The 121,896-nt window shown below is 41.8% G+C and overlaps 1 protein-coding gene and 1 long non-coding RNA gene across 8 annotated transcripts; both read right to left on the minus strand.

The window, feature by feature from the left end:
• Nucleotides 1–20,564: 20,564 nt before the first annotated feature.
• On the minus strand, nt 20,565–33,845 carry LOC148324416 (uncharacterized). The gene is made up of 3 exons (XR_015846396.1): nt 33,480–33,845; nt 30,278–30,353; nt 20,565–20,693 (listed from the first exon to the last, which is right to left on the minus strand). It is a non-coding gene; the product is annotated as an uncharacterized LOC148324416 (long non-coding RNA).
• Nucleotides 33,846–35,225: 1,380 nt separating this feature from the next.
• elavl4 (ELAV like neuron-specific RNA binding protein 4) lies at nt 35,226–120,331 on the minus strand. 7 transcript variants are annotated; one of them, XM_088312859.1, is made up of 10 exons: nt 119,777–120,331; nt 119,074–119,214; nt 84,650–84,736; nt 80,864–81,110; nt 68,284–68,387; nt 63,282–63,436; nt 51,732–51,965; nt 43,926–43,964; nt 40,158–40,496; nt 35,226–40,059 (listed from the first exon to the last, which is right to left on the minus strand). In XM_088312859.1, the coding sequence occupies exons 1-9, from the start codon at nt 119,822–119,824 to the stop codon at nt 40,169–40,171; spliced, it is 1,383 nt and encodes a 460-aa protein (XP_088168985.1). In that variant the 5' UTR covers nt 119,825–120,331; the 3' UTR covers nt 35,226–40,059; nt 40,158–40,168. The 7 variants fall into 7 exon arrangements, with proteins under 7 accessions (XP_088168985.1, XP_088168986.1, XP_088168988.1 ...); XM_088312860.1 differs by lacking the exon at nt 35,226–40,059 and having other exon boundaries at nt 40,120–40,496; nt 51,732–51,957; nt 63,283–63,436; XM_088312862.1 differs by lacking the exons at nt 35,226–40,059; nt 43,926–43,964 and having other exon boundaries at nt 40,120–40,496; nt 51,732–51,957; nt 63,283–63,436.
• Between the last annotated feature and the right edge of the window lie 1,565 nt (nt 120,332–121,896).

Genomic DNA, 121,896 nt, shown 5'->3' on the forward strand with positions numbered 1-121,896 from the left:
TATGCAAAAACTTTGGTTAAGCACGACATCATATTTTGCGCTTGTATTAAATCCTTGTTAAGATTCAGAGCATGTCTGAATAACCGAATCAGACCACTGAGCGCGGTGGCTAAAAAAATAAGCAGCGGTTTGCTACGGAGCACGTTAGCATGCCGGATAGCTCGGCTGGTGGGAGGTGACCGCGCACCTCGAAATGAAGCTCTCGGAGAAGCTTGATTTTTGTCGGAGAGAAAAGGAATAAAGAGCATTTCAAGAGAGTTGAAGGGGCAACACTGAATTAGGAATAATGTATATCGCGGGCTTTCCTAATGCTATGCCGTTTAATACGGGTTAAATCCCCCCAACTTCTCGTAAAAACTTCAACAATTTCGCAGTCCAGTAATCTTCCAATTTTAATAACCTTAAGCTTCCCTAGCTCCATAAATCTGACGTTCTAACGCCTTCCCTACCCAACCACTCCCTCCCCACTGCCTCCCACCTATTCCGAAGCCCTGCGTATTTTATCTCCATAATGGCACAAAGCGGCGCAAGCTGCCTCTGTGGGCGAGATAAGGGAAATTCCTGCCCGTATTTTAATAGCTTCGCTCAGCTATCTGTTCGTAGCAACTCCTCAGGAGCCGCCAGCCAGCGCGCTCGCTCGCTCACCTTGGACGCAGAACCCAGAGGAGATTCCTACAGAAAGGCGTGACTGCTGAAGGCGAGTTTGAGAGCGTTCGGACGCGTGCGTGACTCTCGATGGGCATTTTTTGTGGCTCGGCTCGTGCTGGAATGTCTGGCGGTGCGCGAGTGTGTAAATAAATTCATACCTACGGTGTGTATGAAGTTGGCTTGCCAGATGGGAGGATAACGGGCAGTCCATTTCCAACTGCTTAGCAATCCCTCAGGAAGCCATAAGGAGATCTGTTCAAGCTACGTAGCTCCAGAGAATAGTCTGGTATCGAAAAATGGGAAGACTCGATTCCTTGGCGATCAATACGTGGCGGGCTTCAGGACACTTTCATCAGATAAGGAAGTGTCAAAGCCGCCTGCAGGATGGGACAGGCAACAACTGAGGGCAAAAAAAAAAAAAAAGGCCTTTCAAGATGAGACAGAAGGATGTCGGTTCATGTAAAAAAAAAAAATAATAAATTCATACAAAATGGCTTCAGTTTTTTTTTTGTTTGGCAAAATCTACCATCTGTACGAGTCTAGAGAAATAATTTATGATACATGAAAGAGAGATGATGTTAAAGAGATGATAAAATGCGAAAAGGTGAAGACGGTTGCGATTGATTTGGTCGACGTCCATACTGCTTTTGAACTAAAGTCATGAAACGGAAGCCTAACTTGGTTGTGGGGCTCGATTTTCGTGATGATGAACGACTTGAAAATTGTGAGACGTGTTAAACACAACCAGTTGCTTGTCAACAAGACGTAACTTTCTAATTGACTACTGTTCCGTTTCACCTCATCGTGCATTTCGTGGTTTCGCCATGTTGACCACGTCAAGATTTGTGATCCGAAATACTGAACAGGTTTAACGTTTACGGTTTGATCATTTTCTGAGCAGATTGGGATTAAAAAAAAAAAAAAAAAAAAGTCACTATCAGCACACCGCAAGCCACATCATAATTGCTCAGGATTAAATTTTAAACATCTGAAAATCTCGACTTTTCTGACGGTGACGGTAGGCGAATAATCAAATTTGGCCTGATTATCAGAACGTGTATCCTGTTGAAGGCAGACAAAAGGTAAGAGCCTCCTGATTTTTTTCGATGCTATTTGAATTTATCTCTGAACTGGAAACAGCACGAAATGTTATCAGTTGTAAGATGCTTCTGTCCTTGAGGCAACAGCTAATTATGCAAGCAGTGCCTGGGGCTGCCTTCAGGTGTGTGTTGCCATGGAAGAGCATGTATTGGGAAAAAAAAAAAAAAAGCATTGGAGTTTTCTTGGAATACACTTGAGCGTGCACAAAAAGTCCAAGGTTGTGAAAATGGAAAGCGTAATGATCATCTCCCGATCACAGGCGAGAGTGCCGTTATAATGCGTGTAATGGAATAAAACCACCAAGCTCATTAACTATTTTTGACATCATGTTTGCACTTCGCTTCATTTCCTACCGCAAATGACTTTGAGTCTTGCGCAGGTCTTATCGAGATCAGAAATATGAAATACAAATATTGCAGTATCCCTTAGCACTATTCTCCTGCGATATTGTGGTTCACCTACTTACCAGTACATTGAAGATTTTTCTTTTTCTTTTTTTTTTGTGTGGAACTAATCTATTTTTCTATTGCTTTATTTATTCATTCATTCATTTATTTATTTATTTTTTTAATTAATTTATTTTTTACAGCCTGCACTCACTTGTGGGCAAGGGGAGCCAAGGTCACCGGAGCACTTTTAGGTATTTACAGCCTGTGAAACATACAAATACAAAATGATAACACTCACAAGGAGTTGCTGTAGGCCACGGCTCTCACCTAGATGCCCACTCTGTTTTTTTTCGGTACGGCCTAATGGCATTTAAATGGGGAAAAATTGATTTGACATGCAAGTAAATGCAGTTGCAAGCTAGGTCACAGAACAAAAACATGAAAAGTACCACTGAATGAGGAAATTATTTGGGGAAAAAAACAATAACAAATGAGGTTGTACACTCGCTTGGCTAGTAAGCGAGCAAGGTGGGATGGGTTCACGTTCAGTGACGGCAGGGGACCAGTTCCGGGATGAGTGTCGTTGATAATGACACAACAACAAAAACATGCTCATTTTCTTACCCTGCGGCACACCGTGTTGTTGAACGTTTTATGTCATTTATGTTTTTGTGATTTGTTTTTTTTCTTTTTTCTAGTGTATATCACTTGAAAAGTGACATTTTCAAATTCCATTTCCAGTTTGTCACCTTGGTTGTGGCAAGATCTGCAGTATCCAGATCCTAGCACAAACTGCAAATACGTGTGAGCCGAAAATAAAGTTATAGATTCCCAATACAGAGAGAGTCTTCCAGGAAGTGTCGCTGGTGCACTGACAGGAAATGGATCCCTGGATGTCTTCAATGTGCCCGTCCGTTTATTGTCTTTGATGGATCACCCAGGAATGAAACACATGATGGGTCAAGGACAGCAACATGAGCGTGTCCTTTTTTTGGAGGTCCTGTGGGCTGAAGCAGGGGGAACGCAAACACTATTTTGTCCCCGCAGAATCCGCCAGTAATGGCATTATTGCCTTCGGGGTCCATTTACAGTAAAACCAGCACCTGTCTTGAAGTCCAGGAAGGTGATTCAATTTAATCCCATGCACTTAGAAATTAATGGAATCATCAGAGACAAATTGTCTTTTATATTTTCGGCATTGCAGCTGATGCTGTTATCTGGAGTGCCGGAGTGAAGAAGGCCATGTTCAAGGAGACTTGAGACGTTGGACAATGGCTGACTTCAAGTCGGTTTACTTTAAAGCTTCAATATTATAAACAGCACTACATTATATTCACTGTCTTTGGATTCTTGTGACAGATTAAGTTGAAATGAAATTGATCAACGCAAGCCATAGCAAGTAACAACCCTGAGAGACAAACATTTAAGACTAATAATGGAAAAAATGTGGCATGTCTTTTTTTTTTTTTTTTTACTTTTTTGCACAGAACTTATACTGCCTTTATTGAAATATGGTGAAGACATTTCCAGTTTTGAAACAGCAAATTACAGAAGGACTTTAACTTGATGCTCAGAAAAAATTAACTGTTTTAAAGCGTTTAAAACAAGTTAGGGTTCATAGCCTGGGGTTTTAAATATATGTTGCCATTACATAATCAATCACTTTCAAATATAGTAGAACAATATATCGCCGGTGTCGAGCCGAAACCTTCTATGTCGCTATTTGGTAAGGGTAACATTTTTTCACACAGCTATAATACTGGTCAGTGTGATTTTTTAAAATAATTTATTTATTTTTTTACCAATTATTGACCAATCTAAAGTGTTGAAAACGTCTTGGTCTCTTTGACGATGCAACGTCAACAGTTGAACAAATCTGACCTTTTTGACGTCTCCTGAAAACGGATTATTTTGGGGGTACGAAGATTCCGCCCGACCTCGGCGACGTGTAACATTTTACACGTTGAAAGCAATTTGCACAAGACTTATGTATTTTCGAAAATCAAATTTAATTTGGCTTTTATTGACCGATGGACACTGGTGTTTGTCGGCAACTCAATTTTCTCTTCTCCAATCCATGATAGTCAATTCTCTTTACTTGTCTTGAGCTACCAAACATTTCACAGGCAAACAATTTATCATTTGCATTTGTTTGTAAATCCTATTAGGCTTCTGTGTGCGTGCCAGAAATGAGCTCAACGCACAAACGCACACATGTTCTAACGACTCTTAATCCACTGGAGCCAACAACCGCCAAAGTGTTTGGAAGCATCAGCATCTTCTGCGAAGAAAAACACACAATGCGACTTATCTTGACCATGATGCTGCTGTTTTTGTTTTTTGCTTTTGGGGGTGAAATATGAAAATAACCCTCCAAAAAGGGAAAAGCAGGCATGATTCCATCACAGCAGGAAGCGTGGGCTGCTGCATTTCTGATAGGCGCCTCGCCAAGGAGGCAGAATGACAGAGTGTGGCGCTCGCACACTGCGATGACACTCTCGCCCTGCTCGAGATGCGGCGGGATCAGTGACACAGTGGGACTCTTTGTGTCTGCGTACAAAACAACCACTTAGCAGCTGAGGTGACTGCAATTTTTTTTTCTCATGTATTTTCATAAACGGCCCCTTCCCGCCTGTCTCCATGTGCTTTCCTCGTCACTAATATTTTGGTCGCTGCCGCCGCACTTTGTTGTGTTTGCCCAGAGCTGATGGCAAATTGGAGGGAGATGCGGAGAAACACAGAAGCTGAAGCAACAAACACAGATTCCGTGTCTGTTGGGAAGCCAGTCGGCTTCATCTCTTGAAAGGGAATGGAACGCTTGTATGGGAGGATTGATCAAACTGAAAAGTGGAAGGGAAAAGAAAGAAAAGGGGAAAACGGAAGCTGGGGAAGGATTAAATGGTGACATTGTGACGCCATCAGTGCCGAAAATACACAACGTGTCACGCTTTGTCGCTGCTTGGGCAGCTCGCCGTGGAGAGGTTTTGTCCCTAAGTCGTTCGGCATTCGCGCAATAGTTGCGTGGTGCCTTCCGGGACCTCTGTCGAGATGCCGTTGAACGTCGGCTCGAGAGAACGATAAAAAGCGACAGAGCGTTTAAAATGCACAATTTCGGCGAGAACGATGAGATGGTCTTGTGGCAGCAGGCCCGAGCGTTGGCCACACTGGAGCGTTCCAATCTTCTTTGCCTTACAGGAAGGAAGGCAAATGGGATGTAATCAACTTCCTGTTCTGGATTGAATAAATAGGAGTGCACCCCTCATGTAAAAAAAAAAACAAAAAAAAAACAGCCCGGGATTTTACATCACATCTACCCAAAATTTTCCAATGTGAAAAATATTGATGTAAAAATCAGTGTGATCTGGGTGAAATTATCGCTCGTCGACCGAGGGAAAACGTGTGCTTCCTGCCTTCCATAGCAAAGTCAAATTGGTATTGCGAGAAATCCTACATTGAATCAAAAATCGAGAATTGAAAATTGAATTGTGTATCTCATTTAATCGATTTTGGGGCTCTGAATCGATAACCAGGACTAATGTCCAGTACTCCACTGCCAGAGTTGTCACCACCTCAGGAGCTTTTTCCCTACTGAAATCTCTGATGTTGCTTCCCTGGACAAGACCAAATAAAATAAAAATCCTCAAGCACCATCTGTTCACCAAAGCAAATGAGCATTGAGTAAGGTGAACACACACACACCCCCCCCTACACACACACACACACAGACGTAGGTATGCCCTCCTCCGCTCGTGCCTCCTCCTCAGACTTTGATAAGATGGACTTCTCAGACATTTTTTTTAAGTTCTGCTGGTAAAAACGACTCAACGACTTTGGGAGCAGAAGTTTTCCCGCAAATTGCCTCTAAAGCTTCAAGGCACAGTCACACATTGTGCTCTCAGTTTGCCTCTAATGTCAGTTGTGTGTGTGCGTGCGATGTTTGATGGTCCAATTACAGCAAATAGCCAAGATAGCTGTTTGTCCGGCGTGTTCCTTCACTAAATCCTACGATAAAATTCTGACAGACAATTGTGAAGAAATTGCGTCCATTTGCATTCGTTCTTTCTTAAGCCAACGACAGACAAGAGGTTGCAAAGATCGACGAATGCGACGCATAAATCTGCAACTGAGGGATCGAAGGTGCTTTCATGTGCTCTTCTTGAGTCTGACGGACGAATCAAGTGGGGACTTACAAGTAATGGCTTTGGAAAGTACACCGATTCTTTCATTTGTCATCTTCTGAACTCCAGAACCCTTCGTCAAACGAAACTCTGAGTGCCTTATGAAGGACTTAGTGGTTAATTACATCTTCAGACAAAGGTCATAGTCATCGACCAAGCGGACGGACAGCAAACACGAGCTTTAAGACCGTTAGCTACTTCGTTGATCCCAAACATTGGAGGGAGCGCATACAGGGTCAGAAACTGAAATCATATCCGCTTGTGCAAAATATCCTTTGAACTTTGCCAACATTCTTTAAAAAGCACTCACATCAGCCTGAAATGTTCCCAATTTAAACCAAGGTGTCAGAAAAATCTGTTCAAGTGATGACCGATTTGGAGTTTGGAATGGCGGGCAATTAACTTGTTGTGCACCTTCTCGAGGCGCATTTTATTTCTTAATTTTTTTGGATTGTTTTAAAGTAGGTCGGCACGGTGGATAACTGGTTAGCACGTCCGCATCGTAGTGTGGGTTTGATTCCGGCTTCCTCTGCGGAGTTAGCATATTCACCCCGAGCCTGCGTGGGTTTTCTCCGGGTACTTCCACATTCTAAAAACATGCATATTAGGACGATTGACCACTCTAAAATTGTGATCGGGAGCGCGAGACGTTGTGCGTTTGCCTTGCGATTGTTCTGGGGACCAATTCAGGGTGTACCCCGCCTGCGGCCCGAAGACGGCTGGGATAGGCTCCAGCGGACCAAAGTCCTGGAGTGAGCATACAGCCACGTGGAGGGCATACACCAATTCCGAACAGTGTTGTGCTCGTGAGTTGCCGCCGATCGTTTACAAAACCGAGTGAAGGCTGCGGCCACTCATCGAGAGGTATGAACAAGATGGACGGTGGGTAAAGAATACATGTAAAAGGTTCTTGAGCACATACGGTCCATTTAGCAGGTTCACTCCTGTTTTGATGTTTTTTAATCTGTCACAAAAATCAATGTGTTCACATCGGTGCCAGGTTGCTGAACAGAGCACTCCATCACGCACCCCCCCCTCGCCTCCTGTAACGAGACGTTGCTTTTTGCTGCTGCATGCAAGTCATCAAAAAGGCAGATAAATGCATTTGCAGATTGATAGGGAAGAATGCTTCAACAAGCAAGTTGATGTGAAGATGCTTTTTTTAGTTCGAAAGTTGTTTTCATGGCGGAAAATGTAATTAATGGCTAATTATGGTATTCGAGCAAGAAAAATGAAGTGGATGCACATCATTTGCGTTGGTGCTCCACATGCAAGGTGTGAACGATTTGAGGAAGATATCGTATTGCGATTTTTCTGACAGATTTGATTGTGATTTTCTTTACAATATTATCACATTAAAAACAATAAATGCTTTTATTGTAATAATGAAAGGACACTAAAGAGGTGTTGGGAAGGGGAGGGGGTTCGTTTTCAAGTTTTTAAAAACTACTTGTTGTCAAGTATCACTTTGTATTTATGTGTATGTGTATATGAAAATGCATTTTTAAAACTTCAAAATGTTTTCCATTTTATACTTATTCTTCATGTTCTTTTTTCACAAATGTCAGATTGTCAATAAAATCATTGTCCCTTAGCAAGGCTAAATTGATGAAAATTTATCATTTTGAGACCTATTATTGCATAGATCTCAAAACTCTGGGCTGCAAATATTGTTGATTATAAATATTTAATACACGTTTGACATTGTACCTCTTCGTCGGCCGTTTATATGTTCCGGTCTGAGAGTGTCTGCTAAATTGCTAATGTAGCCGTCGTCTTATTTTATGTCTCGATGCATATTGATTGAAATACAACATTTCCTTTTCATAGCATTTGGCTCTGCGCCCAAACGCGGTTCTAACCAGACTTCTATCAAAAGTCGACTGTGTACACCTAAGCACTATTTTGTGTCTTTCCCGACTCTGTATTTCATTTTAGTGATTAGCATGCTTAGCGACTCCTCGCCTGCCTTGTTTCAAACGCTACTTGTTAGTGGGGTCTTTTATTTGTCACCACGGAGGAGATGATCTGCATCACGCAGCTCGTTGCTGCAGGTGTGCACGGACTGGCATATAGTACGAATAAAGTCCGTTCTTCTGCGGCGCAACATAGCTTGGCGCCTAGCATTCAAGCAGCAGCGAAAGAAATTACTTGCGGGACAACGGGAGACAGCGCAACACTTATTTATTTATTTATTTTTTAAATCAGTACGCAGCTGGTTAGAGTGATCCGCTTCGTGAACAGCAGCTTTGACGATCTCAGAATCGCATTGTCCTAGATCGCAATTTCGGTCTCAAAACAATAAGTCCTTCAACGCTACTGTCCATTTAAGGACAATGGTACCAAAACTGATGTGAGTAAACCTGAGCAACAGCCGCCCTAATGTCATCTGGCTTTGAGTATTCTCTACGAGCTCACAGTTTTGCTGCGTAACGTCTCAAGCAAGTCACTCGTCTTCTCCAAAGTAAAATGAGAGTGGGAGGTCATTTTCATGAATCAGCTTGAAGGTTGGCATTAACGTTCATCATAAAATTCCAAGTTTAAAACCAATATCAATGACCGTCTTTAACCTCTGCTTTCGTGTTTAGTGGGTCGGAGCAGGAAAAAAGAGTAAACAGGAGGGAATAGACGGATCTAAAACTGTCAGTCCACAACATGTGCTTAACCAGAAATGTAAAAAAAAAATAAAATAAGTGTGTAATTACTCCAAAAGGCCATGATACTAAGTGAGCTCATTTGGCAGAACAAGTTGAGGAGATAATGTATTTTGTGTAATAATCTGTGGATTTAAAGCTAGAAAGAGAGGAGACCTGGGATGGAGCAGACGTGACATCACTTCCGTGGGATTATTAAGTCAGTGGGGCTGACAAATTGCCATCGAGGAAGACATTGCGAGGGCAGTGAAATGTGGCTTTTCTACTCTCGACTGCGCCGAAAAAAGAAGAAAACTATTTGTCAACTTGGAAAGTCTGAACATAGTAAAAGATTATTTCCCCCTCCCATGAAACGCTCCGGGAAAGAATATGGCTGATTAGCGTCGGCTCCACACACACAACAATTGTGATTTTGGATATGCAGTCAAGTTGAACGTTGAGTCGGCGTTCAAAGTTGCTTCGTCCCTCCATCGCACTGAGCGATTACCGCTGTCAGGCCTTCACAGGACACACACACACGCCTCAGTGGATCAGCCCATAAAACACCTGTCCCCCTCCAAAACGCCAGAGAGCTCTCAACCTGCCTTCACCGCCACACCTCAATGTGCGGTAATTCTGTGAAAAAAAAAAAAAAGAGCCTCTTTTAAAGATGTGAGCCCATAAAAGCTTGGCGCTGACTGAGCCATTAAACGACTCCTCTGGGTGCTGCGATGCATCTGCAGCCCGGAGCCAAGAAACACAGCCACGACAGTGCGGCTTGTTTTCCGAGCGAAGATCAACACAGTTCCACATGAAGAGCAGTCATTGTCTGTCTTTAATTTACAGGAAAAAATTAAATAAAAGGAAGCAACACAATGATGTGCCGGGGTCTCCGAGCCCTTTCCAAGGACGACCAGTAAATGTTTAATTCCGCAGCAGACAGTGACATTTATCTGTAGCTTTTCCAGTGGGAGATACTCATAAACAGCCGGCTCCCTCGACATCTTGGCCTAAGGGTGTTGATGGACGGCTAGGTGGATGGGTGCACACGCAAACGGTCACGGAGAAAGACACCGGGAATGATCAAGGCAAACAGAGAATTGGAGGAAAACAAGGGTTTCAATTTGGTGCAGATCATGCGTCCAGCGGCACTGTTTACAGCGATAAAAAGAGCAAGGGCACAGTAAACAAGATACCCGGCGTTACTCGGGAGAGATTCATGTGAGCAAATCAAAAGAAAACGCCGGGTTGTTTATCAAACAGACGCTGCAGGATTATTAAATTACATTTAAATGACATTACATACAACAATACTCGTGGTTTCCGACACAATACGAAATCCAGCCGTGTAGGCACGGACGTGAGCAATCTCGTATAATATATTTTGTTTATGGAAAAAAAAAATAATGAAAAAGGACATATTGATACGGCGACATGGATTTTCAATAACTCTACACATTTATAAGAATTAGTTCAGCATTTTAAAATGTTTAAGTTATCACTTATAAAGCATATTTCTGACATGAATAATCATTTGCACATGGTTAGTTTAATTGTTTTCATTTGTCATTTAGATAAATATCAACAGAACAAATGTCATGCTGAGATTCACATCACATTCAAGTCAATCCGCTATTAGGGGTGTAAGAAAAAAATTTTCGAAATGGAAAATTGTTTTTCACTTAAAAGATTCAAGTGCATCAAATCAAACTGAATTTTTAAATATATCAAGATACATATCGAATCGTCGTTTATCGGAGAGATATCTTCGAAGGAAATGGCACATTTACAGTACTGACAAGTTCATTTAAATGGACGTGAAGTGACAACAAAACACGTAATTGCATCATATCCTCTGAAACGGAGTCGTACCATATTGAATCGAAGCGGAATCGCAATCAAGAGTCGAACCGAATCGAATTGATCTTCAAACGTTTCCCACCACACCCATTGAAAACCGAATCCAATCATCTTTTGAGGAGAGATGCACACCGACATTTAGTCGCATTAATAATAATGTCGCTGGTTGCTACCGTCGTCTTACTTCCGATGGAGGTTCTTCTTCATCTTCTAAGTAGTAGAAGACCCATCAGGATCGTACTTTTGGCGATAATACAACGCTGGGATCTGGTTAAGACATTTAAGAGTAGAAAGTAATACTCGAACGTAGTTATTAAGCGGACATTTCGTCATCCTTGTGAGCCGCCGGAAGCGGAGGCGCACTCAGCTCACATTCATTTTTGAATGTGGCCTAAAATCAGCAGCTCGTGCTTTAATTGTTTACTTTCCGTGTACTGCTTGTGACACACTGGGCTCTGGTACTCCGTTTTGGGGGCACTCGGGATATCAAACAGCACATTTGTTAATACGTAACATACAACGGTCTGTGTGAAGTGTATTTCCAAAAGCAGCCATGATGAGGGAAAGGGGAATTTGGGGGCGACGAGTTCTAATTTTTTACAAAACAAATTTTCAATTAAAAAAAAAAAAAAAAAAAAGAAAAATTGAGGTCAGACTTGGAAGGAAGAAAATGAGCAAGAAAGGATGCAAAATGGTAAGTTAATACTGAAATATATTAAATTATGCTCATAAATGAAAACCTGAGACGGACCGGAAGTAGCGAGGGAACACACTAAGTGTAAAAAAATATGCTCTATAATTACAGAGGATGTTTTAATTAAGGACTAACAGAACTTCAGTGGTTCTGTTTGTGGGTCAACAGAACAACTCAAATGTCCATCTCCCTCAGGTGAAAAGATCTTTAATGCTTAATTCTTTCTTCTTGATCTTAACAAACAAGAAAGGGGACAAATAGGCTTTTTTTTTTTTTTTTTTTTCAAAAAACGGTCCCGTCCTAGATTAGAGGCATGGCATCATTGTCATCAAAGTCTCGGACAATATCAACGCACTCATGTTCACGTCTTGCCCTCCAATTGTTGTGCAGATGCAGACATTTACTCGCTAAAGCGATCCCCAAAAATTCTGACAGCAGAGACGATGATTTGAACCTCACTTTGCAAAGCAAGTCTGCGCCGGCGTCACATCGTCCGCCTCTTCCTTCCAAGCCTGGTGACTTAGAGCGAGGAGTGCCTTTACGCTCATTTAGACATTATTAACAGCGAGCGCGCTGACGCTAAAGCTCGACAGGAGAGCGTCTGACGAGAAGGCGCTCAAACGCATCATTGCGAGCAATATAGAACAGATTGCTCTTTTGTGACAAAAAAAAAAAAAACGACTCCAAATGATTTATTTGCATTTTAGCCCTTCGCTAAACCCCATTTTCCCCGCCGTCTTCTCGTCACATCCTTTGCTCATGACATATACTGTACATATTCTCCTCTCCATTCAAGTCACTTCCTCGTGGCCCTGGAGACTCAGCCAAGAGCACATAATGATCCTCTTGCACTTTTGATTTGCTTAAAAACGTCTTGGCGGCAAGTGAGGCTCGTGAGAGTGACTTCATCTGTGTGAGGTGTCAGGAGAAGACGTCTGTCCGCACGCAAAAAAAACCACTTTATCCGCCTTTTGCACACACGACTGGACCTGACCCGTCAGACATGCGGATAAACAAAGTGACGGAGCAAAGAGGCTCATATTAATCCACAGAATGACTAAACGAGGCTGGCAGTGAAGCCATTAAGTCGGTGACAGCTTTTCTTACGTGTCACAGTTTTTTCCACGCTGGGTCACATGCGAGCGAGCCTTTTATTGCTTGACACTTCGTGCTCCTGCAAACTTTTTGATGAGTGTTGAAGCTCTCAAATGAAAGCAGACAATTTTTTTTCCCCCATCAAATGGAAAATTTACATCAGGCCCAGAGCAAATTATGACCTGGGAGCCATTTACGACCTGCGATCCGTTTTGTGGCGTTTGAGGCCGGTTGTTGGCCGTCCATTAGTGCTGACGGTCTATTATATAATTTTTTTTCTAAATATGCCTAGTACATTACAAAATAATTACAAAAAAAATGTCTCAGCTTTCCTTAACCTTTGATTGGAAAGTTGCCCCTACCAACATGGCTGCCACATAGGCGCAGCAATGGCGACAGTGGCTGGAACAAGCATACTTTGAGGGGACTGGTCTTTATTTTCCATCCGTTGAATCCGGAGTCAGTTTGTCCGGCTGCGTTAATTCGAGGTTGCACTGCATTTTCAAAAATAGCCAACTGCAACTTTATGACAAGGTGTTTTATCCAAATAGATGAATCAGCACGGTGTTTAGCTGCCAAACAGATGTTGCTCCCCTCCCGTGAGCAGAGCAATGCCGACGTTCTCCTGCACGGGACATTTGGCACCGTGATGCCGCTCATTATTCATCCTGAGAGGCTTTCCAATAACAAGGGCACCGAGGGGCATTCATTGAGTCCACAGAGAGAAGCGACCAAAACATGCGTGGCCGCCGTGGGATGTGGAAGACGACAGGAAGTGTCGTTTATTTGCCTGCACAGCTAAAAAGTGAGATACTGAGCCAATGTCGGTGGAGTCAATCAAGTGTTGGAATGCTGACGGATTAGTTTGAGAAAGGCCTTTTGACTGCGGGAGTTGAGTTGAGTCTTTACAAATATAATAATGTCAAAATACAAAAAATAACATTTAAAACATTTTAAAAAATAAGAATTGCAGTGCAGCAACTTTAAAAAGTATTTGTCACAAATCTCGCCTTTTAAACTTATTCATTACCAGCCGAGTAAAAAAAATACTAATAAAATAAAATAAATAAATGAAATGGATCTTAGACGTCTATAGCCGTCAATGGCGGTAAATGTGTTAAGGTGGCAGTTGTGTCCCATGCAAGTGCCGAAAAAGGGCGTTGGTTACCATGACAACTAGTGGTGGAGCCAGGGCATGCCATCGATGGAAAGATCGTCGATTCAGTCTTGTTGTATTTAGCAACGATTTTTAGCAGCGATTATGCTTTCATAAAATAATGAGCAACAAACTTTTTTATAGTGTTACTGGAGACTCTCCCCGCGGGTCCGGCCAGCAAACAAATTCAATTTACTTAGTTATTGAATTTCACACTTGAAGAGTAGCCAGGCACCTCAGAGAACAAACTATTTGTATAGAAACAATCAAAGTCAGTTTTCCGTAAAACAGCATGTTCCCCTTGAGCTCATTGTGCTGGTGTACCTAATGAAGTGTCCATGAAGTCGAAGAAAAAAGACGTAAAAGAATGTTTATCGCCCAAAAAAAAAAGTCTACTCTCTATGTAGTTTATAGAAGGCGTTTACTCCAAAGTGGGAAAGACGACACTTTTCTTGCTCCATCAAAAAGTGCATCATGTTAATGGCAGGAAATGGAGCCATGAGGGGAACAAAAAGGGAAATGATCGGAGGAATAAAAGCGCAGCTTCCAAAATGCTTCACTTCTCCCAGGGGGACATCGTGTCCCTTGAGTGCTTGAACTGTATGAAAGAAAGTGCTGTAAGCAGGTAATAGCGAGCATCTAAGCAAAAAAACAAAAAGAAAACTCAAGCATGACCATATTTCTGAAAGCCTCAAACAGAATGAACACGATTCCATAAAACGGTTAAATTCAAGTGGATTATTAACACATTTGCTGAAAATGCAGCCGCTTACGTGATTGAACTTCACAGAGCAGTAAAAGTAGTTAAAGTAGTTTAAATACCCATTCACATTCCAGTCAAAATTCAGCGCAGAGGGAGCCAAGTGGTCAACAAGGCATGTATGTATATATATATATATATATATATATATATATAACACACATACACACACACCTTTTTAGGACCATTTTGCAGTATGAGCAGATGGTGAGCATTGAAGTGCTTGTTGACAGGTAGCCTATAGCTTGTTGTCTGAGTTGGCGGTATCACACATGAAGTTAGGCACGCATGCACACACACACACACACACACACACACCAGCAGCTTTGAGCCCTAATTGGTACCCAGAAGGTTTTGATGGAGGAAGAGAAAAAAGTGAGACGTATGAAAGAAGAGAGAAACATCAAAAAGGCAGAGCAGCTGGTCAACTCGCTACCTCCAAAACACTGAGGTGAAGCATACTAGGTCACTTTCTTCCAATGAAAACGAGAACACATGCGTTCAACTCATGCAGCCAGCAAATGCGATTGCAAGTGAAGGGCCAGCTTGCTTCTCGTGAGTTGTGATGCTCAATGTGATGTGAGGGCGCCGAAACTGGTGTTTTGCCTGCGGTTGAGATCGCAGATTTTCCACTGGGTACCAACACGCCTTTCCCAATAGAAATAGGTGAGATTGTGTCATGTGAAATCCACAAATGCAACTTGCTAATTATCCCAGAATAGTGAACGCGATCGCTGCTGTTGAGCTGCATAACATATCAAGAATACAAATATTGTACAAAAGTTGCACAGCGTGACTACTGAAGATAAGTAATATTATCAGGGCAACACTGAAAATAAAAATAAGTTATACTACTATGAGAATGAATTCTACACTCATCCTCACCACATTTCCTTTTTACAGTTTCTAACGCATCGTTTTAAATTGTACATATCACGGGTTTTGTGGTGATCATTGTTCAACACGGACAGTAACTGCAGACTCATGCAGCAATAAGCGCAAGTCAGGAGTGCACTTTCATTTTATTTGCGGGAATATGAGCAACTGACGGCCACTCCAAAAAGTTTTGTAATTGCCTCCAGATGCCACAAGAGGGCAGAAAAAGCTTTTTTTTTTTTTTTTTTCGATTAGACAAGGTTATGGTCTGACTAAATGAAGCTCCACCTTTAACTTCAGTACACCGTCTTGGCCACAAGATGGAAAAACTTATTTTCTAACGGTGCATCTCATCTTTATCTTATACTTCTTCGTTAAATCTGCCAAGTCCAAGCCGCAAATTTTCTCCATGATAACTTTTCCAAATCAGTGTAAAAGGCGGAAATGAATCTGCACACTTACAACTTCACTTAAATGCTGAAACAAAAAACACTTTTTATTTTCCTTTCCTTTCCTACGAACCTTGTTGACCACTTACGAGCTACGCTAATCGTTGATTTTAATATGCTCATTTTTGTCTCACTTTACTTGTGCATTTGAATACAAAAAGGTTTCACAGCGAGCCTCGGGCATTTGTGTTTCTTGTTCATGTATAGTTGTTTACACAATTGCGGGAATATATTACATCTTTTGTGTTTGCTGCCATCTGAAATGACCATAAAAATAAATACAAGGAAGCACAACAAAAGCAATAAAATGAATCAATAATTCATCTCGTTTGAGGGCGCTCTGAATTCGTAAAGATGATTATAGTCGTATCATATTCGCTTTGCATGGAAGATTCCCTCCACGGCTACAGCATGATAATGTGTTAGAAGGCGCGTGGTTTTCGTTGGAGACAAGAGGCTGCAGGTTTATTGACCTTCTGTCATGGCGAGTCAGCCCACAACCTCGGGCACGTTCCCTCCAACCGCCAGCTCGGCCGGAATGAGAGAGACCACCATCTTCATGACCTCATTAGGAGCAATAAGGGGGGAGTTTGTGTTTGTTTTGTGACCACATGGCCTTGGCAGAATAACAACCCCGCAGTCCCTGCAGCATGCACATACCGTACAGACATTGAAGAATTTGAGCTCATGTGATAGCTGCCGAGACAGCTGACCATAGAGGCCAGTGGGACACATAACGCCATTTTGGTGAGTCACCACGACTAGAGACCGAGATCGCTATCGCAGACAATGCGATTTGGAGATTGTCAAAGCTGCGTTTTTTTTTTTTAAAGTTTTATTTATTGATTTATTTTTTTAAGGGCTCTTGTGCCATATGCCCATTTAAAAAAAAATGTCGCAACATGACAGAATGAATTTCCTCAATTTCGCTATGTTAGCAAACACGCTCCACACTGCTGCTACTTTATTTATCTTTTCGATGCTGCCGCAAAGTCTGATTATTCTCCGTGGCAACAAAAGCTCCTGCAAAATGATTCACAAGATCCCATCTTCTTGGAATTTTTCACATTTGAGGATATTCCAGCCCTGAAGACATTTTTGATTATTTTTGATTGCAGCGGTAGCGCCACCTACTGGTTAAAGCAAATTCAAATGATTTTTGTTGATGTTTTTCACCGAGCAGGCTAACAAGATCTACCTCACATTTGCTCGGATAAATGTGGGCGTGGCTTCGAACAGTTTGCCAATAAAACAACGCTGATTTTGAGGTTCTAAATATGAACGGAAACTCGTGAAACTTTGCACACACATCAGGCCTGACAAAATCATCAATATTTTATTAGTTTCTCTTGCAGTTTTTTAAAAAATGGCTCACTATCGCCCTCTAGAAATCGAGAAGTAATTTTTTAAAGATAAAAGACAAGACAAATTTATTTAATTTGTGAACGTTGGAAAAACAACTTGGTCCTACCTACCAAAAGTCCCTTTTTCTTTTCCTTTTTTTTTTTATTGTAAACATGTCAACATGGATGCAGATCCGTTCATGTCCTGCCGCTAATGTAACATAGATGTAAAATGTCCCCGCGTCATTTGCGACCGTGAACCTGCTATGATAGCCAGGTCAGGAACATGTCATCAACATGGCAGCCGTCCCTAAGTGGAAGCGCCGTGTAAACGGATTAATTAGCAGGCAAATTGGCTTTATGAAGCTGTTGCGAGCTTGTATACAAAAGCTGGCGGGTGAGTCATCCGCGTTCATTTCACCCCCAATCGCTCATCGTTTCAAATTGAAGATTTGGTGTGGACGCTCAATGTACGGTGAGATTGTTTCGTTTTAAACCACTTCAAGATTCTTGCTGTGACTGAAGCGCAACAAAGGGTGCCATCAACAAGCAGCGCAGCGTTGCGGAGGGTTGAACATTTTTTAAGGAAGTTTTAAAAGGTGTAAAGTCATTTTTTGGGGCATTTTAAATTATTGATGGGAATTTACAGGAATAAACCTGCAAGTCAAAAAAACGTATTCAGCACTGATGGTGTTTTGTTCTATTTTTGACTACATAAGTTGAAACAAAAGCATAATAAATCATGACTTCTCTTAGAAAGGTTTAAATATTTCTTGGCTGGATGAAATGTAGGATTTCTTTCATCTTTATTCATTACTATGGAAAGTGTCCCACTTTCTATTTCCATACTTCTCCAAGTAAGAGAAGTATTATTTTTAATAAACTCAATTTGTAATCATTCCCATGGAAAGTGTTTATTCATATTTCAAATATTTGTAAGCTACAGGAAATGTTTTTAATTTGTGATTCCTTTTATTCCCTAATTTTTTTTTCAGTCTGTCCTAAATAATTTTTTTCAAATTGAGTTATACAGAGAAAGTATCACAAATATTTAATTCTTATTCATGCCATTGAAAGGGTCTATCAGCAAAATGTATTTAAAAAATATTCTTATTGATTCCCAAGCAAAGTGTCTAATTTTTAAATATTTGAAATGTGTCGTTTGCATTATAAGGGGGATTGTATTTTTTTGGGTGGAATTCTTTGAAAATGTCCTGAAATCCAATCCAATATTTATATATATAAAAAAAAAAATTATGTTTCTTTGTCTTTCAACGGGTAGTGTTTTGCAATCTGGGTTGCAATCTGCCGATCAACCATGAGCGAGATCGGCAGATATCAATTCAGATCACATTTTTAAATTAAACCGTAATTGTAATCATCGATTAACCTGTCAATTAATTGAAGTCACATTACGCAGTTACATAAATCATGCACATTTTAGCTTTTAGCTTCAACGGAAATTGACACCACGTTATTTTAAGGACACTTGAACTCTTGTGGCATGTCCCCCCCGTTTTAACTTTGAGCATCTGGCCCTCCCCAAAAATCTCCGCACGCCGCCGGTGCTTCGCGTGTCTTCTCAGTGAGCGAACGTTCGTCATTGTTGCGCATTCCGCATCCCCCTCTCATTGACAGTCTTTTCATGAACAACATTTTATAGAGCCACATGATCCCTCTCGTCGAATTTTGCAGCTCTGCGGTCGGTATGATTGCCTTTTGGCAGCCTGTTGTGCATGTTGACACGCGGGCTCGTGTTGTATGACGGTACCGAGGCACTGATGGCTTGCGCTTATTAGGAAAAGGGAAGTCATGATCGGAGATGAGGAGGAATTATGTCACGGCTTTCGCGCCACCAATTTCACATTTCGTCCTCACGCTGGCTGCCAGTCATTTATACAGTCATGTTCTTAAATACTCTGACACGGCGCAGTCACTTGGCAGTCGATGAGAAACTATGGAGTGCACAGGTGATGGTTTGCATCACGGGTGGCCAAAGCTTTCAAAGTGAAATTGGAGATTTGGTCTCTTCTCAGGACACAAACGGACAAAAAAAAAAAATACACGTCTTCAACTTCATCTTAGAAGTGTCATTTTTAGTGGATCACTGGCTTCATACCTTTTGATAGTTTTTCCGTTTTGTCTTATTTTGCAGGGTGTAGACTAGGATTGAGAAATGAAGAATAAACAACCATATGATATGATTGCTATTTTTGGCAAATGATATTGAGTGTATTGTATATGTATCATTCCTATTTTCATGCGAGAGAAGAAAATACCCAAAAAACTGTTTTTCTTCTCGCAACGCAAGTTTTGAACATGTTAAAAATATTTTTGCAGCGTCTGCCTGCGTTCGCCGCTCAGTGACCTACGAGTATAGCCGTTCATTGTTTGACCTATAAAGAAACGCAAAATGACAACACAATGTCATGCGTACTGTCGACAGAATTTAGCCACGCAAAAAACAAAACAAAACCTTTTTTGTCTTGGCAATCACAAATCTAACGTGAAATTTACGCCTACACACAAAAAACAGCCTTCAGCTGACAACCAGGTTGATGTTCTTTTTTTTTGAAGTTTTTTTTTTTTGTGTGTGTTTTTAGGTGATCATAACATTCCTTGTCCTAATTAAAGAGATGCTACAGTACAGTAAATATCATAAATATTGTAGAAAGCAGTTTACCAAAAAAAAAAAAGAAATATTTGGTACCTAGTTTACGCATGTCGGTAAATTCACAAATACGCAGGGCTTCTTTGTTAACGCTTTCAATCGACAAGATTAAGAGGAAAATGCCACCATCAAAGTTATGTTTCATGTTTTGTGTTTTTGATAATGTTTTCCCTCTGACAGTGAATATATATATATATATATATATATATATATTAACATGACAATAATTTGTGACTGAAAAAAAGGGATGAAGGCCTTGGCTGGTGGGAGTTATCTGACGGCAACTATTTGAATTATGACACTACCGCTGGCGGCGTATGAAAGCCTCCCAAACGACGCACTAGATGTGAAGTCACGTTTTTTCTTGCAGCGATGCATGAGCATTTCCTTAACACAACGTAAATCACAAAAAGATGGCCAACCATTCATCCATAAGCAAACGTGTGGACTGAACCAGCTCAATAATTCACACAAGCATGTAAGAAATGTATTATACATGTTACAAGATGTATAAATGAAATTATATTAGGAAAGGTTTAATAGAAATATTTATTTTCAGAATGTCACCAAAATTATTTGTCTTGCTTTACATCCACGAAGGATCAAATGTTTCTCCTGACCTATTAATCAATACCATAAAAGCTTGCTCAATGCTCTTTCAGTCAATTTCTAGTTTGCTAATGAAGGCACCTGAATTACATTGAATTGTTGCTGCTGTTTCTCAGGAGGACTAAATGAGGCTGAGGAATGTGACTCGCCTGACCACTGGGTGGGGTTGTTAGTCCAGCTATCATCCTCCAGGTGAAAGGCCAATCATAGATGATATTTGGGAAGTGATTCCTACCAAAAAAAAAAAGAAAACATTGTCATAAAAAGGTCAACTGTTATTTTTAAGGCAATCCTAGGCCTGTTTGCTGCAACGGTTTTGGTCTCAGCATGGCAATTTTCGCCATTCATCTCATAAAAAAAAAAACAAAACTCCCTAACACTAATGAATAGGAATGTTGTTGTTTTTTTTTTTTGCATTGATGGCAACAATAAAGACAGCCTCTCAGGAATCATCATTTAATGCTGTCAACTCTTACCATCTGCTGTTCAAAAACAAGGTGAGGACGTCCTCCCACCCCCCAAAAAAAGGGACTGATTAATATCACATTTATGAAGATTAGCTGTGATTAACGAACACCGACGCTAGATTAGTATGTCAAGGTTTCCCCATTTCATATTCAGATTTTGCGCCGTTCCAGCCTCAGTAGAAAAAAAACCCTAAAAAAAAAACAAAGCAACTAATCATAATAATGTCCCGGGCAGATTTTAATAGATGCATTAGGATTGATAGACCCCCGGGGGGAAACGGGTTACCAGTCTGACGATGAGATCAGATAGTCGTGCGGGTTGATTGAAGACAGCCACGTCATAATTCGGACGCAAGACAAATAGTCAAATGAAGGTTCATTGGAACAAAGATAAGACACTGGGCAAGAATATAGTATATGGTTGCCTGAGAACATTGGCACAATTTGAATTTTGCTGTTTGTCTATGATGCTAAAACCATGAGGCACAGAAATGAAGTACGGGAGATGAATACACAGAAAGGTACACGTGTGTTACTCGGACAACTACTGACTGCAGTTGTTTGTTTACATTCAAAGTTCAACCATGACTTCAATCATGTTCTAAACAACATCAGTCTTCACTTCAATAAAACTCTGGCGCTTCTTTTATATTTTATAAACAAAAACATTATGCAGTCAACCTCACCGAGCTCAAGTCATCGTTGGAATTATTATTTCATTCTTGAACACAGGATTACATTTTGTACTATATACTTGTGATAGAAATACATAGCTTACCTACTGTATATTCAGTGATATTTCTGTTAATTCATTTATTGATCTCTGCACAATCCACTTGTGGTTTTCAATGCTCACAGAAAAAAAGATGATTCGATGTGTGTAAGCGAGCATGTCCGCACACACAAAACGAATGTAATCAGGCCAGGAAAGTGTCCGCAATGGGCCAACGAAGACAGTGGCAGTCACGCAGCACAGCCAATTGTATGAAATATTGGGTGAGGAATAAATGCTGAAAATAAAGTTCGAATGGCGTGTGTGTGTGTGCGCGCTCGTGCATGTGCCAGCTGCTGTTTCATGGCAGATTAAAGCCTCCCGTGGTCAATTTGCTCTCCCTAATGTCAGGTCCCCTCCAACAACAGGAATGACTGGTAGCCTAGCAACCGTGGCCACAGCTAAGGGAAGCGCAACCATGCATACAAAATCCACACTGCTTAGGTGTGTTTATGTGCATTTTTATTCCAAATGTAAATCCACCGCCGTCACACTGAATTCATCGGCGTGTGCGTGTGCGCCAGAGAAAAAAAAAATAAAAGAGAGAGAGAGAGAAAGAGAGAGAGTTTAGTCTGTTTGGTGAGGGAAAAAAAAACGTCACATGCATCCTAATTCCCATTTTCCCTTAAGTTCCTCTTTTAACGACTCCATCTTGCATACTAAGAAACAAGGTATCCCTCTACAGCTTTTGTCTCCAGCATCACAATCTTTAGTTAACTTTTTATTTAATAAAGTGTTCACGCTGTCCTTTAGGTCACAATTTTTCATTTGTGCTGTATTACATGATATGTAATTTTATTTTAACTGAATTGACTGGATATTTATCACATCTGTCTAAGTCAATAGATACGCACACACACACATGCACACACACGCATGGAGCCTACGTCACACCCAGCAGTCACTGATTGACAAGCTGGAGGCTTGAGGAAATGTTTTACCCCACCTTGGTCCTATCTATTGCACTGAAGAGGAGCTACCGCGCATGTCCACCTTGAATGACTCCGTGCGCTGACAATTTTGTGGCCAGGACTTGAAATATGTTGCAAAATCAGCCAACAAAAAAGGATGAAACAAGCTTTGTACTCACAGTTAAAATGAAATATTCAGGTTCTATTTTATTTATTATTTTTAATTTAAGGTGATTCAGATGAGCGGTCGGGTGGTGCCTTAGCACCCTCTGTAAACCAGCATTTGCTGGCCAAAGTCAGTTATGATAGACTGCAGCGCTACAGAAGAGGGATGCAAGTATGGATGTATTTATTTATTATTTATCGTATTTTCTCGATTCCAATGCTATTTACTTATTCGTAGCTGTGTTTCATTATTATATCGGCTAGCGTGACCAAATGGTTAAGAATTGTTATCAAAGCGTGCGCCTGCCATTGTGCTTACACTTTGGTCAAGCAAAGCAAAAGGAAAAATAAAAATAAAAACACTGGAGCAGGAGAGCCATGAGCCAGCACGAGCAGCAGCAGATTACATTAGCAAGGCATGAGGCAGCCAGAAGGTCAGTGAATCACATCGTCGTTCAATACGAGTCAGATGACACAAGCTGAGGCGTCCGAGCTGACTGCTGACAGTGGACGCCGCTCGCTCGCACCCTAAACTCCCCCCGCCACCCCCCCCTCTCCCTCCCGCCGCCACGTTTTCACACCTCAGCATGCTGCGTGTCGATGCACATGCGAAGCTGCACGCGGTGGAAGAATGTTTTGCTGAGCTGCAGAGTAACTTCATGATAGCGCTCACGCTACATTGAGACATAATTGCAGCGGGGAAATTTGCATCAGGGGCAAATGACATGAAAAGCAAAAAGTGTGTATTGAATGAAAATAGTTACGCTTGTGCACACGCAGTGAGCGTAACATGGAAATTTGCGCGTAACCAACAAAAAAGCGCGACACATTGAAGCCCGAAGTTTGGTTCATGCTCGACACTTGCGTGAGGAGTTACACGGATCCACCTGGCGAAATTACAGCATTAAAACCGCGTCACTCCGCGTGGCGTTCACTAGGCCACATTTCCTGCACCGCACGCCTCACGAAGATTTGTCGTGAAAACATGGCAGAGGCGCAAAAGATGTGTGTTTTCTATCTCCTTCTATCCACTTATACTTTGTACTTACTTATTTCTACCAATTATTTGTTTGAATTTATTTTGTTAAATATACGTTCACTGTTGTCCATATAGTTTATTGATTATTAATAAAACAAAAGAGGCGCTTCTACTTACATTGCGATGAAGTGTTGTTCATATGCTGTAGACACTCTTGACTGCCCCCTTTAGTCGAAGAGAATATTGGCTAAGAGTATAATTGATGTGACAGTTGTCAACCAAATTCCACAGGTCTCATCTCCGCACAGAACATGCGTCAAGCGTAAACCAATCTTCAGTCTGGCCGGAAATTGTGGAGCATACTTTCAGAAATTATAGGACACTTGCAAATAAAAACGAATCATTACCAGCCGAGTAAAAAAAAAAATGGATCTTAGACGTTTTTAGTCGTCAATGGCAGTAAATGAGTTAAATATGTAACTCACCATTTTAATGATTAGAGCTGTCAGTGGTGGGAAGTGAAGGCCTTCCCTGCTGATCCAACACAACCAAACACATTTATGTCATATTTATCCAAATGTTGTATTTTTAGGTGAGAGTTTTTATCCAATCAGAATTCAGCTAGCTGGTGTTGCCAGGCAGATTTCATAGTGTGCTTTCCGACTCAACCGTGCGGGCATCTGTGCTGTGTGAGTGAATGGGCTCTTTGAGTTGAGAGACAGTTGTGTTCACGCGTCCTGTGTTCATCACTTGTCAATCAACAAATCCAACAAATCGGCGACTGTTAGAAAATCTCAAATATATTCTTGCTTTTTTTAAGCCACAACGGCCGAAAGAGGGAAAAGTGTGGATTTGATTGCAGATATACTTGCAAGTGCATTTTCAAGACAGACCTTTCAAGAGAAGCTAGCTCTCGTGAGCCGAAGTCGTCCAACACTCAATCGTGCGGAAGTGTGTCTGTATATTAATCGTCCAGCCGTGGTGTCATAAATGATGCTACGCTATTATGAGGGGGATATATTCAAGTCGGACTAAGTAGGACTTCATCGAAGGCCGACACGTGAAACGCACGGCCAACCACTGCTGGAGTACGGAAGAGGAAAAGTGCTGAAGTCAACGGGATAAAGTGGAGCTAAAAAAAAAGCGTTTTACACACATACACACACACACGGGAGAATATTTGTTCCACAGCAAAACCAGTCCTAATTTTTGCTAAAAGTGTCAATATTTTGAAAGTGCCATGATACGCTGCAGGTAAAAGTAAAGGTGGAAGTAAAAAGACACCCGATTACATAGCAAAAGCAAGTAAGACAACTCACTGTTGCCCATCAAGTTGAAATCATTCGCTTTCAAACTATTTGATTCCATTGGTGTAATTTTCCTGATATGTTGCCTGCCTAAGTGCTTGGTGCTCCAGCAAAAGGCACCACTGCAAATCAGGTTATTTAAAAAGCAACATTTCCCCTCAGTACAAAGCGCCTCATATTTTAGCATGAAAGGAAAAAGAGCCTTCACGAACTGAAGGTTTGGTGCACTTTCTAAAAAAAAATCAATTACCACTACACCTGCTAAAGTGCTCTGTCGCGAACGAAGCAAAAATTCTGAGTGTCTGTTATGTCTTTCACAGATCACATTGACTTAGATATGCTCTCTCTACTTTTAATGGGCAGCACTTACAGTAGATGAGTAGTTTGGCACTCTTAGCCCATTATACTGTTAGTGGACACACAGTGCAAATCAGGCGGGTCAAAGATTTTAGTGTGCTCCAACGTTGGAGTGCACCACTCGGTTGAATTCTAATTAACCTGCCGAGAAAGGAGTGGACAAGTTGGGCCTCTTCCGATGAAACATAAGAAGCACTAATGCTTACGTTTATCATTAGTAGGAATCATAGCACACGCAGAAATGTCTCATCAATATCGACGGAATGGTTGAAGCTCTGCTCCAACATCGTGTACGTGTCGTTGGCGATAATGTGACGAAAGTCGAGTCAATTACAGTTCATTGATGACGTCATTGATAGGGATGGGTTAAAAAAAAATAGATTTGAATAATTTTTACGTTAGGAGGACTACAAGTCCCAGAAGACTGTTCCGCCTTTTTTTTTTTTTAACGGCTGTGCAGTAATATCGAATCGTGTCAAACGCTCGTGTCTTTAATGAATTGCCAAAGACGAAAACTAAGGACATTCTCGCTATAATTATAGTTAGTTTTATTAACGTAAAATGTAGTTTCAGTTAGGTTTCGTTTTTCTAAGTGCATTTTTTTTTTTTAGGATATTAAAATTTTTTGGGGGGGGTTATTTCATTAGTTTCTGTTCACTAAAATAACCTCGATGCAGAGTAATAAAGTCGACTCATCAACTAATCAGTTCAAGCCCAACCGCCAGTCAAAAAAGTTGTCGGACAAAGTTCAAATTTATTTCCATCCTTCCCCGCCACACGTGAGCATATCCAAAAAGAAGAGAGATCCGAAATGCATAAATACATAGAAATGGTTGAGCTTCACATATCAAATTAAAATTGGATGCAATGCTCATGAGGGTGCAATGTTAGGTCGTTTTTATGTGTTCACCTTAAACTAAGAAATCCCCCTCCTATATATACACACACACACGCACACACGCACACAGCAAACAGGATAATAGAAGAGCACAAGTTGAGATCACGCTACAGCACATGGACGGCCTAACGCGCACTACCTATATCTGGTGCGTGAATAGTTGCCGTGACAGGCAGGGCGAGATCTATTTTTCAGGAGAGGATTGAACTATTTATGAGATGACAGGCTGCTCACACGAGACTGTTCACATCTGTGTGTGCGGAATCCTTCCCAGCAACTTCTTCTATATGATCTCATACGATGAGGTGAAAGGGCTGCATTATTTACTATGAGTGGCTTTCTCAAAGTGGGCGCGGTGTGATGACATCAGGAATCGGTGCAAAATTCAAAACCAAAAGTCGCACATGCGCAAATCCGTGTTTTTTTAAGATCATATAATTAAACTTACATGGGGGAAGTGTTGGGCCTGGGGTGGGCAAACTTTTTGATTGGCGGGCCACAATGGGTTTGAAAATTTGACAGAGGGGCCGAACCAGAAGTAGATGGATGGAGTGTTTTGGTAACCTCACCTCATCTGAGAAAAAAAAATACATTTAATTTGAAATGAAAGTGAACAAAAGCATTACAACAAAATATGTATTTGACACACCACAGTATTTAGAAAATAAAACATGTACAAGGTTTATTTATTTATTCTCTTTCAAGTTCGGCGGGCCGGATTAAAACGTTTAACGGGCCACATGTGGTCCCCCGTGCCATAGGTTGCCCACGCCTGCGTTAGGCTGTAGAATTGACAATGTAGAAGCTTAATTGTTCCTCTTAGGATTTTTTTTTTCTGTCTCTTGTCCCGACGGCGTCATTTCAGAGAGACGTCAAGGAAGCTGCAAACATACTCAACGAACACGCCGCCTCCGCAATGACTAACTTCAAGATAAAGCCTAACATATAATACATTGAGTCATAGATGCCAATGCAATCGCCTTAGTAAACTTTTACTAAGGCCTCATTGGTTGTTCTCTGCATCCCAAAATGTCAATGGGCTATTTTTTTTTTTTCATCAAATTTTTTGCCGCAGGAGGGCTGAACAATTGCAGTCCACATGCTACAAAAAACTGCTCTTAAGCGCTGCGACCGAACTTGTTCATCTGAGTGGCTGAGAACTTCCAAACAAGCTGCAACTTGGAACGGACACATTTTCGCCAACAGTCACGTCCAAGGGGCGGCCTTTGTGCGATAGTTAAATTTGCGAGTGTGAGTCAGTGCGTCTGCTGATAGCAGCATGTGGCAGACGTTGCGATTGAGTGTGTGCGTGTGTGCGTGCTTGGCGTGGCGGAGCATTGCTGGAAAATGGAGCGAGGACGCTAGAAGCTGTTGGAAAGAGATGATTGGCTTCAGAACACGGTGGCCCCGTGGTGACAGATGGTTGGGTGGCGGACTCGCCGAGCTGAAATCACCCACTCACACGAATACACAAACACACACGATATTTGGCTTTGCCGATGCGCGCGTGCACACAACAACATGTGCACACTCCGGAAGACGTGTAAATTGTCCACACAGGCGCGGACATACAGTTTTAGGAAAACGTCTTTGGCCAAGACAAGCTTTGTTGTTTTAATGACCTCTTTCACAGCCGCCGTCTGAACGTACCGGAAATAGTAAAACGCGCAGTTTGCAGGACGGAGCAAAAGCAACTCATTTCAATTTGCAACGCGGTCGTGCAAGGGACAAACATTGTATGATTGTTACATGGAATTGGTTGCTAATAACTTGACATAAATGGAGCAGAATAGTGTGAAGAGCTGTTGATTATGTCTCAACAAGTTTGCCGGCTCACTGAAGTGTATGAACTGTGAGTTCAAATGCTTGGATTATAAAAAATAAAAATTCAGAATTCAGAGAGTGATTCTCCCAATCCATTTATTTGCTATAGCATCTGGAGCATATGCCAGCTGAATTTTAGACGTGAGGTGGGGGTGCGGGTCGGGGCCGACAATTTTTATGAATAAGGCTGGAGTGTCGAGGCCGGATTGGCACCGAGATAGCAGCCGGAGCACGGGGGACTGACCGGCAAAAAAGGGTCAAGTGCCCAGCTCTGCTCACCATAGTAATATACATTGTAAATTGAATTCATAAAAAAAAACTATATACAAATTTTTTTTCCATGTTGAAAAAATATTACTTGTTTACTGCATGTAAAGAATGATTTTGTACTGTGAATGCACATAAAGGTACATAAAAAAATTGTTAAAACATTGCCTTTTAATATAGCAACAACTTTGCTAATTTAAACAGAACAGACCCACGAGAGAAAAATCAAGATTTATTTAGCGTATTTTCTGAACTATAGAGCGCCCCCACTGGTGAAAGAAAAATGCACAGAAATGCTGCACCGTTGTATTAGCCGCATGGTTCAAAATCAAGGAAAAAAGTCGCGGCATATAGTCCGGAAAAAACATTTTTTATATCCATGTATATAATAATATATACCGTACATAATAATATTTTTTTTACGATTATGATTATATTATGAGTGTAATAATCATAATTGAAATTCAATTAATTGCACAGCCCTACACTTCTGTATAATGTCTTTCAGTACAGACCTGTTTTTATTTCTTAAAACTTGCCACAACCCCAAAAAAAAAAAACTTTTCGGGGGGGCCGGTCTAACCGACTAATTCATCTCACTGGGGGAAACTTGACTTCATATACAAGTAAGTGCCTCAAGCACATTCAAACACAAACAAGCACAAATTGGAGAAATACCGCAACATGCAACCATTACAATCTAAGCAGTGGCTGTGTTTGGCCGCCCATCTCCCTGAGCAAACATCAGGGGAGCCGGAGGGGGCCCCGCTGCCTCCAGCAGCCAACAACAGCACCTCTCACCGTCACCGCCACCATTATCACCGGCATCAGCGTCCAAGCGACAAATAGCACCAGTGCGCTTGACATGGAGGCGCACGCCAAAAGCAAACATGCAAGGCGAGACGGCGAAAGGGAGAGAAAATGTCATCACAAGCCAGTTGGGGAGCAATACAAGCAGGGTTGATGCAGGCCCTGGATTACATCTCACTTTGGCTACTTAAGGTCCAAGCGGTGACTTTGCACTAACACAGACCCCTATAAAGAAGATTTATGCTCTACTTAAGTGCTTTGCCAAATGAGTTTTGCAGTAAATATACTTTATGCCTTTGTTGTGCTGACTGCATTATTTTTTTTTCTAAAGGCTTCCATCTTCTACTACAAAGAAGTCAGAGTTGTCTCCACTTTGGGATCAATGTATCAAAAATCAGACTTGGTTTTCGGTACCAGCTATGGGCCAGTTTCACATGAAGCAATATTTTGAAGGGCCGCCATACAAACAAATATATATTATATTTCATTTGTTTCTATGTCTATATATTTCAGAGTTTCCTACCGTGACAATTGCCGTGGTGAATTCCTTCCACTTTCCTAAATGATTCCAACAGAATGAAATTCCACTCACGAGGCCCTTTGTGCCAGTGCTGGTGAGCACAAATGGGCCTAATAAGCTGTGGAACCCATTCAGGAAGTTGTCATCGAAGTCCCCTGTGAAGTTTCCGCGTTCCAATGCAACATTTCCCGCATTCTCAAATCACACAATTCTTGCTTAAGGGCGGCAATCTGTTGTCTGTTGCTCATGCCGCGACACATTTCATGCCATCATTAGTGGGAATGAGCAATAACACTAGCCTGGATCAAATGAATGAAAAGTACAAATTGACTTGTTTTTAAACAACAAAGCCTATGGCTTGTTGAAACACAATGGAATATTTAGTCCTTTTATTTTAAGCTTTTAATACACATTGCGCCATTGCATTCAAATGTGAAGGACACGGTACTGAGTTCATATCCAACTCTGTAGTGACAGCGACTCACTCATATGATTTGTTTGGAACAATTTCTACTCCAGATATTCTTATACAACTCACCTAATTTGCATATCCGGGTTTGGGACCTGCAGTGGCTTGGTATTGGGATGCTGGCTGGGAATCGAAGCCACACCACCTGCATGCAAGGCAGTAACATGTATCAGTACACCACCAGTGGTCATTGTATAGAGAGACCATACGAAAAATAATTCGGGTTTTCTTTTAGATATATATTCTCTCTCTCGCTCTCTATAGATATATATATATATATATATATATATATATATATATATATATATATATATATATATATATACACATACATATATATATGTACACACTGCACATTTTGTGCATATTGTCATAACAATCAACTCGTATTAATATTATTCTGAATGTCATTCATGACTCCAAATATATAGGCTCTCTCGGCTCGCACACTCACCTGTGTGAGCAGTGCCAATAAACTCAAGTTGCCAAGAGTCGACTCACAACCGAAAGCCAATTGCTTGAAAACAGCAAGGGCGCCAACAATGAACCACGATATTGACTGTATGTGAAAATTGTTTTGAGTCCAGTTGTGCAACTTGGCAGTGAACACAGCGTGTGCTCTTGAGAAGCGAGGCACCATGTTCTTATTTGCATGTGCAAAAAGAAAAGTTGCAGCTGAGACAAACGCAGCTATTTTGTGCGTCATGCAACAGGAAAGATGCAAGCGAGCCGGAGCAGCAGATGGCGTGTAAATAATGTATATGCTCTCACGGGAGCACGCGAGTCTGTCTGGTTTTGGGTTTGATGCACCAGGCTGGACGCCCACACACTGTGACCCTGTAATTGTAAAGGACCAAAGCGTTGTTTTCACGTGCGCCAAGAACAAGATGATCCAAGGTCAACTACATGCTAAACTTATTCTTACCTGCTTCCAACTCGCTAAAGTGCTGCCGTTTTACATGCAGGCAATAAGTCATTCATTCTTTGCCATTATTGTATTTAAATGACAACACCTACAGAGGAATTTTTTTGTCTGTTCCCGAAGCAACGCCTACTGCAGAATGGAGCCAATCACTGCTGCAGCTCTACTGGTTGGGATTCATTCTCGCTCCACAAGAGTAACTCATCTGACCACTTTTTTTTGTCATTTCCAGACATTTGATTTCTCTTGTCAGCGCATGTTTTCACAAAACAAACAAATAAACAAAAAAAAGCATGCTATTCTCTCAATCAGGGGTGGGCAAACTTTTTGATTGTTGATTCACTATGGGTTCTAACATTTGACGGAGGGGCCGGACCAGGAGCAGAGACGAAGTGTTTTGTAAACCTAACCTCATCGGAGAAAAAAAATAAATACTATTATTTAATTAATTTTCATTATTTAATGTATTTAATATTTAATTTTAAATGAAAATTAACAAAAGGATTACAACAATATACACGTCTTTGACACACCACAGTATTTAGAAAATAAAACACGAACAAGGTTTATTCATTTAATTTTCCTCAAGTTTGGCGGGCCGGATTAAAATGTTGAACGGGCCACATGTGGCCCCCGGGCCGTAGTTTGCCGGCAGGTTTTTTTTTCAATCGCGAGCCCAGTCCGAACAGTGGTGCTTGATCCGTATGCATCTCGGGTCAAAGATGATCCGTTACACCATGAGTCACGAGTCCATCATAGATGGATCGAACGGACAAAAGCCTGTCACTCTTCAAAAGAAAATATTTTTTAGCCTCAAATAATAAATAAACCAGAAGTACTGCAAGTGGTTTTGTTTTCTTTCAATTGTGACCAACTGTGACTGGTCCAACCTGGCCCACGAACCAGTACTGGGTCGCAGCCCTGCGATTGGGCACCTGCTGATCTAAAAAAAGTAAAGATATAACAAGCAGCTTGTCATGAATAAAAGGATCTGTGCCATCATAGCTTGCGTGTGTGTTCCTGAACCGAAGCAAAAAAGGACCTCGTTGTCACGCACACCTTTTAATAAATAGCACCCATTGAAGTTATGAGTCTTTAGCTTCAGTCGAGCAGACAAAAGAGGTGAAAGGGGGCACGCCGTTAACGTCAGCGCGTACCAAGGGGAGCTGGAGGGCAACAATGGCTCCCCCGCTGCAGATTTGACGAGGGAAGATTTGCCAAAGACAAGTAGCTCCTTATGATATAATACGCTTCCGACTGTGCCGCCTCTCGCTTGTCATTTGGCTGAGCTGCCTTCTGCATCTCGGCGCGGCAGGATGCTGACATTCACACCACGGAGCGGGTGTGATGCGCTCTCACCAAAGCAGATGAAAAGTGGTTTATATAGAAGCTGAGAGGCAGTATCATATGGTTGCAGCAGGTGATGGAACAAAGCGAGCATCCCCCCGTCGGAGCAGGTTTTATTTTGGTCCTACTGATTTATATGCGGTGTGTTGTGAACTGCTAATTCCAGAACAAGCTGCCTGATATTTATTGGAGTCATTTTGTGGGTTGGTTCTTGACCACTAATCCAAGATGACCGTTGGTCTGAACGAATTCGGAAAATAATCAAACTATGATTATTTTTTTAACCCCTCAATATTGCGATTATATATAGAGCCCCTAAAGCAACATGGGGGGGGTGGGGGTTATATATTTCTCATCCTAACCGGAAACTTTCTCGTCCAAACGAGCCAACTTTCTTGTCTGAACGTGAAACTTTTTCATCCAAACCAGAAACTTTCTCATTTGGATGAAAAATACATTCATGTTTTCCCCCCCATGTCACTTTAGGGACTCCGTATGATTACAATTGAATGAATTAATTAAATCAATTAAATTATTTTTTTCTTTCTGTGTATTTTTTTAAACAAACAAAAGCAGTATATTTATTCTGTATTGCAATAAACACCATCAGATATACTTTACATAATTATTTTGGTCTTATCCGTCAAGCTGACACTAAAATTAAACAACTGAAACTTGAATTAAAATGATAGCAGGTTGTTCAATTCAAGTTGTCAATTAAGTCAACAATTTGACTTACAGTCATTTTAATTGTTCACTACAATTATTACGCAAACATTTTTTTTTGGGTGAATCTAGTTGATCATATCAATATTTGTGGTCGGTAAGAATTGTCCCTCTGGCCTTGAGTTTGACAAGTGTGCACTGGGGTCTTTGACGAGATCACAAATTGTCAAATTTACTCTAAAATTGTGGTCAAAGCAATTGTACCGCCTTTTTAGGAGGTAACAGCATAGTTAAAACGGAGTCTTGGAAGTGTTAAGCTTCGAAAGCCTTCTATACCTGAAGGAAGTGGCCTCGCGTTGACTCCGCTTTGGTGTCGACCTTGATGAGACAGTCAGGTCATTAGGTTTCTAACAAAGCGAGAGGGAAGACGAGAATGTCTGGACATCTCATTTTCCAACAGCCATCATTTCCTCTCCCAGCTCAGTAATATTCTCCCGTGTGATTTAGCTTTTATAGGTGTCATTACAGGACATTACTGTCTTGCCTGTTCTGATTTTTAAACCTCCCGGCATAATATTCCTCTCCCTCACATTCTGTCTGAAGCAGGACAATGAGAAAAAAAATAAAATAAAAACCTAATCGTGATTCAAAAATGGACGTAAAGCATCGAGGCAAAAATGCCGACGAGGCATCCGGTGTGTTGCCTTCACTGATCCTTATAGTGGCTCGGACAAACGCAAACATCCGCTTTCTATAGCGCTTATCCTCATTTAAGCCGCCCACTGACTGAACCATCGGCACTGTAGCAATCAAGTCGTTGCAATGTATTGCCACAGGAAACCTGTCCAGTCTGCTCAGCACAATTTGGATCAAGCCACATTAAGTCAGAGCAAAATGTGTTTTGCCGCTCTCTGCAGCTCAATCATGGAGATTAATTGAAAACAGTTCTTTTTGTACGTGTCGGTTAAGTAGGTGAAAACGAGTGATGCGCTTCACCAACATGAATACTTTTCCCCCCACTTGCATCCTTGACTGCAATACTGTAGAATTCTTTTTTTACACTAGTATAGAAATATATACCTTGTTTGATGTGATTTTATGATACTGAGAGATGCTCTCTCAGAAGCTACAAATAGTTGAATAGTGGATTATTACGTTACTTAGTTACAAGATCACAGCATAGCACAGTGATCCCCAGATACGGCGCAAGAATGTCCCCGGAGTGGTTCTGACTCGTATACGAGTGTCATTGAACCACACTGATTAAATCAGGCGTGCGCAAACTACGGCCCGGGGGCCACATGCGGCCCGTTAAACGTTTTAATCCAGCCAGCTAAACTTGAAAAAAAAAAAAATGAATAAACCTTGTTAATGTTTTATTTTCTAAATACTGTGTTTTTTCAAAGACATGTATATTGTTGTTATGCATTTTTTCACTTTCATTTAAAATTAAATGTTTTTTTTTCTCAGATGAAGTGAGGTTACCAAAACACTCCATCCATCGGCTCCTGGTCTGGCCTCTCTGTCAAATTTTAGAAGCCATTGTGGCCCGCCAATCAAAAAGTTTGCCCAACCCTGGTTCAGATGCGTATTTTCTTTTTAGCTTTTTACAGAAAAAGTCCAATATTTGGACTCGCGTGCAAAGATAACATTTGCGTGATGGTAATAGTCTTTAAGTAGTACCTTGACGTAAAAGTTTATTTTCTTGACCAAGCGCTCAGAAAGAAAATCTCTTTTGCTCAAATTAAATGAATTCAAATGCCATTATTCCTTTGCAGCTCCCTGAAAACGATCCACAATTTTGGTTCAGTGTTTTAACGCAACTCATAAAAGACAATAATACTACTGTCGTCTAAAAATATAGAATAATTCTAAATCAAACAAGTTAGACCCAATGGTGGCGACTTAGCAAAGGCCAACAGGCTGCGAGAGGGAGTTACTTGCCCATTCCGGTCACAAAGTCGAAACGTCCTATCAGGACCGTCAACATCTTGACTTTGCACGTGTACCAAATGTAGCATCTGGTGTGTGTGCGTGTGTGTGTGTGTGTGCGAATATCACATCACAACAAGACATCCAAGCTCTTGACACCTCATTTTATTGTCCCAACATTCAAAAGTACAAATAATTCAAACACAACAGTTTTATGAAAAAGAAAAAAACAAACATTTACAGCAAGATTTTTCTATTTTGTTTCCAGTTTCAGAAATGACCTAAACTAGCAAGGATAACATGAAGTCATTCATCGCAGTAATTAGATTAATAATAATAAGAAGAATACTAAGAATAATAGCAATAATAACCAGAATAATCATAATAATAATCATCATCATTGTTAATAATTGTTAAGTAATAACATAAGCAGGAGAGAAAAGAGAGAGAGAGAAAGAGAGAGAGCGAGCGGCAACCCATGGGGCTCTGCCAAGATTTTTTTTCATCTTTTTTGTCTTTAAGGATTTTGTTTTACAGATTTTTTTTCATCAGATAGTAAACAAACACATCTCAGGAGGGGAGAAAAAAAATGAAAACTGACAAGAAGAAGAAGAAGAAGAAGAAGAGCCAAGTTCCTCTGTTCACCTTCCCTCCTCCACTACTGGCTGCCTTGTTCGGACGGGCAGCCTGCCACTCACTGACTATAAGGCGCTACGGGGATGGTGGTGGGAGCCACTGGTGTGGGACATGGAGCGAGGGTGACCAAGCCCCATGACTGACACACACAAACACACACACACACACACACACTTGACAGCCACATGATTAAGAACATTAGCACAATAGAATGATATCCAATACAAGCGCCGTATCACTTTTCATCATAACAACGTGAATAAGATTGAATTTCAAAACTACGAGGCAGACATCCCAAACATGATTACACCCCCGCTATGCTGCCCACAGACCTATCAGTGTTAGAACAGAAAAGCAAAAAGTACGTAGATGTCAATAGCAGCGTACAGAGATCTGTTGCCAATATTTTGACTTTCATGTAAGCGCAACGTTTGCTCGGGGGGTTAGTGATGGAGCAGTGAATGGGTTATCCCTAACCTTCGATGCCACAGGATGGCGACGACAGGGTGATGGCCTGTCTCAATGAAGCTCCTCACCTCACCTCAACATAGTTCCTTGGCCCCAAGATGCCACAGGGTAGCACCAAAGTACTTCTTTTCTATCAGACATGGCGGTAGCCTGTCTATATGAAGCTCCTCCCCTAACTTCAACATAGTTCCTTGGCCCCAAGATGCCACAGGGTAGCACCAAAGTACTTCTTTTCTATCAGACATGGCGGTAGCCTGTCTATATGAAGCTCCTCCCCTAACTTCAACATAGTTCCTTGGCATCAAGATGCTACCGGGTGATGCCAAAGCACTAGTTTTGTATTTGACGGGGCAATGGCCTGACAAAATGAAGCCTATCCCTCATTCAACGAGGTGCCTTGGCACCAAGATGCCACAGGAGGGCGCCAAAGCACTATTTTTCTAATAGACATGACTGGAGTGAGCACAAAAATCTAAATTAGGTGAATTTGCTTGTCGTGATTCCCGAATATTCGGGGTAGCTGAGGTGACCCAAATATTGTAAATCAACAACAATAAGTGCGAAGACGTCTATTAAAAGAAATTTCTGCTATCTTTGCAAAACCGAAAGAAGGTGATCCAGCGCTTTTATTGGCTCTCATTCGCTTGGGCAAAGTCATAATGTTGTGGCTTTGGCGTAAACGAACACAGCCAAAGTGACACACGCAGACACACCAACAGGCACGCATACGGTGGAGGAAATTTACACATCAGAACAACATTCTACCGGGGTCGTTGCATAAATTGGAGCCCGTTACGGCGTCGAGGGGCATGAGGGTTTCTGCCAGCGTGTATGGTGATGACGTCACAAGACTGAGATGTGTGCGTGCCTTTTACACGCACCTCTGTCATGCTTTCCAACGAAACATTCCAATTGTGTATAGCGATACGTCCGGAACCCTCCATTTGACCTTTCAAAATATATAATATATATCATATTAGAGTATATAAAATATAGAATCGGTACAATCCCTTTTAATCTCCTTCACTTCACGACAGCAGTTTTACGGTATACAATTTGAAAAGTTGAAAAGAAGTCTTGAAAACCAATTGCGTAGACCCTGAAACGAGAGCGGGCGTGAAAACGTCGACGCGCCCGCCGGGCCTGGGCGAGCTGAACGTTGCAATAAATACGTAGACGGATGCTTTCAGACGTACAGTTTTGCATAAAGGTTTCATCACAAAGCGGTCGTAAGTGGAGGGAGGCTGTGGACGGAGTGGCTTAAGAGAACTACACAAACTTATCACAGGTTATATTGAACCAGAACGACTGTTTATAACATTCTATTAAGACTAAACTTCATTGGAAAAGATCTAAAGATTTCATTTTGAACAAGACAAGAAAAAAGCAATAGCAAATTGAACTATTAATAACTAGGTTATGCATAGCGAGTAACTGTTTCTAGTAATAAGGGAAGAGCGTTCCCCGGCCCTCCAGACACTTTTTTTTTTTTTCTCGAGTTTTCCTGACTTTTAGATTTTTTTTTTTTTATATGGTCATTTTGATATATTGGTACAAAGCACAAACGTACTAAAAGTTCTCTCAGTGCAGTGGACTACTGGAAGAGCTTCTCCACTAGTCGCTTTGTTCCCTTTTGCTCAGAAACGCCCCCCCTCCCTGTACCAGAATTACGCAAATAGACAATGAAACAAATAAATACATAAATACACAGATAAATTAAGTGGTTCATAAATACATAATAAATAGAAATAAATAGAAAAAAAATAAATAGTTGAAAAAAAAAAAAAAAGTAAATCCAAACACTTATATTCAAAGCTTTTTGTTCGGTTTCTTTTTGCCGCGATAGGAACGTAAATTTAATCCAAACCTTTTTTTTCTTTTTTTTTTTCTCCACAAGCAACATGACGACAATTGAACGGTTTCCTCACAAGTTTTTCTAAGTAACTGAACCACCACTTCATAATAAGTTGCCATATGAAAAAAGACAAGCTCCAACTCAAGAACAGTGACAACTCAGATAGTACAGTAGATATTGGAAAACAAATGTAGACTATGTATATATAGATATATATATATATATATAGATAGATCATCTATTTGTACAGAGCAAAGAAAAGACACCGTAGTCATAGATCGCCTTTTCAGGAAACAAATATCTAGACTAAAGGAACTAGCTAATCATCGAGAAGTTTGGACAAAAAGCTTCACGCTCGGCAAGAAACGCAAAGGCCAGCAAGCCCCAAAAAAAAAAAAAAAAAAAAAAGGAAAAACAATGCAAAATACATAAATAAAATTCGTTCAGTGATTTTTTTTCTTTTGTCATATATTATATATATATATGTATATATATATATATATATATATAGAGAGATTTTTTTAATTTTTTTTTTACACTACCCAAATGTGTTGATCTGGTTTTTCTGCAATAAAATAGTCTCACCAGACTATTTGGGCCAACGATAAACAAATAAGCTCAATTCAATGTCAACATCAACATAGTATTTGTCGAAACAACACATAGAACAACCAACTCGGATATTTAAGATATGTGAATAATGTCGTATAGCACCTACTGTTGATCGCTAAAAGGAAGTTTGCACACAAATGCAGCGCAAAGAGAAACAATATGATGGATCGGATGCGTTCTAAATGGATCGATGTGCATATATGCGGTCGTTACCGATACCCCGGATGGACTTTTGACCATAAAGAAGCAAGAAAGAAGAAGACAAAAGGGTCTCCTTGCTTTGGGCTCTGGACGATAAGGATGGTTACCCTCTCCCTTCCCCTTGTGGGTATTGAATAATTACGCACTAGTACATGTGTGAAAAATTACCAAAATCACCCGCCTTGGTTTCCTATTTCACAAAACCTTCCATCTAGAAAATGGCCGCCGCCAACGTGGCTTCCTCGGAAAACAACGAGCGCTGAGCCTAGAAAGTTCCACGGCGGAACGACAAGACAAGGTGGTGTTCGCCCCTCCCCCACCCTCCCCTCCCTGTTAGCCAGTCAAAATATTTTTCTCTTTTTTCAAATCCAGATTCTTGTAAAAATTTCTCAATAATTATTCTTTTAATTCGCATTTATAAAAATAGATTCTTCTATTTATTTTTTTTCTCTTTTTTTTTCTAAACGCATTTTTTTTAAGCAAAGAGATCTTTCTCTTTGGCAACAGTGTTATTTTTTTTTTTTCTTAAATGACTTCATATGTGATCAGGAAAGCTAACCCATCCCCCACCCCCGCACCCCATTTCCCTGTGAGGAAAGACATAATGTTTTGTTTGCCATACAAAACAAAAACAATGTTAGAAAGTCTTTTTTTTTCTTTTTTTTTTCCTTTTTCCTACTACATCGTCAGATGGGACGGTGAAATCCCATCTCGAATCATTAAGGGGGACCTTTTAAGACAACTACAAATGAATGAATGCTTCACCAATTAGTTAGAAAAGCGCCCCCTCCCTACAGTGACTGGGAGGTTGAGGATCCTAACGACAGTGGGTCCGGATATACAAAAAAAAAAAAAAAAAAAAAAGAAAGCTAATCCTGAATCGAGACCGTGGTCTAAAAAGGATATTCTCTTCTCTAAAATTGGGAGGGGGGGGGGCTGGGGGGGAGAGGATTTGCTACTGTTTACACAGAAGAGAAAACTCATTTTAGCAACCAGAACAAACAAAAAGAATATACAACAAAGAGAAGCCTGCATTATCTCAGGAACTTCCCAGAACGCGTGAACAATTTCTTCATTTTCATTTTTGTCATACTTAGGCAACATTGGCTTACAGGTCCAAAGTTATGATATAAGCCATTTCGAGTTCAATTGGGTTGGATGCTTCCAGTTTGCTGTGCTGGATGGTGGTCGTGGTGGTGGTGACTGGAGGGGCTGAAGGGAGGGGCGGAGGTGGTTAAAAGTGGGAGGTGGGGGGCATTTTGGAGCTGCTGCGGCGGCGGCGGCTGCGGCGGCGGGGCTTCTGCTTCTACCTTGCTGGAGTTCAGGACTTGTGGGTCTTGTTAGTCTTGAAGGAGACTTGCAGGACGCGGTCGCCCAACCTGTAACCGTTGAGACTGGCGATGGCCATGGCCGCCTCGTCGTAATTTGTCATGGTGACGAAGCCGAAACCTTTGCACTTGTTGGTGTTGAAGTCGCGGATCACCTTGACGTTGTTGACGGCGCCGAACGGCCCGAAGAGCTGCCACAGCACGCTCTCGTCCGAATCCGGGGACAGGTTGTAGACGAAGATGCACCAACCGGTGCCGGTGTGCCCGGGGATGTTCATGCCCACCAGGCTGGTCATGCTGTCGATGGTGATGGGCGAAAACCTGCGAAGAGAAAAGACGCACATTTGAACACTAGTGACAAGAAATGCGAATATCCGCTCATGTTGTGGACACGACACACACACAAAGGGGGAAGTTGCAACAGCTTCCAGATTTCCTCCAGGATGTTGCAGTGTGTCTGCGCAAATTTTTGATCCCGTCATCCACTAGAACATTTGTGAGAGAGCAGCAGTCATCTCATGATGGTAGGGAGTGCATACAGATTACAGATTCAGAACGGCATTCTTCCATCCCATTTGACGTATTTGTATTCACGGTGGGGTGACTGTTCTGGAGAAGAAGATCCCCCCCAGGGACATCCGCCGTCGCATCACGAGCATGCCCAGACAATTTGGGGAGTGCATACACGCGTGTGGAGAGCAGACACGGATTTTGCCGCTTTGATGTGCAGAATGTTTTTTGAATTGTGTTGCTTCGTGGTGTTTCGATTTATTGACCTTACATTACGTTGCGTTTATTGATTTGAAAAGTTCAAACGGAAAAAGCAGACATCTCCATTGTTTGGGAATTTAGTCGAATACGTTTTTATCTTTCTGGTTTCCAGGTTAAACAATGAAGAGGCAAGTTTGGATTTTTTTTTTTTTTAAAAAAGCCTTTATGTGAGGAAGTCAGTTTTTGGGGAATTGAGTCAAATTATAATTTCTTTTTCAATTTCTGGTTCCACGTTAAACCTTTATTTTTTTTTCAGGGTTTTCTTTTTTGGGACATTTGAAGTCAATGAAGAGGCTACCTCACAGTTAATCCAAAATCTCATTGACTGCACAACCTCCGAGCTCGCCCCGCCCCTTCGCACACTTGTAGCTCGGCACGCATGGATTTGCATTTTTTCCCCCAATATTTTTAAAAAAATATATACATTTTTAAATCTCCCATTTCCTCCCTATTTTACCGTGGAAAATGCACATTGAATTTGTTTATTAACGTTTTTGGAGAAACCATAAAAAAAAAAATAAAATAATTCACTGAGAATTGTTCTATTTTGCTGACATGGTGGTCAGTCTGCAAGTAGGCGTGGCTTCCTTTTTTTGCGCTTGACCTCGTCATTTTCAACCAGAATATTTGAAGCGTAGGTTACTTGTGCACGTGCACAGGCGTAACGCCGAAATCTTCTACTCGCTCGATTGAGACAAGCCTCCTGTCAGAAATGACTTCATATCCGCCCGAGGACATGCAGATGAAGGTTTTCTCTTGGTGCTCTTGCGCGGCTCCTTCAAGAGCTAAATTGCAGAAAGTTGTTGAATTAAAAGCATTGCGAGAAATTCATCAAAGATCACGCACCAGGCTACTAAATCTCTTTTGGTTCGCCTCGTAATCTTTCTCCTTTTTCTTGCGATGCGAGAAGATTTGAATCCTCAGTTGACTTCCCTTAATTGCCTTTCCGACTCAAAGGGAAGGGAAAAGGAGGGAACGAAAGCGGGCATTTTAAATAAATAATACAAAAACAAAGTAAATGAGATAAAGAGTTTCATTTCTTATGCCATGTTATGTCAAGAAACAACTACAGGCATTATTGGGCAGGGTTTAATTGAGATTTGCGCCTTGCTGCGGCTGGCGGGGAAGGGGCTGCTTTCTTGTGTTGGGGATGATGGGAGCGAGAGCGCAAAATGGAAAGTGGAAGCACTTTACAGCCCAATGGCATTACGGTACAAAGCGTATTCCTCCCACTCGTCTGCAGGGTGTTCTGTTCTGTACTATTGCGGGCCTGGTGGCAATGATCGATTGCGCTGCTTGCTGCTCAGGATCCGACTCCACACACACACACACACACACCCTCACTCCCCGCCCTTATTCTTATCTCGCTAGTGACTATATATGGCCCGCAATCACTACGACCTTCCTACATGACTTTGATGGTGGCCAATGCGACAATTGAATCATTGACGCCAAGGTCTCACTGCAATCATTTGCCTTCCGTGAGGGTGCAAGAAAAAGAGATTCTACTTGACAATACACAGCAAAACTGATTGCAGTAGCCAAGCGTTTTTTTTTTTTTTTTGTTAAAGATTTGCCACCAAACAAACACTTGCCTTTTTTTTTTTTTTTAATATTTAAAAAAAAATTAATTATTAATTAATTATCTCCATTTTGGGCTACTCCCTCCGGAACTTTCCTTCGCCTCTCTGAGTGTTTGAGCATCAAAGTGCATTCGGGCACACATACGAATCCGGGAATGAACGCTAACCGATATTACAGACGAGAACAAGGGTTGCCTAGCAACAGTGTCAGCTGACCACATTGTTTTGTCCTTAGAAAAGCCAACGACTTGCAGATGACATGTTCTGCAATCAGCGTGCGTGATTCAGACTCGGGGGCAGGCATAACAGTCCATCATTGATGATAATCTGATTGGGTGGGATTGATTGCTGATTAATCGTGTCATGAATCCATTTGGGCAAAATTGACAAGCCTACTCGTCTGGAACCAGCAAATTAAACTGTCGATTCAATGAGAACTAGTTTGCGCCGGTCTGAAGAAATACAACATGATGTCACTTTGGAGATGTTGCTATCAATACGCATCGTCGATTACGAGGATTATTTGGATTTGATTGCCCAAGAAGCTAAATTGTCTGCAAATGGTGTCCCAAGTGCCTGCAACATGCAAGATGCCGCTGTCAGCAGATCACAATAATGGCTGCTACACGCCTGCTTATGTAACACCTACTGTGTGCTAGCAACAAAGCAAAGAAAAAGGAGGCATGGAGGCAAAAAGGAGGAAATTTGAGCAGCGCAGAGCAAAAGCCGGAGCCATCAGCAGTGAAACATTTCCTGTTTCCAGCAAGGATCCAGATTCGTCCGGCCTCATCGCTTGTACTCGTTAAGAATGCAGTGACTGACATCCCCAGAAGATAATGAGTATGTTTGGCTTCAAATGAACGTACTGCATTGACAATAGAAATGAATGCATGTTTTAATTTTTACCGCAAGAGAATGTAAGCGTTGGTATTGTGCATTTTTTTCCCCAGGCTAGCATGAAGCGATAAGACCAGAGAACCTGAATCCCAAAGAAAAATAAACAACAACACCTAGAAATCAAGAAGTCAAGAACAAATCCATTCTGTACACAGAAACAACCCAAAAAACAATCCAAATAACACCAGCACTTGTCATAATCAAAACAAAGCAAATCCATCACCACTGAAAACAAAGACAAATTCTTTTGGGCTTTTTTTTTTTTTTAAGTGCTTGTTAGGCGTTTGAAAAAACAGTCAAGCTCACGAGTAAAAAAAACAAACAAACAAAAAAAAAAACCCAATCAAACTAAAAATAACAAAAAAAATGCAATTCACCTTGAACATTTGTGGAACGTAAATTGACAACAAAAACTACAAGAAAATAAATAGAATGAAAAGGATACTGGAAAAGAATTAAGTCAACATGGACATCTGGCATTGGGTGAAGTTTTAATTACCTCTTTACGCCATAGGCCATATTAAGCAAATTGTCCAGCCTGTAAAGAGAAGGAGGGTTCTGGGGTTAATGGTGGGCAGATGCTTGACTTACTCAGTGGAACTAATGTTGAGTCCCTGTCGGAGGTGGACGAGCCTTCTTCTCACTCAGCAACACACAAAACCGTCTCCAGTTAGCCCGGTACACAAGCAGCCCCACCAAAAAAAGAAGCTCACATTGGTTCATGGTGACTAAGGTCCCGTCACGGTAGCACAGCTAGCTAGCTAGCTAGCTAGCTACACGCGCGGTATGCGTTCGACACATTACCACCAAAGGTTTTGTATCGGCGAACACCAACAAGTCAACAAATGCGAATGGCGGCACAAGTTGAGCACGGCTTAGCATTGGGATAGCGGAAGCAGCTAGGCTTGGCTAGGCTAGGCTAGCCCGATAGCTCAAGCAGGGGGAGTTAGTTTATTATTGTGATCGAAAAAAAAAAGAAATTGTAGGAATTGTCTGATCCAGAGTTCTGTGAGTGGAATGACACTGGCAATTGAATGATGGCGAGGGAGAGATGATAATGACTTGAACCAATAAAAAAAAAGTGAATGTCAAATGTGTCATGAACATTAAGTCGCCGAGCTTTTTCTGAGAGCTACTTCTTCGGTGCTGTTGTCACACTTCTGAAATAACAAATGACCTTTAAATATTATTATTCATAATTAATAATATTCATCAACATTAAAGTGCTGATTAAATTACCGTATTTTCCGGACTATAAGCCGCTACTTTTATCCTAGATTTTGAACCATGCGGCTTTTTCTTTCACCAGTAGGGGCACTCTCTAGTTCAGAAAATATGCTAAATAAATCTAGATTTTTTTTTGGGTCTCTTCTGTTTTAATTAGCAAAGTTGTTGCCTTGTTAAAAGGCACTGTTTTAACAATCTGTTCATTTACCTTTGTGTGCATTCACAGTACAAGATCATTCTGTACATGCAGAAAACAACACATTTTTTTCAACTTAGAAAACTGCGGCTTATAGCCTGGTGTGCCTTATGGTGCCGAAAATACGGTTATGATTTTTCACGATTATCAACTGATTTAACATGCTAGGGGAACAAATACAAACTACTCTAGTTCTCAAAGTTTTGGACAGTTTACATTTTCAAATGATCACTTTCGACAGCATTCCGAGGAAATCACGATGTCTCATCACTTGGTGTGCTATTTTTAGAACAGGCCGTGAAATATTATAATATTTCAGCCTCTCCGCTCGTCATGGGGGAAAAGGACACCGGTGCGAAAAAAGAGCAAAAATCAAGCCATCACACTATTTTTGATATTGCCTATAGATGCCACAAGATGGCAGCAAAACACACTTTTCACTTTGACAAGACTATGTCCAAATTCACAGAAATCGTGTACAAATTCAAGCAGTCCACAGAGGCTACATGAGGATGAGCCTTTGAAGGCATCAAAGAGCCCAGCTTGCGAATGGTCTTTCTACAATTTGGAACGTCATGTCACAGGAAAATGCGGCCTTATGAGGACGCGGCCTGTGAATTTGGACACAAGTTCCTGCTTGCCGAAATGAAGCTCCCACGCCCACTTCGACAAGTTTCCTTGGCCTCAAGATGCCACAAGAAGGCGGCAAGCAATATTTTTCATTTGACATAGCACAAAAAAGCCAATCAGTGAATTTGCAGTGTACAATGAAGGATATGTTTTCCCTCTCAAAATCTGCCACTAGTTAAATTCCAAAACCTGAATATGCAAGCTTCACTGTATTTTCAGAGTGGTGGGCTGAAAGCTTTGCAGCGAGGTAGTTTGTGTGTCTATTTATGCGACCCTCAAGAGACCATCAGCGTGAGTGTGTGCGTGTGCGTGTGTGTGAGTGAAGGGGATTAAGAAAGCTGTGGGCTGTGTAAAATGGTGGCCCTCTTGGATGGATGCAGTCTGCTCGATGACTCAATGACCTTCATTCCTCACTTGCTCCCAGCCTCTCTCATGTCTTATTAACTCCTCGGGCCTAATGGACAGAGGCCGCGGCTTATTGAGCAACAGCTGGCGAGCGACGCCTCGTTCCTCTCCAAAACACTATAAACTTAACCTGGCGACTTTAGGGGAGTGGTGGCACATTTTAATTACCTCTTTCAAGGACGTTGTGTTGTCATTCCCATTTGGATTATGAAAAAAAAAAGCTTTCAAATTAAAAAAGAAAACTACTTAGAAAACTTTGGAGGGGGAAGAGCACAGTTGTGCTGAAGTTTTATAAACCTAGCGATGATTGGACTCGCGGACGTTAGCGAGGCTAACCGCGATTCTCATCCGCAACATGTATGAAGACTTTGCAACTTTGTTTGCTGGACATTTTGCAGCTGGATATTATTTGCCGACGGCAGCAGACGGGTGAGTCCAAAAGTTGTTCGTAAATTGACCGATTGGAAGATGAGATAGCAAAAACGCGATTAGCGATTCGCAGATGATTAAAGCGGACTCGTCAACTCATCTAAAAAATATTCTGTTAATCAATTTCCACACTTCATAATTCACATTGTTGACCAGTTACAACACACGAATGCACCCCCATGGCGGAAAAGCATATAGAAATGAAGTAGCAGTAATTAGCCAATGACATAATTCGGGAATGAGTGTCGGTAAACGAGGAAACTGGCGAGAACGCTCAGAGAAAGCTGCAGGGCCAAAAGCAAGAAGACATCTGCTGGCCGCTGGGCCACAACACAACAACCTGCTGCTAACGCACACACACACACACACACACACACACACACATATAAACGCACAACAGCCACGCGCACCCAGCATGCAAATGCTCAGCTTCTTTTTTTTTTTTTCTGCACTGCCTCTCAAACGCAAACAAACAATAGGGCCTTTGTTTCCTCTCTCAATGCGGTTTTAAAAGAAGGATAGGAGCCTTTTTGTATTTTTCTTTTTGAAACCAAAATCTGTTGAGCTATAATTGGTTCCGGCACTGGATATAATAAGGGTAATTTGCTAATTAGCGCCATTAGTTAAGGGCCAAAAATGGGAAACAAGCTGGGCTGTAGGGCTTGGTGTATTATGCCGGAGTCGATTATGTCTGCCGCTTGGAGTGGGACCATGCCGACACGATGGGCTGCACGTTGACTTGGCTTGGAGCGGAGTCATAGCATGATGGAGCCAGTGACAAACAAATATATGAGGCAGTAGGGATCGGTTGAAAAAAAAATCGATTTGAATGGATTTTCCTTTTCAAAGCCCGATATGGATTAATAAACTATATAACAATACTTGAAGTCTTTTTATCCATAAATTGACATGACGCCACACGTCATGCGAGATCTCCATACCGAAGTCAGATTTGTACGCCGTGAAATCCTTGTTGAATCGAAAATCAATCAAAGTCAATCGTGAATCAAAAATCGAATCAGTTTGTTAATTTTTGTATCAAATCAAGCCGATTTTGCTCATTTGAATCTACAAGGCAGTGGAACACCGAAAGTTGAACGTCTCTGAAGTTTTATGATTCAGAACAGGGCCCAAAAATATGCTAATTGTTGTCATTCATCTTCTTGAATGAATCGTGCAACTTCTCAGTGCATCTGGAACTGAAAGCTGCTTTTTCTTTGGACAAATTTTTTTTTTTGTGTGTGTGAATTTTCTTTTGTCCGGTCACCATTAGTGAAAGGGAAGGAGAAAGGTGTCATTTTAACGCAATGAATGAAAGTGGAATTTATTGTGACTTAGGAAAGCAGTCGTGGCTGTTAAGTCCAACATAGCTAATAAGTCAACAAAAAAAAAAAAAAAGAATGGAATGCACGCCTCAAAGTTTCACTTACAGTTCTGAATGTCAGCAGAACATGTTTGACTCTGGAAAATGTTATTAATTCCATTTGTAAAAAAAAAAAAATTCAAAATGTGGCAGCATAGCAGAATGTAATTTGCTTTTTTTTTTTTACTTGCGATGTGACAAAATGCTGATTTTAAATTCACTTGATAAATAAATTTGACAACTTTTGTGTATACATAACGGTCGCACATTTATTAAACTCAAAGCACTTTGTTATTTAAGAAATGTGAACGCGTCTTTCTTGCAATGTTGTTGTTGAAAAAGGAAAAAAAAAAAAAAAGTCGACTTTGAAGGCAGTTTGCAACTTCCAGAGTGTTGCGTGGTGAGGTGGGGAGCGCAGGGACACAGCGAAGAAGTGTCCCGTGGTTGTGATTTGTGATGAGAAGCGACAGCTCTCCTGCCGAGCCTGTAAATTGGCTTGGCGTATCACAGACACGCAGCCACGCTACATCGCTCAGGTGTCACACCAGGAAAGCGGCGCTGCAAGAATAATACCTTCCCGCCGACGACTTTGACGGAGAATAAACAGCACGAGCGGCTTAATGTTATTGAAAGGGAGAGGAATTTGTTTGAGTGTGTATTTTGTGACAATCTCAAAACATTCCAAGTCATATGGGATAATGGAATGCATCAACTTTTGTTTTGTGTACGTGCGCACGTGAAACAGAACCTCCAGGAATGAGCTTCCGCATACTTGCAGGTGTGTATTACATTGCATTGAAAATAAGCACAAACAGGAAAATGACCCGACTGTACGATGGGCGACGATGCATTTCAACTTTTCATTTGTACACTAAATAAGAAAATCCACAGAGCTCATCCATTTCTAACTTTGCCCAGAAAATTATGCTTTTGTCGCAGCTTGTTTAGTTGTTAGCAGGATTATGCAAAATTTATTAAAGTCATTTCAACTAAACTTTGTGGACCTGGTTTTAAGAACCTAAAGTATGCCTTTCCTTTTTTTTTTTAGCATTCTATTGAGTGTTATACTTGATGCATGTCATCACTTGAAAATTCTGTACCTCCACTGTACAATTTTTGTCATGAGAGTCATGGAAGTCTTAGAAACTTAGCTTGGAAAAATCTTTTTTCGTGCTGGGCATCGATTAAAATTTCCAAAATCGATTTGATCCGATCAACAAGGGACTGATTTGACTCAATTTTTGATTCACGATTGACTTTGATTGATTTTCGATTCAATCAAGGATTTCACGCAGTACCATTATGACTTTGTGATGGAAGGCCCTCTCAGAAGAACCAATGTTGCAATCAGTATAAACTGCTCGATGTCAAATATTCACATTTTCATTAAGAATCAAAGTCAACGCAGTTGCATTAATCATGTATGTTTTATTGAACATGACCTGATCAAAAAAATAAATACATCTGCCTTCATGCTTGTTGGCGCTGACTTCACAGCTTCCGCCATTTTATTTTGACACGGTACATTCGTGATGTGACATAATCTCGCGTGAAGTCATGTACATTTTTTTGGCGGAAAGAGACTTTATTAAAAGTATCAATATATGGTTTTATGAATCAATACTGGAATGTGAAAAGTAAAAAAAATCGATTCTAATCGATATATCGATTTTTTAAACCCAGTCCTAATCTACCTGAAATTCTACTTATTCATGTTTTTTTTTTTTTTTTTTTTGTAATGCCACAAGACGATGCCAAACACAAAGCAAGTATTTGGAGCTAAGTTTAACCTGTGTTGAAAGTAGAAGTTACGGAAAATGTTTTCTGCATGGCACTTTCGGTGCATTTTTTGTTCCAAATCGAATCTGGAATCTATTTATATAATCATGATCATATTCGAACAATAATTTGAAATCATATTTAAGTGTTTTGGGATCATATGTTGTGGTATACGAACAGTTATTAATATATGAAATTCTAAACGTTTTATGGGCGTTAATTCGTGCCGTTTTTTTCCCGCACTTGGGGCGCCTGCCCCCTCAAATAGTACAAGTTGACTCTATTTGTGCTTCAGCCCACACCTTCTCCATTCACTTTGTACCGGAGAAAAGTGACGAGCATGCGCTGAAGTCGAAAGACATTTTGTTTTTATGAGCAAAAGTCTCTTGCATTACGACGGTAATATTTTGGAGCAAATGACTGACAATAAAAGCATATTTTCACTCAACCAAGTCTGTTGCATGTGCTGCGTTTTTATGAAAAACTTTGCCGTAAAACAGTTTTTTTTTCCCTCCTCTAAAAATTGTTTTACTATTTTATTGCACGGCAACGATCTGTGCGGGTAAAGTGTTTTTACGGCCACGCTGAGCAAATTTTATTCATTTCTTTTTTCTTTTTTTTTTTTTAACCACTAACTGCATTCCTAAACAAATGCATTTTCGCCCAAGGATGCAGGAAAGTGCACGCAAAATGGCAGCGTGATGAAATCAAGGGAAACGCAAAACATGAATGACAGAAGCCCAGCGTTCTCGTCTGAAAAGTTCCCCTCTGATGTTGCGAGTGCTCGCAGGGCTCGATTTACTGACGGCAGCATCAGGTGCAAAGTTGACACCCGTTCTTCTTGTAAAGGCCGCACAGTTGCTTGGATACATGTTCACGAGTGAAATGCTCCATGATGGCTGAGTCAGAGGCGGCGTTACGGCTCGTGGTCAACGCTTTGAATCGGAATGACTTTTTTTGCCGGTTGCAACGCGAAGAAGGAAGCATGAAGCCTGAGTTTTAGCGGGTTTTCCTCCCAAAGCATTCAAGCTGCGGAACGAAGAAGATTTTCATTCGTAGGTCGCACATGCAATCGGGGGTCGAATGACTTCAGATTTGTTGCCGTCGACGCACGAGATGACGGCTACGTTGACTAATTGATGAATTGCAATTTTCATTGCTCATTTTTCGGTCAAACAAGCAACTTCAAAACACATGCTCAATTTCTCTCCCATGTTGTGCTGGCCCCGGCCCCGACTTGCTCATCCAATCATATTCAGCCACTGGTTCATCCAATAACATTTCGACACTTTCACAGTTAACAATTGACCAACTCGAACATCAATTCATATAAGTGCCAGGTCATTGTAGTACTATTAACTCATTCACGACCAGCCGAGTATAAAAAAAAAAAAAAAAATGGATCTTTGACGTCTTTAGCTGTCAATGGCAATAAATGAGTTAACAAAAAATAAAAAATAAAATTTCTGTGTCGATTCTGTATTCATGTTAGGGAGATTGTTGCTGGAGGTCTACGAGTTCCGACAGCGTGAGAGGCAGTGAAGTTGTGTGGGGGCGTGGTCAAACGGAAGCAGGAAGTGGTGTGTGTCTTTGATGAAGGGTTGAGCTCATTTGATATTTTATGTATCATAAAACTATTTGGTTGTTTTTTGCAGCTGACATTAACCGTTCATGTTCACAATAAAGAAGTGATCGATCGACTTTATTTAATCTCTTAAGCAGGCATGAAAATAAAGTGACGTAAAGCTGCGAACCGGTTTATCCAACTCCATAACTTGTGAACCGGTAACGGGGCCGTGGCGTGCTGTCATATTTTGTAGAGTGAGCTTCGTATGTGGTGTGATTTTTACTCATTTTGCTAGCTTGCGCGTTTAATGTTAGCTACATTAGCTTCAATTCTTAATGTAATTTTTTTTTTCAAGCAGTTTGCACTAATTGTTTTTTCTGAGAATGCCTTCCATACCAAAGTCAAATTGGTACTGCATGAAATCCTCGTTTGAATCGAAAATCGTGGATCAAAAATCGAATCAGGCCCTCGTATGTCGAATCGAATGGATTTTGGAAATTTGAATCCATACTCAGTACTAATAAAATGACATGAGTGATTAAGCTTTAAACCACAAAACGAAAAACAAAACACAGAATGGACCAATTTTACAAAGCAACTGCTTAGGACCAGCAAAATCAGATTACGGTGATTCAAAAAAATCCAACGTGTCACAGCTAAAATGTTCCCAATTACAAACAACACCAAGTGTCCGAGCTCAAGTACTCACCTGAACCTCTGAGCCTGGTGGTGGAGGGGCCCGGGGTACCGGCGGTTGGGGGACTGGTAGAGTTGCGACAGGAGGGCCTGGCTGGTCTTCTGGCTGGGATTGTTGGCGAACTTGACCGTGATGGGCTCAGCTGCGCCCGATGGCTTCTGTCCGTTGAGGCCTTTGATGGCCTCCTCAGCCTCTATCCTCTTATCAAAGCGGATGAAGCCCACACCTCGGGAGCCGCCTGTGGGGCCAGCACATCACAAACAAACAAAGGCCTCTTTTACTTCACAAGGTTTGCTTGCACGGATATCGTATACTTGAACGGAACACTGAGCGGTTAGAAATGAAAGCTATTTGTTTGGAATAATTCAGACATTCGATTGGATCTCGCGTATGGCGATGCTCACATAATGGGAAGAGAGTGCAAACAGAAAAGAAATAGGTGACATAATGCTTTCTACTGATTGTCTGAATGCGCATTTCTTCAACCTGAGGCGGCGTATTGAACAAAGAATACACACGTTGTAGCGGATTATCACTGCAACGAGCACATACAATACAAACAGAAAGAAAAAAAATGGCTTTGATGTTGACGGAAAGTGTGTTCCGGTCTCTAAAATGCTTACTTCTGTCACCACACACACACACACACACACTTCAAACATTGTTTGTTGTGACATTTGACTTCCTTCCTTGGCGATTTGTTATGTTCTATAAAATATTTAAAGACACTGTAACAGGGCGGTCTTTTGTTTGTACACAAAATGACTAATTCATTACGTACTAATTAGCTCTAACACACGACAACTGCGACAACAAATCAGACTTTACCAAGCTACTAATGCTCAGTTTTGATTGACACAATCACAAATATTCACTCATGAACTCGTGTCGCTGTCATTTTCCGTTGCTTTATAACTTCGACACTCGGCGAACCAAAATTTGAACACTTGCCTGATAGTCTCAATCGAAACTGAGCATTATAATCTCTGATCTCATTAGATTGTGTACCTAATGAGTTGTCCAAAGAGTCCATGTGGTATACATGTGTGTGTGTGTGTGTGTGTGTGTACATGTATTGCTATCTATTAATGGATGCTGCGCCTCCGTTTTAATGAGGCTGTCTCGATGGCCCAGAGGGTGCTGGCTCAGTGACAGCAACATGGTGCCAAGGAGACTATTTACATAATAGTGTGTGTGCACACAAGCATGTCTGTGTGACGGCGAGCGAATAAAAGCAAGGTTGGGAGATAGAAGGGGGGAAGGGGGGTTGCGTTTGAGCATCATTGTGTGCAGTCTCACATAAAAGGCCCACCTTATTGTTATTCCACATTTTTGTACATGCCAACCCTCTCCATTTATTTATTTATTTTTTGGGGTGGGTGGGGGGGGGTGGTATTGTAGTCTTTGCTTCCTCTCACACTGCTCGCTCTCTGGACTTCTCATCCACAGAAGCACCCCGAACACCTCGCTTGGCCTTTTCTCGCCTGCTTCTCTCCAGGACACTGACATGTTATTTACTTTCCAGGGAAGTAAAGAAAAAAAAAAAAGGCATTCTCCTAAAAGAATCAGCTTGATGCTCAAGTTCCTTTTAGGTCAAAGATTGTTTTGTTCAAATCTATCCAGCCATCCATTTTCTGTATCCCAGCTGACTTGCGATGAAAGGCCGAGGACACCCTGGACCGGTCGCCAGTGCATCACACGGCAGAGACAGAAAATCGTTTCCACGTTCCGTCACTGAATCCACATCGCCTACGCAAGTCGGGCAAGTAAACAGAGTGACTAACCCCCCAAAATATATTTTAAACACAGCTTAAGATGACGTGACCTACATTTTTACAAATAATTTAGTAGTCCATGTTGACTTTTTTCCATTTCAGAAACTTGCAGCCTTGCTTGGGATAAAGTATGACCCAATTAAGGGTAAACATTTCTTATTAGAGATGTGAAAACACATTTAAGTTTTAATATCGTTTTGGTACGTGTCCGCTCAATCGTCTCGGACAAAGGGAGGAATATTTACCTACATTTTCCTCCGCCACCATGTGATGGTATTGACCGCCATTTAGTGATTGGGCCCCTCCCCCCCCATCTCCAGTTCTGTGTTCCCTGATGATTTTTCTTCATTTACTCTTGTTCTAGCACACAAGCGCTACATTTTAATGAGCTCGTCGGAAGCAGAAAAAGGAAAATTCAATCGGGATCCAAAGAGTGCAAAGCAACATTTTCCCTTCATTGCCTCTGCCGGTGATGTTCTGTTCTTAAGTATGTTTGTCAACAGGAATTTCAACTCTGTAGAACTTTTTGCTTTAACTTGTGAGCGCACAGTTGAGATGGGAGCATTCTTTGCTGACTCAACTCACTTCACAACCATCAGCATTTTGGCAGATATAAATATCAATAATATTCCAAAAGAGAATTAAATGTCACTATAAAAAAAAACAAAACAAAAAAAAAAACAAAGGATATCTGAACACAAATGATGCAGCAGCACATGTAGACAGACCATATATGTGGAGAATGGCCAATATTACTTTCGTTTTTCTGATGACTGCAATTTTCCCTCTTTTTTTTCTCCATTTTTTTGCTGAAAAAATTATAAATAGAGTACCAATTTCCTTGGAACTTTGAAGAAGAGTGTGACTTTTTTAACTGAGCTGCACGCACATACAGTAGCTGAAGGCAAAAAGATCCAAGATTTTTCATTTACTAATATATCATTTGTGACATAAATCACTTTTCCAAATATTGCCATTCATGAAATCATCACATTTTGAGATTTCTATGTCAAGCAAATGAATGATTTTGGCTTGGGCGCAGCAGCAGCAGCAGCAGCAGCAGGAGCAGCAAGAGCAAGCCTGTGCTGGGAGTTCACGTCAAGGTTGTGTCATAAAACCTTCGTGCTGTACTACATTAAATGTCACTGGGGAGCAGGTCAAAGTGACTTTGTGGGAGAAACATGTAAGCTAATGGCACAGGAAGCTCCCAAAGATGTCCAAACCTGATCATGAACATTCTTCTTTGGCCTCCATCCCACCCAAAAAAATGTATGCAAAGATGTTCTCATTAGATTTTGTGCAAACATTAATTTAATCTTTTATAACACTCATTTTGCAGGAACAAGGTTCACTTTAAATGTAAATCGAGTGGCACCTTGAGATACGAGTTTTAACGTCCAAACAACACCTCCCATGAATGTTTGTTTTCGATTCCTAGAAAACATTTCATCTACTGGCCAGGAGATGGCGAGAACGACATTTTGATCACATATGTTCCAATACAAAAATAAACACATTTATTATAAATACTTTGTGTTTATGTAATATGTGTATAGCATTTGCTGAATTAGGCTTGAGCACGAGAGTACTTATCGCTAGTGATGGGTGAATGAAGCTTCAAATCTGCTTCATGAACCAGTTGTAGTATTTTGGGACTCCAGTAGATGGCACTCTCTGTTCAACATTGGGCTGAAAGCACAATGACTTGCCATTTTTTAAACCCTTTATTTGAACCAACAAGAGCTATCTAAAGGACTCAAAAATACAACAACTGGTTCATGAAGCAAATTTGAACCTTCATTTTCCCATCACGACATATCGCCACATCCTGGTCGTCGGTGACAACTACCGGGAATCAAAAACTAATTTTATTTTGATTTTCATCTCGTTTTATGTTCGATTTTCATTTTAGAATTAAAAATTGAAAATCAAACTGTTTTGACACTTTTCCTTACTCGTTCCAGACAACAAATGAGAAAATCAAGCTGTTTGGGCATCAAAACAAAACGCAAATAAAGAGTTGTTTTTCTATTTTCAGTTCCGGTTTTCAAACATAATATTTATTGACCACAAGATACACTGAATAGTAATAGCACCGCGACTAAATTCTCGCATTGCTATAAAAAAGAATAACCAGAAGTGTGCATGCGTTAAGGCACAACCGAAGTTAGCATTAGCGCATTTAAACAACATTAACAACAATATAAATTTGGTAGATCTCGCAATTCTTAAACATTTAAACACCAGCACAGAGATCCAATAGAGTACGACTAAAATGAGCAGCTCGTCTCTGGTGTCCACCCTAATGACCGTCCTTTCAACTAGCCCCAGAAGCCTCGGCTACTTATCACCCACCTGACAGCCATAGAGCCAACATTAGAGCACAATGTACTTACTTTAGCGACTGCAATCTGTCTCTTTCTCACTGCGCTCTCGCTTCTTCTCACCCTCCATTTTTTTTTTTTACGCTACCTCTCCTCCACGGTAATCAACAGAGGCTTATGTAACTCCCGCTACCTGTGCTTATCTCTCTCTAACACACACTGACAGGCGCATTGCCTGCCTCGCTAATAACACGCTAGCTCAATCTGGGGAGGGGGAAACAGAAGGAGGAAGGTTGGAGGACAGAAGCCAGCGTTTGAGGAGGAGATGGGCGAGGCGGGGGAGGACCGGGGAGGGAAATGGCAAAAGGAGACGAGGTGACGGAGAATGTTAGGAGGTGACATAAAAAGGAGGATGATAAAAGGACATTGTTACTATTCCTGCTCGACGCGACCCAAACAAATCTACTCTCTTGAAAAACCAGAATAACACCGGTCACAGCAAATTGGAATCACAGTCGGCTTTATGCATCCTGAAGATGCTGATTCCAAAAATGTATTCTGATTTTTTTCGAGCACATCAGGTTTTTGAGATAGATTAGCATTTTGGTTTGGTTTGAAAGTTTGACCTATAAAAAAATTTGCGCAACATGGATTTTATAAATTACAGCCATGAGATTAAAAAAAAAACAGTTACAAAACCTAACCCGAATTCCTGAATATTATATTTTTGTTATTACGAAAATCTGTGGTAGCCGAAAACAAAGGCGGATTTAGAATCCACACTAAAAACAAAAAAAATTCAATTAAAACATTTTGTAAAAGTGATCAGAGTAATTTCCCAAAACAGCGACCGTCCACATGCACACACACTCATGCATTCATGCAAGAGATGGATTGATCTTTTTCATTTGATTTTTTTAATGAATTTTCCAATATGCATAATTGATTTACCCAACAGAGAATTTTGTTTTTGTCGCAGTCCCTAAAAATGTTGCTACTTTGCTCAACTATGACAATCACATTTTTGCCTTAATGGCTTCAGAGATCATCAATGTATAGGCCAACGTTAAACACGAGGCTTTTGATAACATCAGACATAAGTGATCTGACTTTTAAGTATATACAGTCATTCGGCCAATATTTTGTGAAGATTTCTGCAACAAAAAAAAAAATTGTTTCAGTGCACATGCATGCACATCTGCACACCACTTATGAGTACCGCAGGTTAAAAATTACTATTAAATAAATATAACACTATTAAAAAATGATAAAATATCTTATGCAACATGTGAGCGGATAACCCGATTAGAGACGTCGCATGCGAGTGACACGCGCAGAATTTGTATAGATAATGCCTACGCAAAAGCGTTGATCCTGAAAAGGATTCCGCCGCATCGTTTGGCAGCAACACGACTAAATAAGCCTCGGGAGTGATATCCTCCTTCAGATAAACAAGTTAGAAGCCTGTTTTTTTGTTTTTTTTTGGAGTCAAGCTTGCCGCCACGAATATTGTTCACATCGAGCAAGCGCCGAGGACCAACTTCAAAATAAAAGCCCAACCGATAATAACATGGACATCATTTCTATGCCATGATTTTATTTCTAAATTGACCACGCAGGGCTCCACCGCAGTGCTCAGGGTAAATAATCGCTGCGGCGGCTGGCCCGGCTTCCAATTTTTTTTTCAAATGACATTTCTAAGTGAAATCAATGACGATATATGGCGCATGCAGTGTCATTATAAATGTGGTCTTTGCCTGCATACCTTTTGTCTTCATTTTTGGGTCTCTGTTCTCTTGAAACATGCATTCTGAAGGTTACAAACACGTAGCCAGGACAAATATTTGTGTTGAAAATGATTTTGAGGGAAGTCGGTTGAGATGATTTGAGTTAAGAGTGTTGCCATAGAAAACTCATATCTCAAGGCACCACTGCTTTCATGTTCCAAATTGTTCGAGTGCATTGCAGCTATCACATTAAAATGGTTGCATAACGCGCCAACTAAATCAAATGTTTGGACGAGCTGTTCCAAAGGAGTTATGGGATGGCAGATGCAAAAAGAAACGTTCTTCTTGCGGTTCTTTAATTAGAGAGAGAGAGGAGTTGGAGGGGGGGGGCAATGTCCTTGTTTAAAGTAACATTAGAGTGGCGAGCTACAGATGGCATTTGAAAAAGTAGCCAGTGAAGAGAAGCGCAGACTTTGAAGAGTGGAGGTGGCCCTGTGCTTTAGCCTCTGTCAGAGCGAAGCGTCAACCATCTGTCAGCGCGCACGTACACACGTGCGCGAGTTAATATCTGCATGTGGCCGTTATGTGTTGGCCACCACAGGAGTTGTGTGCTTTCTTAAGATAATAGAAAAAGGCAGACGCAGCAAGTCAAGGCTGAAGCCATTGCGCCAGGAGGCTTTTCAATTTCTCGTGTAATTGCTTTACGCAAGCATTAGCAAGAAACATTTGTTTCAATAAGTTGTTATTTAAATATATGCCAAAGATATACTTTAATGTGAATAACTGCAAAGTCCGAAGTGGAAAGGGGCTGAAAACATGTTTTGTACTCCTCGCATGTTATACTGCAGTTGCTTCGCTTGATTTCGGACGTTGCAAACCTTTTACCAGCAGCTGCGGCATTATCTAAATCTTAATTTATTGCTATTTTGATCAGGAACAATGCTCCCATCCATCCAAGTTAAGATGAATACCAGCTAATTATTCATTCGTTGCTGGGAACACATGCAATCACCATCATCTCGGGTTGTGTTGTGTTTGCGAGTGGTTACCATGGCGATGTGTCGCAGCAGCACCGAGCATCCCGCAGTGATCAGCACTTTAGTTTCACATCGACATTTGGGGGTGCAGACGATGGAGCTGATGCATTTGCAATTACTGATAAGTAAGCATTGACCTCTGTTCACATCAAGGCCAGTATTGATCCCAAGCTGTCACAAGGTGCCATCTTGGACGCCTTTGCCTTGAGGCTCAACGCAAAGGCAGGAGGAGGAAAATCTGTCTTGTACTACGACTACATGGATTAAGACAGACAAAGCAAAATACAGAGTTTGGAAAAGGTGACAATCCGTGAGGGTTTCTGCGGGAAAACTGGCAATTCTGTGGGTGTTTAAGCCCCAGATGTTTATGTATCATGCTAACACTTCTGTTGATAGAGAACAATCCAATCTGTCTTACTTGTGCTCAGTGAGCAGCCCATGAAATTGATTTTAGCGTTACTACTGTCTGTGCATGGCCAGAAATGCCCTATTTCATTTCAAGCCACGATAAAATGTGAGCCACGTTTTCTCCTATTTTCCGCTGGCGTCCCACAGGGGTCCATCCCGGAGCCACTTCGCTTCATTAAATGGATTCCACCACTGTGCAACATTTTCCATAAGGTCACCATCCATTTTCACTAAGTGGATGACAGCCAACTCGAACTCTCCACGAAACCCAGAGCAAGTCTTCCGCCTTCATTCCTTCCTTCCTTACGGACTAGGTGTTTGAACTTCAACTCTGGTTTTCCTTATATTTTCTCCAAGTCAACAGTGACAAGAAAATAAATCCTCAGTACTCTATCAACCACCTTTGCCAGTTGCCACATGTGCACCCGTGTAGCCAATTTATATTTTATTTAATAATTTGTGCATCACAACAGCTGGCAAAACGGGAATGAGAATGAACGGCAAGTCATAAGGACAATAAGGGACTCTTCTCTTTGTCTGTCCGTCCTTGTTCTTAAGCTGTATTTATATTTTAGTCAGTCACAAAAGAGTTTTAATTTGCAGAACACTTCACGCTTGATGTCTTTGTGCGTGTGTGTGTGTGTGTGTCGTGTCTGTGCGCGTGAGTTGCGATGAGGAAATGGAACTGCAGCATTACTCTTGGGGACCCTCTTAAATCCTCCATGTTTTTAATCACCGCCATCTCCTTCCGTCTAATTAATCATTAACATTTCTCCTGCTGATCCTTAACCTTCTGGGGACACCTTCAGGTACATCCCTGGTGTGTGGGTGTGCGCGTGTGTGTGTGTCTCTCTCAATGTTAGCCACAGCAGCATTAATGGCTACTGCACACACTTTATCCCTCGTCCTACACCAAGCAGCTTCAACCTACAATTCACTTGACAGACGACGTTGACCTAGTTTTGGACTTCTGACACATTTTTACCTTTTTTTTTTTTTTTGGTCGTAGACAGAAGAATGAACTAGTCGTACTTTACCCAAAATAATAATTGTAAAGCTTGCTTTGCATTATTTAATTGATCTGCAGAAATTAGCATTTTTAGGGTAAAAAAAATATAGCAGGACAAATAAGCAAGGCAAAAAATATAATTACCTCTGGTGGTGATGCAAATTTGCTAATAATTCAATAAGAATTTTGCGCCAGCTCATTCTTCCGTTCGTTCACAAGTATGCTGCTTCTGTGTTGCAATGCCTCAGGGTTATGCTGAACGTGTCCTGTGTTTCACTTTGGCTTGCTCGTGGATGTTAGCCAAACCTCACCTGACACAAAAAGGATTGCCACTGTACTAAAAGCAAAACAACAACAGTTAAGAGGCAAATTATTCATGACCTGGACACGTTTGGGAGTAAAGAAAATTTGGAGGTGTTGACTGGGTGGATTTTAGCGAGAATGGGGGGGAGGGACGTTTTTATTATGATAATAATATATTTGATGAATGCATTTGATGCACTTGCACACAGGCAGTCCGGATTATGTGGTGCACTTCTACACCAATACAAACTACAACAATTGAAAAAAAATTACATAGTTTAATTAATACAAGCCTGTCAGTTTTCATAAAAAAAAAATACAGTGGTGTCTTGAGATGCGCATTTAATGTGTTAAGTGACTTCACTTGGAACTAAAGACACTTGTATGCCATTAAGCAGTTCCAGCAACACCCGCCCCCCCCAAGAAAATCAAAACAACAATATATGTGTTTTTAAATATAGAAAATAGAACTCGAGAACATTGAACATTCTAAAAATCAATACTAATGATAATTACATAGAATGTAAATCAACAGTTCATTGCAGCTCCTTCTGGCCACCAGAGGCAATAGAGTCATGAGGAAACAAAGAAGAATTTCACCACTACCGTAAGTGACTCAGTACCAAGAGTAATATTATTTTCAGCAGAGGATAAAGAACAGATCTGTATAAGTGTTGTTATTTTGTTTGTTTACATGTGTTGCTGCAACATTTGTGTCCAACTATCACACAGATGCTTTTTGTTAGCCCGTCTATGGCATTTCTCACTATCTCTTATCATTAAGATAGCGGATTTAAAAGCAAAGTGATTTGGTTCTCATTGTTTATTTTATGATAAATTTGAAAGTAAACCTTAGCTGGGAGCGGAATTAAAGAGCTTGAAGTTTCGATTTTTCAGAATCGGCCAAAACACGTCTTGTGATGAAGTGAATTGAGTTTCTGTCGCCATTTTATCTCAAATTACTGCAGGCAATCAAAGCAAGAGAAAAAATTGGACAATGTCGCTCGCAAAACTCGTCAAGACAAGCCACCTGTATCTCAAGGCACCACTGTACATCTCATCTTGGCTCTTGGTATAAACTGTGCAGGTGTTAAGGTCTCTGGCAAGTTATCAATTGGTGTATTTTTCATGATGGTACATTTTGTGATTGGTTTTAAATTTTTTTTTTAATTCACTGAGTTTGAATTATTTTTAGAGAGGGTTTGCTATTTTTAAGTTTATTAGCAGCATTCATTTTTTTTAAGTACACGGTGCTTCTGTGGCGTGCCAGATAAAAAAAAAGGGGTAACCTTCTTTCTTTTGTACAGCCGAACATTGGCACCAGAATTTGAGCTTTATAAAAAAAAAAAAAAAATGCAGCTTCAATTAGTTGTTGCTTTTTAAAAACTACTCTTCCTTTTTCAATTTTAGTTTTAGTTTCATTCGCTATAATAACCTTGAATTGATATCTTTTTTAATTTTTTGGGTGCATGATTTTGGGTTTTCTCCACAGAAGTGACCGCTTGCAAGTCAAGAATGGCAACACAATGAATTATTGAGTCACAAGCGAATGCATCAAGAACGCTGCCCTGGCGTGACCAGCCTCGGGTTTGTTTTATTCATCGTACGTGGCCTGAGCTGAGCCGCTAAAAACGCTTGATAAACATGCGTGTGGGTGTGAACAGATGTGTTTTGTGTGGCCTCGCTACGTGTTGTGGCTTGTGCCGCTCTGCAGGGAATCCCAGGAGGCCTCTCTGGCTTTTTCTCTCTCTCGTGATACGACATGACCGTTTGTTAAGTAGGAGATACACTCGCCTTCCTTTCCAAGTGCGCTGATGGGTATAGAAACGGTCTTTTTGCAGCTGCCCTTTGCTCCTTCCATCCCTCCTCCCGTTTCCTCTCCTTCACACGTATGTCCATCTTTACCCGAAGTGCTTTTATTTTCCTCCTCGTCGGCAGCCCCTCCGCATCGCCTTTGTTTTCCCTCCCCCTCTCCTCTCACCCGCTCGCCTCCTCACCCCGCCGTCTACAGGCGGTCCGGCACTTCACTGCCAGAGCTGATTTATTCTGCTTCATCAGTACACATTGCACATAAGACTGGAGCAGGTTTGCAGCCTGTAGGCACACGCGTGCGTCCCTCACACGTAAATGCACACACACCAAATGTAGAGACGCACACGCGGCGTGAAACGGATCTGAGAGGCGCTGGAGGGCTCCGTCTGAGACACAACGGGCTGATGTGATTCAATGTTTAGGATGGAGTGTAATTGTGTAATTGAGCATGTATGTTACACAGCTTGAGCCTCTCGCGCCGTCGCACTTTCATCGGGATTCATTCTTGCAGGGAATGCTAATGTTTGATTTGAACAATGTTTTTTTATTTATTTATTTATTTATTTTTTAATTTTGTCATTCATATTGAATATCGACGCCTGCACAATAAGTTTCGCAGAGTACATTTTACTCCAAAAAGACGATATTGGATTTCAGAACACAGAATAAAATATTCAAATTCTCAGAGTAAAATTTAGTCTGAGAATTTTTCGTTGAATATTTTACTCTCAAAAATAATTGCTCTCGAATTGTATTTTGAGAGTAAAATGTATGAAATTGACCGCATACATGCTAAAATATCAATGACCTAGTCGCTCTGATGAATAAAAAAATGTGATCAATACAGTAAGGCAAATTTGAATGAATACATTGAAAAATTGTCAAGTATATGAAATCATTCCAACGAGAGCACTTTTCACATTTTCGGATGTTGTGGGCGAGTCCACTGAATGCGCGGAAAACGGCTTGACCATCACCTGTCAATCGAAATAACTACGATTCAGGGCTAGGTTCGTTGCTAACTAGCTAGCTTGCGGGCTAACATGCTTCTGAATGTCCGTCATATATCCGCCGACGGAAACTAATTGCCTATGCTTGGAAATTGCGTTGCATATTCTTCTTCTTATTATTATTCCTCGAAAATAAGGAGGTGCTGCCCCATGGATACCTGTGACCTGGTCGACGAGGATGCGGGAGGTGATGATGCGTCCGTACTGCGAGAAGAGCTGCTCCAGCTCTTTCTGGGTCATAGTCTTGGGCAGGCCGCTCACGTACAGGTTGGCGTCACGGATGGAAGCCGAGCTGGGTCGCGCGTACGAGACCTGCAAGGCAAGGAAAGAGCTCTCGGGTAAAACCGACCAATGAGAGCGCTCGCGGTTTTCGATGAGATGAAAGCGGAATAAGCACAAGCGCGAGGACGAGTGTGACGACGGATGCCGGGGGGAGAGAAATGAGACACACGTTACGTTTGGGATTATCGCAGCGAGGGATGGATCGGGTTCCTCGGAACAATGTTAAATCAGGTAGTTGGACTTCAGGTCTTTGAAAAGGAGAGCGGGAAAAGGATTAATGCTCTTAAGACTTGGACATGAAATGTAATTTACTCAAGCCATTGGAGGCATTATTCGGAGGGAAAATATGAAAGATCTTCGATGTCTTTCTCAATCTGCAATTTAACTGAGACTTAAGTAATAAAGCCATCGCTAAGATGGTCGAATCCTTTAAGCTTTTTACAAGAATTCCTTCGCCATGCAAATTCTGAAGACGGAAGACGCTTTCACAGTCAAGTTTTATGAAGCAATGTTACGGTGTCTGGAAAACAGTTTTGTTTCCTGCCCATCAAAAACGGCATCAGCATGGATTATATATTTGATCACTGAGATTTAATTTCTGAGTACCGCAACAATGGAGGGAAAAAAAGTCATTTTGGATGCTTGCTCACAGAGAAATGGAGAGTAAAAATTTATATTTTTTTTCAAAACACCTGCTTCCTTCAGTGATTAGCAGAAAATTAAGCGCACATTCCCAACAATTTTGAGCATCTTAATTCAGTATTTAATTTCATGAGGAATATCCATCCAATGATTCAGGAACAATATTTTGTTGCGATCAAAAGCAAGATTTAATTCATAATTTGTTGAGAAATGCCCCCAAATATGTCAGTTTTCTACTAACAAGCACTTAGTCAACAAACTCTTACTAAATTCTAGTTTAGCTGGCATAGTTTAGTGTCATGCATTCAATTCCATCAGCAGCGCTTGAACAAGGGGAGAATATTTGGAATGTTACTTGCTTTCAACAGATTCGGATCCGTCAGTCTAATATTTTGTGGAACGTAAAATACTTGATTCGTGGTTGCGAATCCACACATTCCTGCCAAGAAAATCACAACCTTTCAAATGAACAACACAAGCGCAAGCAATTATGTCTTGAATATTACAGACATTTTTACGGTTTCCATTTAAGCTTTTGGACATACCGTAGCTGGGCACTTGACCCTTTTTTTTGCCGGTTAGTCCCCTGCCCTCCGACCTTGACCCTACGGGCATATTAATAAAAATTGTTGGCCCCCTCCCGACGCCAAAAAAAGAACGTCTGTGCATGACACTGCCATCGGAGAGTTGCTAACCTTAGAGGTTAGTCGTTAGCTGGCTAATTTTAACTTTTCAAATTGGCTTATGATGGTCTTATTCATCTGCTTATTATTCATCTCATTCTTCTTCTTTCTTCTTCCCCATGAATGTGTCCAATGCAAGTAAGTACGTTTTCGATTACCCGCAGCGGTTGTGTCACATCTTCATTGTCACACATTGATCACGGCACATAGCCGTAAGCAAACGTCCGGACACACGGCGCTTTTAGTGGCAGCCATTTCCACTCTGATGTCACCTCAGACGTTTGCAAATGGCAGCCGGCGTTGCTTCCTGCCTGTAAACTTTGCAGCTGTCACACCAGGTCGCAAACATCTTCATGTAGACCTGACTTTGCTTCGGCAAAGTTTCAAGTAAATCCCATTACCGCGACCGGCGCCGTTGCCGCCGCAGCCGACTGGAGCGGCTTTGCCTCGCAGTGCTTTCATTAGCGCTGACAGGTGGGGGAGACATAAGCCATCAAGTCGGGTTTAAGTCAGGCAAATGTGGCGGATGTGTTGTCATCTCCTTGAGCAAGTCAACTCTTGACGAACAGCTGGCTTCCCGCGCATTCTTCACTTTTAGCGCGTCTCCTTTTGCACGTCTTCGTCACCGGCCTCGCCGTTTAGTTCTTTGTCTAAACGGCAAAAGTCTTCTCTATCTGGACCACTCCCCCCCCCCCCCTCTCTCCCCCCCCGTCTCTCTTCTCCCGCTCTCTTGCTGCCTCATTAAACTTCTCCTTCTTCCTCACATTTTGCGGCGCTTTCCCCCTCTTTCCCGTGCTCCCTCATTTTCTCTCCTTGTCAGCCAACTGCAGATGTCTAATCCATCAACACCTCCTCAAGCTGTGAGCGCTATTGTGTAAAACCGAGGGCGCATGTGTGTGAGCGTGCGTGTAGAAAAGTTGGAAAAACTCAAAGCGACGAGATTAACGGTGTGCACAGGCACAGGGCGTTTGAATGTGTCGGAGACGATGTGCACACGTGTCGCAGGAAGCCTCCGCCACCTTTGGCATGCTGCTTCCCCTCACACCTCAGTCGGGGAGCAGTCTCGCAGACTGACAACATCGGAGGTGTCAAGATAGAGGAAGCCACAAAAAAAAACAAACTCCAAGGCGCTACACATGGCCTGCGGACATGTGAAGCTTTGGTCTCAAGTGTCCTGACAAAAAGCAGGCGTGGCAACCTTCATTGTAGAAAGACCACACTGGCTTTGATTTGACCCCATGCAGTCGGTACATTGAAACCGGGAATTGCGATAATGTCGTGTTAAACGGCGACCAGCGCCAACTTCTTTGATTTTTACACAATGTCATGCTCACTAAACGATCTGAATCGTATACGTACTATGTCTTTATGACTGCATTCATGTTCACTTTTGATTCACACTGACAGAGTATTCATTGACATCGACACCGTTGTCATGACAGCTGTGTTCGTAATTTTCTTAACTCAATTACAGGTGGTTCCACACACTATGAACGACTCGGATTAATAATAATAATTTGCCCTTTATTAGTCCCACAATGGGGAAATTCGAGATTCGAACCCAGGCCTCCTGGGGAGACTGGGTCCTGAACGCGGCGCCTTAGACCACTCGGCCATCCTGGCATTATGGTGAGGTTTCCGTTCTCTACTATTGTACTCGACATTCAGTTACGTTTTTATAACTCCCTGGCAGTGTCAGTCAAAGCGGACCACGACTAGCTTTCGAATGGCAGAATATTGTGCAAGTGGTCACAACATTGTTGGAGAATTAATGCGAACCAAAGAAAACATACTTACCATTTGGTCTTTTCAATAGACAGGGTTAGGCAAAATGATATGAAACATTTGTAGAGCAATAAAAAAGGAAACAAAGAAAAAAGTGTTTTTTATTCTCGAAAAATACATACAATTGGTATTGCCGTTGTTTTTTGTTTCTTTTTCAGTCGCTTTCCATACGGTGTCATATAAATTAGCAGGAAATTAGAATACAAATTAAAAGACAAACAATAGATACCAGAAGAAGATCAGAACAGCGACAGTCTCATGTTGAGTCGAAAGCTAAAGAGTCAAAATGTGTCTTCAGACGGGTTTTAAAAGTGGACAGAGGGGACTTGTTGAACATTTAACTAATTTACTGCCATTGACGGCTAAAGACGTCCAAGATCCTTGTTTTTTTTTTTTTTTTTTTTAACTCAGCTGGTCATGAATGAGTTAATGGAAGCTTAGTGTGTGGGACAATAACGGATCCCATTTGACTGATTTAATTTTCAAAACATAATGAAACGCAATGGCATTATATGAACTTTTACCAAATAAACACACTTTTTTTTCCCTTTACTTTATTTGCCTTTTATTTAACCTACAAATGTATCAGATCATTTTAATTAACCCTGCATTAGGAAGAAAAGGAAAATCCAACAAGAGGTGGCCATTGTCGAATGAAACGACGAGTAGAAAGGGCAAAAGTCCTTTTTTGTCCACAAGAATGAAGACCAAATGATGGCTTTAAACAGGAAACGTTGCGATTTCATCACGCCGCAGCAAAAGAGCAGTTGTCATGGAACCTTTATGCAAATATATGCAAACAAAGACGGCTGTATGTCGTACATATGGATGACAAACGAACATGTCGTCACGGATCCCAACAAACAGACGTGCACACGCAGGATTACACGCACACACACGTACACGTCCACATCACGTCTAATTGTGTCTCTTTGGCAGAGGTTCAGCCAGCGGCGCTGAACCGGGGCCAGACGAAGCGCATCGGCAGGAGAGAGCGGCGAATCTCCGAGGCTTTTCACAACTGTGGGCTAATCCGATCCTATTACATTAGATTACATCAGATTAGATGTGATGAATTTGATTAGATTGGATCAGATTAGAACAGTTTGACAGCGATGTGGATGCAGGGATTACCCCAGAGCCACAGATTACCGGTCGTCTTGAAAGCAACCGGCTCGGCCGAGCGCAGAGCCGCGGAGGGAAAGGCATCGCAGGAAATTTGACGGCAGGAACAAAAACAAAAACAAACCGCATGGTGCGTTTGCAGTGTTGGCTTTGCGTGTTGACACCTGTCATCAAGCACGCGCGTTGCATTCAATCACAATTAGACAGAAGCTTGAAATATTTGGAAAATGGAATGGTGACAATTTGACGATCTCCCGGGAATGTCTCAGGAATTCCAACGTGAAATACTGACAAAATCATTTTTGACTTTGTTTTTGTCAATTATTTCAGAGGCTCATGCATGTTAAGAACATCTCCGTCTCGCATTCAGCAACCAACAACAACTCAAATTGGATTCAGTAAAAGCAATGCACAGTTTGAAACATTTGTGAATGTGAATGAAGTCAACATGGTGGGTTGTCTCTCACTTTGGGGCGGTTTTGCCTGTTTTAATGCCGCTTCTCCTCCCTGTCCCTGTTTACTGCTTCATCGAGTGCGCAATTGCATCGAAAGCAATATCGACACATGGTGTGCTTTCGATACTATACTGCGAGAGATTGCAACGTGAAATAGAGCGACGATGATATTTTGTTCTACTATTACCTTGATCGTTTTGGTCTGAAGTCGGAGTCCGTTTAACGTGTTGATGGCTTTCTCTGCGTCCTTTGGATCGATGTAGTTGACAAAGCCGTAGCCCAGACTCTGACCTGAGTGAAGAAGGAAAAACGAGATGTCAGTCCCCCAATGACATCATCGAGTACCAAATCTATCGGGATGACTTGCGGGAAATGCACGTCAGTACCAATAAAAAAATGACAACATGCAGTAGAACTTCAAAGTTGGATGTTTACCCCCCCCTAAAAAATACATATATCCATTGCACTGATTTTGGAGTCAGCCAGGCCTCCCTCAAGCGCCTCCAACTGGTGCAAAATGCTGCTGCTCGTCTTTTAACTGGAGCACGGAAGACGGATCACATCCCCCCCAATCTTGGCCTCTCTTCACTGGCTCCCAGTACACTTTAGAGGCCGCTTTAAGATACTTCTATTCGTCTACAAATCTTTAAATGGCCTCGCCCCGGCGAACTTTGACCTCTACGCTCCTGTCCTGTGCCTCAGGTCTGCGGACCAGACGCGACTGGAGGTGCTGGGGGGGTCGTGCCTTTTCTGTTGCCGGTCCCTCTCTCTGAACTTTCGACTCAACATGAGACTGTCGCTGTTTCTGCTGGTATCTATTGAATGTGTGTTTATGTGTTTTCATTTGTGTTCTAATTTCCCGCTAATTTGCATGACACCATATGGAAAGCGCTTTGTTACAGCTCCAGCTGTTGTGAAAAAATAAGTCAAATTGAATTGTATTGTACTGCAGCCGGAAATTTCACCCAATTTATTCTCTGTTAATTTAGAATGCAAAGAGGAAATATGTAATGGAAACCATAGAACAGCAAATAGTTGACCTCGACTTTCCGCATCTCCCCGACCCGGCCGCTTAGTTCGATTTCACGTTTTTGACAACAATAATAAATAGTCAAGTTGCAATGTAATACGATTGCTTCCTCAGTGCGTTCTTTACTTTGACTTCGAGACAGCCGTCAAGACACGCTGGAGATGCAGCGCACGAGGATGGATGCACAGTGAGGCAAGTACCATGACAGTGAGACTCACGCAAGCAAGCCAGCAATTAAAGCGTGACACTAAGTGTATTTGAGGGCATATTTGGCTCTCTTTAGAGCAAGCTGTAAAGTGTCCTCAGAAGCAGATTGCATTTGAGTGTGAAACAGGCCTGACGTCTCCCCCTACAGATCAAGCCTTTCAACAGGCGTTGGACTTGAAGCAGACGCCCGCAGCCATCAGGGATCTTCACTCGGCTTGTTTTGCTCAAACAGCCCCGATCCAGCAACACGAGCGCAACGTATCCCCCGTCGGTGCGAGAAGGGCAGCATGCAGATATTCACGTTAATGGGAACAGACAGCGGTTAGTCGGAGACAAAGTGAATGGCAAAATAGAGAGTGAGGCTGTTTCACAGAATAAATACTTTTGGGCGATGGGTATCAGCAGTGCGCATTGAAGGGGCCAGCAGGGACTTGTAGTTCTAACATCAAAACGCTGATGATTTTTCCACTTCCCTGCTCTCCTCCCTCTTTTCTTCTGGATTAACGGTGGATTATCAGAGGCTCTCTATTGTTAATTAAAAGGCAGACATCCTGGAGAGACGACTGCTATTTATAACCAGCCGGCCGCTCGGCTATCTTCTCATCCTCCTCCTCGCAGCGGACATCAGGTGTTAAATGTTCAATATAACTAACAAAAGAATTTGCTCGCATGGCTTCACTTTTTAAAAATTTTTTTTATTAAATGCTGCTTTTCAATCACACAAATTCAGGGGATTCGTGCCAAGATAAATTTCAGTCAGTGAGTCAGAGTAAGATATATATATATACATATATATATATATGTTTACTGGGGCTGAATCATTTTAGGAAAAAAATATATTGAGATTTTTCTGACAGAATTTTCTTCACAATGTTCAGTGACATTTACCAGCATGACAGAAAATGTCATTATAGCATTAAAAAAAAACAATAAAAGCTATTAGTGTAATAATGCAAGGACACTGAAGAGCTTTTGGCTCGATGCTCCACTGTATGAAAAGGTAACGCCCCAATTTTCCAAAATGAGGAATATGATATGTTATATGTAATCGGAAAAATAGTCAACGGGCTACTGTGTTTCTTCGGTGCCAGCACTAGAGAAATAGCTTAAAGTGCTGGTCCCATGAGCACATACGTATGACTCGTGGTGCATCAATTCCTCGCTCCACTTGAGTCAAGCTTTCGCCATCTCGTTCACCCTCGCCTCCCACTTTCTTCTCACCCTCTTCCCATCGTCTTCAGCCTTCAGAAATGTGAGCTTTGACAAGCGCGGCTACCAGAAGGTTAGCTGGAAATTAAGTGTTCTGGTGAAGAGCACTTGTGTAGGGCAGTCCAGAGGGGCCGATGGGCGCCGAGACTCTTAGCGCTCACAAAGCCATTCAAGCGGCCAAACTGGGCCGACGACCATCAACGCGACCATTGTACACTTAGTGTTCATACACATTGGCGGTGAAATGTCGACACAATTCTAGCTATTTGTGATTTGAAAAAAAAAAAAAAAAAAAGAAACCAACATTTTTTCCACCTTGAGTGACCTACTACTCAGTTGATTTTTTTTTTTTGTTGAGAGGTTGAGACAATTTGGTTGGACAAGTACGCACACCCGTCTGGCTATTCCACCCTGGATTTTTAGTAGAAGCCTCTATTTGGAACAGTTCATAATTCCCTCCATCTTAACTAAGACACCAGTTCTTGGTGAGTTAAAAAAAAACAACAACAAAAAAAAAGCTCCAAATAGAGCTGCTGGATTATTATTATATATTTTTTTTTTAGTTTAACAAAGCCAAAAAATGTTTAAACCTAAACATTAAGGTGAATGAAATTATTTGAAACACTATAATTATGAAAGTTTAGTTTGGATTGGATTGTTTTTATAACTAGTTATTTCAAAGTAAAAAAAAAAAAGGTGCAAAAGTATATATTCGATTATGGTTTATATGAAGAAACAATGCATCGGAGTTTACTTTTACATTTCAATAAACAATTTCAATAGAACGCTCAAATTTTGAACTCAAGTATACTCACTATAGTATCGTAAAAAGAAGAGTATTTGTGTTATGTTATATATATAATAATACTGTATATATGAAGTTTTTTACGATTATGCCAATAATCGTTGATCGTAATTTCGATTAATTGCACAGCTCCAAATCACAATTCTGCCACCATATTGCTTCACCGTAGCTATGTCGTCTCAAGTGATGAGCAGAGTTTTGCTTGGCAAACATACCATTTGGAATTATGACAATATGGAATATTATTATTATTATTTATTTTAATATAAGATGGTCAGGCATTTGCTTGTGATTTGAGAAAATCCAATTCCAAGCATTTTATTCTGTCTTTTGCCTGATGGAAGACACAAAAATGGTGTCACTTAAACAACCATTCATGATGCGAACTGTCATGTAAATCCAGTCTGCGAGTGTGTATATATAATTTTGTGCTTGCTTCGGCCTCGCTAAAGGTACATGGGTTTAATGTATATAAGTTTGAGGGTACCAGGCATCGCTATCGCTAACTATCCACGCCCACTTCCTCTCTTTAGCAAGGCTCGGGCCCCCGAGGCTGCAGGAAAGAGGGTGAGAGAAAGACCTTCTGATTGCCATCACTTCCCAGGTGAGCATGTAGACGGGGGAAAACGGAGGCATACATCTGCCGGCAGCACCAGGAAAGACCCTGGAGGGGATTCCACCCACCGCTTCCCTGCTGCTACGGAGCACCGAACAGCAGGGAGCGACCAGCAGACTGCCTGCATCGAGCATGGATGGGCGGGAGAGGCAACGCCAACGCAATCCACCGGCAGATACACACACATGGGCACATACTTAATCACCCAATCACAGAAGCACACACAAACAAACAAGCAAGAAAGTGTGTCCTCGCAGTAGGACGGCGAGGGGAAGAATGTATGGCAGTCAATGAGTCATGGTGTGCCTGGAGGGGAGGTTGCTACTAAACTATTAAGTGGATAACAGCAAAGAAAGACGAGGGAACACGCCTGCTTGGTTTTCTTCGTACACACGCATACTAATACATAGCCGAGGCACTCCAAAAAAAAAAGAAGAAAAAAAAAAAAAAGGGAACCAAGGGACCATAACACTGCTGCCGGATCAGCCCGTCATGCTTCTTTGACTTCAGCTCAATCTCAAGTCAAATTATTGATGCTAATCAAATTCAAAGTCACATCATAACTATCGGGTGGCAAAGTTGAATTTATTCGATTGTTACCGTTTGGTATAGGAAAGCCTGATGTAGCTTGTGTGCAGGTTGGGGGGTGATGCGTGCACCGGCTCGATCTGACAGATAACGACGTCGAAAAACAGTGTGCAATAGGTTGCAAGGTATGCACAGTGTGGTTGCTATTCTGGTAGCCTTCACATCTTGCGAAAGTTCCAAAGACAGATTGCGATACTAAATATGCGATATCATGCCATCCAATTATTACAAGACTTATTCATAATGTATTTAAAGAATAAGGAAGTACAGTTGTGCCATGAGATACAAGTTGAAGTTGTTCTTTATGACACTTGTAGCTCAGCCAGCCTGTTGCAATATTTATTTATTTATTCATTCATATTTTTCATATAGCTGTAGCTGTGACTTAACGGTTTGTCCATAATGATTAATTGATGGTGCGACTTGGCCACCTGGAGGCGATATAATACTGTACCGTTATGTTGCCACAAACAAAGAAGACTTTCACAACTACTGTATGAGGCAAGCCAAGTGATTTGTTTTACAGAGGATAAAGAATATATGCCTGTGGGGAATATTATATCGTCTGTCTACTTATAACACCACCACATAGCTGCCATTTGTTAGCCCATCTAAGGTGCCTCCTATTATGTGTTAGCATTAAGCTAGCGGACTTTTAAGCGAAATATTATTGTTTAGTTGGACTGCATACTGGCAATAAACAGCTTGAAGCCTCTTTGTTTTTTTTTAAGAATTGCAATGTTCTGAAGTGACTTGAGGTCACTGACATTTTTGCATGCAAGTCAAAGCAAAAAATAAAAAATAAATAAATAAATAGTATCTAATAAATTCAGCCAACCGATGGCGCCTATGTTGAAAACCTGTTTGAGTTGGGTCACGTGTACCTCGAGGAGCCACTTTATTTAAAATGTAATCAAAAAGGCGCTTCTGTGTGACTTATCAGCCATTGTTAATTAATTGTGCTAACGGACGAATTTATGCAGTCGCAGTAAAATAATGACAAGGCAACTGAGCCGTGAGTGACGCATGTGCAAATGAATGGTGATTCAGTCAACGAGATGAGAAATGACTTTTCAATTTGGGATTATTGCTAGTTTAGAGGTAACTTCAAACCAATTGAAGGCCATCAAGCAACAGGTGAGATGTATTGACACGCTTGTAATCGAGTACGGCTCCATTTAATGGACACAAAAGAGAAGGCCGCATCTATTGTCATTTTGTTAGGCAGGCTAAAAAACACTTATCCGGAGAAGCAATTATAGAATTCACATACTCAGCATGAGCATATTGGTTCATGCTAATTACAGAAAAATAATTTCAGTAAGTACAGCATGTGACATCAAACGGAGAAGCCATTAAGATGCGTGATGAATAAGCTCTAATGCGGTTCGAGCTCACAAACGAATTGTCTTCTCGCTGATAAATTTGCTTAATGGAAACACTAACTTATATATTTTAATTGTCAATTAAAAGCAAGAAAGCAAATGATGCATTGCTCTTCCTAATGGCCTTTTAATGAGGTTAGATATTCATTTTGCCTTCATATGACAATCGCTCGCTGGCTGGCTGTGCCAGTTGCGCCATATCTTCCAGCGACACACGGAAATGCGCGGCGGTAATAAAAGGAGGCGTCTTCATGAAAATGATGTTAATATAATAATGCGACTAAATTGGAATCTGTCCAAGCCTAACAATCCACTTGGCTATGATATCATCGTCCTGAAAGTTTACCTCTGCCAAAAAATGGAAGATTTATAATCGTCACTAACGTGTCTTTACGTTGCTTTGCTTTTTCACTTGGAGCCAATGGTGGGTTTTCATTTTTCATTTGGCATAATATAATATAATATAATATAATATAATATAATATAATATAATATAATATAATATAATATAATATAATATAATATAATATAATATAATAAATCTAACATAATATATATATATATATATATATATATATATATATATATATATATATATTTTTTTTTTTTTAGTGTACATTGATATAAAAACACATATGTACTGCACAGATTTTTTGAGGCATGCAGTGAGGGTCACAATTATTTGCTGTAATGTTCAACGTTGGCAGCCATTATTATTATTATTTCTTTTTTTTTTTTTTTTTTGGTGTGTTGTACTTTGCGACTATAAGAGCCACCGTGCAGCAGACATGAAAGCGTCCTCGTCTACTTCCATCATCAGGCGAGGCTCACAATGCACTCTTTGATGTGGAGTGCTTGCTGCCATGAAGAACATTTTATTGGACGTTGTTCCATTGTAGTTTTATGAATGCTGCTTTGGGAAAAGGTAATTAGCCATCAAAAAATCAACAACAAGACCTTTGTGAGGTAGTCAAGTACGCACAGTCGTTTCTATTCCCGTTATTTCTCGTGTGGGGGGGAAAAAAATCCTTTTTCTAAAAAGTTATTCGAACTCAGAGGTTCCCATTTATTTTTATCTTTTATTTTTGTCGGAGGAAAATGACACGATGAAGAAAGTGGTCCTGCCATAAGGCAATGTCACATGACTCACCTTTGACCTCTAAATGTTCAATCAATTATTCCACTAAAGTCTATTAACTTCAAATTTGCCTTTAAAATTATTTCTTACGAATAAAAAAAACACAGCACTGTATTTGGAGGGGACACTTTTTTTTTTTTTTTTAAAGGAATAATTTAGCAGTGCATTTTCTGAAAACAATATGCCCCGAATGTAACCTCAACTCTCCTCTAACGGCTTCTGATGTTGTTGAGGCAAATGATACAATTTTAAGGGCAGCATGTCCAACATGTTTATCGAGTTTGCTGCAAAAGGACTATTTTTTTTTCTTCTTTTTTTTTTTTTTAAGTTAGAGTGTCGTCAAGAGTTCATGCTGCTTAAATATAGTCCAGTTCAAAGTAATACATTTTTACGCATTTCATTTTTTAGGGCCATTTAATTTATTGAAAGTTGACAGCGTTTTACACCGCTACGTAACTCGATGATGTAGGTCGGGCTCTCTGAAGGCTTTATCGACATAGAAAACGCAAAGAGGCAATTGAACAAGGTGGCACAAAGACCCCGTGAGAACAAAAGACCACCGGGACTTAAATAACGGCAATACGGTTGGCGGTTTAAATAGCTAAAATCATAAACAGAGCCACATCCCCCGCACACGCGTATCAACAGTGGATCCATCTCCCACTCACTCATTCAACACGTCTTTCCCTCCCGGGTTGCCAAGGTAGCAGCCAATGTTGCAGTCAGGAGGCTCCCACTCGCCGTTCGCTCCCAAGGCCTAGCTTCAACCAACACGCAGCAACGTCAACCACCCCCGCACGGTGGCTACCTGAGCTGGGGGGCCGGCGGACTGCAGCCGGCAGTGTGTGGGCTGGCGGGCTGGCTGAGGAGCAGACAGAGGAGCCCCTTTGAGTCTTGGCTAACCTTGTTACGTCAGCCTTGCACAACCTGGCCTCCTTCACCTGCTTGGACGCCGTCGGAGAGAGGAGAGCGAGGCCAGCAAGCCCTCGGCTATCCACCCCCGGCATTGCAGCACAAGCGAGGAGGGGGGGTGGGGTGGTGAGTGACTGTCTGGCTCGTCGGCGTTCAGGTGCGACATTGGGTGAGGAACGCAACCCCGAGGCACATCTATTCTTCAGATAGGACGCCAACACAGGGGACAGTCGCATCCTCTGTGTTCCATGTAAAGGGCACTCAGAGTGGAACGAGAAGGGACAGAGGCAGCTTGGAATGAGGGTCACCGGAGGGGCAGTGCAGTCGAGCGAGCTTTCAGCTTGTCCAATTCTGGGACCTAAGCAGACTGGGGGGGTTGGGGGTTGGGGGGAGGGGCTGAGATTGGGGAAGGGTGCTCGCTAAAAGGAGCGAGACAGGACGTTCCTGGGACGCGGGAGTCTGAAACTTTAATGTGCGTCTGCCCGCTTGTGTCTGCACTTCTGAGGCTGGCAGGTCTTTTAATACCTGGCTTTGGGAGACGTCAAACTGCTTTTTCATCCGCTGCCCTGTCAGCCGCGTTCACGCTATCTTTACCCTTCAGTCCATTTCAGGCTCAGATGAATGGGAGATGGGAGACATCGCCGCATCTTCTTGCGGAATAGATTTTAAACTTAAATGTTTGGTCAGCATAGAGCAGGGACGGGCAACTTAAATGCTGGAGTGGGGCACAATTTTTCATTAGTGCTCCTGAGAGAGTGGGGTGGGGGGCAGTGCGGACCATGTCCTTCCTAACAACGTACAAGACAAAAATTCGGTTTTACATACGGACAAAATATGTACGTAGTCTTAATATCTTTCATTTGGGAAAATACATTTCCAATTATATAAATAAAATATCCACAAGCCCAAGTCAACAACAAAGAGTTTGACACAAACAACACAGTTACTACATTGTGCTTTTTCTGCCACAGACCGGTTCATACAAGTCAATAACTTTTGCGGACCGGCAACCGGGGGGGGGATTTTGTACGACGTACGTGGTCTTTTTTTTTTTTTTTTTTTATAATTTTGCTAGCGTGTGATTTTAAGATGAGAGTAATGTGACCGAAACAATTATCAAGAGTCCTTCATTGATGGATGTCATGGAGAGAATCCAGTAACTTTTCAAAATAAAATATTTTTCAGCCTTGAATAATAAATAAACTGGAAATACTGCAAGTGTTTTTTTTCATCTGGCAAAAATGGCCTGTGGACCGCTACCGGGCCGCGGGCCAGTGGTTGGGGACCAAAGCCATAAGAGACTTACTGGGTGAAAGCAGAACTTAATGGAAGTGTTGTGTTTACAGAGGGGATTGTTCTTGTGTTAAATCCAGTACACCTGAATTTTTTATTTATTTATTTTTTTGTGTGTAAGAATTGTGTTGGCGGCAGGTTTTCACATGCTGCCTGTCAGCGGAGGAGCTCTGGCTTGAACGACTTCGCAGCTGACATCGTAGTCTATTTATTTTTCATAGCCAACATCTGCTTGGCTTGCTACAGTGTCATTACGATTTGCATCAGCTCAACAGATTCCTTGTATAAATGTGATACGCTGAAGGTGACTACAGTAGTATGCAGAAAAGGGGGTTTCATTAAATGTGCTTACGGATGGCATCCTTCATGATGACGTGAAAACAATATTTGGCATGAATTGCTCTCTCTACATAAACATATATATATATATATATATATATATATATATATTTTTTTTTTTAACTATGTCAAAGCATCATGACTTTTTCTCTTAAAAGAGTGCAACTGGAAACGCCACCATAGTTCGCACACTTACTTCAAATCGCTTTTTTATGGCATATTTGCATTCAAAGTAAGCTAAAAGACAGCCCATTCACAGGTGAATGCCCGCGGCTTAAATTGTGTGGGCTGCGTGTAAGGTAGCGTTAAATAAAAGATTAACCTCCGTGTCCCTGACGTGTTATGAGAACAGCGTACAGACACAAGCAGCAGGTAAGCAGGCACGACAAGCGCGGGGAGCAAGCCAGACAGCCAGAGCTGGCTTTTCAAACACTTCACGTCAGCCAGCGTGACAGGTGGATCTCGAGTCTCCGCCCAGCCAGGCGGAGCGTCCCGCGGAAGGCTGGTGTGCTCGCACCTTGTCAGTGAACCTTCACGTTTCATTCAAGATGCTCCGAGACAGATGGAGTGATGCAAGCAAATGGAGGAAACGACACTCGTTGGACACATGATTAGGGACACCCGCAGAGTCTGTCAGAAGATCAGCTGTGTCAAAAGTGTGAAATGTGCATTTAGAATCGCATGATGTGTTCATTGCGTGATTACCATTTATTTTGTGCATAGTTGGTTCTTAAAAAAAAAAAAAAAAAAAAAATAACAGTTGACGACTCATCCCGTGCTTCAATAGTAAAACTGCGACTCTGTATCGGGTCGTGACGCGTTACGGTACACTCGGCACTATTCAGTTTTTTCTTCATTGTCAAGGAAGAAGTTGACTGCCACAAAGAGAAATTTTGAGAGGCTGTTGGCAATAATTGATCGCCCCATTCACTGACCGCAGACTCCCCGCGCTTCGCTTTCAACGCGCATGTGACATGAGAAATTAGAAACCGATGTTGTCGCACATTCCATTATACATAAATAATATATATATAATTTGTGGCGGTTTCAAACGTGACTAAATCATAAAGGGACATTATTCAAATAAGTTCCAGTCTTCATAATGTCTAAATTCCAGATATTAATCTTCACATTGAAAAATTATTGCGACATTATCATAATGATTAAACAGCACATCATGAAGGTGTTGATTTCGTGTTGATCCAAATTTTGCAAGAACTGATCAGACACCCCCGCTCAGCTGAAAGCGATTATCCATAAAGTATGACTGAATGCATCAGCGAATAAAAGAAAGTATGTTGGTTCATACGCGACAGTTTTGAGCTTCTTTACGACAATTGCGTTCACATCCAAACTCTGCTAATGGCCCACTTCGTCGTTGCTTGAAAAATTTACGGGGAAAATCGGTCGGAGGGAGACCACGGTGGTGATGACATGGTGCAGGATCGGACAGGTGTTATTTTGGTACCCAACAACTTCCATTAGCCGAGTGCGCCTGACTCCATTTTGGGGGCTATTACAGAAAATGATTGCGAAGAGGAATAACAGGAAATCCTCTCAACTTGCCTCGGACTTCTCTTCCCTGGTCGCTGGTCACAACATATTTGTCATCACTGCCAAAACTTATCTTTAGGGCAAATCAAATGCAGTGATTTTGTCCGCATTACACATTTATCCCGGTGTCCCGCTCTCTCACTGTTTGGTGATGGCTGCTGCCTGTTTGCTCTTTAATGAGATTATCAGAAGAGGAGTGTCAGTAAGTAGGATCGAAAACGAAAGCCATTCTGGAGCATTATCCAAAAGATGCGAGCCGGCCCACCCCTCCCGTGATCCATCTGCCGTACGGCCACTCACACCGCCACCGCGCCGTGATTAGCGGCAGGAGGCGCCGCTTAATTCAAACGACTCTGAAGAACATGCGGCACTTTGCAGCATTGCTGAGTCGGTGACGCTTGAAGCCAGACGGAGGGCAGAGATGTTGCGAGAGGCGATGTGCAGCTGTCCGCTGTGGCGTCAGTGTCTTTAATGTTTATCGAGCAAATCGGAGCAAATTTAAAACGACTTTGGCTGTGGCTCATATTCAACTGCAGTATCCCAAGGGCTGAACGTTTTGTTTTGGGATCGCACACAAAGCGATTTCGAGATCGTCAAAGCTGACTCACACTAACCAGCGTCGTACTGATTAAAAAAAAAAAAAAGTGTAGTCCCGGAAGTAATTTATTTCGCCGCAGCTTGTTATTATTATTATTATTATTATTATTATTATTATTATTATTATTATTATTATTATTATTATTATTATTATATGCGCAGCAGCAGCAACGAGCTGCGTGATGCGAATCATCTCCTCTGCAGTGACAAATAAACGACCCCGCTAACAAGTAGCGTTTTAAACAAGGAGGCCACAGAAGTGTGCTAATCGCTAAAGTGAAATACAGAGTTGGGAAAGTCACAAAATAAGTGCTCAGGTGTACAGTCGACTTTAAAAGAAGTCTGGCTAGAACCGGCAGCAGCTATGAACGCAAATGCTGGATTTCAATCAATACGTATCGAGACATAAAATAAGACGACCGCTACATTAGCAATTTAGCAGACCGGAACACGGAAACTGCTGACGTAGTCATGACGAACGAAGAGGTTCAATGTCAAACATATATTAAATATTTGTAATCTATCATCAATAATATTTGCACCACAGAGTTTTGAGATCTACACAATAATAGGTCTCAAAATGATATATTTTAATCCATTTATCTTAATAATCTGACAGTCATGTACAAGGAACATGTACATTCGTGCGAAATGCAAAACATTTTGCGGTTTAAAAAATGCATTTTCATATTCAAAATTACACATGAATAAAATAATTATATTTGACGACAAGTAGTTTTTAAAAAGAACCGCCACCCTCTCACAAAACGTCTTTAGTGTTATTGCATTATTATAGTAATCGCTTTTATTGTTTTTAATGCTATAATGGCATTTTCTGTCATGTTCGTAAATCTCACTGGACATTTTAAAGAAAATCAAAAATTAAATCGAAATTGCGATATTTGTCAGAAAAATCACAAAACAATTTTTCCTAAAATCGTTCAGCTCTTCTCCCATGTGTCTGACTTATTCTTTCGTTGGCTTTACATGTTTGCTAAATGACTGTAAAACACTCTGCAAGTTGTCTAGTTTATTCCTCTCATGAAGGGTGGAAAGATGGCACGGCATGAAGTCTAAAGGTCACCATGTCGTACCTGTAATCTTGTCGCGGACCAGTTTGCAGGATTCAATCTCGCCGATGCTACCGAAGAGGCTGCGGAACTCCTCCTGGGTCATGTTCTGTGGCAGGTAGTTGACAATGAGGTTGGTCTTGCTGTCGTCATTTGTGGGCCCGGTCTGCATGGGCGAGGGGCAGCCGCGGCTGTTAGTGGTTGGCCCGTTGGCTGTGGTGCCTCCTCCGCTTGGTCCGTTTGTTACCGGAGCCTCCATGTTACTGATGATCTGAGAGAGGCGAGTAGGAAGAGAGAGAGACGGGGAAAAGATAAGAGGATTAGTCGAAATGATGTTTTTTTTTTTTGTTTTTTTTTTAATGCAATAAAAACACATTTGAAATCTTTAAAAGTTGTTTCTGTGCTAATATTTACCCCCAAAAATTATTAAATCCATTTATGACCCTAATTTGGTCTTTGCTTTAATACTAATATGCTGTTTATGTTATTATCATTATATTATTCAATACATGGCCAAATATTGATTTTCAAGAGTTGCCTAGTATGCATCTTCAGGTTGGAAAAGACATAATGTGGCAAAAGATTGAGTTTTTTTTTTTTAATTGTTTGGAACAACAAGAACAAATGTTTTTAGTCTTTCGCCAAACATTTAGGGGTGCGCGTCTCTCCAATAAAAGATGATTTGATACATTTGTCGATATATGAGGTGAGATACAGTTCAAGGACGGTTTGATTATAGTGGAATGATTCAATTTGATTCAACTCATTGGATTTTTGATTCGATTCGAAACGGTAAGGCTCAGTTCAATGCAAATACTTTACGTATGTTGATATATTTTAAAGAGGAATAATTCGGTTCGATTCGATGCACTCGCATGTTCTCAACCAAATCAGATTTTTTGACTCAGACCGTTTTGGGTTTGCCACTGTTGTTATATCCATCTCAGACTAATGACTGACAACATATATATTATTATCTTCTATACATTTTTGCTGGCATAACAACTTCAATTATATTCAGCAAACTCGACAAAACATGAAAATTGTCATTCAAAGATCAAAGTATTCCACATTCCAGCAACTGGGGCGCCCTTTCAGCCAAATGCTGCATTCAACTACTGATGTTACTGCTGTGGCAGAAAAGTTCAGACTCTTCTTCTTGGGTTTTGAAGAGCATCTCAGGATCAAAGTGTTCTCAGAGGAACTGTGAGCTTGCATAAGTGGGTGAAAAATAAGCTAAAAAAAGGGGGGGGGGGTGAGAGTCATAAATTGGAGGAGGATGTAGGTTGCTTTCAAAACAGTGCCTTTTGATGCGTTTTTTAAATAGACTTGTCACCTGTCGTTGAATATTACTCTCCCAGAGTAAGGGGCGGAGTCACACATTTGCATACGATTTGTAAATAAAGTGTGAGTGCGTCTGAGGAAGAAGACTTGGAAGATGCGTCGCGAGACTAGTCGGGAGGAAGGGATTCCCAAATGGAGGAGCTTCCTTCAAATACGGATCACGGCCATTTCGCAATATATCGTCAATAAGTGATGCAATTAAAACGATGCTTTCTTCAACGCAATTTGGAGAACTGACACGTCGCACTGAAATCCAAAAATAAAACGCTATTAGCATGCAAAACTACTGTTATCGTCATCAGCGAGATGGTGCCCCCGTTTACTCATTCAGGCATCTATTTTTAACTATTCCGAAGTACACGCAGCCAGACTGAAGTTGGAAGCAGACAGTAAAAGAAGCACACGCACTTAATTTCTATTTTTGGAATAACAACAACAACAAAAATGTGGGCTAATTATAAACCGAAAATCGTCCATTCATTTTTTTATTAATTTACAAAGTTGTGGTTAGGAAGCTGGAGAATTATTTTTCATTAGGAAAAAAAAAAAAAAAAAAAAGAAATATATATATATATATATATATATATAAATATATATACATATATTTCCTGTAATATACTTAAAATACATATATTTTTTCTATATGAAAAAAATACATGAAGATGTAATAAAATATCCCAAATAAAATAAACTATCATTTAAGGAACTGTCGAAATCTGTTTATTTTCCACAGATATGACATATACCTTTATACCTTGCCTTTAATTATACTTAAATGGATTGTTCTAATATGATTGTTTGCGTACCGTCAAGAAATCGACAAATTCTGTTTATTTTCATTTAGAATTATGTTGGTTTTAACTGTACTGCCATCCTTTCATTATGCAGTTACACACACACGCAAACACAAACAGACACACTCCAAGCAAGGGCCTGCACTCATTCCCACAGTGAGGCATCTTCAGACACACACACACAGAAACACGCACACCAGGAGCGAACAATGGGCCTGAACCCACAGCAGAAAAAGGGAAAAAAAAAACAGACGGGGAGATGTCTAAAAGCTCTCAAGATGAGAGCTGCATGCAAATTGTTCTTTTGACAGTATCCTTCCCTGCTCGCCTCTCTACCACAACAAAGGCAGCCACAGTATGAGTGATGGTGTGTGTGTGTGTGTGTGTGTGTGTCCAAGTATTGGAGAAAGACACAACAGTATGTAACCAAAACACAGTTGACTGAAGAGGGACTTATTATTAAATGTGTTTGCATTCCCCGCTGAGCTGCTTCTAAATTCCATCTCAGCCTTTCAACTCCATGGGACACTCTTGGAGAAGTTTAGGCACCAGAAAATAATTAGCGCGGACCAGCAGAGCCTGAGCGGACATTTGTATGTCCCTGCATGTGTATGCCCACCAGCATGCGTGCTCCTTCGCATGCCACTTTATTGCAGAAGTGAACACGCCGGCTGCTCCGCATCACCCACAGCGCAGCTCAGAAGTGTGGACAGAAGTCAAAGCGTATCCTGCGGAATATAACGACCTTCTCAGTTACCAGTCTTTTGACGAAGCTTTTTGCGCTCAAGTCGTGATGCTTAAAAAATTAAATACAAAATCAGAATTACATTTTGTTTGATTGCCCAACTCTAGGCAGAAGTGAGTTTTGTCTGTTGCTGTGAATGCGAGTTTTTTTTTAATACGAACTGTAATTGGTTGGCAATCAGTTGAGGGTGCTCGCCATCTCGGCTACGGAAGCAAGGAAGTAAGCTCGGAAAAGCGCTGTCGAAAATGGATGGACGGCGAGAACAATTGGTGCTTTTGTTTTTTGCTTTTGTCAAAAAACAGTACACTACACACACCCTACTTTTGTCTTGCTGAAATTAGCTTGTTCTCAGGCATAGACGTGACGGGACTCTCATTTCTCTTTTCACTCCCAAGTCTTGAATGGAAAGGGTGTGGTTAGCACAATGTTCTCACAATACGGAGGTTGTGGGTTCGATTCCGTCTACGTCTTTCCTGTGCGAAGTTTACATGTTCTCCCCCCGTGCCTGTGTGGGTTTTTCTCCAGGTACTCCGGTTTCCTACCACATTCCAAAAACACGCATGGCAGGTTGATTGAACACTTTAAATTGCCCATCGGTGTGTTTGTGAGCACGGATGGTTGTTTGTCTTTGTGTGCCCTGCGATTGGCTGGCAACCAGCTCAGGGTGTACCCCGCCTACAGCCCGAAGACAGCTGGGATCGGCGCCAGCATGCCCGCGACCCTCATGAGGAGAAGCGGCTTCTAAAATGGATGGATGGATTGTCCTTTAATCCATCCATCCATCTAACTGCCTCAGTCAGCAGAATCGCGACTGGCGTGTAATTGTCTAAACACAGTAGAATATCAGATCATATTACTTGATGCTTGTGTAAAATGCCCGGTGCATCCATTTGGCAGCGGCAGCAGCAGCAGCAGTCGTCTCCTTACCATCTTTGGCTGCGTCAGCAATCCCTTCTCTGCCCAGCCCTGGAGCTGCGGGAGCTCTGCCTGACGCCACTGTGTCTCTGTCGACCCCTATGGAGCGGAGCACATGAGGGGAGGGGATGGGGGGAGGGAGGGACGGGGAGGAAGGATGCACAGCCCACCGTCAGCATCATACACTCACTTTGCACTTTAGTGTAGGGTAGAATTTGTTGTTGTTTTGATGGGAGGAAGCGGGGAGGAAGGAGGGGTGGGGGTGGGGTGGGGGGGGGCGGAGTATGGTAGCTCACAAGTACTATGTTGTCATTCAACCACTAAAACAAAAATGGCTCAGTGTAGAAATGGTGGTAAAAGTAAAAATGTATCGGGACTGCTAGATACACACTTAAAGGAAGTGAAAATGAAAATTGATTGTGTGAAGTGATGACGGCTTTCATTCTTCTAAAGGGCGCTCGAGAATTTGATTTCTCCGTTCGTCCGTCCATAAAAACCATCAAGTTATTAAAAAGAAACTGGCAACTGGTCCTCGATCGATTACGAAAGGATTAAATAGGTGTGCAATAGCATTGCCTTGGTGGTAACGTTGAACAAGTTTAGGAAAAAAAAAAATGTGATTTTTCTGACAGATGTTGCGATTTTGATTTGATGTGCGGTTTTCTTTACAATGTGCAGGTGACATTTACAAACATAACAAAAAATGCTTTTATAGCATTAAAACAAATAAAAGCTATCATTGCAAAAATGCAAGGACACTTAAGAGGTCTGCTAAATTGCTAATGTAGCCGTCTCGATACGTATCGATTGAAACATTTCTTTTCATAGTATTTGGCTCTGCGCCGTAACGCGGTTCTAGCCAAACTTTTTGTTAAAAGTGGACTGTACACCTAAGCACTTATTTCGTGTCTTTCCCAAATCTATTTCACTTTAGCGATTAGCACACTTAGCGACTCCTCATTCAACTCCTTGTTTAAAATGCTACTTGCTAGCGGGGTTGTTTATTTTTCATTTTTTTATCACCACGGAGGAGATGATCCACATCACACGGCTTTTTGCTGCTTGCATATCGTACAAATAAAGACTGTACTGCTGCGGTGCTAGCTAGCTTGGCACCTAGCATTCAAGCAGCAGTGAGATCAATTACTTGCGGGACTACTTTTTTTTTTTTTTTTAAATCAGTATGGCACAGGTTCGTGTGACCTGATTCGTAAATAGGTGGCACAAACCACATCTTTGACAATGTCAAAATCACGTTGACAGGAATCGCCATTTTGGTCCCAAAACGCTCATTCACTCAGTAGTTTCCGTTGCTGTGGTTTCAAGAAGCTTCACAGTGGCTGGGAAAAAAAAAAAAAAAAAAAAAAAACACACTAATTGTGTGTGTTGCAAGCAGCCGATTGGAGTGGTCCTCGCAATGACCTTGGCTTTATGAGTTTATAATGAGGGGTTCCCTCTTGCTATCCGCGGGTAAACAAGCCTGCGGTTGAAGACACAAAAATGTCACAAATGAGCACCAAGTCTGTTCAGCGGCTCTCAAGAGCGAGGCGGGCGGGCGGCCGGGCGGGCGCTAGTCTTAATGCCTACAGCTATGGATGCCACTAGCAGCCAATTTAGCAGGAGAGGGGAAAGAGAGGCGGGATGACCTCTGCTTTCATTGACTCCTTCAGAGGGAGCGGGCGATCAGTTGGAAGCAAGACGAAAAAGAAAAGGATGAGCAATGTGGAAGACACTTCCCATGCTTCAAAGAAGGGGAGAGATGAGGTCGGCGAGCGGGAGCGAAAGAGAGAGCGAGAGAGTCTGTACCGCACATGTTCTCATGTCAACGTGTCTTGTAAAGCGGGTTGAGAATGCGTAATGGAGAATCAAGCGTCAAAAAGGAGGAGGAAGCGCCAGAACAAATAGGTCAGTGGTCGTCCAAGGTCAAATGAGAGGAGTGAGCCACTTTTGTTTTAGGCTAGTGAAGACTAAAAAAAAAACAAAAAACAAAAAAACAAAGACTGATGTGTTTATGCGGTAAAATAGATTGATTGAAATGGTTTTGTAAGACATGAGAAGCATGAGTGTGACTTTTGTACAATGGAACCTCCAGGGTTGCTGGTCAACTGGCAACTTGTTGGAATGGAGAGAAAATTTAAGATGTCAGCTTCAGGTGAAAAATGCAAATGTAAAATATGTGAACTCATTTACTGCCATTGACGGCTAAAGACGTCAAAGATCCATTTTATTTACTCGGCTAGTATTGAATAAAATGTTCAAAATCTCAATTTGCATAGAAGCACTCAAAATTCTCCTTTTTGAACATTCTTAAAAGGAAACCCTCAAATTTTATTGCCAACATGATAATTTGATTCAGATTTCATTGGTGGAACAAGAATTAAACGGAAAAATTAATCAACAGAGAACGCCATTTTGGGCCAAATCATTCTCAGCTGCTGACCAGAAGTGACGTGGAAACGGCAGCAAAACACATTTTTATTCTTTGGCTTTCATCTCAGCCTGAGAGACAACATCCTTTTACTATTTCATTGTCTTCACTCTTCTTAATTTTTTTGTTTTAACTGTCCGTTTTCATTTTCCTGATTTTCATTTCCTGTCCTTCAGCTACTTTGTATGCCGCTGCGCTTGTTTTCAAAGCGCTCTATAATTAAATCAAGTTGAAAATCCAACTGGTCACTAAATAGCATCGAGAGCGACGGATTAGATCATTCGATCCGAAGCTGAAATGGAAAACGGGCGGCGGTCATCAGACCAAGCGTAACCAAGAGTTAAAAATCGACTTCTTTATGTGAAAGCGATCCGGCAAAAAAAGAGATCCAGATCAGCTCACGACTGGAAAAATTCATCTAGATGATGGATGACATATTTGATCATGCTTGATTATGTTACTTTTGACAAGGAAATATAATACATAGCTTCTTGCTGAATATTTAATAATGCAATGATTTTGTCAGGAATTATCTGATGATAGACATTGCATCCTCATGAGCGTGAAAAATGAGGGGTTGAGCGAGTAGATGTGAAGTTTAAAACATATTTCAAATAAATCATTTTCACATCGCTGGACAAGTTTAAAAAAAATGGTTTGATTAACAAAAACCGGAGGTTAATTTCAGTCCAGCCCACAAATCGGCCCACGGGATGTGCCTACTCCCGAAATGGGCAAACGACAAAAATTGTCTCGGAACGTGTCAAAAGCGCCGCTACCAAATGTTTGTGCATGAAGAGACGTGAGACAGCAAATTGCGTTCAAGCGTGCCTGTATTTCCTTTTTCGGACATCATGTAACCCGCAACGGGGGCGTACCATTACTAGGGGGGGGGGGGGGGGGGGGTGATACCATAATCCCTATAACACCAATTGTGCGTAGTGACTTGCATTAGGAACGTTCGTGGGGAAGAAGAAAGAAGAAGGAGACTAATAAGACCATAATAAGGTAAGCGGATCTGACATCTCGCAAGGTTCGCTGAAGTTTCTCCAAATGTGCTGACTTGCATTCGTTTGAAGTGAAATTGTGATCACTTTCCAATTTCTTTAACTTTTGCGGCATTTGTATTGGAGGTTCCACTGTAATATTTTCGTGGTCACGGAAAAAAATAAAAAAGCAAAAAAATCATTAATATTAGCTGCATATTTCTAGCCGTAAAAGATTAATCTTAACGACAGCTTATTAGTTAGCTAGAGGCTCCAACACCAAACTTTGCAACAATCGTAGAATTTCATAGACATGGAAAAACGACACCGACAATTACAAACCAAAACATGCACAAAAACAATTGCACACCCTGCATGTTAACACCAGCTTCGACTAAATAGAGGCGAACATCAAAAGCATTTTTCAGCCATCCTGCACAGCTGTCGCTTCAAATACGACGTCAGTGCGGAGAGGCGACGCGTGCCGCCACGAGCAGACTGTGCGGCGTCATCACACGCGTGGCGATCGCATGGAGCAAGCAGCGAGCGCGAGTACGCCGGCCTCCAACAATAGCTCCGTATATGCTCAACCGTTCGTTAAAACAAAAACACACACGCACACACTTGCATGCAAGTTCATCCGTCATCACATCGGCGTCGACCTCGCTTCCATCCCGTGCACGCAACTTTGGATGAGATCTCAAATAAAAGGTGCAATTTACATTCAGCAACCATTTGGATGGAAATGCGATACATTTTCAATTATTCAGGGAGTACATTTCAGCTTGATGCTGGGAAAAGCTATTATATAATCAATACACTCTATAGGGCCATTAATATTTGATGGCGCAAAAGTGCTTCCTGTCTCCTCGGACGGCTGGCCGGCGGTGTCTGGCGCTGCAGTCTGCCTCCAGCTCGGCAAGCATTTGGATTTGTCTGACGCGTCAAAATACTCGTGGAACAAACAGAGCTTTGCTTCACTCTTTATGAAGCCATTCTTTCAAATGCTCTCACGTGACGGTATTTCACTCGCGACAGTTATGTGAACAATTTCCTAAGTCGCCTCGTCTCGTTTTGACCTTTGTCACGCCACGCCGCGTGCTATCGAGAGTGCTGAGCCAGTGCGAGCTTCCCTCGCCTCGTCCGTTTTCGCCTCGCAATGCTCAGACAATCGATGTAGCCTGACTTGGCCGCTAAGAATGGAGTGTGCGGAGAATGCAGAGTAGACAGGATGCGGCAGGAGCCTCTGCGCTGATAGACGCGCTTGCTTGGCAGATACAAAATGGAGCCAGTGACTGGCGAGGTTTTGGGCTCACCGTTTTGGGTTGGCTGAATGTCGGGCAACTTTCATCGCAAAGGATTAGTTTTCATCGCGAGGCGGAGACTCCACAAACATGGTTTACGTTTGGTAGGATTAGGGCTGCGCGTTTGTTCAAATCTCCAAAATCGATTCGATTCGATTCAATTTTTGATTCACTTTGAATGATTTCGTAATCATGTACGTTTTATTGAACATGACCTGATCGAACGATAGATACATCTGCCTTCATGCTTGGTGGTGTTGACTTCACTGCTTCCGCCATTTTGTTTTGACATATCGCAGAAAAAGATGTTATTAATAGTATCCATGTATTCTTTTATTTATCGATATCGGGCTATGAATTGATTCAAATTAGTTTATTGATATTTTTAAACCCATTTAAAAATTGTTGTGATCATTTCACATTGGTTGGAAAATTTGCTACAATTTTAAAAGTCTTACCAGTTAGTTAGTGATATTTTTCGAGAAAAAAAACTCAACTCAATTTTTATCGTCATCGAGCTTTCATAGCAGCACTCAACACAAAACAATAATACAATCACTCACGAAACCACGCCCTTTAAAGTAGGACTGAATAATTAATCTGATTCAATCGACATCGCAATGTAGTCGAGTGTAATTTTGAAAGAAATAAAATGCTTGATTTTCGTTGGTAGTTTTTATTTTCTTGACGTATATTTAAATTTTAATAATTCACTTAAATAGTGTCAAGATATGTGCAGTGCTTAAGAAGTGCATTCCATATATTGAGACACAAAGTGATAAAATGTGTTTGCATGACTTTCTACCGCCTGTTTGGTAGACATTTATCAATTTGCTGGAGCAAATTCAAGTGAACGATTCAAATTGAAGCACATAAAGGAACGATTACATTTTAATTCCTGATCCATTTGCTTTTATTTAAGCGCAAAAATATATGAATAAATATAAACAAAATCTGATATTTTGTATGGTCACACATTCATTTAATGCTTGCGTTCACAAAAAAAAAATAAAAAGGAAGGAGACCTTGAAAAAAAAAAATCACACTCATACTGCCCTAATTTATGCTCAAACCCCAAGCATCATTTCTATTCCACGAGTCACTATTCAGTTATAAGACAAGCTTACCGTTCTTAACGGCATATATTTTATAAGTATGCAAGTTCCCATCATGTAGTGACAACAGACAAAGAAGCAGCACAGCGCCACAGTCAGAACCCGCAAATCTTTTGAGATGCATTCGATTGCATTTATGTCTCGCCTACGCCTTTCTTCTTCGGCGAACTTCACCGCCGTCTTGTGAGCTCCGAAATGTCTTGCAGGTCAGACGGATACTGGGCTGGATCAATTGGCCAAAGTCATTTGGGATACGCAAACACACGCACGCACGCACGCACACAAGCCTGCGCCTTTGTTGCACTCTCACCGGCTTGCCTCCAGTCTCATCGATCAGCATCTACTTTACCAAATGGATTCTTCTCCGCCGCCTCTCTTCAATCTGTGCGACTCGGAATAATAAATGTTCCTGAAGACGCGAGATGTGTATCTAAGCAATTTTTCATTAACTCTGGCTGGCCTCCCACTGCGGTTTTTCTTCTCTTCTTGTGACGATTCAGGCGTTCAGCGAGATCGATGGCACTTTCCGACGCCCCCTCGCAGCTCCCGGGTAATCAGCACATACTTGCGTGGGGTCAGAGGTCACGCCGTGACAGGATGAAGCGGATTGCCCAAGGGGTCGAACCGATGGGGTCTCTATTGATAACTCATTTGATGTGCATTTGCGCTACTACGATGCAGAATTGGCGCAGCACTAAGAAGAAAAGAATCAAATTACAAATGTCAAAACTGTGTTGGCTATTTTTATTGTGTTAATTTGATTGAATATATTGCAACAGCAAAAATAAATTAATAAATAAAACTGCAACTTACTTTTTTTTTGTACTTTTCCAATAAAATTAATTACTAATTCATTCTCATATTATCGGGCTTTAGTTTGTCAGTTGCTGTCGACTGAAAATGACATCACAGTTGCTCAGTGCGTAGATAACAACCAATCATGGCTCAGTTGTTTTCTGAAGGTGGGCCACGATTGGTCATTTTGTCACAACTGACAAACATGGACGTCCCTGAAATTTATTAAAAAAAGAAAAACAAAAAAAACAAAAAAAACTTACAAGTCATATTCCGCAAACGTAATATTAATCAGAAGGCTGTGTTTCGACTAGTGGGCCTGCATAGATTCAAATTCTTGCAAAAAAAATAAAAAATTGGGGGGGTGACGTTCCCTTTAAAATGACAACAAAGTACTTTATTCTCATAAAGTGCAGATTTTATTTTACAATTTTTTTCCTCATAAATGTAGCACTTTGTTTTTAACCATAAAATTATTTTCACACAAATTGTATTCATCTAAAATCCCAAATTTTTGTCATTACATTGCAGCCTTTTTTCCCCTCATAAAGTTCTCTGAACTTTAATTCTCTTTATTTTCTGATATTTTCCTCTTAAAATGTAGTAAAATAAAATAAGTATAACTAAGTATAATTAAGCCTTCATTGTTGAATAACGACAGGTTCGTTTGGCATTATAGTCTGACTTTATTCTTGTAAAATTCCAACTTGTAAATTTTGCTAATAAATTTACTAGTTTGCTCAATTAATATAAAAACTGCAATGACACCTTTCTCATATTATGCAACTTTGTTTGTAATTAATGATTAACTACTTTGCATAATATCGACTTTATTGACATTGAAATTAGCACTTCTCGTAAAATTTCACCTTCATTCTCATCAGATTGCAAACTTATTTCCTCATTTGTTATCCATAAAAAAAAAATATATATATATATATAAAAATATTTTATACCTCTTGAACCTATTGTTCAATAAAAATACGTTTATGGATTAACCTTTTTTTTTTTGGAGCGTCACACTTTTGCTCAGTTTGTCTATTTGAGGATTGGGTAAAAACATCAACAACCAATTTTATAAACGGCGACCAACAAGGATGATCAAGACCTGCAGTGATCTATTCATATCTGCTGTTTCAGTCTCTCGTTCACAACCACACAACACACACACACACGAACCCATGACACACAGACTGAAAGATTTACATTCTTCGTTGCTGAGGACATTTGTCCACTGGCTGAATTCCAAATGCGTACCGACGCATGCAGAAAATTGGTGAGCATCTTCACTCTAGAGATGACACTCCAATTTGTGCAGCTACAGTGATTGCTGCACTAAAGTTCCTCCTTTGCGAGGGTGTTAGATCAGCTGGACACCTGCCTGGCTGTTTGGCCACAGCCTGAGGCGTCGGGGGGGTGTGGGGGGTGCTGGAAGAGGAATTGAAGGGAAGCCAGGATTTGCCTGGCAGCACAAGTCCCCGTCCCCCCCGCCCCAGGCCTGACCTGGCCTCTCAGGTTCTCATCAAAGGTTCCCTGTTTTCACTCCTGCGCTCCAAACAGTCTCCCGCCTGATGACCCTTGCCCCGATTTCTCCATCCGATCCTGGGCTGCGCGTCAACACGGTGGCATCATCCACACAGCAGTCTTCCCCTGAGCCGCCAGCAAAGCGCTTCCCTTACGGAACATATTCACCAGCTTGCTTCACACTCAAATCAATGAGCAATCTCAGTCTTGAATTGCTGTTCAATTCGCGGGTGTGACGAACGGGAGTGATCGCTGTCACAGGTTTACGTTAGCACATAGTGGCCGATTGAGCAGGCTAAATCACAATCGCGTCCCCGACAGGATTCCATCTTGAATTTTGTGCCATTAACGAGCTGTCACATGTCTTACATGGATGGCCTCTTCAGTCATTAAACGTGTTTATGATGAATGAGTACTGTCAGCCTGGATGAGGCCTTCATCACGCTCACATTCATGTCACATAAAATCACATTTCTATTCCCTCATCGTGCAGAACGGGGACTTCAAAAATGGCCATATTTGGACTTTGAAGATTTTGGCGCATACGTGTCGACATTTCCTCTGAATACAACTGATTGCATCACATGGGACTCATTCAACATGAGAGGCTCAATTTTTTTATGTTGTTTAGGAGTTAGAAAACGTGAATGGTGCCTATCAAAGTCAGTTGTCAACGTGTCTTGACGAGGGGAAAAAAAAAAAAATCTAACAATTATTGGGCCAGCCAAAGCCATTGTGAAGCATCACGTTCTTACATCAAGACTTAACAGAGCAACAATCAATCATAACTCGATTATAAAAAGCCAGCGCACTCTCAATCAATTTATTACACAAACGTGTTATAAGAAAGTTGAGCCATCTCTACAACTCTCCATTTTCTTGACACCCACGTCACTCACCAGTCTAGACATCGCCTTTTAAAGACGCAAAAGTTATTATTTGTTATTATTACTACCTAAAAGGTTCATTGCAATTTGTTTGTGAGTGGGATTAGGCCAAAACATCCTGAGTGATTTGCATAAAAAATGCCCTCGACCCACTTTAATGCCATTTTGTTGCAAAATTTCTCTCTGTCCTCTTCTGAATTTAAAAGTTAAATAGCAAATTTTACTGACAGATTTCAGGCATGTTGAGTATCAATGGAGTTGTCAAAATGTGTGCTTATCCAAGGTGACATTTTCTTTCCTATGAGCTATTCTACTCTGCCCTGATTACAGTTTTAAGTGAGGTGATGGTTTATTATATTTCAGTTTACTCAATCACGGAGTAAAAATATCAGAAGTATCTTTCAATATGAAACGGTAGAGTTTCACGCCGGGCAGGGTTAAACCACAATATGATGGCATCATATTTGTATGGTAATTACCTTTTTTTTTTTTTTTCAAAACAGCTCTTTCATTAGATCATTAAGTTGAAAGTGTACCTGAAATTCGTTGAGTGTGCTCGATACTTCATTGCTATGCATTACGAGAACGAAACTGTGCATTAGAACAAGCAAAGTCCTTGACGAACAAAATCACCGCAGCCTATAATGAAACGTTCCTGAGTGAGCGTATGAGAGAGAGAGAGAGAGAAACAAACTCGTCTAAAACACCTTGAATAACAATTTTCAGTTAAATTCATAGCAGGTGTTCCAATTAAAAGTGGTTTGAGGCAGCGTGTGTTAATGTTGGCTTTGTTGAGCAGGTATTTATAACAAAGCTATAAACAGCCTGGAGGTGCACGATAAGAAGAAAACCTACAGCACAGCACTTACACACAAACAGAACGAGAGAGAGTGAGAGTGAGGGAGGAACACTGGCCTGGCTGTTAAGTAGAGGCAGCGTTCCTTCTAATCTAATCACTCCAACCCCCCCCCCCCCCCCCCCCTCCCCATCAGCTGCATCTCACACACAGCACGCCTGCATGCGTGTGCAGCTTGCAGCAAAGGCATGGAGCGAAATCACGCAAGCATCGACCGACGCAGTGGAGAATTCATTCCGTCGTCGAGAGTGAGACACGGGAGTGTGCGCGGTTGTTGTTTTAGTGTGCCGGCTCAGATAATCTGGTTATTGATTCAGCTCTAAACTGGAGCTCATATAATCAAATGGCTGCGAGGAAAAGGACAGCCGTCTGTCATGTCTTAATGGGTAAACAGTGCGATGGGGTCAATGAATAAATGGAAAGCATCGTGCACGTGTTGAGGATGAGACTGCAACCATAGTCGAGTGACATGACGCTTAGTTACTGAATGATTTAACACTTTAGAACGGACGGTGCCGGCCCAATCCCGAGATTAAAGGTCAAGTTCCCATCCCGTGGGAATCAAAATGGCACTCAGGGCATTTCCATTCATTTACGGTGATTTGAGTACGGATGGGTAAATGAAGCTTCAAATCTGCTTCATGAACCGGTTGTAGTATTTTTGGACTCCAGTAGATGGCACTCTCTGTTCAACATTGGGCTGATTTGCCATTTTTTAAACCCTTTATTTGAACCAACAGAGCCTTCTACAGGACTCAAAAATACAACAACTGGTTCATGAAGCAAATTTGAAGCTTCATTTTCCCATCACTAGATACAAGTGTTTGGAGTTACAAGAGTGGTCACGGAACAAATCTCAAGTCAAAGCACCAACGAACTGCATTTTTTCAAGTAGTGGCTTCCACTCTCAAAGACAGCATGTTTCAATTAGTTTTCACTGAGGTCTTCTTCCCCGTGTAACCCACACTAGGCATCGAGTCGAGCGCCACCCTTCTGTAATTTATTCAAATAAATGCTTCCCTTAAATAAATGCGTCTTGCAAACAGACTTTGTATATAAATCGATTGCGTTAATGAACATCCACGGCTAGGGCTGGGTATCGATTCAAATTGTCAAAATGTAAATAAATACACCCTTCTTTAGGACATATTGTAAGAACCAAACCTGCCCTCCAAAAATGAAATCTATGTGGAATCAAACACACCTCAACTCGTATACGGAGACGCAGGCTTTATTTTCAAAACACAGGCTGTGTGTCGTTCCACTCATTCTTTCCCCCCCAAAAATAAATGCCTTCCTGATACAGAGGCCTCCTTCAAATTGACTGGCGATCACCTGGCAGATGAATAAATGAAGAGCTTCCACAATGACTTTAGGAAGTACGGTCGTTCAATTAAGTACGTCAGTGCCTTTCCTCAAAAGGATGTACGATATCCGTCATTTTGACACCTGGCATTCGAGGAACTGAACACCTCTCGGGACTATTTAAGGAAATGCAGTCGTGCAAAATCATCTCCTCATATAGCCACCTCCGTTTTGCTCACAAGTCTCTCTCTTCAACCTTCCATAAGTGTTTTCACAAATAATAAATCCTGCCTCGAATAGACGCCTGATAGCCCTGAAAGTTGAGTAAATGAACGCCTCCGGGTCCTATCTGAGGAAATACGCCAGTCGCAACTTCAAACCTCCACCACGCCACATTAAAATTAAAACATTTCATGAATTTTAAGCACCCTTAGCGACACATCAGTCAGAAAACGTTCAAACCTGAATTTGCAGTCACTCCTGCAGCTCCATAGTCACTCTTTTCAAATGTTCAGCATGCGCAAGTCATTACACAATCAATTTGGAGTTTGACTCGAGAATTTAGACCGAGCACATCTTGTGTGAAAATCTAATCTCACTCTGTAACTTGACGGGAGAGTGGTGCAATCACAAATGGCTCTGACTGCAGCAGAGAGTGACACAGAGCGAGAGGTGAAGACACAAAAGCCTAAATGTATACCATCAGAGCTAACGGACGAGACCCGCGGCACACGGGCGGAACCATTAAGTGTGGCGCGCATTCAAACGAGCAGATTAATCCCCCGCGACTGCGGTACAGAGCGAGGTAATTGAAAATGCCCACAGGACACGATGTGGTGTTCGTATAGCGCGCTATATGGCACGTATAAGGCGACGTACGGGAGGCGGCGGACGACTGGCACGGTGCGACAGCGTGATGGCGGAGAGCCGCATGTCCATGAGCCAGTTCACATTCATCTTTCCACTGACCTCAACCGCCTGTTCGTCCCCAAACACGGCACATCTCCTTGGCAGGTGCTGCCGGTGTTTTATTTATTTGGTAGGAATGCCGTTTCCATCCGGTACGATGCCGTAAGGTAATACTCCTGCCCTTCAGAAAGGGAAGACGGTATTCTATGCATGGAAGTGTTTAGCCACCAAACGATTCTAGCTAGCTTGCTAGCCTCACATGCGCTACACAATCTCACCGTGCCAAGTGTACAATAAAATACAATACCACTTTATTTATGAAGCCCATTCACAACAGCTGAAGCTGTAACAAACAAGTGAACAGATAATTATGCACTCTTTATAATAGCATACGCTTTTTCACATCTTTCCAAGTGTGAGCTTTTTTTTCTTTTTTTTCAGAAAGAAAATGGCTAAGGAAGAATACAATACACTTGGTGTACATTCGTACAAACCCTGGATTTTTTTCAACAGAAGTTTGCAAGGCCATTTTGTTGGTAACAAAATACAGTGATGCCCCGAGATACTCACTGAGTTCAATTTCTCCTATCCCAAATAATGTTTCATCGTTTAAATGAATTGAAGTGCCATTCATTTGCTTGAGCCGCCCGAAAAAAAAATTCATAAAACCACAAAAACATAACCAAATAATATAATTAAATACCTTGCAAATATTTCAAACTACATTCTTTGCTTCAATTCAATGGACATTGTGCCACTTCATTTGATGTATGCACCATAGCCACCAGGGGGCAATATACTACATCTATCCATTCTCCAAGCCGATTCCCGCGCGTGCTGGAGCCTATCTCAGCTAACTTCAGGCAGTAGGCGGGGGTACACCCTGAACTGGTTGCCAGCCAAACGCAGGGCACACACAGACAAACAACCATCTGGGCTCACAAACACACCTCGGAGCAATTGAGGGTGTCCAATCAACCTGTCATGCCCTCAATATAATACAGATACATGGCTATATAGCTACATCGCAGCTCATCAGCCGTAGGCATATAAATTGCATAATTCACATAGGTTAAAGAATATATTGCCGTGATTATTGCTCTACCATGTCAATACTGTACATGTACCGCGGTTTGTGTTCAAATAGCCGTTGCTGAAAGGGTTAAAACACTGCAACACTCATGCTATGAATAAGACAGTCGATCATAATTTGCTAGCATTAAGCAATCCGATTTTAACGCAGTTATGTTGCTGTCTTGAATACACCCGACTACGTTTCATGTTGAGTTTGACTTAACTGGGAATGCCATAAAGGAAGATTGAAGCCGTTTTCTTTTGGAAGAATTGTGCTCTATCTGTCAAATGGCTGCTTTTGGAGAAGTGAGCTGCCATGAGACTGTTGTGATCTTGAAGTTTTGAAGAATGATTGCTCGTATCTCCAAGAATCCATATGTGGGGTCATTCGTATCCTAAGGCATCACTGTGTCAATATCGCATTTTTCTTCCGCTACAGCGTTAACATACTGATGTTTGCAAACAAAAATATTATTATGTAATTACTGTGCTATAATCAAACTACACATCATAGGTTTTTTGGGTTGGCTAGAACGGATTATTGGCATTTTCAGTCACTTCAATAGGAAATGATGATTTGACTTCCAAAAGTTGTCACAGAACAAATTAAATGCATATCTCAAGGCACCACTGCAGTTCTATTCCCAAACATTCGGTCCAGATTAAGATCACATAGCTTTGGCATATGCCCGGCTCAACTGGGCGTCATTGTACTTTGACCGTGACGTATGACAAGATGAGCTATTGTGTTGCAATAGAGAAGATAAGGCAAGCTCTGTCATGTGACGCCGTGTTTGTCGACCGCAATGTGTCCATTACCAACCACAATAGTGCCATTTTGCAGCATGTTCAGTTTCATGTTTAATCTATAATTCATCCGGCTACAGACAAGCATGAATGTTTAATATGTCGGCGGCAGCGAGGCCTGTCGAAAGCGTGACCTTGAAACGTCCTTTAAACATCATTCAGCAACAGCTCAGGGGCCAGTTAAGCTGCCAGCGCCAAACAACACGCGCAGACATATTCACACACACACACACAGTCTGTCTTGCGCTCACACGCACACACACACGCACAATCAACAAACAACCTGTCTGCCTGCTGATACTTTACGTCGCTTTCTGCTCTGCTTTTGTTTCCTGGGATGCAAAATGCAGATGAGACGAGTCAGCCGCGTGCGCGCAGTCTCGGGAGAAACTGCCACTCAAATCCAAACATCTGTATGAATAGCAAAACACACAGCGTACAGTGGAGGATGAGAGACAGAAGGAGCGGGGAGATAGAGAATGAGCAGCAAAGTGGCTAAGAAAGCTGCCGTTCCGTCTCTTCTTTTGCTATCTTTTGCTGAACAAAGAGCTATATACACATGAATACCTCTTTCCTCCCACTGTATTTTCCATCGGGATATTTATTCTGAAAAGCAGCGATGCACAACAAGGGCTCGGTCTTGTGTTTGCTAGTGGGCTGAGGCGCTAACGCTCCCCAGCTGATTATGTGTCTGTCTGTAGCAGTTTGAGCTGCTGCCAAAGGAATTAGGTCTCGTATTTGTGAACGCTGCCTCGCCTCACAGCAGAATGACTTTGCCATGCCTCTCAGATTCCTTGGCTTTTTGAAAATGCAAAAAGGAAAAAGGAAAAAAAAAAACAAAAAACAACATTTTAAATAAATTAAGGATGTCGCTGTGGAAGCCTATTAAATTTTCAATGTGACCGTTTTGTGAGTCTTCATGTGTGTTTAGTCTTCGCACAAAAGGAATATTTAAAAACCAAAGCGTGCTAATTGGGACAGAGATTGTTACAGCGGCTTCTTATTCAAACAGGCTTTTAGCTCATTAAATGCTTCCATCCAGCCTTTGTTCAAAGACATTTGGCACAGACATTTATAGTCAATAAAAACATTTTTTTTTTTTTTTTTTGCAATTTGGGAAAAAAAAAGTCAATGAACAAGAATAAAAAGTCAAAGCAAAGCTTCTTGCAGAACGCTAACGTGGCATTACTGCAAATGAAAACATTTAGCCGTTTGTTTGATTGTATCACATAGCCGTGGTATTTTCAATTCTGCTAAAGGTCACGGTTGTTTTTTTTGTTGTTGTTTTTTTTTTTTAATAAATCGTGAAGGAGCCACCCCACAAGTAGTTTGATGCAACAAAAACAAAGGCAAACAAAGGAAAAAGTCAATTGGATTGCTTTATGCAAAGCAAAGCAACAATACATTTTTGGAACGCTCCATTTTTTAAGTCAAGACAATGTATCCCGATGGAATCATTTTTTTTTTATTCGTTTAGCATTCTAAATGTGAAGAAGTCAACAACTCCATCAAGTATGAGAATCGTCGGAGATGAATTCATATTATTGTAAAATGGTCTTTCCATACAAATTTCTTCAATTCAATTTCAATAAAACTCAACAGTTAATCCTCTTAAGGCCACACACAGTTGAGACTGAAACAACAGCACCTCTGCTGGTAGCAGCTAAGTATTGCACCTCGTTGTGCCTCCATAGCCGGAATTAATCACATTTGTATTTCACACAATTGACATAATTCTCAACTATTAACTAATCTAATAAATTCCCATTATGCCAATACTCAATCGTGAACATGAGAAAGTGACAATTTCAAAGAACATAAGCACCATCAAATATCTCTGCGCATCCCAGAGACAAAGACATCGTAGGAAATCAGCAATAAAAAAAATTGACTTAACAAAGTCACTTCGCAAATTTGAGTTAATTTACCTGCAATTTGATACCAGCGTGAATCTACGTGATAGTCGTCTACATAATTTGCACACGAACTCACCACGAGCTACATCAACACAAGCACACCGACTGCCGTGACACGTTTTTAGGGAAGTGCGATCTTCCTTCCCGCGCAAACCGAAACTTGATGATTGCAAATGCGAACGTGCCACTCAACACATTTATCATTTGTCAGTCAAACATAAAGGAACGATGCGTTTATTTTGTGTCCGTTCCACTGTGTAATATGATAATAGCAACAGGAGGTATTTTTAATCACATTCAAGTTGAATTTGCGTTAAATAAAATACTCTGCACGCATATACCGCTTTTTCACTGTGAAAAAAAGTATAAATATATGTACCAGCATAAAAGTTATTGTATATTTTATTACACAATACTACATTCTATATGCGTTTTTTTTTACTAATAGAAATTTTCCATTCTTATAAATGTCAATTTTAGCTCTTTGTTTGGGATAAACGATGCTTCTCCTAAATGGTTCGATGTCCGACATGATATTTCTGACTTTCATTCCTGCATTGTGGACGATCACCTTCCCACATCACGACGATCTTACATTTCTCTGATCTTCACTCACGTTTAATTCACTACACATACATTTGCCGGCTGCACAGCCGCTATAATAAATTCCTGACACACCCCATCCTATTAGCATTGATGTGTAACCTTGGCGCTCACCGTGTTCCGCCTGAGGGTAATAGAGTCACTGCATGTTGCTATCCTTGCATGCGCGCGCGTGCGTGCGTGAGGTGATAGCTCAGGCGCCCCACTGGCTCACATCTGAAGGCTCCAAAACACACCCTCTACACTGATGACTTTTAACTCCTTCTTTTTTCCATTTTCACCTTCTCCTCAGCTGCATGTGATGTAGAAGCTCTCTGTTCGGGTCCATCTGTCCGGACCGTTTTCTCCCTCCATCAATCATGTGCTGCTGCTAAGCATCCATGCCTCACTAAACTGCAACGCTCTTAGTGTCCAGGGTCCTGGTCAACAAGCTGAGTGGTGAGAGGGGGGCGAGGGGTGTGTGTGGGGGGGGTGTCTGATTAGCATTTTGATTGCATCCAATGAGATGAAGCCAGCAAAATACACAACCAAACATTTACTTGCAAAATGCAGATGGATTAATTGTAGTGCTGCAAATGTTCTCGCTGGCAGTCTGCTGCTCTGTAAAAGTCATTCTGCAAACAGAAGGATGCCTCCAGAATGTAAATCGTAATCCTATAGACTCGGGCGCCGACAATTCGTGACGCGGTTTGCGCGAGGAAAATAAAACTAACTGGGTGACACCTGACACTTGAGGAGACGTGCGAAACAAAAAGCACGGGCGGTCGTCGTGTAAGTGAAGGTTCCGCCCCTTTCTTCAAGGTGATGTATGATGACTAAATGGATGCAAAGTTGGAAGCCGAGCAAAGTGCAACGCGTACTGTACGCATAAATGCTGCGTGCACGTTCATTCACACAACCATCATCATCTCACAGCATTACAAATTGTAATCCAGGGGCGTGCGCCGAACTCAAACACGCCTACTCCCGAGTACACGAGCAGCATGACGGATAACATGTCTGTCTACTCATCTCATTAGCATGGGCTACTTTGCATACATGCATGTGGAAGAAATAACCAGCGACAGCTACACAATGCTCAAGTGGATCACATGCTTGCAGGTGAATATTTCAAGACGGATGCAAAGGCAGGAAAAGCTTGAGAACAACACAATTCACCCCTCACACGCCGTCGCCTTACACCTGTGCACCTTCTTGCAGACTGCTACGCACATCTTCACAATGCTTTGCGCAAATCACCCACCGAGGGAACTTCTCCTTCTTGCGCAAGTTAAACAACAGTGAGAAATACGTCTTCAAATGCATTCTCGTCGAAAACAAACAAAAAAAAAAGAGTGAGCGACTTATAACGCAGCGTAATGGCAAGCCTGAAGCTTTTTTTTCCCTTACCATCTTAAACCCATTCCACTCCATTTGGGAGACGCGGGTGCTTGTCTCGCGATCTTCCTCTCTCTCTTTCGCGCACTCTCTCTCGCTCGGATTCTCTCTTATTCCCCGCACGCAGCAGCTCACGGCAAACGCTTCCGCCGAGAGCAGCTACTCAAACTCAGCCCTTTCCTGTCTTAGTTTGCGGCGAGAGACTTTCCGCTTATTATTCTGATCCTTCTTCTTCCTCTTTTTTTCCGAGTCTCAGTGGCGAGCGGAGGTGCGCGGCGCAGGCATCGCCTTTCTTCCACAGATGCTGAGAGCGGAATGATGAGCTCGGATGCGAGTGCAGCCTCCCCTCCCCTCTCCTCTCTTCTCTCACAGCCACCCGCCCACTCTCCTGGACCCCCCCCCCCCCCAGCTCTCTCCGTGAATCTGCCATTGGCGTCTCAGCTTGCCCGTCAGCCCCCCCCTCCCCCCCTCCCTCGGCGTTAACACCTTCGGCTCTCCGGCTGGCTCCGAGCCCTCGTCGGCACACGCCAGCCTCGGCCCGCTTTTTTTTTTGGCAGAGAAAAGGCTTTTTGGAATCCCAGCAAAGTCATCAATCGGCGCTCAGCTGCGCGCCTGAGTGGAGCCGGGGCTGAGCAACGTGCAGCCCCGGGTTCGAGGAGAGTGATTGCAGCCTCAGGCGCTATGCTAATAGGATGCCTGCACAGCACTGTGTATATAAATGAGCTATTACCGAGTGTCCTGTGTACATTTGCATCGATGTGTGTACAGAACTGCCTTCTGCACATTTAACGCCAAATGGCTCTTTGAATGCATTGATTATTAACATTGCAAACTTTAAAATGTCCCCACCAATTCCATTCGCCACTTATAGGAAAATGACCATTTGCATTTACAAGCACTTTTTACAATCCGATCAATTATAAAGCAAGCAAGTGTAATAGTGCTCAGTTTTGAACGATCAATTTAACAATATGTCTGTTATTACAGTTTGTGCTGGTGTTCAAAAGCGCTGCATCACGCTAAGGGCTTCTTGTGAGATGGGGGGGGGGTATTTGCAACATATCTCAATATGAATGTAACCGCAACCATTAACAATTAATCACGGCTACTAAAAGTGAGCTTTATTCATTTTTGTAAAAGCAAAACAGATAAAACCATCGACACTTATTATTCACATGGAATAGTTAATTGATGATAAAGAAAACGACAACTGCAGCGCTAACTATCAATTCACTGCACACGAGGAGATAAATAAAGTGGCGAACAGTGTAAAGTCAACACGTCGACATCTACTCACCATGACCATTCTTGATTTAGTTTCTTTAAAATGTACACGAGAGGAAAAGTGCAGACGCGTTGGCACGTTGTCGACAAATTATGCAACAGACACGCAGCCGAAACACACACTAACACACACACATACAGTCTCAAAGTATGTCAAGATTGGAGCATCCATGCCGATGGAAAGATAACACGCACACAATCCCATTTTTTTTGTCCCTCTAGAATCAGCTAAGGGATGTTTGGGAACTGATAACAGGCGGGCTCTGATTGGCTGACTGCGGAAACATGGGAGGGGGCAGTGGCGGCGGCGGCGGTGTGCTCCTCCGGGCTTCAAAGAGGAGAGGATGCACACACCTTATCAGTGTCATGAGGGCACGTAACTATTCATGAAAGATTAAGCAATCAATGTGGGCAGCCGCTTCATCAATAACAGCTGTAAAATCTAAAGAGACCCAAACAGGAAGTGGATACAAAAATTCTGCTTTTGGTAAATAATATGCTGAAATTTTGTGGCGATATGTGGTAAGCAATCACATTAATAAATGTATTATTATTATTTGGGAGCTTCAAAACTTTTTGTTTCAAACTATATCAGTTTGAGTACTCACAAATACTGAGTACTGACCTATGTAGTACCTTTGATATATACAATTTAATGTAAGTATAGCGCCAACTACAGTCGAGGAGGACCAACTCATTGTCAAGATTTGTTTTTTTTTTGTTTTCCTTTTCGATCCGATATCGTCAAATAAGGCCGATATCGCCACGATAGCGATACCTGGTATCGGTACTGGCCCAACTCTTAGTTACTATGATGTCTCTTTCAAAGTGGCTGTGTTTGGAATAATTTACTAATTACAATATCGGGATTTCAATATAGCGGACAACATAGACATCCACTCATTAGTCAAATGAAAAAAGATATTTTTGAGCCACATCACATTGTATTGTGGCAAAAATTAAACAACACCCTGGAAGAAAAAATAATTTTTCCGTATCAGTGCAATGCAACATATTATTGATTGATAATATATAGACGATTGATTGTTTTCTACTTTGTAATTGCCTGCAATAAAAAATGATATGTACTGTGGCCAGTCAGCATTGTTTTTATTGTGGTGAGCGGTTCTGGCAATGTTCCGATTTTGGCACTCAGCTTCACCTCTGAACTCATTAGCCACTTTGTAATCACAGTCATTAGCCTCGGTGTCACCGCATTGTTTAAAAGCAAAACAAGCGCCTTCGTAGTTCTCCTTTTACCTCCCTTGTTGACTGGAGAGACAGTTAAAGAAAACACACATGAGAAGTAGTGCTGTTTTGAACAATGCATTGCTAATTAGCGGGATTTCCCGAATTCAAATGACAGAGAATATTGCTGAATAAGGAAGGATTTCCTAAAGTGTCCTTCAGTAAAATATAATAGCAAAGAACAGGTTGCAAGTTTTCATGTCTCCGAGAGACAAGAAGGGGGAGCTCTTGCTTCCTCTACAAGGCTTTACCTGACAGGCAACACTCTTCCGATGAGCACACTTTACATCCACACGCATTCCTTTCCACTCCAAACAAACAACTACATTTACAACCATCATGCGACATTTGCCGCTGACAAGTGAGTAACGTGTTCTTTTGTCACATCGATGCCAACGCATTAAAGTGGAATTCTTGTCGGTGATGGACAAGTGATGACGAAGCATCCGACTGTGTGCACATCAGGGATGGGCGCGGTGGATTGATTGATTGAGATTGTGTATGAGGGGAAAAGTGTAGTGCCGTTAAAATTTTGCAATTATTTAAGGCCCAACTAGCAAAAGTACACGCTCTGCTTCCAATAACATGTCACGCTCATGCTTATGGAGCGTATGGCAGAGGCTATGACTTCAAATAACAAAAGAAGATCAAATAAAGAGAATATTTTAAAACCAGCGCTGTTGGACCAAACGTCAGCATGCCAGCATGGACAGTCCACCATTGACCTCTCCAACCTTTTTTGTAAGCAACATTTAGCCAGCCAGCCAAACGGAACCAAGCGCTCGACATCGAAACCATCCCGACTATGCCTTCAATTAGACACAAACACAAAAGAATATACTGAAGACTAATTCCTCAATTTCAAAGTAGATATATCGTGTCTGGAGATAACAGATTGTGCGCTACATAAAACAAGACGACACAACTCAACACGTGGGGCCGGTGCCGCTCGGCATAAAAACAGGTCTAAGTTGCGGTGCAGGTGGTATCGCGCTATTTTGGCGCAGGCCGTGTGCTGGATTTCATCGTACTTCTTTCATAAATATAAGAACGATTTACACCAAAGCAGCCGAATCAGTGTAGAAATCAATTAATTGAATGCTTTATTTTTTTTGTCATCATCTTGAATAAATGCATTTGCTGCCACCGGTCCTTCCCTCCCGTTAAATGTTAAGCAAGCACCCACGTTGTGCATTTTTAAAATCTTGGAAACAGATTTTTATTCTTTGGCTTTTGACTCGGCATGACACTTGAAATTGTTTTATAAAAAAAATAATGGGTCAAAAAGTGACCAATCCAACTTTTTGGATTATTTGTTTTTAAAGTTGCGTTGAATTGAATAACAGTCTAAGCACTGATAAAAAGAGTTGTTTTATACAAAGTAAAAATTAATTCTTCTTTTTTGTTTTTTAATGAAATACAAAAAAAAAACACCCAATCCTTTGGGTTGTTTTGAGAGTTATTATTTGACCCAACATTTTGGGTTAGATAAATACCCCAAAAATCTTCTCCAAAAATAATCGGAACCAAATAGCCTTTTATTGTGGTTTGCTCGCCACATTATCTCCTTCGATTCAAATTCGATGACAATGCGGGACCGACATTTTTATAGGCTGTGAAAGTGACTGCGGCGACTTGGCTCGAAAACACAATCCGCTCGCGCTTCCCTCTCCGGTCTTGTGTTAGCTTGCGTGTTTGTCACTCGCAGAGATGAAAAGATGAAACGGTGTTGCTGCCATGTCCTAGTTGAGGCTACACGCTGTGCCTTACAATATTGCATATGGACAGATGGAGGGAGCGCTCGAGGTAGCCCATCAAGGGCATTTCTTGTGCTTGGAGCTTACTGCCGTTACACGGCGGCCTTCTCTAAGTCAAGACAAGTGCAATTCTCCATTGCATGTTTATGCATAAAATTAGCAACGCAGATGCAGAATGACAATATGACATTCCAAGTGCTTAGTGTTCATTTGTAATGACATCCAAATGTATTGCCTCTGCTCTGCAAGAGCTATTTTTAACGCTTGTTGGTAGTTTTCCATGATGTCGTGAAACTGAGGAGAAAAAGAAAGAACGCTTGGTGGTCGTTTGATTTCTTACTGACTTGCTAGCAACAATTTTTAACATGAATTCAATTCAACTCAACCAACAACAAGAAGTACTTTGGCAGCGAGTGAACAATTTTTCAAATAGAGGGTTCAAGCACTTTAATGACGAGAGATGTTGGAAAACAAAGAGTGGAGCAACACATATAGATGGACAAGGTAACGGTTCTGATTGGCATACGTTCTTTATCCTCTGCAAAAAACAACTAATATTACTGCAGCTTACTGACGAGTTGTGACCCTCTCCAAGTATATTCGTATGTCTGTCTTATACCACACCACAAGTAGACAATTTTCTCATTTTCGATTTTATAGGGGAAAAAAAATGGTTTTGTTAGTCAAGATGGAGCGGATTAATGGCATTTCCATTTATTTCACTGCGGAAGGATGATTTGAGTTATGAGCGTGGGTACCACACAAATTAAAATTGGATCTCAACTTCTGTTATATTTCTTGTTAACAAATTACACACGTGAAGGGTCGTACTGAATTTATAAAATAAATGTTGAAAAATGTGAATCAGCTCTAGAATGTTTGGAAATTTGAAGGCAACATGAACAAGCCCATTCAATATAATATAATTTGCGCAACTACTACGACTACTCTCATCACCATGACCACCAGTACAAACCATTACTCGCACAAATGCCACATATAAACACAAAACATGAAGTGAACAATAAAATTCATTGTTTTTAAAACGCTTTTGTGGCTTCGACCTAGTATGACCAGTCGTACTGCCAACGCCGTTCAACTCCATCTCTCTGACTCTCATCCACAAACACTCCAGCCCTACAAACACACGCAAAGCTGCGAGCACGTGTCAAAGACAAAAAAAAAAACAGCACCCAACACCGGAGCACAAAGTGTCTGCCAGTCTCATGCCGTGAGAGGCGGAGCGCTCGGGCTTTAAGTGCTCGACCTCACAAGTGTGCTTCAGCCGCCGCTTGGAGCATGCTAATTCGCAAAGAGAGAACTGGCTAATTGTCGTGAACCGTCCGCGCCCTTCACTCTGCCCTGCCTCTTCACCATGAACCCCTCCTCGTCACACACCTTAATGGATTAACCGCGCAATGTCTCGTTTTCAGTCTCGACCAGCTTCGCAAGGATTCCTATTTGCTTTCGCTTACAAATGTTGAATATGCTGGCCTGAACGCCGATTAAATATGCCGCAAGCATGTTCTTGTGCGCCCAGGCACAAAACCCGGCCAGCCAATATGTAGTTTTATGATAACGCGGGTGAAAAGAGGAGACAAATAATAGCATACGGGCGTTTATCAGATTTGAATATGCAGCGATAATTGTGAGCGCTTTTTTTTTTTTTGCTTTGGCTCCGTGTTAACTGTCACACGCGCCGTGTTTCAACACCTGTCTTGCGTTTCTCCCCGCATAATAAGAATTTCAGTTTAAAGGAGGAGAAGTGAAAATACCGGCTGAGATGTGAAAGAAGCAAAATAAAGAAAATACCTCGAGTTATTTCTCGAGAGAATGCAAAACGATGTAATCAACTGCCAGGCAGCAAAAAGTACACGAGTGAATCCAAATCAAATTTGCACTGATGGCCGCACGCAGCATGCGAACAACGCTAAATGGCAAACTAGAGGTGGGCTAATGAGCCTAATGTACGGATTTTACAGCCTCACAACACGGATGGCCCGTCTTGATTTGCCCTTCAGAGAAACAGTAGATTTAATTGACCTTAACGAGTGAACGTGACAATGACAAGATTCATTGCACTGAACCTCATAAAAAGCCAAAATATGTCCTTGTGGTTTTGCGTGCACAGCTGAAACCTATCATGATTGTTAGTCGTTGTAGCGCTAATATTATTTATTTAGGCAACCGCAGAGCAGAGAGGAAGCTGTCTGTTAAAAAAAGGGGTGGAGCCGGATTTTTGGGCTTCGTTTGGCCGCGTTGGGAATTTGGCAGGCCACCGTGCGCTCCGGTGGGCGTTGCGGCTAACAGAGGGCGTTTCATTTTGTGCAGACGAAGAGGATTTCATATATTTCATTCATAAATATGACAACGGTGTATACATTGAACACTCAGAATCGTTGAAGAACTCAATTAATTCAAGGTATTATCATATAAAATTGTCCTATTTTCAAACCAAACCCGGACCGATCCAAGTGCGCACTTGACTGACTGGACTGACGCATTCATCTCTCCAGGACATCAAAAATAAACGGGCGCAACGTAGCGGCGCAAAAAACGCAGCAATTTGATCGGTGGAAAAAGACGCCATTTGCGCATAACAAGAGCACGTTTAATAGTGTGGAAGGAACACGTTTAAACACGAGAGGCAGCTGGCAAAGCTCTAAGCCGAGAGACTGTCCCTGCCTCGAGAGATCAACGGGCTCGCCATTTGACTTCACGTACTTTAGTGTGGAGGAAAAAAGGGGAGCCACGTATTACGGTAGAGACCTTATTTGTTTTGAAGTGGACAACACATCTGGCTTTGATTAGAGTGGAGGTCACTCTTTTTTAGTTGCAGTCGACGTTTATCGTATTTTCCGGGCTATGAATCGCACCGTTTTTTTATAGGTTGGTTGGTCCTGCGACTTATACTATGAAGCGACGTATCGATGAAAAAGATGTAATTTCACAAACAGCCACAAGAGGGCAATCTGGATTTATAACTTGTTATAACTTGCCTTAATAGATGAAATAAAAAATGACCCGTACACAATTACGACTTTTCTCTTTTTTTCTACCTCATTATTGTATTTTGGGGCTGCTTCGACTTATACTCCGGAGCGACTTTTAGTCCAGAAAATACGGTATACGTCGTCATTGGTCTCTCAACGCACCCCTCCTTACCACTTGGTGCTTCACAAGTAAAACAATCACCTAAATGAAATTAATTCTGAGATACACCAAAAATCATTTACTTGTGGTACCAGGCTGGCCATATTCCATTGGAAAAAAAAAAAAAAAGCAGCAGCGGCAGCACCACTATTTAGCAACGCAACTCTACGGAATACTTTAGTTTGGCTGATCCCAAATTAAAATCTCGCAGCACTCTCGATATTTGTGCGCTGCTTAGCTCGGCTCTTCTCGACTTGCCCTTGAAGGACGGATTGAGTTGTTCTTTACAAGCTGTGGCAGGCCAAGCATATTTCTGGGCTACTCAGACTGATGATGGCCTCTTTGCTGGCAGGTGTCCACCCACTGCCGGTAACAATCAACAAATGAGAATTGCAGACTTTAACTTGTCCGTCAGTCCGGAGGCAATCTCAGACATCGGGCGGCTATTAGCACGATGGAGCAAGAGGTGCACAACACTCGGACCGTGTTGTTGACCGCTGATGTTCGCTTCCGCGTTGACTTTTTAATTTTTTTTTATTTCCATGAATCAACGGCGTGCACAGTGCGGATACTGATGTGAGGTAATTTCATGGTCCAAGGCACAGCGCACCTGCACTGCTGTTGTACATTCAATCAAAATGCCTCTCTTCTGTCTTTTCCCCCAAAAAAACAAAAAAAACAAAGAAAAAAGCCACGTGGTTCTGCTCTGCCGCACTGGCACCGAATTCAAAACCACAGCAAATGATGTTAAATTATCTCAGGATCACAGTTAACTTCACAGTGAGTCATCAAAGCACTAAACGGGCACTGTTGAGGAAATAAAAAGGCAAGCAAAAAAATAAATAAATACGGTGTCAAGATCTGCCAAACGCGAAGGCACGTTCTCCGCCCCACAATGACATCCATTCTGACTTAAAAATGAAAAACAGGATCAAGACGTCAAGATGACTTCAAATTGAACATTAGCGAGCCGAATGGAAACACGGCGGTGTCTTCTGCGCTGACCGTGAGCAAATACATTTGACTTTGTTCAAAATGTGAAGTAGCAAGGCCTCCTACGGGCGGCCGTATAACGAGCGCCCTCACCGAAGTCGTCTTAAATGAACGCTATCAAGGACGAGTAAATCTCAGGCAAAGTAGCCGCTTTTCCTCTTCCGTCCGCCTACATGCCGGCCGGGCATGGCGAGCCATCAACTTAACCCCCTCTGTCTGTGTCGCAGTGCGTGGAAGAAACTCCTCCTCAGATCACAAGTGAATTCTTCATGCTGATCCCGGATAGAGGCTCTACGCTACATTTGTCACAGCCTCTTGGAGCCTTCGCATTAACGCAAAGCTGCTCGGCGAGAGAGACTGCGGCTTTGCGAGCGCCACATGCGACTGTCACCGGAAGCGTGTGATCGCTGCAGCAGAAATGGTGAGATTTTAATGAGGAAAACCACAAGCTATTGTTGATGTTTTCGGTTTTTAGGATAGCTGGACGTCAAACGTGCTGGAATGGTCACCAGTCGGTTGTCCTCAACAAACAGAATTGAAACATTGAAAAAAAAGAAGTCTGAAGTCACGTAAGAGTTCATAGTTCGCACCACACTAATCGATTAAATTCGATACACAACTGTCCGATTCGATTTTTGATTCTCGATTCGCATTGATTGATTTACGATTCAATCAAGGATCAATTTGACTTCAGTATGGAAGGCATTCTCAAAAGAATGCAATTCATACAAACTTCTTGCTGTTATTAAAAATATGAATATTTCCATTAAGAATTGAAGCCAATGAAGTTCCATTAATCATGTGCGTTTTATTTAACATGATTTGTTCTTCTTCCAATCTTTAAATGGCCTCGCCCCAGCGTACCTCCCTGAGCTCTCCACCCCTACGCACCGGCACGCTAACGCAGGTCTGCGGACCACATGTTGCTGGAGGTACCAAAAACTAAGCGCAGGGGGATGGTGCCTTTTCTGTCGCCGGTCCTTCCCTCTGAACTGACCTTCCATTGAATGTTAGGCAAGCCCCCTCTCTGTCCACTTTTAAAACTCATTTGAAGACACAGTTTTTATTCTTATTCGATTCAAGATGACTGTCACTGTTTTTTGTGTTTTCATTTGTGTTCTAATTTCCCGTTAATTTATATGACACCATATGGAAAGCGCTTTGTTACAGTTCCAGCTGTTGGGGAATGCGCCATATAAATAAACTTATATTATATTGTGTCGTACAGTCGTCATGCTTGTTGGCAGTGACCTCATTGCTTCTGCCATTTGATACACAACTTTTGCATGAAGTCATGTAAACTCAAAAAAATAAAAAATATCGATATATGGTTTTATGAATCGATATGGCGCATGAAAAGGAAAATCGATTCAAATCGATAAATCGATTTTTTTCTTTTTATAAACCCAGGTCTACTCACAAGAGTGCAATTCATCAAGGTACAAAGGGTTAACTCGATGCCTCTTTTGCTTTTTCAGTCCGCATTCCCAAAGTAGGACTAGTTTCACAAAGCAAGTTAAAGAATAAAATCCAGAACAAGTTAAACAATTCAATAAGCAGAAGACTCCAGCATCAACACACATGTTGCCACAAGGTCAGGTGCTTTCTCATTTTGCTGTTTAACTTCATTTTCAACACTTTGACCTTCAAGCTTCCACTTCAGCGCTATGCGAGAATTGCTTTTGCGTTTTAAGGACGAGATAATGGAGGCTGTAAGCAAACGTAAATGAAAGGTTTGCAGAGGCGCCCAGAGAGGCTTAGCTCGCCATTGGCTGTTGATTCGAGCATGTGTGTTGGCACTCAGCAGGTATTCTCGACAGGATTCTGCCGGATTATTGTCCATTTGGACAGCAGAGTGTCCGCAGCTTGGGGTGACATTCAACTTGGTTCAACTTGAGCCACCCGGCAGCTCGCAGCCCGACTGTCAGCTGTCCGTACACAATGTATGCTTTGTGCCGGAGGACGTAATGCGCGTTTCAACACGGCGTGAGGTTACGTGCGTTAGAAATAAGCAGCGCTTCGACTAAGATGTATCAGTGGAGAGGACTAAAGTGCAATTTGGAGCAGGGGGGAAACGAGAGCAGCCCGTTTTGCGTTTGATCCCGGTCGGGGTACATCCACGCTCACAGGGTGACTGCTGGGGTCCATCTGGTGGAGGCTTTAATCAAGCCGCCCACGCACATGCACACATATAGACAAGGAGCTCACATGATCACTTGATTTTCGAGTTGTTTTTTCATGTCATACAATATTCATTCATTGTATTCATTTCTGCAGTAATTCTACCCTTCACCAATCTTCACCGGCAAACGTTTACTGCCGCTCCAAAACACTTCACACGAGCAGCTCCCCACTATAGATGGCGTTTGATAAGACATAACCTTTTATAAATGACACACATCCAGCATCATTCGCAGGCATGGCCCAAAGCACCACGAGGATAAAACATGGAGAGGCTCGGCAAAATGTCACTTCATGCTTAACCGCCCTTCCTCATGCTTGGAGAAAAACCAGTGGGCAACATTGAAGAGGGGACATGGAAAAAAAATTCGCTTAAATGCCTTCATGCTTGGAGATATGCTTCGGCTATTTAGTGATGCGGGAACACTTGGACGGGTAAATAAAAAAAAATACTATATTAGAGCGACAAGGTAGTTTCAACTCCATGCGCACCGTATAAGAAACGCCAACATGAACATGAACTTCTCCGGTAGAATAAAGTACTGTCAATGATAGCAAGTTATTTTGGTTGATCATATAAGAAGCTTGGTGACTTGGGGATGTCGCTCGAAGAAATCACGGCAGTCAAGTCTGGGTCTCGTCCATGATGCAATTCGCTAAAATGCCCCAATTACCGACTATGGTGCTGCAACTTACGATAATTGTAATAATCGATTTAGTTGTCAATTATTCTGTTGATTAATCCGAATTTTTTTTTTAATTTCCATCGCTTAAAGAGCATATAGATTAATTATGATTCATTAAATCACTGCAAACATCGGATAATAAAAATTTACTGTTGAGAAGCTGAAATTTTCAGCAGTTGAAGAAAAAGAAAAAAAAAACTCCTAAATGATAAAGTAAAAAAAAAAAAGATCAAGTAATTTGATAATGTATTTGTTCTCGATTAATCGTGCACTTTTTGTTAAAAACTCTGAGGAATTGATTTTAAGATTTTATATATTTTTTTATTTCAGAATATTTTTTTTCTGAAAGCAGATTTAAAATGTGATTTATTTGAGAATAATTTATCGGATTTACAAGGCACCATTTGTAACGGAATTCTATTTTTATTTTCCTATTTTGTATAATTTTTGCATTTTCAAATGAAGAGAAATGGGACATCAAAACCGAGGTACACACATATCAAAGCAGCCTTTTTTGCCGTGACTCCCCTTGTACGTCATCTATAAATCAATTTTGAGCTTTGTTTTTTTTTTTTTTAGTCTTGTAAAAATAGGCACTCTATGAAAATGTTCTGCTATGCCAACACACCAGTTCACAAAGAGGAAAAGTTTGAATCCCGAAAGAGACCAAGTTCTGTAACAAAATACATAACGTTGCAAAAGTCACACGTAGCGCACGTCACTGACTCACGGTGACAGCGGACGCTTTGCCTCATCCTGGCCAATTTGTGACTCCCTAAGAAAAACACAATCGGCCATCTCACTATCACTTTCAAGGAGAGTCAAACCGACGTTGTTTATCAACATGCCAGAATGCTCGACAAAGTCCATTTGTCACGTATTGGCTGCCATTTGTCAGCTTAGCATCAACGCGCTCATTTCTTGCCTCATAAGCGGCCTTCACCTGGAAAATCTCCAAAGTACAATTTCGCAAATTGGCGTTCCAAAGGGCATCATCTTGGAAATTGAATGTAGCTTCAGGCAGGTGGATTTGCGTTTCATTCCAGATCGGAGTCTGATTTGTCTACGATGACAGAGTTGAAGCCATCACGGCAGATTATCGCTGACACAGAAAGGCTTTGTGATGGCTAATAGCGCATTTGTCAATGACGATGTAATCAGGTTGTATTTACGCCACTGTCACTTCACATCATAATTAGTCGAATATGAAATAAAAACGGTGCAGCTTGACCCGGCAAATATATTTGCACCAAAACCGAGTTCTTCACATACAATATAAATCCACCCAAGCATCCATTTTCCAAACCGCTTATCATTTTATAATTACAGTTCAGCAAAATAACGGAAAATACGGAATTGACCAACACAATAGTTTTATCTCGCCAAGCCTAATAATATCATTTCTACTGGATTTCAAATCATTGTCCAAGGAAGCAGAAAAATAGTTTCTGAAATGAAATGCTTTCTTCGACCCGGCACGACTAAGCTGGATTTGGGGGAATTAAGCAGAAAGAATGAATAGCAGTAAGCAAGTCCAATTGTTTTGCTTATTCCAACTTTTGAACTGCACATGTAAACACTGACTGGAGATAAATTCTCAGTAGAGCCGGCGTTTAATGCAACGTAGACTCAAGTAATTACGTGCGTCTGGAAGCTTCATTTACGGCCGGGGCCATTTCCTCCTATCAGTCTTGAAATGTAAAATAAAATGACAAATTCACGTTTATTTTTCTCATTCCATTTCGGTTGAGTGAATCGTTTTATGAACAAACTTGTCAATCAGGGTTAGACAGCCGGAGACGTTTTTTTTTAAATTTTTTAATCGTGATCTATTTGCTTGTCATAACGCCCAACGCGGAGGACAGTCGAAGCCAACGTGTAGGCGGAATGGCGGGTCAAAGTATATTAACATAGAGAGGTGACCTTTGGCTGGGCGTGGGCTTTCTTCTTAGCTCAGCGAGCTACTCTGGTGTTGAGACTCATTCACACAGCAAATGTCGTGAAAAAAAAACAAAAAAAAAAAAAACGCTTTGTGATGGAACACACATAAAGCCGCGCCCGTGTGCTAAATGAAGTGTCAACGAACGTCGGCTCGGAGAGGAAAATGGTCCGGGCTAGCGGGCGTGTGAGCGTGGCGCATGTTTGTTCCATGTGTGCGTGCGTGTGTGTGCTCGCAATCGTGCAGACACCTGCTCCTTTCTGTCGTGATGGCCCCCAAAGGGACACAGGCTCAGCTGCTAATCACTAGGCCCTCCCTGCAGCACTGGTGGCCGCCGCATTTACGCACGCACACGCGAGAAGAGACACACATACACATACGTGAAGTCTTTAGGCCCCCCCCCGCCCCCGCCCCCGAGTAGCGTCTCTCGGCATCTCTTTTCCTTGCAACCGACACACCACATGTGCTCATATCAAGAGGCAAACATGACATGACTTATACACACGTCGCACATTCGCGTGATACGGTCATGCAGACGAAACATGTTCCATTGCCGGGCACCGCTGGAGCTTTCAAAGCATTGAAATACAATCCGACTCCGTGATTTGCTCAACTTCCATTCCAACAATTCCGAGCGGGCAAAGCCATTTCACTCATTCACGAGCAGCCCAGGTGAAAAGAATGCACTTTCCGACGTCTATATCCGTCAATGGCAGTGAATGGGTTAAGTTGAGAAACGACGTTTGTTTTGTTGCCATTATATCAGTCAAAGGGCGACACTCTCACATTTCCTTTTCAATGCATTCCGAGCATCTTCTCATCGTCCGGGCTGGCGGCCGCACCTGCGTGCTGTTGAGCGACAGCAGCATGGCCAGCGGCGCATAAACGAGCTAATTTCCGAGATGCGGAGAACACGGCAATCAAGGATGAGGGGGGAAAGCCACAAGCGGCAGATGGAAGGAGCTCATCATTATTGTGGTAGAAGGGGTGACCTCTATCTATTTAGAGGCGCAACATTCTCGTTCCGCGTTGGGTTCAGCAGAGTGGGTGGAAAAAAAGTGGCACACGCCTAGCCTCTTTTTTTATTTATTTATTTATTTTTTTTAGAGAAAAATATTGAAACAGAGGGAAAAATTAGAGTTGCCAAACAAAGCCTCATGTCACATCGAGAACGTCAGCTGCCTGCAGCGGGCAATCAGCGGAGCTTTCTAGAAATGAACAACATTCAGCTGGGAAGCACGGCGCGCTGCAGCTTTTTAAATGTGGCCTTCTTGAAAATGAAATCTCGGCTGACTGAAATATGGAACAATTTGCAATTCAGATTTGCCTCCCGTGCTCCTTTTCATTTCATCGCCTTTGTCTAAGGTTACCCCACCGGGATTGCGTGGTCATTCTCAAGCTGTACACATTTTCAAACATGGATGCTCGGGAAATGGATGCTACAATATTTATCGCATAGAAGCAGATAAACGTCCTACACACACACACACACACACACACACACCGGTCAGTGTTGTTTGGGTCAGTGACAGTCAACTTTTCTGCTTTTACTTGCGTCTTTGAATTTCAAACAGTGTGATACTTGCTCTGGAAAACTAAAATATGGTTACAAAGTTCTTTGTTTTCTGGGCAAAAAAACCCGAAACAACTAAAAATAAATAAATAATCCCACAATTTATGTTTGCTTCCGCATCATATTGCCTGGAGCCTTCGCCAAGTTAAAGAAGGTTGATGCCGCGTGCGAAGATTGTGACGAGAAATCGACCAGAATTTTCCAGTGCGTTTGTCTAATGTATGCAAACGAGCTCCTCAGCTTAATGACGTAACCATTAATCACGATTGGTCTTCTTTAAACAGGGCAATCACGCACGCACGCACGCACACACACACAGCAAATGTGCAAAATCACCAAAAAAAAATAAAATAAAATAAATAAACCACAGCTTGGCATGGGATGCAACAAAGTGCGATGAGGAGTTATCAATTATAAAGCTGTTAAATCCTCCCCCCCTCCGCTTCCCAAAACTCCCCCACCCCCCACCCCCCACCACGCTAATCGCATTTCTAATCAATGGCGTTAAATTCAAAGTGATTTTTAATTTGGCACTCGCCCGCCTCAAATTTTGTTTTCCCGTGCCGATATGAAGCAGCAAATGTGTAAACATGCCAATCATTCTTGTCTAATAAATTCAACTTATTACTTACACTACTTTCAACAAATAATTCATGGGCCAGCAGCTTCATGCAGACAGCAGATAACACAGCGAGTCTTAATGGGCATTTTGGACAACAACAAAAAAAAAAAAAAAAAACGGAGACAGATGGCTTTGAACTATTGTAAGAATGCAGAACGAGAAGCGATGCTGGAGGAGGAGGAGGAGGAGGAGGTGGGGGGGGGGGGTGTCTGGGGGGGGGGGGGGTGTTGTATGAAAACACTTTTGAAGCCCAACTCCACATAGACGCATTTTGAGCGCTTATCCTCGCCGCGCATTTGCATGGAGTTTGCCGAAAACCCCCCTGGGTATCGTCAGCAGCATGACAGTGTGTTATGAAAGCTTCCGGGAAGCTTTGGGGTGTGGATCTGAGCCAGTTTGAAGGGGAGGCGAACCAATGAAGCACCCACTGCTTCATGTCGCCTTAACCGCCGCAACTCAGGGATTTTCTTACAACCCTTTTTTTTTTTTTTTGCTTAAACGCTCTGGGTTTTTCTCGGCCTCCCTTCATCCCAGTTTCATCGCCCCCACCTCTTGAAATTCGATCCGGGACCATCATCATAAAGTTGACATCAATAGAAATAATTCCATGTGTCTTCGGTGTTCCCGTGATGATGATCAAGTCATCCAGTACAAGCCGGACTTCCCCAAAAAATCTCATTCATCCCTCCACAAACTCATTTGATTTTCCCGCCATGAATCAGACAAAGCAATACAAAATTCCACAACAATGAATGATTTGAGCCGTGCCGACACATTCTAACACATGCACAATTTTTACGCACACACGCAAACACCTCAAATTCCCTCGATAACAGTCTGTCTGGCGAAGACTAAAGGCAGAGTAGGCGTAGGGCAATTGAACAAACACAACAATGTAAATATTTACGAATCATCCATTGAGAATACTGGCTGGATTGCGCAATTGATTTGTTCTCTTTCTGCCGTTTTTCAAACACCCCCTCGTCCCCCCCCCCCGCCCCCCCTTGCGCCCCTTTGCTTCTTTTTCATAGCATTACAACGCACGCCTGTGCTCATTTAAAAAAAGATGGAGACTTGGATGTGGAGATACAGTGCTCTGTCTATATCCTCTTACCAGGGATGACCTGTAGCCCGTCTGGGCGGGCGATGACGGGAGATCCCTGGGAAATAGCGGCGAGTGCGACTCGGGGACGGAGCCCACGCCACTGGCTGCTAGTCCCGAGAGCTGCCCGTACCTCGCCATCATCTTGAGATGCTGCTCACAGAACACACACACACACACGCTCACGCATTGACGTGGGAGGAGAAGGGAGGAGAAGAAGGGGAAGGGGAGGTGGTGTGAGGGAGACGGATAACAGCAGGTAGGAAGGACGATGATGAATATTCAGAGGACAGAGGGAGTGTGTATGAAGAAGGAAGCGATAGAGAGAAGGAGGGGATTAGGGCACATTTTTTTTTTTCTTTTGGGCTCTCACACGAAAGCACGTGAACACACAAGCGCTCAAACTTACAAGCATAAGAAGGCACAGTTTTAGCCCCAGTTTCACAAGCAAGGCTGGGTTGGATGGCGACCTTGTTGCGATGGGGTGATGTCAAGTATGGGTTCGAGCTCGCCATTTACGATTACAGCAGAGCAGCTGCGTGTTCTCCATATGACCAGACATGAAAATGCGCTGCTGTTATCAATCGCTCTTGTGGCAACGAGCACACAGAAGTGCACAGACATGCACACGGACAGACGCACGCATGGCAGAATGGCTGGCGGCAGACAGGTGAGGCATGGACGAGAAGGAAAAGAAGAAGAAAAATGTCTTTACCTCGTTGCTCAGCAAAGCAGCGTTGAGTGTTCGGCTTATTTCGAACATGTTGAAATTGGGTACTTTTTTTCTCTCTGTCCTTTTAGTGTCAGCTTCTCCTCAGTTTTTTTTTCCTCCCCTTTTCTTTGCTAAGGATGGGAGTCAGTCCCAGAAGCAGGGAAAAAAAAAAAAGAAAGAAAAATCAAGCAATAAAAAAATAAACAGGAAAAAAAAAATCACTATGACGTCCTTTATTTTCTCTTTCTTTTGAGCGCTCTCCTGTCTTTCAAATGCGCCTTTCTGGCTGTCGCTGTAGTAATGTTTCTGTCCAGGATCCCCGCACACGTCTTGAGTCAATATTTTTCTCTCTTCTTTTTTTTTCTTTTTTTAAAATCTCCCAGGAGTCAGCACATTAAAACGTGAAGTCGGTAGGTCGGCTCGGCGGGCTGGCGTGCTGCCTTATCTGTCCCCCGCACACTGGCTCACACAATACGCTCCGATCCGCAAACTGCTCGCTAGCAGATTAGCTGTCCCAAAACATAGCACTTAGTTTAAACTCCCCTCCCTATTGCTCTCTCTCTCTCTCTCTCTCTCGTTGTATCGCCCCCTTTGCATTCCCGCCCTCTCTCCCTCCCTGCATCACTCTCTCTCTCTCTCTCTCTCTCTCTCTCTCTCCTCCCCCCACCTTGCAGCGTACCAAACGATGCAGCTTCAGTTCACTTGTGCTACCACAAGGTGGAAAGACTGTTCCAGCACCACGGACAGCGCCACCGCCATCCCCTGCGTGCCACTCCTATATGTTGGATTCTCTTTCTCTTTTCTTGTGTCTGATACACGGCAAGGGAACATTTGCACTTATGGAAGCACTCCCTCATGGACCGTGAAAACACGGGGCAAAAAAATAAAATAAAAGGATTGGTTTGTGGTGTGAGGACTAATGTTTTCTAATTAATGAAACAGGATTCCAATGTGGAAAAAGGGGATTATGCAAGACGTTTGGCAGTGGGAAGCATTTTGAGCACACACATTTAGAGGAGATGAAAGGTAAAGCAAAGTGAAAGGAAAGGTAAGGTACCTTTACGAGTGGCCGGCAGACGCACACGAGCGAGGGGCTGGGCTGATGTGAGCATCAAGGTCAGGTGGCTGTCCTCTTCCTCAGCAGGGTGTGGCACGGCCATGACAATGCAGACGGTCACCGGCGAGTCCAACGCAACTGTGCAACAAACGAGAAATGTCAAAACAGAGTCCAGAGTCGAGAATAATTGAACTTTGAGTCAAGGTGTACTGTATTTGTGTCTAATAGGGAAAAAGGCTGCTGAAATAAAAGGCTGTGTTTTACAATAAATGGGCTTAATGGGGGTCATGCTGCTGGAGTAATTGGAGCTATCATCTTCGGTAACGCTAATGTCAGTGGTGTGATACAACTAGCTTTGTAATTACGGACAATGATTCTCTCCCCGTGCTTTGAATTCTGCTCTCGTCATCAAGGAATCGAAAAGGCAAGACCAGGCCGGTTAATAGTGTTTTATTGACACTGGACCAGCAGTTGAGCTTGACAGTGTCCATTACGGACGCTGAACAATTTTAGAGTATGCGAACATTATATATTGAGACTGCTGTCAACATTCCTTTCTTATATATTTTATATAAATATTTTAAAAAAAATCAATTTGGATGATTTTTTCTTCCAATTTAAGACATAATTACTGCATCGTGATACTGTTGTGACTGTTGCATTCATGCAAAGCAGATACTAGTGTGAGGAAAACAAAACATAGTAAATTCACAAACACACATGAACGTGTCATCAAACGTATCGTTTCGTTCTTCTACTGTATTGACTTCAGCTCCTATTTCTCTCGTCTGAGAAAAGGGCTGCCGGCCACATCCCCCCGTTCCGCAAAGCTGGTGTCGTCTCCGGGGGACGAGTGGCCCAGCGGTGCCCTGGGAAGGAGGAGGGGTTGTGTGTGTGTGTGTGTGTGTGTGTGTTGGGCTGTCAGATGAATCATCCAGAGCGAAGCTTGATTCCTCAGTCAGCTGCCTCTCAAGCCTTCCTCTCTGACCCCGCCTCAGCTCCCCTAAGCTCTCTGATTGCTGTCACCATAGTGATTCTCTGTGTACTGATGGCTGAGCTGCCAATC

This window comes from Idiotropiscis lumnitzeri, chromosome 13 (genome assembly GCF_059441095.1).
Source record: "Idiotropiscis lumnitzeri isolate Australia: NSW breed Sydney's pygmy pipehorse chromosome 13, RoL_Ilum_1.0, whole genome shotgun sequence".
NCBI classification, from domain to species: Eukaryota; Metazoa; Chordata; class Actinopteri; order Syngnathiformes; family Syngnathidae; genus Idiotropiscis; species Idiotropiscis lumnitzeri.

Coding starts and splice junctions, on each gene's coding strand:
- elavl4 (XM_088312859.1), bottom strand. CDS start 119,824: ATGTTCGAAATAAGCCGAACACTCAACGCTGCTTTGCTGAGCAACGAG. Junction 84,737..119,073: donor CGGGCTACAGGTCATCCCTG/GTAAGAGGATAT, acceptor TCCGCTCCATAG/GGGTCGACAGAGACACAGTG. Junction 43,965..51,731: donor CACCAGGCTCAGAGGTTCAG/GTGAGTACTTGA, acceptor TTCTCTTTACAG/GCTGGACAATTTGCTTAATA.